This window comes from Phoca vitulina, unplaced genomic scaffold (assembly GCF_004348235.1).
Source record: "Phoca vitulina isolate PV1807 unplaced genomic scaffold, GSC_HSeal_1.0 scaffold1, whole genome shotgun sequence".
NCBI classification, from domain to species: Eukaryota; Metazoa; Chordata; class Mammalia; order Carnivora; family Phocidae; genus Phoca; species Phoca vitulina.
The window spans coordinates 54,950,080-55,057,014 of record NW_022589704.1 but is presented as its reverse complement, the minus strand read 5'-3'; the positions used below and the strand labels follow the sequence as shown (position 1 = coordinate 55,057,014).

The 106,935-nt window shown below is 42.3% G+C and overlaps 2 protein-coding genes across 10 annotated transcripts; one reads left to right on the top strand and one right to left on the bottom strand.

The window, feature by feature from the left end:
• The first annotated feature begins 27,996 nt into the window (after positions 1-27,996).
• On the top strand, positions 27,997-37,475 carry HNRNPA3 (heterogeneous nuclear ribonucleoprotein A3). Of its 5 annotated transcripts, none has more exons than XM_032407531.1 (11): positions 27,997-28,062; positions 30,025-30,147; positions 30,237-30,383; positions 30,463-30,673; positions 30,949-31,038; positions 31,122-31,214; positions 31,292-31,372; positions 32,292-32,435; positions 33,412-33,534; positions 33,634-33,706; positions 33,799-37,475. In XM_032407531.1, the coding sequence occupies exons 1-10, from the start codon at positions 28,057-28,059 to the stop codon at positions 33,684-33,686; spliced, it is 1,071 nt and encodes a 356-aa protein (XP_032263422.1). In that variant the 5' UTR covers positions 27,997-28,056; the 3' UTR covers positions 33,687-33,706; positions 33,799-37,475. The 5 variants fall into 5 exon arrangements, with proteins under 5 accessions (XP_032263422.1, XP_032263414.1, XP_032263405.1 ...); XM_032407523.1 differs by having other exon boundaries at positions 28,004-28,128; positions 32,292-32,432; XM_032407514.1 differs by having other exon boundaries at positions 28,004-28,128; positions 36,491-37,475.
• Positions 37,476-43,769: 6,294 nt separating this feature from the next.
• NFE2L2 (nuclear factor, erythroid 2 like 2) lies at positions 43,770-96,209 on the bottom strand. Of its 5 annotated transcripts, none has more exons than XM_032407487.1 (5): positions 96,034-96,209; positions 48,042-48,308; positions 47,423-47,512; positions 46,390-46,581; positions 43,770-45,505 (listed from the first exon to the last, which is right to left on the bottom strand). In XM_032407487.1, the coding sequence occupies exons 2-5, from the start codon at positions 48,303-48,305 to the stop codon at positions 44,279-44,281; spliced, it is 1,773 nt and encodes a 590-aa protein (XP_032263378.1). In that variant the 5' UTR covers positions 48,306-48,308; positions 96,034-96,209; the 3' UTR covers positions 43,770-44,278. The 5 variants fall into 5 exon arrangements, with proteins under 5 accessions (XP_032263378.1, XP_032263356.1, XP_032263391.1 ...); XM_032407465.1 differs by lacking the exon at positions 96,034-96,209 and adding an exon at positions 78,434-78,653; XM_032407500.1 differs by lacking the exon at positions 96,034-96,209 and adding an exon at positions 77,747-78,403.
• Between the last annotated feature and the right edge of the window lie 10,726 nt (positions 96,210-106,935).

Below are 106,935 nucleotides of genomic sequence, written 5' to 3'. Positions count from 1 at the left end.
GAAAGAAAGAAAGAAAGAAAGAAAGAAAGAAAGAAAGAAAGAAAGAAGAAGGAAGGAAGGAAGAAAAGAAAGAAAGAAGAGAAAGAAAGAAAGAAGAGAAAGAAAGAAAGAAGAGAAAGAAAGAAAAAAGAGAAAGAAAGAAAGAAAGAAGGAAGGAAAGAAAGGAGGGAGGGAGGAAGGAAAGAAAGGAGATGGGGAATATCCTTTATGTGCCTCAAAATCAGCCCAGCCAAACCATGCTCTTTATGTCTTTCTTCATCCCTCCTGAGTCCTACCTTAAGTCTCAGGAGTTAGTTGGACCATCATCCACTCAGTTGAAGAAACTTCAACTCCTACTTTATTTAAGCAATTACTAACTCTTGTAAACTTCCTTAGAACCTGTTTGTTTTCCTTATATACATCCAATAACTCAGGCCCATAACCCCTGACTAGTCTGTCCCCTCCTCTGCCTCATTCACCCCAATAACAATACAGTTAGATGAAATAATCGATGTATTAAAAACAAAAATTCAACTGAGTAAATTTGAAGATCTAAGTGGCCTTCTTAAGTGATTCATAAATCAGGCAGCATCCCATCTAGCAAGAAGAAAGGAACTCTGGGGGCGCCTGGGTGGCTCAGTCGTTAAGCGTCTGCCTTTGGCTCAGGTCATGATCCCAGGGTCCTGGGATCGAGCCCCGCATCTGGCTCCCTGCTCCGCGGGATGCCCACTTCTCCCTCTCCCACTCCCCCTGCTTGTGTTCCCTCTCTCGCTCTGTCTCTCTCTGTCAAATAAATAAATAAAATCTTAAAAAAAAAAAAGAAGAAAGGAACTCTAAGAGTTGTACAAAATGGAAGGAGGGTGGGGCAAGGAAGTATTAGCAAAAGAAAAGAAAACATTGTTTCAGGCAAGGTCACTTTTCCTGAGGGGGAAAGGCAGGGTATCTTATTATACAGATTACCTCACCTTCCTTTGGGGGTGGGGGAATGGAGAGGGCCCATGTGACAGATTACCTCATTGGTGCGGATCAGAAAATTCCTGACTGACTGATTAAGAATACATTTCTGAGGAAGGTTGCAATTAGGATAAATATCAATCCCCAGTTTGTTGGTGTGGCCTAGTATAAATGACTCCATTTTGGGCTTGTGGTTTTCTTTTTGACAAATGTATATTTATAAACCCCTTGAAGAGAATGAAGAAAATTTAGATTTGATTCATCAATTGTCATCTACTGAAAATACATGGGATTTTATAAAAAATTCATATTATAAAAATTTCAAATATATATATAAAAAGAAGAAAAAAGACCAACAAAATAAAAAAGAAAGAAAAAAAATAAAACAAAACAAAAACTTCAAATATATACAAGAGAGAAGGAATAATGAAACTTCATGACCTATCACCTCTCACTGCTCACAGAGACTATGCAGACAAACCCATTTAAAGGAAGAATACCTCTGAAAATATCAACGTATAGTTCCTATAAAAAGGATTGTGGTATTTTATTTCAAGGTAAAAAATTGAAACATGTTGCTGGTGGGGTGCCTGAATGGGGCAAGGAAGTATTAGCAAAAGAAAAGAAAACATCCTCCTATCTGCTCCTCTCCCAACTTTGTTCCTCCTGGAATATTTTGAAGCAAATTCTTTCATCTTATTGGCTCACCGGTATATACTTCATGTACTGAATTTTTGAAATTTTAGTTTCACTCAAAGAAAGAGGAGAGGGCACCTGGGTGGCTCAGTTGGTTAAGCAACTGCCTTCGGCTCAGGTCATGATCCTGGAGTCACAGGATCGAGTCCCGCATCGGGCTTCCTGCTCAGCAGGGAGTCTGCTTCTCCCTCTGACCCTCCCCCCTCTCATGCTTTCTCTATCTCATTCTCTCTCTCAAATAAATAAATAAAATCTTTGAAAAAAAAAAAAAAGAAAGAGGAGAAATTTGTAGCTGATAGTCTGAGAACATACTCTGCCCCCTTAACAAGAGTTTTTCATAGTCTAGGAATTTTTCCTAATTTTCTATCTTCCTTTCCTTCATAAATTGCTCTTTAACAGTTGTATTGAATTCAATTATTTAAATTCAAGTAGGAGTCTCTATGCTGAATTGTGAGTTCTCAACTAATAAACTGTCCTCAGGTAAAATTAAATTCTTGAATTTTACTCCCAGATCAACAAAAATTTACAGGTCACATACTTGAATGTTAAATAAGGGCCTAGATGATCATTTGTCAATGAGATTAATTCACTCATTTCCAGGACATCCCATGATTCAGTATTATTCTAAAGTGAATTATTATGTTTTCACTCTTATGTAAATAATCCTATATTCTGACGATTCTATTTAATATGCATTAATTTTTTTAAATTTTTAAAAAGATTTTATTTATTTATTTATTTGAGAGAGAGAGAATGAGAGAGAGAGCACATGAGAGGGGGCAGGGTCAGAGGGCGAAGCAGACTCCCCGCTGACCAGGGAGCCCGATGTAGAACTCAATCCCAGGACTCCAGGATCACGACCTGAGCCGAAGGCAGTCACTTAACCAACTGAGCCACCCAGGCGTCCCTTTTAAATTTTTATTTTTATTTATTTATTTTTTATTTTTTATTTTTTTTTTTAAAGATTTTATTTATTTATTTGAGAGAGAGAATGAGAGAGAGAGCATGAGAGGGGTGAGGGTCAGAGGGAGAAGCAGACTCCCTGCTGAGCAGGGAGCCCGATGCGGGACTCGATCCCGGGACTCCAGGATCATGACCTGAGCCGAAGGCAGTCGCTTAACCAACTGAGCCACCCAGGCGCCCCCTTTTAAATTTTTAATTGAAGTATAGTTGACATACTATATGTTAGATTCAGGTATGCAACACAGTGATTCAACCTTTATATACATATATAAGACTCATGCTCACCACAATAAGTATAGTTACTATCTGTCACTACTGTTAAGCATCTAAGTTATCAATAAGGGACCTTTCATCAGAAGTGTTTATTTTTATTAACAAAATTGAGAGGGCCCTTTTGAAAATTTGTTTGAAGACCCAGATCTGAAGTTTAGATTCAGGGGCGCCTGGGTGGCTCAGTCAGTTAAGCGTCTGCCTTCTGCTCAGGTCATGATCCCAGGGTCCTGGGATCGAGCCCCGTGTTGGGCTCCCTGCTTGGCGGGAAGCCTGCTTCTCCCTCTCCCACTCCCCCTGCTTGTGTTCCCTCTCTCGCTGTCTCTCTCTGTCAAATAAATAAAATCCTTTTAAAAATTAATTAATTAATTAATTAATTAAAATTTAAAAAAAAGAATGTACCTCGGGGCGCCTGGGTGGCTCAGATAGTTAAGCATCTGCCTTCGGTTCAGGTCATGATCTCCAGGTCCTGGGATGGAGCCCCAGGCGCAGGCTCCCTGCTCAGCGGGGAGTCTGCTTCTCCCTCTCCCTCTGCCTCTCCCCCCGCTTGTGCTCTCTCTCTCTCCCTCTCAAATGAATAAATAAAATATATTTTTAAAAAATATATCTTAAAAAAAAGACCACTTGCTTGCACATACTCTCAGAATTTTATTTTTTCTAATTCATATAGTGGGCCTATGTTTTAGCCCAATTTACTAAACAACAAAGTGTAGGGGAGATTGAGTGTTCTTGCTTTTATGTGGTAGGTGTAAACCCAGGGCAGTGAGAGGGAGGAGAAGCAGAGAAGAATGGGAAGCAATGCACAGGTAGGCGGTATGGGAAAGCTGTGCCACAAGGTAGTCAGCCAATGAAAGGGAACAATGGGGTTCAGGGCAGGTCACCCCAAAATATGCCACTTTGACATATTGATTATTTTGAACTAAAGCTACCTAAGAAACAGCTGGTACAAGAAGGCCCTTTTGTCCCCCTGAAAGCAGGAAATAAATTCCCCATGTGAAGGCTACCTTCCCTGCACCTGGAGGGTAGAAAGCATCCTTACCACCACGGATAGGGAATTCAGGGCCAAGAAGGCCACATAAACAAACTTGGTTACTTCTTCATTTATTTGCTACCCCAAACCCAAAACCTTTTGTCAGTTCTTCACAAATAATTGTTTATTTGTTTAAAAGGTATAAAGGCTGCCTGCTTTGGTCACTTCAGGGAGGCTCATATTTTTATCAGCTCCCTTATGTTTGAAATTAAATTTGTTTTCTGTTTATCTGTCTTATGTCAATTTAATTTTTTTTTTTAAGATTTTTTATTTATTTATTTGACAGAGAGAGACACAGAGAGAGGGAACACAAGCAGGGGGAGTGGGAGAGGGAGAAGCAGGCTTCCCGTGGAGCAGGGAGCCCGACACGGGGCTCGATCCCAGCACCCTGGGATCATGACCTGAGCCGAAGGCAGATGCCCAATGACTGAGCCACCCAGGCACCCCTCAATTTAATTATTAGACCAACCAAAGAACCTAGAGGGGACACTGCAGGTTCTGATGCATGCTCCAGGCTGTTTGGGCAAGGAATTTGGGGGTCCCAGGAAGCCAAAGCATGTTCCAGAAGGGGGGGCTGTCCCAAGAAAACCACAAAAGAGCATGTCTTTTGTAGGTAGTTGAGTGCAGTAGACTGGATCTGCTCGATTTAGGCCTGGAGGCCTTCCCAAGTGCTTCGTGTCAGCGGTGGCTGCACTGTTCGTTATCTGCAGATGATATACTGGCCTTTGGTGTGAGTGGCTAGGAGAGATTAAAGGCTTTGTTTGTTATGCAGCAATTTTTTTGTTTTGTTATTCTATTATGTAAATCTAGCCAAGGAATTGATTATTGACATTCAACAGTTCATACTGCAGGGTTTATTTTTAGCAGAGAATTGCTAAAGCAGAATGGTGTGAAGATGTTAGGAACTAGATGATGAGAGATTACTAGGTGATAATTATAGCTTCACTTTAAATTGTGTGTTGCAAAATACCTGCTTTGTTTCTCTTGTGGATGAGGAGGTAGGGAGGATTTGAGGATTTAGCCAGTCTCTCAACCTAATTTCTCAGGGAGAGTTCTTGGAAATCACTCATTTTTCTTGCATGAAATGATATCATACACTATTATTTTTTAAGTGACTCTACACCCAACATGGGGCTCAAACTCACCATCCTGAGATCAAGAGTCTCATGCTCTACCAACTGAGGCAGCCAGGCGCCCCGATACCATACACTATTTTGATTACAATTTATGCCATTTTGTTCTTTAATCTGAGCAATTTATTGTATCTTGTGAGAAGGTAGTTAGTTGCTTATTTTATACCCCTTAACTCACAAATCTAATTTTTTTTTAAGATTTTATTTTTATTTTATTTATTTGACAGAGAGAGACACAGCGAGAGAGGGAATACAAGCAGTGAGAGTGGGAGAGGGAGAAGCAGGCCTCCCGCGGAGCAGGGAGCCCGATGCGGGGCTCGATCCCAGGACCCTGGGATCATGACCTGAGCTGAAGGCAGACGCTTAACGACTGAGCCACCCAGGCGCCCCTCACACATCTAATTAAACAAACAGAACAATTAGCATATATATCTCACAGCACTTTGGAAAGAAAAAAAGACCTTTACTGAAAGCCAATTCTGAGTCTTAAGAAATGAATTGCCCATAAATTGAAAGACTCAAAGGAGGAGAGATTTGAAAGCACAAAAACAAGCCTGCACAGTTTATTTGAGGTCTCAGAAGAGAAAGCTCAGGTACAGGTGTCCCACCTCAGCCTGTATGGTGAGCTATGCGGACTCCTTATGGAGAATTTTCACTACAAAACTGTTAATAAAAGAAGCAATTCAATATTATACCTTCCATTTTTATGGCATCTTACTACAAATATACTTGGCAGGTTATGGCCTTTATTTCAGAACTTAAAGCTTCTACGGGATGGCAGTTGCCCTCATCCTGCTCAGGGGCCCAGGGCAGCCAAGGCTATTACTGCTTCTACTGTCCGTGTGGAAGGGCGGTGAAGAGAGATGAGGGTGCGTGGCTTACCGAGTGAGAAGTTCATCTCACGCTATCTCTGTTTCTGCTCAGGCAGTGTTCTCTCCCAGTCACTTCTATTCACCATATGACCTTAGGCAAATTACTTAGTATCTCTGCCCTATAGTGTCCTACTCTCTAAAAGGGAGATAATTGACCTACCTATGGCCAATAAAAGGATTCATCGAAACAATTTGCACACACTTTTGGCAATTAGTGGGCTTTTTTTTTTTTAAGATTTTATTCATTTATTTGAGAGAGAAAACGAGCAAGAGAGAGGAGCAGGGGGAGGGACAGAGGAAGAGGGAGAAGCAGACTCCCCACTGAGTGGGGAGCCTGATGTGGGGTCTGATTCTGGGATTCCAGGATCATGACCTGAGCTGAAGGCAGACTTAATTGACTGAGCTACCCAGGCGCCCCACTAGTGGGCCCTTTACGTGTAAGTTTCCAGCTACTTCATATCTTTTAAATATAGGTGGAAAGGAGGAGCCACACTGTTCCTACCTTGTTATCTTTATTGCCTAGAAATTCAAGATCACAGTGCAGGAAATAGCACAAAATCTAGTGTCGAAATTGACAGAGAGCCAGGGATGGGGGAAATGACTGTACTGTTCTTACCTGAGACTTATTTAAATCTAGCGAAGCAAAGTTCTCAAAGGAATAAGCAAGATTTTTTTTTTAATTTTAGATATCTCTTTTTAATTTTTTTTTAATTACTTAGGAGTTTGACTTTATGAACACTTTTTAGAAACAATCTTTGCTCCACACTTTAAGGGATACTTTAATGACACCCTCGACTTGGCTGACACTATCATGTAAAAAAATGTATTGGCTAGAATGTGATGTTCTTGGCAACTAAAAATAGCCTGCTGTCTGTCCTTTCCATTGCTATGCTGAAAGACTCCTTTCAGTTCTCAAAGGTGTGTGGTCACTAAAACACGAACAAAACTGAAATGTTTGAGCCTGACGACTTTAGCTTGAGGACTTCAGAACACATACTTCTTACAGCTGAGATGGTGCCTTGTCCATCAGGGCACTACAAATATTAATAAGTATAGAAATAAGCTTTCCTTTATCAAACAGCATACTGTTCAAAACTTATTGTAAGACTAAAGTAAGTTTTTCAAATTTATCTACATAGAAAAATCTCAACATCAGTGATCCATATAACGTCTGTGTATATTTGAGACTCAACTAATTACGAATGTAGGAGAATCACCTAAAATTTGGTTTTCTTTCCTGTAACAGAAACCATAAACATGGCCACCTTATTTCATATCTGTGAATACTATGATTATTCCAAATTTTAAAAATCTATCAGGTCGGGGCGCCTGGGTGGCTCAGTCGTTAAGCGTCTGCCTTCAGCTCAGGTCATGATCCCAGGGTCCTGGAATCGAGTCCCACATCGGGCTCCCTGCTCAGTGGAGAGCCTGCTTCTCCCTCTCCCTCTGCCTGCCACTCTGCCTACTTGTGTTCTCTCTCTCTCTGTCGAATAAATAAATAAAATCTTTAAAAAAAAAATCTGGGCGCCTGGGTGGCTCAGTTGGTTAAGCGACTGCCTTCAGCTCAGGTCATGATCCCGGGGTCCTGGGATCGAGTCCCACATCGGGCTCCCGGCTCAGCGGGGAGCCTGCTTCTCCCTCTTACCCTCTCCCCTCTCATGTTGTTTCTCTCCTGCTCACTCTCTAATAAATAAATAAATAAATAAATAAATAATCTTAAAAAAAAAATAAAAAAAAATCTATCAGGTAATAATTATGGGGTAAATGAGTAAAGCTTTATTGATAAAGATAAGGCCTCATTTGAGTTTTGTTTCCTTTCCAAAAAGCACTTCATCTGATGTAATTCCAGATTTTTCTTATTCCTTTTTTGCTACCTCAATATGGTATACCAATAATTGGAAGGATAAAATATAGTATTAATTAATGAGGGAATTGGACTCCATAATTTCTAATATTTCTTCCAGGTCTAATATTCTAAGATTTATTATAATCAAATTTCATAAATATAAAGAAAGTTAGAGGTGAATAATATCATCATAGAAACAATGAACTGAAATACCTGAGGTGTAGAATCCTTTCTGAAATCCAATCAGGCAATGCTTTCTTGATGTGTTGAATATATCTGGAACTTCATTATTATGAAGTGAATTATAGTAACTCCAAAGAACTGAAGTCCCTAGAGCGTAAGCAACACACTCACAGTTACGTGTCAATCCAGTGCACGTTTGTTAAAATTATCAAGTATCAAGAGAAAAACCTTTAAATAACTTTATTAGATCTTATTTGCCTATCTTAGTTTGGGCTACTACAACAAATACTACAGAGTAGGTGACTTAAACAACAGACATTCATTTCTTATGGTTCTGGAGGCTAGGAAGTCCAAGATCCAGGTACAGCAGATCTGGTGTCTGGTGAGAGCCCTCTTCTTGGTTTGCGGATGGCAGCCCTCTTCCTATTTTGAACAGACACGGAAAGCCTGAAGGTAGCTATACTGATAGGTCAGACTTGGAGACTGCCTGCCATTTCGGGAACAGGTGCGTTAATGTGTCAGCTACATGAAAGAGGAAAGTAGAAGAGATGTGCTAAGAGAAAGGAAGAGGAGACACCAGTTGGTCCCAGTGAGACAGAAAAAGGAAGAATATAGATTCCTTGGTTCCTGATAGCTTCAGTTTACAGCCTTATTTCCCATGAAGTCTGACTATGTTTGATTTTGTGAGATCTTTGCTATCACATGTCCCCACCCCTTTTATCTGAATTAATTAGATTTCTGTTCCTTACTTCCAAAAAGAGAAGAAGCTAAGACAACTGGGGATATACCCCCAATGACTGCCTGTAGGGCTGGCTTGACCTGTGGTAGAGAGTTAAACAGGAAGCAGCACTTGAAAGGACTTCATGGACCATCTGAGGTCTTGGTTTACAATGTTTTATACTGCTAGTTTACTGGGAACAATGATATGAGTGCCTGGCCTGGAATTAACCTACCCGAAGCGCTTCCTGAAGGCAGACTGGGAGACCCAGGGAGACTGGGGAAGCAAGGAGCACCAACCAGCTGGAGGCGAGCTTACCCACCTCCATCAGCTACACCATGTTACAATATTCTACCTTTCAGTAAATAGCAGTATTCACTGAAGGAGAGTCAGTTTTCTACTTCTTAGAGATTTAACTCTGATTATTGACAGTTTTAACTTTAGCAGTTACACCAATATGTGACTAGTTTGTCTACATTACTTATTATAAGGTCTAGACTAAGGAATGTGTAATTCCAAAATTGAGAAATCAAGGTCATTTTTTTAGCCAAAAAGAGAAAAAACTCAGAATCATTTCAAATCGGGGCATCAAAATATGTGAAATTCCCCCTCAGATACACGGAATTAAGTGTTCTGAACATGTTAGCACATTTTGAGGTGCTTCATACTAAATGATTTATTAAGCTGTTTGGGTCACTGCTTAGATGTTTTTTTGTTTTGTTGTTTTTGGATTTTTTTTAATTTATTGAGAGAGAGAATGATAGAGAGAGAGCATGAGAGGGGGGAGAGTCAGAGGGAGAAGCAGACTCCTTGCTGAGCAGGGAGCCCGACGTGGGACTCGATCCCAGGACTCTACGATCATGACCGGAGCCGAAGGCAGTCGCTTATTTTTTTTTTTTATAAAGGAATTTATTTATGTATCTGACAGAGACAGCGAGAGCAGGAACACAAGCAGGGGGAGTGGGAGAGGGAAAGCAGGCTTCCCGCCGAGGAGGAAGCCCAATGCAGGGCTCAATCCCAGGACCCCAGGATCCTGACCCGAGCCGAAGGCAGACGCTTAATGACTGAGCCACCCAGGTGCCCCTGCACTTTGTTTTCTACTTGCAATTTTGTGATTGTCATAATTGCTACAAGGGACCAACTGAAAGCACACATCTGTGATATACACAGCAGAATAACATTGTTTGATTTTATGTTGCTCAACTGTAAAAATAATTCATTAACGCAGTCTTCACCCCACTTGTGTTTATCATATGTTATGGATTTAAGGTAATTTCTGTTGCATGAATTGATGATGCAACTGAAAGCATATTTATTCATCTACTAACTTTTGCAAGGATTATAGGTTATCACCATCTACATCACCCTACATCAATATGATGAAAATCAATAAATACCTATATCCGGAGCCTAAGTAAACTCCTTTTTAAAAAAATTCCATTTTGGGGATGCCTGGAGGCTCAGTTGGTTAAGCCTCTGCCTTGGGCTCGGGTCATGATCTCAGGGTCCTGGGATGGAGTCCTGCATCAGGCTCTCTGCTCAGCGGGGAGCCTACTTCTCCCTCTCCCTCTGCCACTCCCCCTGCTTGTGCTCTCTCTCTCTCTCTCTCTGACAAATAAATAAAATCTTAAAAAATAAATTAAAAACTTCCATTTTTTTCAGCCATTTTTCTCCATTTTGTTCTGAGACATAATAATATTAATACATAATAGCTAACTTTATTTTGAGTTTTTCTATATATCATGTTTTGGGGTTTTTTTTAAGATTTTATTTATTTATTTGGCACAGAGAGACACAGCGAGAGAGGGAACACAAGCAGGGGGAGTGGGAGAGGGAAATGCAGGCTTCCTGCAGAGCAGGGAGCCCGATGCAGGGCTCGATCCCAGGACCCTGGGATCATGACCTGAGCTGAAGGCAGACGCTTAACGACTGAGCCATCCAGGCGCCCCCCCCCCATATATCATATTTTAATTAAATTAATCCTTACAAGAAACTTACAAAAACCTTGTAAAAAACCCAAACAGTACCACTTGTAAGAACTCTCACATAATAGGAGAGACACTAACAGAGCTGTAGAACAAAGTAGAATCTCAAATGATGTTGTTTACGATACAGGCAAATAATCTCAATTTGGCAGGGCCAACCATATGGAACTTTACAATGATAATATATCTTTGGTCTTGTTTACATCCTGTAATCATATAGTACGAGGAAGGTGTTTGTATTTAGTACCTCCTTTCATGTAGGGAAGTTACAGATAGCAAGGGGGAGTGCTGGGGTTCAAAACTACACAGTCTGGCTCCCAAATCCTTGCTGTAAATCACTGTATATGTGGCCTCTGTGCCCATGTGGCATAAAGTAAATGCCAGAGCAAAGCAGTCCCCTCTCAAACTGAAGGCATCCGAGCTGTGTGCATCCCAAAGTATACACCTTCACCTGCTGCTGCTCACCAGGGCCAGCTCCCGCAGCAGGCCAGAGGTCCAGGCCCGGGCTTCAAGGTTCTGGTTAAGGTCTTTCCTACTAGCCTTAACCCTACCTTCAGGCTCTTTAGGCCCAGCTGATTAAGAGAGATACCCATCAGGCTCCCTTCCCTCCTGGGACTCATTTTCTAAGCAGTCTTTTCACATACAATTTGTAGTAAAGACAGGACAGGACTAGTCGTAGCCAAAATGGTAAGATAAAGAACATTTGCTACTTTCTCAGCTAACAAAACCCACTTCCCAGCCTCTTGACATATTGAGAACTAACCTACTCCTGACACTCAATTCCCTCCTACAGGGTTGCCTTTGGGCTGCCCAGAGCCCTGCTCATGGCCTTCCACTCAGTACTGCCCTCTACCTTGGAAGTCTCATTCTTCAAACTACCTCTCTTTTGTTGCAGAAAGTGCTAGTTATTCCCCAATAACTGTACGTCCCTTCTCCCATAATGACAGCTCCTATTTCCTGGCTCCCTTGCAGTCAGTTATGGCCATGTGACAAAGTTTTGTCCAATGGGATAAGAACACACATTGTATATGCAGTTTGCAGCAAACGTCCTTAAAGGAAGGTGATGTACCCTTCATTCCCTGTTTCATTCTGCTTACTGGCTGCAATGTAGATTAAATTTCTAGTGTGAAATATAGCAGATAGGAAGACTGAAGGAGTCTAAGTCTCCAAGTCTTATTGAATGCCATGCCAGATTTGTACAACCTCGTGAACTAAAAAAAAGACTTCTGGAATATGATGGAGAAACAAACTTCTACCTTGTTTACTCTTACCTGGAGTATTTTTGTTACTTGCAGGCAACCTTAACCTAAGTACTCCCCCTTTCTGCTATTGGGCAGCAAGACTTGTGGTTTTATTAATATAAACAGACGAGTATCCTCTCTTTATACCACAGAATTTTATGAGCTGGTTCCTCCTGCTTCAACCAGTGAATAACAAAAGGATTTAGAAAAAATCCTCTCTTAAGATAAAAATTCAGCCTGCAAGCCTATTGACATGCATAATATTATTTTGCTTTCCAAAGCTGAATATCATGTAGATTTTTCTTTTTGTGTCCTTTCCATCTCAAATCCTAATTTCCCAGTTCGGCCAGCTAGATCAACACCTCTGCTAATGAGAGCAAATACTGCATTTTGAGAAAAGCAAAAGAGAAGGACACTATAATGGTTTTCCAAGTTAATCCCTTTGAGTTACCAGAAGGAAAAGAGTTAAGTCTTGTTTCTCTGCATTCTTTAAGCCATTTCCTATCCACATAGCCACCAAAGTTCACCTTTTAAAAATGACAGATAAGGAGTGCCTGAGTGGCTCAGTTTGTTAAGCATCTGCTTTCCCAGGGCGCCTGGGTCGCTCAGTCGTTAAGCGTCTGCCTTTGGCTCAGGTCATGGTCCCAGGGTCCTGGGATCGAACCCCTCGTTGGGCTCCCTGATCTGTGGGAAGCCTGCTTCTCCCTCTCCCACTCCCCCTGCTTGTGTTCCCTCTCTCGCTGTGTCTCTCTCTGTCAAAAAAAAAAAAAAAGCATCTGTTTTCAGTTCAGGTCGTGATCCCAGGGTCCTGGGATCAAGCCCCAGGTAGGGCTCCCTGCTCAGCGGGGAGTCTGCTTCTCCCTCTGCACCTTCCCAGGCTATTCCTCTCTCTCTCATATAAATAAATAAAATCTTAAAAAAAAAACAAACCTTAAAAATGACAGACAAGTTCATAGAGACAGAAAGTAAATTTGAGGTTACCAGGGATGGGAGGAAGGGAGAATGGGAAGTTTTGACTTACTGGGTACAGAGTGTCTGGTTGCAGTAATAGACAAATTTTGTAAACAGCAGTGATGGTTACACAACATTGTGAATGTAATGTCACTGAATTGTACACTTAAAATTGGCTAAAATGATATATTTTATGTTATATATATTTTACCACAGTGAAAATAAATAAAATGCCAGAGAAAAATGTCTATTAAGGGAATAAAGAGAATGATGCCCACCCTTCAAGCCTTATAATAATCTGCCTCTTCTTACACCTACTTCTTTTTATTCTATTTTCTGATTTTTTTTAAAGATTCATTTATTTATTTGAGAGAGAGAGCACAAGTGGGAGAGGCAGAGGGAGAAGGAGAGAGAATCTCAAGCAGACTTCACGCTGAGCTTGGAGCCCGACACGGGGCTTGATCTCACCACCCTGAGATCAGGACCTGAGCCGAAACCAAAAGTTGGGCCCTCAACCACCCAGGCGCCCCTCTATTTTCTAATTTTTATGTACACTTCTGGAGGCTAAGGAATGTGTATAAGATATGCTGCCATGGTAACCAGCATATTTTGTTTGCTTAGGTGAATAATTGTAAATAAAAGTACTTTTCTTAGTACATGGTTTATATATTTAATGATATGGAGGCAGGAGAAGTAACTTCTTAGCAGCCCATACCAGGATTCCTTTGAGAGAGAAACTTTGAGCAGAGCTCTAGGGTGAAAGAGAACCTGAGATGGTTTAGCTACTCCATGTAGCAAAGCAGAGAGGGGACACCTGAATTACATGTAAGCCTATCAAATCTACATCCTTGTTTAACTTACAAATTACTTGTCCTCTAAGATTGTGCATAATTTTATATAGTGTGTAGGATTAGCAGAATCCCCTTCATATTGTTTCCAGGAAATATTTAACTAAATCAAGAAACCCCAAAGCTCCTTGTTAGGAAAACTGAAGTATAAAAACATTCTTGATGGGAAGCACATGACACTAGATCCCAGGATATTAACTAAGGCAATGACAGTAAAAGGATCAGATGAACCAGAAGGAAAGGAAACACAGGGAAATGAAAATCAGCACATAAAGCAAAAGTATTTAAAATCTACGTGGGGATCTAAGTAAATAGAATGAAAAGAGGTTGGGGGATTATTGAAAAGACTGGCAGTCTTAAGTGTCTCTTCCAGTCTTCACAGAAAGTTATTTAAGTTTCCTACATCAAATATGTCTCGAGCATTACTATATTCGCAGCAACGTGAAAGCATTTGTCCTTCCTTCTATAAGAAAGGAGACTGCATAACTCAGGGTAATTTAATCTTCTCTACCTTCTGCCTGTTCACAGCCATATAGTGATAAGATTGTAGGCAGGGCCAAAGATAGGTAGCAGAATAGGAAGTAGCTATGATGGTGTGACTTATGAAAAGAGCCTCTGTCCAAAATCAAATTCTTCCACTCACTTGTCTCAGTGACTCCATTCCCACCCTTTGAAAATGTTTGCTTTGGGTTAAGGTATTACAGTCACAAGAAATTTTCTTTCTTTCTTTCTTTCTTTCTTTTAAAGATTTTATTTATTTACTTGACAGAGAGAGAGAGAGGGAACACGAGCGGGGGGAGTGGGAGAGGGAGAAGCAGGCTTCCTGCGGAGCAGGGAGCCCAATGCGGAGCTCGATCCCAGGACCCTGGGATCATGACCTGAGCCTAAGGCAGATGCCCAACAACTGAGCCACCCAGGCGCCCCACAAGAAAATTTCTTAAGGCACGGCTCTCCCTTGGGATAGCTAAGATAATGCAAAGCTGTGGGATTTGTTGTCCATGTGAGCTCAGAAGGCCATGAAGGAACAAGGTGTGGGGCAACCAGGTGTCTGTGTGTGGACGGCCCCAAAGGTGTGCTCTCTCCGTCAGAAGTCTCTCATCACTATATACATTAACATGTGTTAAAAGATATACAGGCATATTAAAAATTTTGAGTTTATTTGAGCAAAATAGATTCAAATTGGGCAGCATCTGATCTAGCAGACAGAACAGCATTTCAAGGAGCTGTACAAAATCAAAGACTTCTATAGACAGGAGGGAGCAGACAGGAGGAAGTTATGCTGGGCAAAAGAGCCGGTTGGTTATCACAAGATTACTTTCCTTTAGTGGATGGCTGGGGCCTCTCAGGCATAGGACCTATAAATAGTGCTGATCTGGTGATTCCTGACTGACTGGTTTAGGAGTCCATTTCTGAATGAGTGAAACTGTGATTAAGTCTTGGATTAGTGATGTAGGATTTAGCCTAAATGAATCCATTTTGGACCTATTGTCTTATTTTTAACTATGTGCTTTCCTCATTTAAGGTCCCATATTGCTACTGGTGAGTATTTCCCTTTAAATTTTTTTAAATTAGTGTTTATTTATTTATTTAAGTAATCTCTACATCCAATGTGGGGCTCGAATGCAGCACCCCAACGAGATCAAGAGTTGCATGTTCTACTGACTAAGCCAATCAGGAACCTCCCTCTTTTAGTGGGTCATGTTATCTTGACTCTTCCTACACAGATATATAGGAAGTTCTTAATTTACAAACAAGTGAAACATTCACGTAGTAATTTCAGCCTCCCGTTGCCAATAAATTCTGAAAAACAATGGCACTTTTGGTGAAAATGTGTGAATGTGAAGGAAGGGAAGATTCCCCAGGTCAAGATGAGCCTAGGATGGCTGACTTTAGGACAATCTTGCTGGCTTACATGTCTATAGGCCACTTTTTTTTTTTTTAATTTTTTTATTGTTATGTTAATCCCCATACATTACATCATTAGTTTTAGATATATGTCTATAGGCCACTTTCTCCCTTTCCTCATCTCCCAATCTTTCTACATATTGCCTAAAATTTCACCATCTACAGTTTGTTTTGATTAATAAAATTCAAATGCACCTGAGAGAATTCAAGCAAACTCTTTAAGGCTCATGGGGGCATGGGATGCCTCGCTGGCTCAGTTGGTAGAGCATGTGACTCCTGATCTTGGAGTTGTGAGTTCGAGCCCCATGTTGAATGTGGAGATTACTTAAAAATAAAAAATCTTAAAAGAAAAAAAAAGACATGGGGGCATGACATAAAGGACACAGAAGCCAAATTTGAGGCAATTTACATATCAAAAGGAATAATGACTACAACTGATTATAAAATATTTAATAAATAAAAAACCCATGGCAATGTGATTATAGAAGAGAATGTCCTTATTTTTGGGGTTATGCAGGCTAAAGTATTAGGGAAATGTGTCATGATGTTTGCAATGTATTTCCATACAGAAACAAAAAATATATGGCAAATGGTCATCAATTGTTGAATCAAATTGGTATAGGTATAAAGGTGATTTTTGTACAGTTCTTTCCATTTTTCTGTATTTTTTAAAATTTCTATAATAAAAATAGAAAAAAAGTAGCCCTGAGAGAATTAAAGGTCTGTCAGTCAATTTGGATGTTAATCTCATTTTTTCAATCGGATTACTTTCTTCCAAACAATAGCTGAGACCAACTGTACTGACAGCAACCCCCACCCAAATTTTTCTTCACAGTCTTAAACTTCATACTATTTTCATTCAGTGTGTACACTGATATTTCTCATCCACAAAGAAGCCAGGTTGGTACATGATGTTAAAATTAATAAAAGTAGGGGCGCCTGGGTGGCTCAGTTGGTTAAGCAACTGCCTTCAGCTCAGGTCATGATCCTGAGTCCCGGGATCGAGTCCCACATCAGGCTCCCTGCTCAGCGGGGAGTCTGCTTCTCCCTCTGATCCTCCCCCTCTCATGCTCTCTGTCTCCCATTCTCTCTCTCAGATAAATAAATAAAAAATAAAATCTTTAAAAAAATAAAAATAAAAAAATAAAATTAAATTAAATTAATAAAAGTAAATCAAAATTAGGGTGATGGTAACAGTAGTGGTGCTGGTGGTAGAAAACTGAAGTTGAGAAATTAAGATAAAACTGAGGGCTGGCTGCGGAGAGCTACCAAGATACCACAGTAAGAAATGCCGCATCGAGGTGGTTACATAAAGTACTCCCAGTTGGAGGGAAGTAATCCTGAGCTGGGGAAACTGTCCACCAAAATTAAGTCAATCCCCTTTCTAGGACTTCATCTCCTTCCTCTTACTTCATCTGCCTGGCTCCCTCCTAATGATGTGGGAAACAAAGGCAGAAGGAAATGTAGATAAAATTAAATTTTCTTTTTTTTAAGATTTTACTTATTTGACAGAAAGAGACACAGCGAGAGAAGGAACACAAGCAGGGGGAGTGGGAGAGGGAGAAGCAGGCTTCCCGCGGAGTATGGAGTCCGATGCGGGGCTCGATCCTAGGACCCTGGGACCATGACCTGAGCCGAAGGCAGACACTTAACAACTGAGCCACCCAGGTGCCCTAAAACTAAATGTTCTTATAACCTGCAGCCCATGGACAAATACTTGAGGCAGGCAGAATATAATGTTCCTCCAAGAAGCTCCCAACTGTCTTAATGTTAATGCTTTGCTAGAGGGAAAAACAACCTTGGCTTGACAATAATAGCAAGGCCTCAGGCTTTAGGAGCCTTCTTTCAGCATATGAAAATCCTTTTGGTACTTCCCCCATCTTTACTTCCTCCCCACCCAAAGTATAATAATCAGTTGCTCCCCACAATCCTGGGGCAGCCAGGAGCAGGGGTGGCAGCAGCAGCTCATTCTGCCCACGGGCCCTGTCCCCGTGCTTTAATGAAACCACCATTTTGGGGGCACCTGGGTGGCTCAGTCATTAAGCATCTGATTTCGGCTCAGGTCATGGTCCCAGGGTCCTGGGATCGAGCCCCGAGTCGGGCTCCCTGCTCGGCGGGAAGCCTGCTTCTCCCTCTCCCACTGCCCCTGCTGTGTTCCTTCTCTCGCTTTGTGTCTCTCTGTCAAATAAGTAAAATCTTTAAAAACAAAGCAAACAAAAAAACCACCATTTTGCACCAAAGACGTCTCAAAAATTCTTTCTTGGCCGTCTGCTCCCAGACCCCACCAAACCTCACCTATATTCAAAACGACATCACTAACACCTGGCTCTTATTTCATGCTCAACTCATCTCAGACTCATTCAAAAGTCTGTCCTTGGCTCTGAGGGCTGGAGATGACAGTTCACCCTCAACTTCACCAGTTCTGAGTCCCTCTAGCCCCAGTCATTTCAGTTCTACCTACCATGCACGCTGGGTGGGATTTGAATTGCATTGGTCTGAGATTAATACCAACACTGTACTGGGTTGTTGTCTCCTTTGAGGACCTGAGGCTTTCCAAATCCCTCCCATCTAGGAAATACCAAGTAGGCACTGTGTTGTGTTGTAGGTACACTCGTGCAGATTATCTCAGTTAACTCTTTAAAGAATATATCACTATTTTCATAGCTGCTAAGTATTAGAAGCTAGCTCTGCTGACTCAAAAGTTTACCTTTCATCTTCTTTCAACTACCTAGCATCAACTCCAACAAAAAGTCATCTTATTTTCTCCATATATTTTTATCTCTAGCCAAGATGTTTTCTCACTTCCCTATGTTAATTTAAGATGCACCGAAGACATCTCAGTCTTTCTTGGCCATCAGCTCCAGACCCCACCAAAGTTCACCTATATTCAAAAACTGTATCACTAACACCTGGCTCTTGTTTCTAGCAGTTTCCTTCTCTACTCCAGTCCTACTGTCATCAGGGATAAATCCAGTGTCCATGTCTAACTAACCTAACATTCTGGTTTCACATTTCCCTGACTCTAACATTTGGCTCCCATTTGGACAATCACAAAAACTTGAAAGACGATCAAGAGCCAGGGCAGGGAACGATAGAGTTCACCTCCTATACGAGACTATTCCCTCAAGACTGGGAGAGGTGACAGAGACTTAAGGAAAATGAAGAAACAGGTGGCCTGGGTGGCTCAGTTGGTTAAGCATCTGCCTTCAGCTTAGGTCATGATCCCGGGGTTCTGGGATCGAGTCCTGCATGGGGCTCTCTGCTCAGTGGGAAGTCTGCTTCTCCTTCTCCCTCTGCCCCTCCCCCCCTGCTCATGCTTGCTCGCTCTCTCTCTCACACACACTCAATAAATAAAATCTTTAAAAAAAAAAGGAAAAAGAAAATGAAGAAACAGAGAAATGTGTTCCCCAAAAAAGAGAACAAGATAAAACCTCAGAAACAGACCTTAATGAGCAAAGATAAGTGCTTTACCTGATAGAGTTCAGAGCAATCCTGTAAAAATTGAGGCCTCAAAACTATCCAATGGTTTCTCCTATCCCAGGAAAAACCAAAATTCTTACAATGTCCTACAAGTCCTACATGATCACATCTCTTATTATCTCTGATCTTACTCTAGTTCTCTACCCCCTCACTCACTCTGCTTCTACCAAATGAGCTTCCCAGCTCAAATACTTCCGACAACACCCAGCTTCAGGATGTTAAAAAGAAAGCCACAGGCCCAAGATGGAGTCACTTGCCCCACCACAGCAAATCAAGACTGAATTGCAGTTTCAAAACTTCTCCAGGAGTGGAATCTTAAGCCAAAATCTGGAATTTTCTGGTAGGCACCACCGAGGTAATCTGTCACCTAGGCCCTTTCCACCCACCCTAAAGGAAGATGAGGTAATCTACCTAATAAGACACCTTTCCCTGAATTCTTCCCCCTAGGGAAAGGACCTTGCCTGAAACAATCTTTCTTTCCTTTTGCAAATAACTTCTTGCCCTACTCTTCTTTCTATAAAAGCCTTCCATTTTGTACAACTCCTCACAGGAGGCCCCTCTACTTGCTAGGTGGGATGTTCCCTAATTCACGAATTGCTTAATAAAGCCAATTCGACCTTTAAAATTTACTCAGTTGAATTTTGCTTTTTTTTTTTTTAAAGATTTTATTTATTTATTTGAGAGAGAGAGTGAGAGAGAGAGCACAAGAGGGGGGAGCGGGAGAGGGAGCAGCAGACTCCCCGCCGAGCAGGGAGCCTGATGCGGGACTCGATCCCGGGACTCCAGGATCACGACCTGAGCCGAAGGCAGTCGCCTAACCAACTGAGCCACCCAGGCGCCCTGAATTTTGCTTTTTAACAAGGGTCTCTGCACTTGCTATTTTCTATTCCTATAAAATTTATTTAGTTTATTGTCTGCCTCCCTCAGTTTGTATGTAAGCTCCATGAATGTTGTCTTTTATCTTTTTTTTTTTCCTGTGATGTATCCCTTGCACCTAAAACATTTTCAGGCACATGGCTGGTGCTCAATAAATATTTGTTGAGTGAATAAATGAATCAATGAATGATAAGTCACTTGCCCAATCTTGAACCAATTACTACAGCTTAGAGGTGCCACCAGCAAGACCCCCAACAACCCCCTTCTTCACAAGAATGTTAACCTTATCTTTTAGAGGCAAACAACAGGAAGAGCTCCTGCTGGTCTAGACCAGTTTGAACTCAACCACTGACTCACACCTGCACAAATGGACCTCTGCAGGTGGGCCCTGGAGTGTTGGACAGTTACCTCTACCTAATTATGTTAAAATCTCCACCCAAGGAGGAGTACAAACGTCGTTAACATAACATACAATGCATGTATAGGCATGTTTCCTAAACATGCATGCATGACCTTATTATCACCTCTACATATGATGATAAAACTTCCCTTTCTGAATATTTACCCTAACCCTAAATAAAAAGAACCCACTCACCCCTGCTTGGGGAGTCACAGCTTTGGAAGTTATTTCTTGTGATCTCCTTATTTGCTGCAAATAAAGGTCTCTTTGTGTAATAATTCCATTTGGTGTAGTCCTTTACTTGTAACTCACCAAGGAGCAAACTCCTTAGTTCAGTTACAAAGGGATACAATGTTCCAACTGGCCAGGCCTAAGTCAAATGGGGCTTCTGTGGTCAGGGGTGGCATCAGTTAGCTCCCCCTGAACCCTATAGTCTAAGAATGAGAAGTGGGTAGTTCCATAAGAAAATCAGAGTGTGATTACTAGAAGGAAACTAGATGCTAGACAGGTGAAATCACAGATATTCAGCCCACAAGATATGACAAGGGAAGCACAGGGAAGTCATTTGTAAAAGACTTATTACAAAGATTTTTAGCCTTTTCAAACTTCCAAGCTGGGACCTGTCTGAGAGAGCATAATCAGTGTGCATTCATCAATACTTCTAGTATCAAATTACCTCATCCTTTAAATCACCCACCTGTGGGGTGTGTGTTGTGTGGGTTGGGGAGGAGAATGTTGTGATCTATCCCATCATTTCAACACACTTATCAGAACTGACCACTACTTTAACCTCCTGGGAAGCATGTACAGATCCCTGAGGATTCTCAGTGTTACAAATCTCATGGAAACAGAGGGAGAAGGAAATGGAGGAAAGGATCCAGAGGGGAGCAGAGAGAACAGTGAAGGGGAGAATCAATGTCCTTAATAAAGACAAGGTAGGGGAACACCAAAAAGGAGGGACAGGCAGTATTGTCAATCCCCAGGTTAGGGAGGTATGCTATGGATTGAATATTTGTGTTGCCCCAAAATTCATGTTGGAACCCTAATCCCCAATATGTTGGTACTTAGAGATGAGGCCTTTAGGAGACAAGTCATTAAGGTGGAGTCCTCATGATGGGATTAGTGTCCTTATAAAGAAGAAACACAAGAACTAGCTTTCTGTCTTTCTCTCTCTCTTCCATGTAAGGACACAGCAAGAAGGCCGCCATCTGCAGTGAGGAAGAGGGCTCTCACAAGAACCCAACTATACTGGCACCCTTGATAGACTTCCCAGTCTAAAACTGTAAAAAAAAATAAATGTTTTTAAATTTACCCAATCTGTGGTATTTTGTTAAAGCAGCCTGAACTAAGTCAAAAGGATTAACACTGAGAATAGAAAAATTAATTTGATGATTAGATAATCATTTATGACTTTGAAGAAAGAATTTCCAAAGCCTGAGGCACAAACTAGATTATGAACACTTAAGAAATGAGTGGCTGATGAGGAAGTGTAAATACATCACAAAATGAGAAGTGAACAAATTGCTTAAGAGATTAAGAGCCTACTCTATGGGGCGCCTGGGTGGCTCAGTTGGTTAAGCGACTGCCTTCGGCTCAGGTCATGATCCTGGAGTCCCTGGATCGAGTCCCGCATCGGGCTCCCTGCTCGGCAGGGAGTCTGCTTCTCCCTCTGACCCTCCCCCCTCTCATGTACTCGCTCTCTCTCATTCTCTCTCTCTCAAATAAATAAATAAAATCTTTAAAAAAAAAAAAAAAAAAAGAGATTAAGAGCCTACTCTAGACAGAGCACTACGGCTAGGCACCAGGGTCAGTCTCATGGGTGTATGACAGGACATTCCACACAGGGTGCTAGGCTCTGGAGAGTCCTGGTTTAGCTTGATGCTCTGATGTCACAGTCTTGAAATTCTTACTAATTTTTGAACAAGGGGCCCTGCATTTTTATTTTGCACTAGGCCCACAAATTATGCAATAGGTACTCCTGAAAGGGACCCAAAATATTTCATTCATTGTTCATTCACTTATTTATTTTTAAAGATTTTTTTTTTAATTTATTTGACAGAGAAAGAGAGCGAGCACAAGCAGGGGGAGCTGCAGGCAGAGGGAGAGGTTAGAAGCAGGCTCCCCACTGGGCAGGGAGCCCGATGTGGGGCTCGATCCCAGGACCCTGAGATCATGGCCTGAGCCAAAAGCAGATGCCAAACTGAGCCACCTGGGCGCCCCTCATTCACTTTTTTATTCAACAACAAATGAATTGCCTACTATGAGTTACCCACTCTTGTAGTTTTTGGAGACATGATGAAAGAAGTAGTGAACGTGACAGATACATGACAGAAAATCTTTTAAGAAAAAGTTGTTACTTTCAAGAATATTAAAATGTACAAACAGCTATGACATAACATTCCACCTCAACTCCTCAGCTGTAGGGCCTATATGACCCTGATCAATTTATTCAACTTCCTAAGCCCTAGTTTACTCACCTAAAAAATGGCAATAATAGGACCTACTCCTAAGGTTGTTAAGCAAATTAAATGAGATCAGGAATAGAAGGTGCTTAGAACAGTGCCTGGTATATGGTGCGTGTTCAAAAATGTGACTATAGGGGCGCCTGGGTGGCTCAGTTGGTTAAGCCTCTGCCTTCAGCTCAGATCCTGATCTCAGGGTCCTGGGATGAGGCCCCTGCCTCTGACAGCGTGAGATCCCTGCTCAGCAGGGAGTCTGCTTCTCTCACTCCCTCTGCCCCTCCCCTGCCTTGTGCAAGCATGTGCACACCCACTCTCTCTAATAAATAAATAAAATCTTTTAAAAAAATGTGACTATAATGAATTTCCAGTACTTAGCTGTGCCTGGCACATAGTTAGAGTTCAATAAATGACTGGCTTATTAAGTGGGGGTAAAATGAAAACTTCAGATCAATCTGGATAGTTTGATATATTTTTGTATAAATGAAACAGTTATGGTTACATATATATATTCATATATTTATTTATTTGAGAGAGAGTGCACGCACACACACGAGGAAGGGGAGGGTAGAAGAAGAAGGAGAAGCAGACTCCTGCTGAGCAGGGAGCCCCAAGTGGGGCTCTATCCTAGGACCCTGAAACTGTGACCTGAGCTGAAGGCAGGCATTTAACTGACTGAGCCACCTGGGCACCCCATATACATTCATGTATTTTTAATGTATTCATTAGGTCTAGAAGAAAACATAAGTGGAATTTTGTTTTGTTTTACTTTATATACTCCTTATTTAAAAACCAAGATTTAAAAAAAAAAAAAAAAAACCAAGATTTTAGGGGCACCTGGGTGGCTCAGTTGGTTAATCGTCTGTCTTTGGCTCAGGTCATGATCCCAGGGTCCTGGGATCGAGGCCCGCATCGGGATCCCTGCTTGGTGGTGGTGGTGGGGGGGCTGCTTCTCCTTCTCCCACTCCCCCTGCTTGTGTTCCCTCTCTCGCTGTATCTGTCAAATAAATAAATAAAATCGATTTTAAAAAAAAACCCAAGATTTTAGGAAAATAAAGCTATTATTATATTCTGAATATAGTGGTGGGTAACAAAGCTTATAGTATATTACAATTCCTCCTTTCTAAGAATTACCTTCCTCTTCCAAAATATTTTCAATCCATTTCCATTCACTTTTCGTTCTGACTCTGCCATAATTTGCTATTCATCTTAGAAAAAATTAACTCCTTGATCTGCAGAACAACTTCCTCATTCATAAAATGAGGCACACAATCTAGGTAGTGCTTCACAACTACTGAACTTTGGCATGCTGGTGTCCTGAATGTGGATTAAGGAACTGACCTCTCCTGCAATGGGGCAGTTGAGAGGGGTCAGGGAGAGCCAGAGCTCCCTGGGTCAGTACCTCTGGCCATGAGCCACCTTGTTTAGGTCTCCTTAGAGCAGCCTGTGCAGAGCAGTCTGGGATGTATGCCAAAGCAGCAGCAAGCACTGTGGACAATAACCAGCAGTTACAGTCCTGCTGAGTATGCATGGCCAAGGAGATGCCTATCACATGGGCATCCATATGCAAAGCACTTCACTGTCCATAATGGACCAGAGAGATGTTGGAGCCAATGCTCAAGCTTGTGATCCAGATATCCAAGGGGCAGAGCACACAGTCTCAAGGGCAGTCTCTTAGAGGGTGAAAGAGGAGTCTGGGCAGAGTGGGGTTTCCGGTGGGCTCAACTCCAGGCAATGCCCTTAATATTTTTCTTAACATATAGTGGCTATTTCTACCCTTTGTAGCAATGCACTCTTTTTTTGGTGCCCAGGCTAGCTGTTGACAATGCACGCATGTTCTGAAAGCTAGAGTTTCAATGTGGAAATCCAGATATAAAAATATACTATTGGGTTCCAAATCCATTTGCATTATCTTATGAAATTGCAATATTACATCTGTCAGTAAAAGAAAAGGAAGAGTAGTTATTCTTTACATATAACTAAATTCTGAATGGTTGTATACAATGGTTTTAAATATTTTATCACCCACTTACGTGATCAGAGTCCCTCACTGATAATTACTATTCAGAATATGAGAAGTTTATCATTAAGAAATTTAGATCGGGGTGCCTGGGTGGCTCAGTTGGTTGAGGTTCTGCCTTTGGCTCAGTGGTGATCCCAAGGTCCCGGGGTCAAGCCCCACATCGGGCTCCCTGCTCAGCAGGGTGCCTGCTTCTCCTTCTGCCTCTCCCCCCACCACGTCCCCCCCACTTGTACTCTCTCTCTCACTCTCTCTCTCAAATAGATAAATAAAAGCTTAAAAAAAAAATTTTAGATCAGAAACTGCATAAAGCACTTCAACTATAAAACCTAGTATCAAAATATATTCACAGAAACAAGTTCCAAGTTGATCATTAAAAAATGTGGAAAAATTTGATTTATTCAAATGCAATTTTTAATATCTTCTCTAACACATTGTAATTTATTTTATCATTACATAAAGACAATGCTATGAATTTTTTTTTTACCATAGTTTCGATGCTTCCAAATCTTGTTTATGTAACCTAGTGTGCTGTGCAAAAATTATCATTTTCTGTATGTGCTGTGATATGAAAGAAGTTGAGAGGCCCTGATATTATTTATAAAGTGTGTCTGCCACCTCATCTCACCCTAGGACCCTTGTCCCCTGCCTCCCACCCCATATACTCTCTTTCTCTATCTCTCACATTTTTTTTTCTTTTTTAAGATTTTATTTATTTATTTGACAGAGAGAGAGACAGAAACAAGCAGGGGGAGTGGGAAAGGGAGAAGCAGGCTCCCGGCCGAGTAGGGAGCCCGATGTGGGGCTCGAGACCAGGACCCTGGGATCATGACCTGAGCCAAAGGCAGATGCTTAACGACTGAGCCACCCAGGCGCCTCTATCTCTCACATTTCAAAGAGAGCCAGGGCTACAGGGGTAGACAGCGGCCAAGGTTCAAGTCTGTATCCAACAGGGTCAAGAACTCCAGCATGGATATTTCTTTGAGATACCATGTGGCTGCAGGGCTGGAGGGCAAGCTTAGACAAAAGCATAAAAAATAGCTAATGTCTAAAAATCACAGAGTCTGGATGAACAACAAACCTTGACAAATCCAAAAAGAGGAATCTACATTTACTGAAGGACAAAAGATGAGAATAAATGGACTGACATACCATGCTCCTGGATGAAGTACTTAGTATCGCATGTCCCATCGTTTCTCATATGAATATAAGAATTTAATACAATTCAGGGACGCCTGGGTGGCTCACTCGGTTAAGCGTCTGCCTTCGGCTCAGGTCATGACCCCAGGGTCCTGGGATTGAACCTCATAGCGGAATCCCTGCTCAGCGGAGAGTCTGCTTCTCCTTCTGCTCTTTCTCTAATAAATAAATAAAATCTAAAAAAAAAAAAATTTAATACAATTCAAAAAGAAAGAATAATAGCAAATTATGATTGTTATTATTGATTAGAAATAACTTGGTTAGGAAACATCTAGACAAACATCCCCTATAGTGAAGCCAAGTGATCAGTCTTCTTGGATCACCCTTGAAGCACCTCTTAGGTACCTTGATGTGGATACCATCTTCCTAAGGTCTTTAACTTCGTGTTTTTCTAAGTACTCAGAATTGATGAAGTTATGCATGCCTATTCCACAGTAATCACAGTAATCAAACTCACAAAGCCTTGATGTATAAACAAAACACTAAGGGTATACATTTTCTGAACGTCTTAACTACTATTGTTGGCTATCAGGCGTACCTGATAAGAATATGTAATGGTTTGCTTGTGATATGCGATCATAGTAACAGGAGGAGGCTGGTTTGGAGAGCTATTTCATCCAAGTTATATTAAGGCCTGGTGACTGGTTTCTGCCGCAGAATAGAGTACTTCTTGTTCACGTCTCCCAAATAAAACACCTGTTCTGCTTGGCAGTGGTAGATAAATATCAACAAATTCTTATTCTTTGTGTTCCCTTTTCCAAACTCCAAACCGACCGTTCCCCATTTGTTAACACAAACTGTTTTTCAAGCAATTTATAATATATTTGCTTTGATTTCTAATCTTTCCAAGGGAGGGCTTGATCAATTCTAAAGGAGCTCCTCTTAAGGACTGCTACATTAAAATACAGGGCATTTCTAAGCAGGTCAGGGAGACTTGTAAATTGTGGTCACTTTTATCAGTACTTCTGTTTAAATATGGATCCGTAGATTATTTACAGCTCTCACAGGTGTTGGAGATCACCTAATTACACCCCCAGTTTCATTAAAAAAACTAAAGCTCAGTAAAGTCGAATGATTTAAAATTACTTGGCTAGATCAAGAAAGGATTATTAGATCTCTGGTTTTTAACTCTTTATCTCGTGCGTTTTATTTCGAGACCGAGTTGGAAACATTAAGGTAAAAATCACTCGCACATAGGAAGCCTATCTGGCCATCCTTTTAGAAATCTTGTAAATCATTTCTTAAATTAAATCCACGAGAACAGCTGCTTCAGCTCTTTCCACAGTAACCAGAAGTTAGTAAACAGTGGCGACATATTTCTTGAGTTCGGTGAGTACTTAATGAACTGACCTCGACCAGTTCTGCCTCAGCTCATTAAGGGTGAAATTTCACTATATCAGGCGCATTTTTGAGGCCTTTCCAAGGTGCCCATGATTCATGTAAGTCGGGGTCGCAGGAATGTTCTGTGCGGGCCCTCACAGTGGGCGTCGCAGTCACAGAAATTGGTCTCCGGCATCCGGAAACGTGTGAGGAGATGCCGAGAGGCCCAGAGGGCTTTCTTGCAACCTTTAAGTACAAGAGAGAAAAGTGGGGTTTTATTCAGGCACGGGAAAGAAATGAATTCGTAAACGAACACCGGGAGGCCTACGTGGGGGAGGGGAAAGAAACGCGAGAAGAAAGAGAAAGGCTTTTTTTCCTCCGGTGACGAGCGGTCACAAGGCGTTCTCCCGACGTGGACGCTCGCCATTGGCTGAGTCCGAGCTGGCGTCACCACAGCAGCCCAGGCGCGAACGGCGGAAAGGGCGGCACCGCACTGGAAGTTGGCTAGGCCCGCGCGCTCCCGCAGCCCGGCCCGCCCCCGCTCCCCGCCGGCCAACCCGCTCGTCCATTCTCTCTTCGCGCCCAGTTGGCCACGCCCCCTTCCCAACTCGCCCCTCCCCCACCAGCACGGCGGCGCGCGGAAAGCGCGTCACGTGATTACTAGCCCCGCCTCTTCCTCTCGGTCCCATATTGAACTCGAGTTGGAAGAGGCGAGTCCGGTCTCAAAATGGAGGTAAAACCGCCGCCCGGTCGCCCCCAGCCCGACTCCGGCCGTCGCCGCCGCCGCCGGGGGGAGGAGGTATTAGGGGGAGAGCGGGGGGTTGATGGGTAGTGGCCGGCGTGGGGGGCCTAGCTCGGTGGGAGCGGGGAGGCCGGGTGGACCGGATCGGCCGTCCCGCGCTCTGCGTTGAGACGGGCGGTGGGGGGGGGAGGGGAGCGGGCCTCAGAGGCCTTCTTGGGGCCCCTCGCCCTCCTCGCCTTCTCCTTCGGCTGCACAAGTGGCCCCTCGGAGGCGCTGCGTGGCTGGGGAGACCTCGGGAGGGGACCCGGCCTGCCGGCCGCGCGGCCTCTGATTCGAGGCCGAGGGCGGCATGGCGGGCCCCGGCGGGAGCGGTTGGGAGGAGACGGTGGGGGAGGGGACGAGCAGTCACATCCGGGCGAGCGAGCGAGCAGGCGGGCGGCGGCCACATTGACATTGATCCGCTGCCGCGTTACGAAATGGCGCATTGGGCCGCAATGGCCGCCGGCTCGCTCCGCCGCCGGGAAAGAGCGCGGGATTGGAAGGAGGAGGGAGGAGGCGGCCCGGCAGAAAATGCCACAAATGGCCTCGGATCTTGCGGCCGACTGCTTTCGCTGAAGTTAATGCCGGCGCGTTTCTAGTCCTTTCAGATCTCTTAAGGCGACGAGAATTTAATTCTCCTGTTTTTTTCTTCGCAGTACCCAGTTGACAATACGAAATTTTTTTTTAAAAGTTTGCTGCTTTAAAATACTCCCTGATCTGGTATTCTTGCTAAAGTACTTATACGTATCTTCGCGCCATGTGGGTCGACTCGTTGTAGTTTTTTTTGATTTTTGTTTGAGAGGACTGCAACCACAGTTGGATTTTTCATGTGTTTGAGATAATTTTATGTGGATTATAATTGTTTTTTTCATCTGTGTTCTATCGATTAAATACAGTTAACCAAGATTTGAAAAGATGAGACCAACTGAATTGATGCTTTAGGCTATTAATCATTTAACATTTTTTTCTAGCATGTGACAGTCTTTTCATATTAAATGCCTTAACATCTCTACTTTGGAAGACACGAAGACATTAGAATGTAAATGTGAGCCCCTTTATTTAAGGAATTTGGATGAACTATACTTAATGCATGCATTAAATGGCAGTTCATGTAATTTACTGAGGAGCTAGTTGAATTGCAAAACAATTCAGGCTGTATCTTAATTTTTTTAAAAATCTGTTTCTGTTGTGCTCCATTGTCAAAAAGTATATACTACATTTAATATAAGTGCAACTTGCCTTTTTTGTGACCCTATAAGATGTTTTTGAAGTTTCTGCCCTGTGATACAAGTGCAAATAGGTAACTTTACAGTATATAACCTAAAACATAAATTGGTTATAGAAAGCTATCAAGGTAATGGTCGGTTTCTTTTTGTAATTTTGGGGGGGGGGGGTGCTGGTTCAGCCTTTAATTGAGGAATACCTATTTTAACCTTGCTTTGCTTGAAACTGATGAGTTTTTTAAACTTTGGCCCTCAGAACCTTTAAGTTACATACTAAACCGTTTTGTGGTTTAACATTAAATGTTTGAAGTGTAGACTGATGAGGGAAGACATGAAAAATGGTATGGATGGAACACTACTTTTACAGCACTTTGGTTTCTTGAAGAGCAGTTTGTTAGTAGCAACTTCTAAAATAATTTGTCCCCAGATGCTTTTAGTTGTAGTCTAAAGTTAAGGGACTTTTGATTCTGGAATTTTCGGGACTTAAATGTAGTTGAAGTGATGTTGGCATTTGAAAGGCTGTATAGATTTAATCAGTTGACATGTGATCTTACTCCAGTTTTTAATTGGACAAAGTGTTAATGGTACAGGAATTTGATGCTGGGTTTATTATTTGTAGCAGATTAAAGACTTGTGCATCTCAGCAATTGACCTGCTAAAAGAAATAATTAAAATGTATTTGTTTCCTCAGGGCCATGATCCAAAGGAACCAGAGCAGTTGAGAAAACTGTTTATTGGTGGTTTGAGCTTTGAAACTACAGATGATAGTTTAAGAGAACATTTTGAAAAATGGGGTACACTTACAGATTGTGTGGTGAGTTACTAATGGAACAAAAAAAGGTTGTTAAGGGGTGTAGGACCTGTACAGATATATTTCAGTACTTAAAAATTTTTGTTTTGTAGGTGATGAGAGACCCCCAAACAAAACGTTCCAGGGGTTTTGGTTTTGTGACTTACTCTTGTGTTGAAGAGGTGGATGCAGCAATGTGTGCCCGACCACACAAGGTTGATGGGCGTGTAGTGGAACCAAAGAGAGCTGTTTCTAGAGAGGTATTTTGATGATATTAATGCTGTGTAATATGTGAGATTGTTGGAGAATTTGGTTTTTGACTTTTTTTTTTATTTGTAGGATTCTGTAAAGCCTGGTGCCCATCTAACAGTGAAGAAAATTTTTGTTGGTGGTATTAAAGAAGATACAGAAGAATATAATTTGAGAGACTACTTTGAAAAGTATGGCAAGATTGAAACCATAGAAGTTATGGAAGACAGGCAGAGTGGAAAAAAGAGAGGATTTGCTTTTGTAACTTTTGATGATCATGATACAGTTGACAAAATTGTTGGTAAGTAGAAATTTATTGGAACTTGAACGAGAAAAGAAAAGGTCCCTTTGTGCTATGTTAGATTTGCCAAATTGCTTATTTTGTATTGCATTTAATAGCATATAAAGCATGTGGTTCAGTTTTCATAAATGACATTTTAGAACACTGATACCCACTCAAAGTCACTACTTTCTTGATGATACTTCATTATGTAGTGATAGAGGTTATCATTTATATGTGCTTTTCCAAACCTCGAATAATTTCTGTTTGTTTGTTTGATTAAAAAAAATTTTTAGTTCAGAAATACCACACTATTAATGGGCATAATTGTGAAGTGAAAAAAGCCCTTTCTAAACAAGAAATGCAGTCTGCTGGATCACAGAGAGGTGAGTAGTACAATATATATACATAAAATAGGTGTGAGTGGCATTTGTAAAGTTTTTAAAGCTCTCCCTTGCCCATGTTAAAGGTCGTGGAGGTGGATCTGGCAACTTCATGGGCCGCGGAGGAAACTTTGGAGGTGGTGGTAACTTTGGCCGTGGTGGAAACTTCGGTGGAAGAGGTAAGAGGATTATCTTTGATTGTCTTCCTGAAATTTATTGGTAAGTTGTATATTTTTAATTCCTATCTTTTCCTCAGGAGGCTATGGTGGCGGAGGTGGTGGCAGCAGAGGTAGTTATGGAGGAGGTGATGGTGGATATAATGGATTTGGAGGTGATGGTAAGTTTTTAACGGATGTTTGATATTTTAATTTTGTTTCTATATGGAAAGTTACGTATTTGTTTATATTTTTAATTTTAGTTATAACTTGCATGGCTTGACTACATTCAAATATGATTCTGAACTAATACCATGGAAGACTAGACTCCCCCCCCCCCCCCACACATTTATAACATTAGCTAGTTCCCCCGTTTTTTTTTTTTTTAACATTTTATTTATTTGACAGAGACACAGCGAGAGAGGGAACACAAGCAGGAGAGTGGGAGAGGGAGAAGCAGACTCTGGCTGAGCAGGGAGCCTGATGCGGGGCTCGATCCCAGGACCCTGGGATCATGACCTGAGGCAATGGCAGATGCTTAACGATTGAGCCACCCAGGCGCCCCTAGCTAGTTCCTTTTTTGGTCAGAAACGTTGTGCTAGCATTTGAGCTGAATTGTCTGTCTCAGGAGACTGTTTACTATTTTCTTTAGTGAACTTTAATGTCTAAAAACAACAATTTTTTTTGGTATGAAAAGATACTTAAGCATTTATCTTAATCCTCACTAGGTCAGGATTTTTGTTTTTGTTTTTTTAACTTTAATTATTTTGACAAAACACAAGGCAGGCAGGTTGGGAGGGAATGGCAGAGGGAGAAGGAGAAGCAGGTTCCCCACTGAGCAGGGAGCCTGATGTAGAGCTCAATCCCAGGGCCCTGGGATCATTACCTGAGTGGAAGGCAGACGCTTAACCGACTGAGCCACCCAGGTGTGTCTAGCCCAGGTTTTTGATGCTTTGTTAATGAGGTAGTACCAGTCTTTAAAATGTTAAATCAAGTCATTGGTTTATTTTCAAGTTGACCAGTTGTAATATGGAGTTCAATAACTTGACTTTACACGTTTATGTTCTTGTGGACCCCCCCCCCTTTTTTTTTTCTTTAAAGGTGGCAACTATGGTGGTGGTCCTGGATATAGTAGTAGAGGAGGCTATGGTGGTGGTGGACCAGGATATGGAAACCAAGGAGGCGGATATGGAGGTGGTGGTGGAGGATATGATGGTTACAATGAAGGAGGAAATTTTGGAGGTGGTAAGCTTTCACTTGTCCTAAATATTCAAAATTGTTTAACTTCAAAAATGTTAAAATGTAGCATTTGGTCAAATAGTAATATTAGAAAATACTCAAATGATGAATGATTGAACTGAATTTTCTTGCTTTGCTGGCTATTTAGCAAATGGTAAAGCATGTTTACTTTTTATGTAATTGAAATGGACGTTTTTCAGTAATGTATTTTGTTAGTATTTAGTGCTAATTCTGGGCACTTTTAAATTGGACAAATGGGAACTGCAAATTGAAGGCAGACACATTGAAATGAATAGGGTGTGGTCTGGAGTTCAGGGGACAGAAGTACTTGGAATTTTAATGTCCTAGGTACATTTCAGACAGTAAGTTTGCATCATTATTCCATGATAACTACAAATAAAGAGCTTTGTTATAAACAAATGCACTGAATTTTGTTGGGGTGCATTAATGTTTCAACTTCCGGTTTTTAGGTTTGTTTTTTTTTAATTTTTAAATTTATTTTAAGTTCTGTGCCCAACGTGGGGATCAAACTCACAACCCCAAAATCAAGAGTTGCGTGCTCTACCCACTGAGCCAGCCAGGCACCCCTAGAAAATTTTTTTGACCAGCCACTTTAGGTACCTTCTTTGTCATTGACTTAAAAGTTGTGCTATGTCCGAATTAGAGTGAATCAAGCACAGTTGATAGTGGTATGAAGGCAAGAATGTGTGCTAGGGTGTTGGCATCTGATAGGTGCCATCTTTTGCCCACATCTAAATACATGCTCTTCTGGACCATCTTCATTATTTTCCCTCTCTTAATGCCTGAGGTCTGCTAGTGGGCCTCTTGTGGAGTCGGTAGCTCTATATATGTTTTTCGAAGGGTTGCATTGTAAGTGTTCCTAGAGTGTGTTGTCGTGATTGTGGAAAGATTATAGTCACATATATTAAAAGAGGAAAATAATTGTGTAGGTTAACCACAAATAAAACTTTTGTAATTTCAGGTAACTATGGTGGTGGTGGGAACTATAATGATTTTGGAAATTATAGTGGACAACAGCAGTCAAATTATGGACCCATGAAGGGGGGCAGTTTTGGTGGAAGAAGCTCGGGCAGTCCCTATGGTGGTAAGTACTCCTCCCCTTCCCCCTTTTGGTTAAAAATTTTCATGGATTTCTTAATTTAAAAACTTAAACATATTAAAAAAAAAACTTGTGTATTTCTAGGTGGTTATGGATCTGGTGGTGGAAGTGGTGGATATGGTAGCAGAAGGTTCTAAAAAAAATTCAGAAGAAAAGGGTAGGTATCTTTAAAATTTTATCATGATGATAAAGAATATGTGGAACTGTTCACTGAGTGTAATAATTTTTTTATCCTGTATTATTCAACAGGCTACAGTTCTTAGCAGGAGAGAGAGCGAGGAGTTGTCAGGAAAGCTGCAGGTTACTTTGAGACAGTCGTCCCAAATGCATTAGAGGAACTGTAAAAATCTGCCACAGAAGGAACGATGATCCATAGTCAGAAAAGTTACTGCAGCTTAAACAGGAAACCCTTCTTGTTCAGGACTGTCATAGCCACAGTTTGCAAAAAGTGCAGCTATTGATTAATGCAATGTAGTGTCAATTAGATGTACATTCCTGAGGTCTTTTATCTGTTGTAGCTTTGTCTTTTTCTTTTTCTTTTCATTACATCAGGTATATTGCCCTGTAAATTGTGGTAGTGGTACCAGGAATAAAAAATTAAGGAATTTTTAACTTTTCAATATTTGTGTAGTTCAGTTTTTCTACATTTTAGTACAGAAACTTTAACAAAATGCAGTTTTGAAGGTGTTTCCTTGTGAGTTAACAAGTAAAGAAGATCATTGTTAATTACTATTTTGTATGAATTTTGCTAAAGTTAACTGTAAAGAAACACCTGCTGACTTGCAGTTTAAGGGGAATCTATTCTCCGCATTTCCAAACCATGAAATGAATGGGCTCTGACATGTGGAGAGAATAGATATTTGTATGTTTGCAATGTGTGTTTTAGATAAATAGAATTGGGTATTTAAATTAGCATATTTGTGAATTTAATAGTATTAAGATTTACCTTCAAATGAAAAAAATCTCAAAATTCCTATTTGGTTTTTGTGCATTTTCTTTCAAAATGTAATCATATGATTTTAGTGTGTTAGTTTTGCTGAGAGTCCTAGCCGTGTTTAGAACATCTCCATTCTACATTCACCTTGGTCACATGTGAACTGCCATAGTTTTATTTGGGTGTAAAGAATGTCTACTGCCCTCTGTTTAAATTCTGGAAAGGGGTAGTGGATGTTATCCCTTTTCCTTAAAAACCATTCTTAAAAACTTCAAAATACAGGACCACTAAGCCTGTTGTGTTTGAGCAAATTAGTGGCTATCCTTTTTTTTTTTTTCCTTACTTTACAAAGCACAAGAGGCCCATAAGTCTTCAGTTATTTTCCTTGGTTTAATATATATATTTTTTTGATACAAGCTTTCAGAAGCAAGAGAATAAAAATCATGCATTGTTGAACCCTTAACTGGCTGGCATGCTTTCCTGTTTTGTACCCTCTCTGTTTTATTGGATAAAACCAAGGACAGTCTAGATAAAATCCCAAATGACCTTACTGCAGTAGAAGTGTAGCACAGTTGCTTAGTACAAGCTTCTCACTTCCCAGAGACCTCAATTCAAATTTGAATAGTCTGAGTTCTTGCTCACTCAAAATCCAAGAGAACACACTGTTATTCCATGTGTATGCTTGAACCTAAATCATGTTGGTATGAGTTATCAGTTTGGTTTGGAAGAACTTGGTTGAGAAGAGTTTCAGATAAGGTCATATATATAAACACCAATGTCTACTGTTCTGCGCCAGCTAGTGCTTACAATTTCATTCAAGCCCTAAGTTATGTGCTCTGCTGTTGTTCTTTCTTTGGCAGTTGAACGTTGAATTCGAGATTATTTTTGTTTTCAGAAGTACTAAGCAAAACAAGCAATAAAAAGGGGAATGGGGCGTGCTAGTGTTTGAATATGCTCTCTTGTTGCTCTAATTCTGTGCCTCTGTGCATTATTAATATTTGGATGCATGCAATGCCAGCATGGAAATCGGTCTTCGCAGATACTGCAGTTTTCCAGAAAACACTCACAAACCAATAAATGTAACAGACAACATTCCATTTGTTAATGGACATATGTGAATAAGCAGCATAGAAAATAGGCTAATAATTAGAAAATGGTTAAGTCTTTAACAACTTCAAATGTGGTTATATAAATGGACACTGTCAATGTTCATAACTTAAACCTGGGTACCTGGTCAAAGTACTGCTTGGGAAACATTAAAATTGAGCTAAATTGTCTCAAGTTCTTTTATTCATATAATAAAGGTTGAAGGAATGGGGGAGATTAACATTTCCTGTTTCTATGTTTGTGGAATTGTTTGACACAACCTTGACAGTATCCTTTAATGGCATATGAGGTTAATTGTGCTGTTAACAAACTTTTTACGTTCTGGAACTAGTTTAATAGTGAAAATATTTTCAGTAAGTTGATGTTTGCAACCTATAAGCAGGTGAAATCTGTGTATGTGACCTGTTTATAAGTTGTATTAGCTTAGTTCTTGTGAACAGTGTGGAAAAGTAAGCCATGAGGAGAGCGATTTAACCAGCTTTAAAGGACCTAAGATGTGCATTTTAAGCACAGTCTGGATCAAAGGAGACTCACTAAGACAGGACTTCAGCAGCCTTTTGAGTATGGACAAGTCAGCATAAATAAAGAATGACAAGGCAGCAGCAAGAGCTTCAACTACAGAGAAGTGAAGGCATAAGATACTATGGTGATAGTGAGCAACTTTCCAAAAGCTAGTTAAATCTGCTTATTACAACTGAAATATCGAAGAAAGTCTAGCAGGAAGGAGCTCTTCGCCTATTGGAACATCAATGAGAGCTAGTTGCCACAGTCACTAGGTCTAGCATTTAGACCTGCAAGGAAGGGCAATAAGCATTAGGTAAGGCTTGAATTTGAATTTTTTCACTAATTAAAGAGTAATTTTTTGTAAAGCAAGGTAAGAGTAATCTTTTTGATTTGCAGGTTGAATGAGAACCCTACTTGCCTAAATGAGGAATGTCTTTCCTACCATCTTAAATACGAAGGTTTCTGGCTGGGTAAGGTTTGTAGCTCACAGTAAAAGCTGATGACACCATTTGTTTCCCTACAAAATACGTATTACATATTTTCAAACTATTAGGTACATTGGCAAAATTATTCAGCTGAACACTTGCAGAAGCACATCCAACACATTTTAAACAGTTTTAGGCCCTGCAACAACCATGAGGATCTTGAGTCAGATGTGGCTCCATGTATACAATTCATTCTTGGTGTCTTTAGGGTAAAGTTGAGTTTTGATAAGAGGAGTAAGGTAGTAAGTATGACACTTGTAACAGAAGCATTAAGCTGCCAATCCTCATTCTTTGGAAAGCACCTTAGATAAACCTTCAAAATTGTCAGGTGTTACAGATAGAAAAAATGGTCTTCATTCAAGTGGCCTCATAAATACTCTTGCATATAAATTCAGGGAATTATTTGAACTAATAGGATACATTTTTGGTTCTTTTTAACCAGTTAGCCAGAAGTAGTAGGGGCCTAATTATGCTAATGTTCCCTTTTTAGAAGATTTCCCAAAGAATAACTAAAATAATACTCAGTTACTTTTAGTATCCGTTGGTGATCATTCATAAGGGCTATTGCTGTCCTGAAAAGGGCCTATTAAAAATTGAGATTTGAGGGGTACCTGGCTGCCTCCGTTGGTAGAGCATGCAACTCTTGGCTTGGGTTTATGAGTTCAAGCACCACATTGGGCAAACACTTGGACAGGCTTAAAACAGTGTCTAAATGATAAAAGTTCATTCAATAGATTTAGTTTGCCAGAGTTTATTCTCAGAAAATGGTTGGCTCTGTTTCTGTACCTAATCAGATTAGGACTGAATTTCTATACAGAATGAAGTGTTGAAGGTAATAGCCTTTTAATTTTCTTTACAAAAGTGGTTTTAGTGTGAAATTAAGATAGGAAACATTTTTTTAAAAGGCATTGTTCTTTACAGTCCATTTTATTTCTTAAGAAATAAAGTGATTTTATTTAAATGTAGTTCCACTGTCGTTCCTGAAAAATGTGCTCTTCAGTCATAGCACCAGTAAAAAAAAGGAAGTTCTAAGGAGGGGGAAATGGTTGAGGCAAACTTTTCAACTGATCTTGTCAAGCCATCTCACATGTTACCGCTTCCCACGCTACACTTTTTCAAAAAAACCTGATACACATTGAAATCTTGAAGGAAATTGGGTAATAATCATTTATTAAGGATCTGAACAACTGAAATAAGCTTGTCTTTAAGAGTTCCACTATGGAAGTCACAACTTGAAACATTTCTTAGTTAAGGACAGTATCTCGGAGTTCCAATAATTGATGTCTGAAGTAGTTGAATAATTCGCAAGTTAATGCAGGGGTGATGTATAAGGATTGTTAGCCTATATAATATTCAAGATTACTTTTAAATTTCGATGTTTTACCCTGATTTTTAAGACTTAAGAGGTGGTCTGTAATGGATTCAAATGTTTCATTTGTAGTATAATGAAATGTTTACAGAAAGATAACTTTTTCATTAAAATATTTTTAGAAATGTGTGTGTGGTTTGTTGCTTCACAGTGTTCATGTGATTTAAACACTAGGGGAATAGTACATTAGTAAAATAACGGGAAACTTGGAATGATCCTTTACATAGTTAATTTTAAAGATTCTAGATTCTATTTAGTGGAAAACAAATACATGGCGCTAGAAGTAGGAATGAAAATAGATAAAGGGAAAGCCTATTAAGGATGTAAGTCTTGAATACCAATAGGTGAGGGTGCTGGGTGACAAGTGAGGAATCTGAGCTTTTGAGGGAAAATACATTAAGATTATGATAGGCCAGTGAAAGTTGGGAAGAAAGGAGTTGGGCTTCAGGTGGTGGATGAATTCCCCTTCCCCCCAAAGTGAATTGGTTGAGTCTGGGGTGAGGGTGGGCTGGGAGGAAAAAGCATGAAATTTAGTCTAACTGCAGTGCTGCATTTTAACCCAAATAAAGGTGATAATCTCAAAGTGATCAATTTGTAAGGTAGGGCTTTGAGCAATTGTGATTTTTAGGAAGACTTCACAATATACAAGTATTTAGATTCTTGGCATTAAGAACTGTTAGCGTGTTAAATACTTGGGAGTTGAAGCCATGTGAGGAATTTTAGCTGTTAGGATTGCAACACATTTTGCTTGATTACAGCACAGTATATGCAGTGGTTTCACATGTGCAGCTTTAAGTACCTTATAATCCTAGTTTAATATTTGAGTTCCAAAGTAGGCAAGAGTATATTTGCCTTTTTCCAGAATGAAAATGTTCAGGCAACAAAAGATTGGAATCTTCCATGTGTTCGTAGACTATAATCTTGGGAGATGAGTGTTTTACAAAAATTGGACCTTGTTATGGTTAAGTTAGGATTGTATAGAAAGTACCAAGGATTGAGAAGGGGTAAAGAATAAGTAAAATAAGCCATTTTTGCTTAATTTTTTTCAAAGATTGGTAATGACGTCGAACTGCCTTTTAAGTGATAAAGGTTAAGTGGACATCCTACTGAAAGCTAGCTAGGAAATAGGAATTTGCCCAAGATAACTCAAAATTTATTGGTAAGTGTGGATAAATATAAGTACAAGGGTGCTGGCAGCTTAACGTTAAGACATGAAATGGTTAAGGGCACCTGGGTGGCTCAGTCGTTAAGCGTCTGCCTTCGGCTCAGGTCATAATCCCAGGGTCCTGGGATGGAGTCCCCTGTCGGGCTCCCTGCTCTGCGGGATGCCTGCTTCTCCCTCTCCCACTCCCCCTGCTTGTGTTCCCTCTCCTGTTGTGTGTCTGTCGAATAAATAAAATCTTAAAAAAAATACATGAAATGGTTAAGTGTCACCACATCCATGTATATAGCCATTATAATGGTTAAAAGGGCCTGTAATCACAAAGATGAATCTCGTGTTAACTAGTTACGCCTGAAGTTAAAATACATCGTTAATCTGTGCGTTGACAGAAATGTTGAATAAACTTTTGTCCTTTAAAATACGTACCTATGAAAAGAACTGATAGGTGGTCTGTTTGGATTTATTCTCATTTGTCTCCTACTCTTACATCCTTAATAGGTATTGGAAAATGCAATTAGGTTTTTGTTTCTTAGTATCAAGTTTAACTATCAGTAAAATACTTAAATACAGAACTTAAGTTGTTTTGTGAGCTTGGGCAAGTTACTTGGGGTTTCTTTTTTATGCATGCTACACTTTGGCAGTTTGGTGGTGCCAATAGGCTCCTAAGAATGTTGGTTTCATATACATTAAATACATAGAATTAAGCATTACATTGAAAATAGTAATCAAGGGGCACCTGGGTGGCTCAGTCGGTTGGGCATCCGACTGATTTAAGCTCCGGTTGTGAGAGCCCCATGTTGGGCTCTGTGCTGGGCTTGGAGCCTGCCCAAGATTCTCTCCCCCTCCCTTTCTCAAAAAACAGTAATCAAAATATATTAAGTATGGTTTAGTAACACATACTTCAAGTATTAAATGAGGCTAGTGGGTCTGACTTCAGATTTTGAGGTTGTGATGCATAAATGGTATTTTGAAATAACAGGAATCTGTAAGGATTTTTAATAGTTTAAGCACTGAATACCATTGTGATTTGTCTCTAATATTGAAGGAAATGTTAAGTTTCATTAAATGTTTTAAGTAACTCCGTTCAAAATTCTGACATTCTATCCAGATTAGCTGTTTTTACCTAATTCCTTTTTTGTAAAATGGAGATACACCTACCCTCATTAAGTCTGAAGTTTAAATCTGATAATGGGCCTAAACTAAAGAACTTAATCTGGGGGTGCCTGGGTGGCTCAGTCATTAAGCGTCTGCCTTCGGCTCAGGTTATGATCCTAGCGTCCTGGGATCGAGCCCCGCATCGGGCTCCCCGCTCCGCGGGAAGCCTGCTTCTCCCTCTCCATCTCCCCCTGCTTGTATTCCCTCTCTTGCTATGTCTGTGTCTGTCAAAATCTTAAAAAAGAAGAAAAACTTAAATCTATTGCCTGGTCCCTAAAGATATTTTTGGTAATAATTATGGGTACCATCTTAATATCTTCAGGCATAGTTAAAATTTTAATGGGTGACAAAGGTAATTATGCCAAGGTCTTTTTTTAAAAGATTTATTTGAGAGAGCAACAGATAGCGAGAGAACACAAGTGGGGAGGAGAGGGAGAAGCAGACTCCCCACTGAGCAGGGAGCCCCACTCAGGGCTCCATCCCAGCACCCTGGGATCATGACCTGAGCCAAAGGCAGATGCTTAACCTTGACTGAGGCACCCAGGGGCCCCTTATGCCAGTGTCTTGAGTTTTCTTCTCCACATACAATGAAAGTGTTTGAGGTCTTTTAAGTTTTTTCTCCAGCTCTCAAAAAGTATAAAAAGTAACTGAAAACTGAACCTGTCCTGGTAAGTATCTTTTTTTATTTTTTTAAGATTTTAATTATTTAATTGACAGAGACACAGAGAGGGAACACAAGTAGGGGGAGTGGGAGAGGGAGAAGCAGGCTTCCCGCGTAGCAGGGAGCCTGATGTAGGGCTCCATCCCAGGACCCTGGGATCATGACCTGAGCCGAAGGCAGACGCTTAACAACTGAGCCACCCAGGCGCCCCCTGATAAGTATCTTTAAACTAGGAATGAGAAGTATTTTGTCTATGTTCTGAGGCTTAAACAAGTATGGTAAGAGAAGTAGTCTAAGTTGAGCAGCCACCCATTCCCTAAAAATCCTGGGCTTGAGAAATCTCAGCAAGAAAATGTTTCTTTACATTAACAAATGCAGTATCGTTAAGATTTCTAAGAATGCTTGGTATACATCAGTGTAAAAGGCATAGGTACACATTTTAAAACTAGAAACTTGAGTTTGATGTTTAACAATTGGATAGCCAAATTTAATCTGAGGACAGTAAAAAGCTCTAACTCAAGTCCAGATCAAGAGATGAAAACTTGGCTTCGTTTTTTTGTCATGAGGTTAGGATTTGCTATATTTGAAAATTTGGTTTCTAATTCTGCATAGTGCAGTATGGTTAGTACTTCAAAGTAATTTTTTCAGATACTGTAAAGAACTATGGTTACTTAAATAACTCATGTGCTATCCGGCTAGAAGTCTGTTCCAATCTGCCCGGCATTGTTTTTCACCCCTTGCCAGTGCCAGCCAATTCCAGGTGGTGCTGCTGGTTTCAAATTCATGCCATACCCCCAACACACACACACACATCCCTATAATTTTGTCTAAGGGTGGGGCACTTTAGTCAAGATCCGAGATTTTTTTCCTTGAGGTTGGAAAAATGTCTCTAGGGATCTCACCATCACCACTTACAGGAGAAGATACTTGACTGCATGAAATAGGCCTGAGGCAGAATCTCAATGCCTATTAACATACACCCATTAAAGGTTTTTTTTTTTTTTTAAGATTTTATTTGACAGAGACACAGCGAGAGAGGGAACACAAGCAGGGGGAGTGGGAGAGGGAGCAGGCTTCCCACGGAGCAGGGAGCCCGATGGAGGGCTCAATCCCAGGACCCCAGGATCATGACCTGAGCCGAAGGCAGACGCCCCTACTCCCATTAGTTCTTGAATTCATTTTCAACCCTGAGCTTTGTCATTCAAGTCAAATTCTCTTTATCTGACTTTAGTTTCTTTCACTAGCAACTAAAAGTGATCCTAATAACAAGGCTAATAAGGAAAATGAGAAAACACCCATTTATAGAGTACTTAATGAGCTAGGCACAGTACTTTTTGTGTAGTAACTCAAAACTTCTTGCCTTACAGACAAGGAAATGAGCCTGAGTGCTTTGAGTTACTGGAGGCCATTCTAGGAAAATGGCAGCAGCAAGCCCAGCCAATCTGGTTTTAGGGCCTGTGGACCTCTGCACTGTATTGCTCTTAATGGATTAATACGACTCTGTGAATAATCCACATGTAGTAAATTATTCTAAATGTAATTCTCAAGATAAATCTCCATTTCCCTACTTTAAAACAAAAAAACTGATTAGATGAAGAACTAGTGAATCAATGCTGTGAGCAGTCTATTGGACAGCCTGCAGATTTTCAGAGTTTTGTGGCGCCTTAATTTTTTATGTTTAATCTCTCAGTATGTCCTAAAGTGAACTGACTTTCCCACCTAGACTTCCCTTCTCACCAGTCTTCATCTCAGGGCAACTCAATTCTTAACGGATGTTCAAGTCCTTGACTCCACCTTCACCCAACATCCATTCTGTCAGAAAATTATTTTAGTTTTACCTTTGAAGCCTGTAGAATCCAGTGCCTTATTCCTATCACCACCCTAAACCAAGACAACACTATCCCTCCCACGTATTTCAGAGCTTTCCCATTTGTCTGACTGCACTCCCATCTTAACCCTCTAGACTACTTTCAACACACAAGGCTAAGGAAATTTAAAAATCAGATGTTACTACTTAACACCTGTAGCTCCCCATTTTGCTAGGTAAAAGCCAAAGCCGTCAGGAATGTGTAACAGGGTTCTGTGCCATGTTCCACTCTACCTGCCCTCAGTTTCCCCCCCTCCGTTTTCAGCCGTGTAGTCCTTGTTCTGTCTCAAATAGACTTCAGAGCCTTTGGACTTCTGTGTCTTGTCTGCAATACTCTTTTTAGCTAATAGAATGGGTCTCCCACATCTTCAGATGTTGCCATCTCAATAAGGCTTTTCCTGTTTGCAACCCTATTTATTATAGCATGGGGGCAGAGGGAGAGAGAATCTTAAGTAGGCTCCACGCCCAGTGCAGAGCCGGACATGGGGCTTTATCTCACGACCCTGAGATCATGACCCGAGCCAAAATAGTGTCTGACGCTAATCGACTGAGCCACCCAGGTGCCCCAGCAACCCTATTTTAAATTGCAATGCTTCCTTTCTACTGGCCTTCCCAATCCTGGCATGTGTAAGGTTTGCTGTCTTCAATTCCAGGAGGACAGGGATTTCCACTGTGTCCTTTGTACTTTAAAAAATATCTAGCACATGGTAGGCATACATGCACTGATGTGAGTGAACTGAATCAATGTTTTCATGTCAACATACAGTATTTTCCTTGGTTGAGCTATACTTGCTATTGAAGAGAGAAAATATCTTCTTGATATACTTGGTATCTCTGGGACCAGAAGTTTAGTACAAAATGCTTTTCATATTTTCAGTGGATGCAAACATTCTGAAAATGCAAAATACTTAAATATGTTAAGTGTGTTACTGTTATGGAAGATAGTGTGAATAAACTGAAATGAATTCCAAAGAAATAACAGTCATAATACTCCTTTATTAGTACCAGCTTTTTAACTAAATTGGTTTTTGCCAGAGCTAAACAATTTAATATAAAAAAATGCCTTTTTTGTTCATACAGTATTTATAAAAAAGTACATAGTGGTTAGTTTTGCAACAATTTGCTTTTAGCCAGATACCATATAAATGAACGTAACAAATGAGATAAGAACAGTATAAATAAGTTTTTGTAGTATTTACACTTATACAGAAACTAGCCCAAATGGTGTTCTAAGAAATTAAGTTTGCAGTTAAAGTGAAACTACTGATTCAGCATACTGATGACTTATTTTAATGCTTTTTAAAGTTTATATTATCTTCTATACTAGTTTTGACTATAATTTTGCATAGAATTACTTATAAAGTATATTTTTGCATTTCACATCACAGTAGGAGCTTTTAGTATAACAGTACAAAAAAACAAAATAACAAAAAACAATCCCCAAAACAACCCACTAGCTCAGAAAAAGGTCAGATCTTCCCAAATCTAGTTTTTCTTAGTATCTGGCTTCTTACTTTTGGGCACAAGGAATACATTGCCATCTCTTGTTTGCTGCAGGGAGTATTCACTAGGAGAGTAAGGTTTTCCATCTTCATCACGGAGCATGCTGAAGACTTCGAGATACAAGGTGCTGAGTTGTTTTTTCAGTAGATGGAGGCTTTTGTCATTCTCCCCTTTTTCTCTGAGCAATTTTTCTTTTTCATCTTTTAAATGATCCAAATCTTGTTCCAGTTCCACTATATTTTCCAGTTTTCTTTTTCTGCAATTCTGAGCAGCCACTTTATTCTTACCCCTCCTGCGTATATCTCGAATTAATGCCAGTTGAGCCTCACTGAACTGCTCCTTGGACATCATTTCATTGAAGTCATCAACAGGGAGGTTAATGATTTTTTCAACAGGGAATGGGATATGGAGAGCTTTTGCCCTTAGCTCATCTCTTGTGAGATGAGCCTCCAAGCGGCTTGAATGTTTGTCTTTTGTGAATGGGGTTTTTCGATGACCAGGGCTTACAGGCAATTCTTTCTTTGGTGTGTTTTCGCACTGGGCATCCCGCGCTGGAGCGCTGTGCCCCGGAGATGGTGACAGGGCTTGGGCTGTATCTCCAGCAGACTGTACTGGCGGTGTTTTAGGACCATTCTGTTGGACACTTCCAGGAGCACTATCTATCTCTTCCATTTCAGAATCACTGAAGCCAAGTGGTGTGTCTCCAGAGACAGAAGATTCCACCGAGTGTTCTGGTGATGCCATGCCAGGACTTGTGTTGAGTGAAATGCCAGAGTCAGAATCATTGAATTCTGTGCTTTCAGGATGATTTTGGTTGAAGGCTTTACAAAGTGATAGATCAGAAACATCAATGGGCCCATTAAGAAGTTCAGAGAGTGACTGGCTTAAAGTAGCAGAGGAGGGCATGCTGTTGCTACTACTGGGTTCTGCTATGAAAGCAGAATAAAATTCATCACCAAAATCTGTGTTAATTGTGGCATCTGAGTTTAATGAGTTCACGGTCAGCTGGCTGGAATCTTCTGTGGAGAGAATGCTGCTGAAGGAATCCTCGAAAGCACTGAGAAAATGTGGACTGCAGTTACCTACTTCTTTTTCCAATGAGGGCATTGATGAGAAGAAATGGTAACTGTTGTCAATTTCTGTCATTTTGGTTTCTGGACTTGGAACCGTGCTAGTCTCAACCAACTTGTCATTTTGAATATTAAGACACTGTGTGGAAAAGAAATTTTGACTAAATGTAAATCAAGGTTAAATATTTTAATAGCTGATTATGTATATCTCATGGCAAATATTTATTTTTAAAGATTTTGAAGTAATTTCTACACCCAATATGGGGCTTGAACTCACAACCCCATGGTCAAGATTTGCATGCTCCACCGAATGAGCCAGCCAGGTTACCCTGATGGCAAATATTTTTAATAGCTGATAATCTGTATCTGATGGTAAACTCTTTCCCCACCCCCATTCTTTCCAGGCTCTTCTGTAATTCAGATAATTCCCATTTCTAACAGATATTTAGGTCTAAGCATATGTATTATTTTCACAGTTCCTAGCTCAGACTTCTGGCCTACAAAGACCAGATCTTTCCTCAAGACATCCAGTCCATTTAACTAATAAAAGTATACTTCAGTGAGCACGGGCAGCTCTCGTGACTGAAGTTTATTTATTTAAGTAATCTCTACACCCAACGTGGGGCTCAAACTCAAAACCCCGAAAGAGTCGCATGCTCTTGTGACTGAGCCACCTGGCAGCCCTCTCATGACTAATTTTTTTTTTTTTAAGATTTTATTTATTCATTTGACAGAGAGAGACACAGCGAGAGAGGGAACACAAGCAGGGGAGAGGGAGAAGCAGACTTCCTGCTGAGCAGGGAGCCCAATGCAGGACTCCATCCCAAGACCCTGGGATCATGACCCGAGCCGAAGGCAGATGCTTAACGACTGAGCCACCCAGGAGCCCCTCTCATGACTAATTTAAAAGCACCCTCCAATCCTTCCATTAAGTAGGTGGCATGTAAATAACTGGAGTAATTAATTTAAAGGCACTGAATATAAAAGTATCTTCGGCATTTATTGATATTAGATCTTAGTCACCTGCAATTCTGGAATGGATAACAGCTCCTCCCAAACTTGCTCGATGTCCTGCTGCATATTGTCTAGATCAGCAATGACTGACTGAACGACGAGAGTTTGAGGTGACTGAGCCTGATTAGGAGCAATGAAGACTGGATTCTCGATTTGGCTGGGAATATCAGGAACAAGTGACTGAAACGCAGCTGAAGAAACCTAAAATTGACAGCATTTCTCTACATGAGTCTGCCAGCAACAGTGGGGAAGTACACTCCCAGGCACCATCACAACACCTTAAACTGGAACTGGCTAACAGTTCTGTATTTCTCTAGTTATAACCACTTATAACCCCTAGTTCTATATAATGAAACAGATCTTTTTTTCCCCTGCCCAAGTGACTCCAAATTGACTCATTTACTAGCTTAATTGTTCTATCCCTTGCATTTGAAGGTGAATTTCAAAATAAGTAACAATCTTTAGGATTTAATTTGTATCTCTTGGTAAAAATACCTATTATAGTGCTTCAACCCAATAAATTTAAAATTGTTAATTGAGCAAGTCTTTTTATTACCCAGCTTGCTTCTCACTCACCAAAAATTCTTTTTTTTTTAATTTTACTTATTTATTTGACAGAGACACAGCGAGAGAGGGAACACAAGCAGGGGGAGTGGGAGAGGGAGAAGCAGGCTTCCCGCCGAGCAGGGAGCCCGATGCGGGGCTCGATCCTAGGACCTGGGATCATGACCCGAGCTGAAGGCAGACGCTTAACGACTGAGCCACCCAGGCCGCCCCCCCCCCCAATTTATTTCTAAGTACCTATAACCAATGAGTTATTTGTTTCCATGGTTATGCAGATCCATGCTTCTGAGTATGCAGGGATAAGTGGTTTTGGTTTTGTATTGTGTAAGGGTCTTTTTTTTTTTTTTAATTGTAAAGTTATCTACAGGCTAAGGTTTCTTTGACAAAATTTCCTCCTAAAATATTTTTTTAATAGAGACACACTTATAGGATGTATTAGATATAGCTGGGGAGTTTCACTGTTAGCCAAATGTTGTACCTCATTGTCATCTACAAACGGGAATGTCTCTGCCAAAAGCTGCATGCAGTCATCAAAGTACAAAGCATCTGGTTTGGGAATGTGGGCAACCTAGATAAAAGGAAAGACAGAAAAGAAGAAAAAGATTGTTTTTTTCTTTCAGTGTCAGTGTCATACAAGGTTTATCATTTAGTTAATCAAACATTTATCTTCTTTCAGAAATCAGTTTAGTGTAGTATAGAGCGCAGAATCAAACAAACCAGACTATCTGGGTTCCATTCTTGGCTTCCCCAATTTCTTGAGTGCTCTGGGGAAGTTACTGAGTCTCTGAGCTTCAACTGCTCATCTGTGAACAAAACGCTAGTAATCTGTGCTACTAGTTTTACTGCTGCTAGGTCCTTACGTACTGTTTCCACAGCTTACAAAGCACTGTCATGTAACTTAGGCCCTGCGCAATCCTTACAACAACTGTGAGGTAAGTTAGGTGTTGAACTCATCAGGAGGTTGGGAAGTTGACTTGATATGGTAACGAAGACATAGTAAAAGGCAAAGCTGGAACTCAAATCCAGATGTTTTAACTCTTGGGCCAGTATTTGTTCCTTAAACCCTGATACCTTCCCAAGAACTGAGTTTTCTGTACCTGGGAGTAGTTGGCAGATCCACTGGTTTCTGATGGGATGTGCTGGGCTGGCTGAATTGGGAGGAATTCACCTGTTTCTTCATCTAGTTGTAATTGAGCAAAAAAGGCTTTCTCTTGCTCCTTTTGGAGTTGTTCTTGTCTTTCCTTTTCAAGTTTTTTCTGTTTTTCCAGTTCATGCTCCTTCCGTCGTTGACTGAAGTCAAATACTTCTCGACTTACCCCAAGATCTATATCTTGCCTCCAAAGTATGTCAATCAAATCCATGTCCTGTGTTTAAAAAAAAAAAAGGAAAGAGACCACGGTTAAGATGGTTTTTTAAATGGCAGATATCATATAACTTACATTATGCCATTGTTGATGGTCGGGGGTAGGGAGATGACAATCTGAATGGGAACACAGATCCAGTGTTCTGGAAGGGCATAGTTAATTCCATTCAATGAATCTATTCATTAAGAGAAACAACAGCCTACAAACACAGCCATCCATTCTAATCACTTATTACTTGGATTATTAACAACTGGGTGATAGTAGAGGTCACTAAAGAGCAAAGTAACATGCTGCACATTAAAGCTCTTGAATTAAAAGAAATCCCACACTTGTTTAATGGAATATAGAAATTAGAGCAAGCACTCCAAGCCACTGGTTTCTTATGACAAATGGAGTTTGGAAAACATAATCAAATACGTGGAATTTTTTCTAAACCTCAGCAAATATCCATTTTACAGAGGGGGAGAACCCTTGTTAAATGTCAATCTAGCCATTGTGAAATATCACCATTCTTTTGGTATTTCCTACACTGAATTACCTTCCCTCATCATTTCTTGCTATTCTTGTCCCCATGGCTCATTTATTAATTTCCTCTTGACTTGAGTTTTAGCTCCTGAGGCATGAACAAATCAGTAAAGAACAGTCCTAATCTTGTGACCCAGGGATGCAGCAAGAGGCTGCCTTGAGAAAGAGGTAGTGCTCACTAGTTTCACTTCTGAGAAATCACAAATAACCCTCTTAAAAAAACGCACAAAATTAAAAACAAAGAAACAAAAGACATGGCTCCAAGGAAGGAAGGAAGTTACTAAAAGTTTATTATTTCTTTTTTTTTTTTTCTGATAATGTCTGATTCATCTAGTTTTCTTCCCCCCCCTTTTTTTTAAAGATTTTATTTATTTGTCAGAGAGAGCACGAGCAGGGGGAGGGGCAGAGGGAGAAGATTCCCTGCTGAGCAAGGAGCCGGATGCGACACTTGATCCCAGGACCCTGGGATCATTACCAGAGCCCAAGACAGATGCTTAACCGACTGAGCCACCCAGGCGTCCCGGAAGTTACTAGAAGTTTTAAGATATGGGGAGAATCTTACAATGAGGGAATGGTTATTTTGATCTCTGTAACAAACCTAGGCCTTGGTACCATGTCCAGATTTTCCTAACCACGTGTTAAAAGCAGTTTTTCTGATTTATAACTTTAGTTTTTGGAAAAGTCTACACAGGAAATTTAAATCACTTTCCATTTAAGACATCATCTATTCTGAAAATAATATAATGAACTGAGACTAGAAAAATCAAGACATGGGGGGAAGGGAGCTGGAGCCTGAAGGCAGGTGGACACAGTGCACACAACCATCACAGATGCATTTCGGTTCTGGTGACGGCTGGTGGCACTGGGTGGCCCGGTGTGTCGAGACTCTACTACTTTCTGCCTCCAAGGACAAAAATAACGTGGCTGTTGCTTCACTGAGCAGTCAGGCTATTTCCACCCAACAGAGCAGGAGCAGGCCACCCAGCCTAAGGGCAGCACAGCTGCATGGGTAGCAGAGGCCACCTCTAAGCCCTGGTGGTAAAATCGTAAATGCTGCAAAACCCCGCTCGTCGGGTTCATCAGTATTCTCGCCCGGAGCAGGGTTGAGGAGTATCCGGCACACATAGTAGGTGTAGTTGGGACGGCATCTGTAGCTCTTCAGAACTACAGCCGGCATCTACCGAAGGCTTTCTACATGCCCAGCATTGTTCGAAGTACTTTACCATATATACAAATGAATCCACAAGACAACCATATAAAGATAACGTTCTTATTTTACAGATGAAAATACTGAGGTTTAGAAAAAAGGGATACTGCTAGAAAGTGTACAGGGATATGTCCTGGGCAGCCTCAATCTTGGACTCGTGCTGTCTTAAACCCCAAGTTACACTAAAAAATATAAAATCTGATCACTGACCAGTGGTTCTTAAATTGGGCAGGATATAAAATCCATTGTCATATATATACTTTGCTTTCACATCTTGGTGGTGTGAAAAAGTGGCCAGTTTACAGAAGGTTGGATTGAGCCTCAAATCGTCTTCCTGGCCACAAGAGCATAGCAACCATAGAGCATTTATTCATCCATGGCTATCTCCTCAGACAGCTCCCCACTAACACTGAGCATGAAAATCATTTCCAGTTTAAAAATGATGTGTTTCCACCATTTTAATGGACACATTTATCCAAAGGTCATGTGAAAGACAAAGGTCCAAGGCAGAGAGAAACCTACTTTAAAATTCTGATTTGGTAGGTCATATCTTCTTAGTGAATTTAGATACAGCAGAGAATCCTAACTAGGCTGTTCTCCAAGCTGGAGCAAAGGGAGCAAGGTATTAAGGAGGTCTTCAGACTATTCACATCCACTGAAAGCCAGCACTAAAAATTAAAAGAATGCACGATCACACAGTCTCAGTTGAACTCCAGTCCCTCTCAAAAACTGATACGGACAGTGTGCTGAGCTCTTCAGATCAACAAAAGAGAAATGCAAACACGTGTCCTGGCACCTGGGGTCACTCTGGCGCATCCCTTCCTCACTTGCCCAGAATGCCTAGGCGGAGGCTTCTCTCCTTGTTAAGAGATCCCAGGATAAAAAGCATCATCCAGTTTTGATTTTTTCATAAAAGAACTCAAAGAACACAAGCAGTTTATGCTGCAAATACCTGCTCACAAACCAGACTTCCAGAGTATCCCCAGAACCCAGCTCTATGGGCTGAAAGAAAATTTCTACTGTAATTTACTCTAAAATTATCAGTGGCGGCCACACCAAGAGTTGATACAACTCTATTCTTTCTTTTCCTCCCCTTTCCCCCCACCAGATGAGCTGTCTTGAGTGGGTTCAGATGGTTTAGCTATACATTCAGTATATAACTGTTCTATCCCACCCCTATCATACAGATGTTGGTGGATCAAGTGAGACGTGAAAGAAATCTCTCCATAAATGTAAAGTCTATGCAAATGTTGCTGTGCATGCTGACAGTGATGGTTCTAGAACTTGTTGTAATATAAGCAAGATCAAACTCAAGGCCAATGGATGATCATGAAGCTGTGGACCTAAGTGTAGTGGGAGCCTGCAATAACATTCGGCAGTGAAGCTACTTGGTTGCTCCTCAGGGAGGGTCTGAAATGGACTACTGGGCTTGTGCAACATGTGTTGAAAACAAAAACACATAACATACACTTTCCTGTTTACTTTTATGTACACACATACACCCATTCAACTGTTGTTCAATTCCTGATAGGACTACCCTTCAATGCACAGCCAAACTGATGCAATTTTTTAAAATTTCCCCTAACATACTCAGAAAAGAACACCTTGATGGATCTTTATCAACAAACAGGAAAAAGACATCACGAAGCATCACTTGGATCAGCTCTTAAGCATCCTGTTCTCCTGTGATCTGAAACAATGCTGGGCCCAGGGAGGCGGAGCATCTCCTACAGCCCGAGCTGTCTCCACCAAGAATGCTACCAAAAGATGTTTCAAGTGACAACATCTACTTGGTTGTTTTTTTTTAATATTTTATTTATTTGACAAAAAGAGTGAGAGAGCACAAGCAGGGGAAGCAGTAGAGGGAGAGGGAGAAGCAGACTCCCCGCTGAGCAGGGAGCCTGACGTGGAACTTGATCCCAGGACCCTGGGATCATGACCTGAGCCAAAGGCAGATGCTTAACCATCTGAGCCACCCGGGCGCCCCAACATCTATTTGTTCTTAAGGCAGACTGGGCAGCCTTCCATGAGATCATAGTGGGACCAAAACAGGTTTCAAAGTGTCCTCAAAGGTTTTCCTCTGTGTTTTAAAGTTTATTTTTATGTAGTGTTTATTGTTGCTATGAGAAGTCTCTAAAAGAAAACTTCTGCTTAAAAATAAAAGCAAGGGTAGTCTTAACTACCCTGAATTCCTTAAAACAGATGTTCTGATCAAATTTAGAATGAAGCAACAATGGGTTTCTTGTCACGGCCTTCATATATTATCCTCTGTCTTACTCACATTTTCACATCATTTTCAGAAGAAAACACCTTCAGGGATTTGATATTGTATGCAATCTTCAAAGCTTTATGTTGAAAATGAGAACTGTGTCCACCCAAGACTTGCTGTTGGCGAGCCCCACGGCCTCGGGACTGTTCTGTGCCACCCCGCAGGCAGGGGGCACTTCCTGCAAGGAGCCCTGTGACGGGGCACATGACTTCTTCCACAAATGACCTATCCCCGCACGTGCACCATCTAAGAGGAAGGAGTCTGGGCGCAGCCCATCAACAAACAAAAACAGGACACCAGACAGTGGGGAAGGGAAATGCCTAAGGAAAAGCTAAAACTGCTCTAAGGCACATAAATCCCAGGCCCTGAGAAAGAATAGCTTCTTAACCCCTCCAAGCCCCTAAAGAGGAAGGCCGCCACGTTAATTGGCAGGTCAGTAGAGTCTGGGGAAGGAGAGGAAAGCAGGGGAATGGTTTCTACAGCATTCCAACAGGTATTTCCTTAGGACTAGGGAAAAAGCTGACTGTGAGCCTTCACATGCCATATGGAGCCACTTGGTATCTGAATTTTTTGTTGTTGTCCTTTAGTGATTCCTGAGTGTGTTGCAAATTATGCTGCTAGCTTGGCTTACACAAAAGATGACAATTTAATAAGAAACATAAATGTTTGGCAATTTGCATTAAATCACCATCTGGTCCAACGGAAATCTTCATATTTAAAATGTATATATCATCATTTGCCATCTGTTTAATCTATTACATGTTTTATGGGGAATCTGAAGTTGGATTATTAACTCCTACCACTTTGAAACAAACATTTTTGTTCCAGGATAAAGAAAGGAGAAAGGTCTTGAACAAATCAGCATTTTTCATACTCAGATGAACCAAAAAATTAGAAAAGATAAGGCAAGACAGCACCATCTCCTCTTAAATTAAGTAATTCTGTAAACCGAGGCTTTGGGAAAGTATCTGAAATGAAAGATAAAATGACTTCTATAATATATCCACACATGTAAATGAGGCTTGCACCTCTCAACCCACTGCCCTGCCCCCCCCATCCTTTATTTTGTCTTGAGGATGGGAAGGTGGTGGGAGGTTTGCTTCTAAAAATAAATTTCACCAATAAACTTAAAAAAAAAAAAATTAACTGCACAGATTACTAAGCTTGTAAACAGAAAGTGAAAACTGCTACTCACTTTCAATTTTACTGTGTAAGCATGAAACCATGTCTCCAGCTACTCCTTAAAATCATGTATTTCCATTAAGAAGATAATAAGTCTTTTAAAGTTTATTCTGAGATCTCTCCTTCATTCAAATATTAATTATTGGCATTCAGAGTCTTAAGTTATTTTTTTCAGTAATTTTTTTCCCCATCCATGTCAGTCTTTAGATTATGCCCAGGTGGTTATATTATTCACCTGAAAATGAAATCTGGTTTAATATTTTTTCCATAGAAGGGGCGCCTGGGTGGCTCAGTTGTTAAGCGTCTGCCTTCAGCTCAGGTCATGATCCCAGGGTCCTGGGATCGAGCCCCGCATCGGGCTCCTTGCTCTGCGGGAAGCCTGCTTGTCCCTCTCCCACTCCCCCTGCTTGTGTTCCCTCTTCGCTGTCTGTCAAATAAATAAATAAAATCTTTAAAAAATATATATTTTTTCCACAGAAGCTGCTCCAATATTTTTGAGCAAAGTCCGATGGAACATGATATCCTACCCCGCTGTCTGACACGAAGGGCCATAGCTGGCTACAACAGAACCGAGGGCATGCTCAAATTCTGAAGAACTGACAAAACAACAAATCTCTCCTTGATTCACAAGTCACAGTCCTTAATAAATGAAGTAAAATGACAACAAGCAGGTATAATTTTAAAATACATCTCACTGATGACTATTACATTTCATAAATATTTATCTGCCCATTTACTTCCCTTAGCTTCTCTCCCATGGCGTCATTACAAGAAGACACACCACAGGGGCGCCTGGGTGGCTCAGTCGTTAAGCGTCTGCCTTCGGCTCAGGTCATGATCCCAGGGTCCTGGGATCGAGCCCCGCATCGGGCTCCCTGCTCGGCAGGGAGTCTGCTTCTCCCTCTCCCTCTGCCTGCAGCTTCCCCTGCTCGTGCTCTCTGACAAATAAATTAAAAGGAAAAAAAAAAAAAGAAGATACACAAGACAATGCCAATTGTTTTTTCAGTGAGCATTCTAGAGAAGGCAGGTAACAGGTTATTCTTGCACTTTTGGTTCTGCACTGATGTGCTAATGTCTAAATATAGTTGCTACAGTAATTGTGAAGTAGTAAGAGTCCCAAAGTTTGTGTATGTATATACATATGTAAAACCACAGAATGTTAGGCGTGGAAAGGGCCTCTCAGCTGTCTAGGCCAAGTGTAAATGTCACCGAGTTAACTTCTGTGTAACTACAGCTCCATTTTTAAAAATAACTGGCCTAGCAAAAAGTTCTGTCGGCAGAGACTCCTAGTAGGTAGTAATAGTTACCACTAGTCCATTCCTTTTTGAGAAATCTTATTAAGGCTCCAATCTTCAACAATCAGCGATTTCTTTTTTTTTTTTTTTAAAGATTTTATTTATTTATTCATGAGAGACAGAGAGAGAGAGAGAAGCAGGCTCCCAAGGAGCAGGGAGCCCGATGTGGGACTTGATCCCAGGACCCTGGGATCATGACCTGAGCCGAAGGCAGACGCTTAACCATCTGAGCCACCCAGGCGCCCTCTTTTTTTTTTTTTTTTTTAAGATTTTATTTATTTGCGAGAGAATGAGAGACAGAGAGCATGAGAGGGAGGAGAGTCAGAGGGAGAAGCAGACTCCCCGCTGAGCAGCGAGCCCAACGCGGGACTCGATCCCCGGACTCCAGGATCGTGACCTGAGCCGAAGGCAGTAACTTAACCAACTGAGCCACCCAGGCGCCCCCAGTGATTTCTAACAATAAAAATTCTCACACATACACCGAGAGATCAATTATTCAACAAGTTAAAACCCTAGATCACGAGTTTGTTCTTCCCTGAGGAGTGGAATCATCCTTCCACCCTTTTGTCTTTCAACTAGAAAACAGTCCAGTTTCCTGAGTCTGGCATGTTACTATGTACAGACATTTTCATGGGCTGCTTCCTGTTCACAAAGAAGTTTCTCAGCAATGACTCAATCTAAGAAATATGATCCAGCCAGTTTACTGGAACTCTCACCCATTATGCTTGTCTGCAAGCTGCAAACACGATGCAAAGATAAAGCAAAACTGGAGAGTGAAGAGAATAGGAACTTGGATTGCTGGTTTTCTCAGGAGGTACATATGTGTTTAGCCAAAAAGAAGTCAGAAAGGACACTGAATTTCCAAAAGGGTAGGTGATCCCACCTGCTACAAAAAGTACACGGATCCAGCTCATCTACAAGAAGTTTCACACCTGCACCCCAACAGACTCCTTACTTGGTTGTATTTGGGTGGATGCTGCCGCCAGGCCTGTGAGGGCTTCTGGGAAGGTTTATCGTGAGTTTCCAGGAGAATGGCTTGGTTTGATAAGCAAACTTGAGGATATATTTTTCTAATCTCTTTCACATCACATTCAGTTCTGGACGCTGTCCTCCACACACGAAAGGAATTCTGTGAGTAGGTCTCCCAACCCTAGTAGAATGATTCTACTGGGCGACGCCTGGGTGGCTCAGTCAGTTAAGCGGCTGGCTGTCTTCTGCTCAGGTCATGATCCCGGGGTCCTGGGATCAAGTCCTGCGTCTGGTTTCTCCCTCTGCCTGCTGCTTCCCCTGCCCTCTGACAAATAAAGAAAATCTAAAAAAAAAGAATGATCCTACTGGGAAACAACCCCCCCCCCCCCCCCCCCCCCCCAAAGAACCTTCAGGAGCACTGGATCTAACTCCTCTACCTACTTTACCTAAGGTTCACTGAAATTCACTGGGCGTGGACTCACCACATGGCTCGGCTATCCACACTGAGGTCAAACAGCCCTGTCTGCCCATCCTGGTGTGCCTTCCTCCTACGGGGCAGCTACCAGGAGGGAGAGCAGTGCTCCAGCACGCCTCAACTGCTGGCACTCTTTACAGCCACTTCTGCTACTTCTAAACACCCTGTGTCATCTTTAGCCTCTTTGGGTCCTGCTTTTTTTTTTTTTTTTTAAGATTTTATTTGTCAGACAGCGCACAAGCAGGGGGAGCGGCAGGCAAAGGGAGAAGCAGGTTCCCCACTGAGCAGGGAGCCTGATGCAGAACTCAATCTCAGGACCTGGAGATCATGACCTGAGCAGAAGGCAGACGCTTAACCGACTGAGCCGAGCCACCCAGGCGTCCCTAGGTCCTGCATTTGTAAGAAGAAATTATTTTCTTTTATTTATTTTCTATTTATTTCAATCTTAAAGCTCCTTTTCAGATTTAACTGCCCGCCATTAGCTTTAAAAAGAATCAGGAGAGTCACCCAGGCTTGGAGGCTGAGTAAGTACTATATGCTGGCTGACCACCACTAGCCAGAGACCTTGTTTGCCACGGCGGGGTGGGTGCTGAGTATTAGATACAGATACATTAAATGTGGTAACACATATAAACTATCTAAAACACGAAGTTTGTTTTTTGTTTTTTTTTTACTGTAGACTGTTAAAATACATTCTAAGGGGTCTGTTTTTTAATTTTTTTAGCATGCTCTCTTTTGAGAATGAAATTTTTTTTTTTTTTAAAGATTTTATTTATTTATTTGACAGAGAGAGACACAGCGAGAGAGGGAACACAAGCAGGGGGAGTGGGGGAGGGAGAAGCAGGCTTCCCGCTGAGCAGAGAGCCCGATGCGGGGCTCGATCCCAGGACCCCGGAATCATGACCTGAGCTGAAGGCAGATGCCTAACAACTGAGCCACCCAGGCGCCCCGAGTATGAAATCTTTCTTGAAATAATGAGCCACTCCTCGCTAAAACTTCATTTTACTGGGATGGTGGTAGTTATAATAAAGGTGGTGGGGGTCAAGATCAACAAGATTAGTGTATGTAACTACCCCAAATGGATGATCACTCCATCTCCCCATCTAATACGTATGTACAGATCACCTCTCAGGTGCCAGGAACTGTGCAAGGTGCCCGGGGAAAAAAATAAGTAAGATAGTCTCTGATCTTAGTTTGGACACGATGAGAAGCATATAGGAGCCAAGGCAGCCCCAAGGCAAGTATCACTAAACTGCACAGAGGTCACAACCGACAAAGTCACAACTGTGTGAATGTGAATGTCCACTTAATAAACCAGGGTTACACCTGGTTTCCAAAGGTCTAATCCAAGGAAACATTCGAAAGCAAAGGAGGTTATGGAGGTGGAGAGACGAGCGAACCATGAACACATGACCACTCACTTTATGCATTCCTGGTCTCCCCTCTTGGTGGCGGTAGTGGGTCACCTCCTCTCCCCACAGAGGCTCAGACTCCCCAGCACATGGACGATTCTCAGACCCAGAGGCTTGCTTCCTCCCCACACACGTGGACTTCTCCGTCAGCATGACTCATGTCAGCTGAGCTGGGTATTACTGCTAATGCCACACTGTCCCGGAATGCTACAACTGAAGGGACCACAGGACTCACACAGACGGCCCCTTTCATTTGTTTTTCTTTTTTTTTTTTTTTTAAAGATTTTATTTATTCATTTGAGACACAGAGATACAGAGATAGAGAGCATGAGCAGGGAGAGAGGCAGAGGGAGAAGAAGAAGCAGGCTCCCTGCTGAGCCAGGAGCCCGATGCAGGGCTCGATCCCAGGACCCTGGAATCATGACCTGAGCCGAAGGCAGATGCTTAACCATCTGAGCCACCCAGGCGCCCCCCTTTCATTTTTCAAACAGGAAACAGGCCAGAGGATGAAATGACTTGCCCCAAGGTCAGAGGTCAAGGATTCCAAAACCACCAACCTCTCTACAACTCTTCCAAGTTATCTGGCAGAGAGGAAGAGATACACTGATACATTTTTGCTCCACCTTAATTTTTAAATGACCCTCTCTGGCTCTAACTTGCCAGCGTGCAGGCTTGCACTGTGGCTGGCGTCTGCCAAGCACTCATGGTTTACAGGGGCATCCGCGGCAGTTCTCATTCCAGCCTCACTGCAGTGCCCGAGGGAGCTGCTTTATCTTCACTTAGGGATGAACACATTTCGGCTTTGGGCACCGAGCAACCCTGCCCCAAATCACATGTTTGGCAAGCGGCAGAGCCAGGACTCCAACCCAGAACGGCCTCCGGGCCTGCCAGGCTCTTCCCAAGCCGTGGGGCCGCTCCCCAGCACTCACACCCCGACAGGACAAGGTCTTGGAAACTGCTTTAGCCCCAGTGCCCTCTCCCCAGGCAGGACAGGCAGACTTGGAAGCCGTCCCTCTTTACATGAGGGCCTGCCTGCCCTGATGACTGCTGGTAAGTCAGGTCCACTTAGCTGCGCCAGGAGACGTTTGCATTTAAATCTACCTTCCTGGGCGCCTGGGTGGCTCATTGGGCGTCTGCCTTCGGCTCAGGTCATGATCCCGGGACCCTGGGATTGAGCCAAGCACTGAGCTCCCTGCTCCGCGGGAAGCCTGCTTCTCCCTCTCCCACTCCCCCGCTTGTGTTCCCTCTGTCAAATAAATAAAATCTTTAAAAATCAATCAATCAATCAATCTACCTTCCCATAAGGCCAGTAGTTTCCCCACACTTCGTTATGTCTTTTTTTTTTTTTTTTAAGATTTTATTTATTTATTTGACCGAGAGAGATAACAGCAAGAGAGGGAACACAAGCAGGGGGAGTGGGAGAGGGAGAAGCAGGCTTCCCGCCGAGCAGGGAGCCCGATGTAGGGCTCGATTGCAGGACCTCGGGATCATGACCTGAGCCGAAGGCAGACGCTTAACTGACTGAGCCACCCAGGCGCCCCAGTGTCTTTTTAAAATAGGTAACACATGCATATGTGGTACAGAATTGAAAAGATGCAGAAGTAACCTCCCAGTTACCCTTCCCCAAGGCAACTGCCGCCATCAAATTTGTGTGTTTTCTTAGGAAGATATTCTATTAAATACACACAAAATAGCATATCATCATTGTGTTCCACACTTACTAATGTATTTTAGAGACGGTTTTAAATCACGGCATAGAGATGTTCTAATATTATTATTCTTTTTAAAGATTTTATTTTTAAGTAATCTCTACACCCAAAGAGCAGCTCGAATTTACAACCTTGAGATCGAGTCACACACTTCACCGCCGAGGCCAGGCTCCTGTTACATTATTTTTAATGGCTGAGCAGTATTTCATCATAAAGATGCACTAGAATAATATATTATTTGATAACATAACTATTTAATTAGTCCCTCCTTGGGTTTTTAAGTTATTTCGGATCTTCTACTATTACAAATAATGCTATAATGAATATCCTTGTACGTAAATCATTCCATAAAAGTGTGTGAAGACATCCGTGGAATAAAGAATTGTAAGTGGAACTTCTGGGTCAAACGGCACAGCTGACCCTTGGACGCCGTGGGCTTTGTGGCACCAACCCCCCCACAAAACCCCGGGCGTAACTTTTGACCAGAAGCCTCACCGGTAACAAACAGTAGATTAACACATATTTTGTATGTTCTATGCATTATGTATTACATTCTTGCAATAAAGTAAGCTAGAGAAAAGAAAATATTAAGAAAATCAGAAGAAAGAGAAAATACACGTGGCCAAAACCATGTGTGTGTAAGCGGACCCGGACAGTACAGTTCAAACCTGTGCTGTTCAAGGGTTAACTGCGCCTGCATCTGTAATTATGACAGATACTGCCGACAGCTCTACACAGTGGCTGTGCCTCCCCCCCCAGCAATGTGTGCGAGTGCCCACCTCCCACTCACACGTGTCCTGCAGAGCTGGCAGCACAGTGGCACATGGTACCCGTACGATAGACACGTATTAACTGTACGAGGTCTCCCATATTAATGCCAGAATCATTTCAGAACCAGCCCCTCCCTCCATCTTTTAATAATGAAATCAAGGCTAACGGTGAGAATAAATATTACAGTCGGCTGGCTAGCAAGCACACCTCTTTAACCACCAGTCTACGTCCAGCCTTGCTCCGGCCAACTTAACCTTGGTCGGTGCCTCTGGAGCTGGCGGCACACGTGCCGGAGCGACAAACGGAGAGGCCGTGGCACCAGACGGAGGACAGAGGCCGGCCCAGGGCTCCCCAGCGGAAATGGCACAGCAGGCCCGGAGAAGCAGAAACCTCTGCCTTTCTCGTAGACAAGGCAAATGTCAAAGGAAAATAGCAAGTCCAGCCTAGCTGACCCCTCTCCCAAGTTCTTAAAGACCAGGAGAAAGCATTCTTTCTAGGGATGGGTCTCTCAGGAACAGATGTTTCTTGGTCACTAAATTACATTTAGAGTACACAACGGACTAAGGAAAGCTGACCGTGATCTTGGGAGACCATAGGCCAAACCCCAGGTTTATAAATGAGGTTCCTGAGGCCACGAGATGCTAAATGAGTAACTGTCCCTAGGTCTCATATGATGAAGCAGAACCAAGGAGGGGTCATATGGTCAACCTAACACAAATTAAGATTTTAAGGTAGACTTTCTATTACAACATCCATTACTTAGGACTCATGAAATATTAGGAATTACTCTGAAAACAGACCTTCACAAAACTGCTGTGTGGCACTGAACCCTGCGGCCAAATTAGTGGCCTATAAAACCCTGTTATTTGATCAACGTCTAACATGCATTTTTCTGTGCAGAACTTTCCTTCTGCCACCCCCAAGCTCTAAATAGTTTCCTGAAGACTGCGCCCCTGCTCAACACAACAGAACTAAACCCCTTCAGGCAGATCATCTCTGCTACCACAACAAAAGCAACTCAGAATCTTGTCTTGGGATTTGTGGGCCCCCCCCCCACCAAATCCCCAAATCCCAGAGACAAGGCCATGTACCTACTAAATGCACATTCCAAACTTGACGGAATCATCCAAGGGTTTGCTGAGAACAAGTGTGATCCAAGAGATAGTTCTACACTGTCTTGGGGAAAGCAAGCCCTTGAAGACAGCGGCCCATACATTTATAGTGCTTTAAGATCAGAAAACACTTTCACGAGCATTTTTTTTTTTTTTAAGAGAGGGAGAGAGCGAGTGAGCACACGTGGACACCAGCGACGGGCAGAGGGGTAGGGAGAGGGAGACAGAGAATCTTAAACGACTCCACTGCCAGGGCAGAGCCCAACGCGGGACTCTCGATCTCACAACCCTGAGATCATAACCAGAGACGAAATCAAGAGTCGGACACTTAACCAACTGAGTCACCCAGGCGCCCCTCACGTGTATTCTTATGTCATTTAATCCTCACGCTACTCTGTGTGAAGATCAGTGGGATGAAAAAACTGAAGTTGAGAAAGGCTAAATGTCAAAGGTCACACACTTGTCACCTACAATTTAAGCAGAAGTAGCCTCCTCTAATCTGAGGGACATACTCATAAATCAAATCACCATTTGGTAAATCGTAATGCCTCCCTTTCTTCTTCCACGCCTCAAAATACAAATAAAGTTCGGGTTTGCTCTAAGGGTGTTCCTTGTAGTTTGCTGGTGGCTTCTTTCTTTAAATCAGTTTTGCTGCCCTTGTAAGAAAACAGAACCATAAAACAGGCCTAGACTTTTACCAAATGACCTAAGACAACCTACCTAAATAATAAACACATGAAGTCAAACTCTCAGTCATTTTCTCAAGGACAAAAGCTGTGGGTCTGGTTTAAAATCTTCAGGCTTTGGGAAAATGACTTTAAGTATGAAAACCAGATGTGTGGAGGTTCCCAAAGTAAATGTTCACACAAAGCATGGGAATTATTTTTATTACCTTATTACTATTCCCCGTGATTGTATCATTATACAGCCCAACAAAAACACGTGTCGAACACGGAATCGACCATCCTGTCCACTGGTAGGTGAAGCAAAAAAATTATTTTTCCTTACCATCTAAAATAATTTCTTCCGAAAGGCCTTTTCTTCGGTCTGGATCTGGGGGAAGTTTAAGTTCCTCGCAGCCCTGACATCCACCAACTTTCCGAGGCCAAGCAAACCTCAGACCCGAAGCAGTAGGCTATTAAGAACACCAGCTTCCAGTCCCCATCTAGTCTTGCCATCTTACAGTATTTTTCAGCCTCAGGTTCTTCCTCTGCCAAAGGACACGGCTGGGTTAGGTAACTCCTAAGATCCCTTCCTCTAAATACCTCTGATTCTACGATGTCCAAAATGTAAGTCTGAAATCTAATTTTGAATTTGACGACAAGCTAATTTTAGCTACCTGTAACAGATGCTCTAAAGCAGTACCGTCCAATAGAAATATAATGCAAGCCACATGTATCATTTAAAATTTTTTAGTAGCCTTAGTAAAAAGACCAAAAAATAAACAAGTGAATTTAATTTTAATAATATATTTAATCCAATATATCAAAAAATTATTTTAACATGTAACCAAAAATTCAGAATTATCAATGAGGTATCAGAAGTGGTGAATACACTTAATATACACTACAACAAATCTCATGGATATGACCACATGAAATGTAGTGTGCTCCCAGAATAAAATTATATTTAACAAAAAAATAAATCTTAACACTCTTTTTAATTTTGTTTTACTATTTTTAAATTTAAATCAAAATTCATTGAAATTAAAAATTCAGTTTCTCAGCTGCACTAGCCCCATTTCAAGTGCTCAAAAGTGACAAGGTGGTTAATGACAGTGCAGCTCCGGCGCGGAAACTTGCAAAGTCAGCCCTCCGCACTCCTATGGGGGGAATTCTAGTGCACCAATCTCTTCTGTTTTGCTAATTACTTCCTGAGGATACACTGGGAACATTAAGTCTTCCAAACCTCACTAGGTAGTATTTACACTGCTAGCAATTATTTGTAAAAAGCTACTACAGTGACCAGCAAGTGCTAGGGTGAATCTGAATGCCTAAAGGGGCTCTTAATGACTGACGGGACCTTGATGGTCCTTACTCAGCACTTGTCTAGTCCAGACACCACACAATTACCAGACTATTGCAAAGGTCATCTGAAGAATGGGGAGAAATAGGGGGCTTAGGTGATGGGAAAGCACTATCTGTTTCAACTAAGGATATGAATTAAGCTGAGTTTGGAAATTATATTTCAGCTACTTTCAGATGCATAGGTTTGAAGATGCACAATACCCACTGTTGTTGCCAACTGCCAGGCAGCAATCTGGACCTCTTAGAGAAAAACTGTAATTAGTGTATCTATCGTATTTCATGCTCTTAAGACCAGCACAGCAATCTTTTATTTTCCTTAATGCAAATCTTTTCAATTAACTTGCCAAATGAATATGTAAAGACAAGGGTTACCTGGTGAGCCTTCACATTAAGATTTGAGAATGAAAGATCACAGTGCCACAGGATTCTGAATCCAGATAAAGAGAGGTATGACACAATTTAAGTAATACTAATGATGATGGCTACCATTTATTGTGCACTTTCTATGTGCTCAACATTTCCGCAAGTACTTGTGTCTATTATCTCATTTACGCACACCAATCTGCAAGGTAGGCAGTATTATAACCATCGCCCTTTTGGAGCGAGGAAACCAAAGCATGAAGAGGTTAAGTCATTTTGCCTGAAGACCCCCACTACTAAATGACAATGAGATCCAACGCAAGTGTATGTCACAGGAGCACTCAAAAACAACACAGGCTTTTCTTCAGAATAACCTAGGATCTCTTCGGGGAGACTGCCCAGTGTGGTACCAGTTCAGCCTCTGCTGTGAGGCTTGGACCTTGCCGCCTGGCCTCACTGGGCCACGCCTATCAGGAATAACCAGGACACTAAGGCTAGCCTCACAGAGTTGTTTTCCATAGGCAAAAAAAAGTCTGTAACGCCCCTTAAAAATATAAAGGGCAATCAGGGGTGAGGTATTAAAACTGTTCATAAATTCAACTTCTGTTGCAATGTCAAATGAACACGAGAAGCATCTAATTTTTAGGCTTCTGGGTCTAACTACTATATAAAAAATAGAAGGTGAGGTCATAATTTATTTACGTACAGACATCTGCATGGCAACATCAAAGGGTAAGTGAATGTAAGAAGTTTTCAGCTGTGTCATCTCCCCTCGAGGGTTTTCTAGATGTCTTCTTTCCCTTCACCACCCTAACCCCCACCCCCCTTTTTTTTTAAGCCAGCGTTACTCGGGGGTAGCTGTTACAAAAGGAACATTTCAGTCCTGAAAGACTAAAAGAAGGGGTACGATGGGAAGAGGACAAGGTCGCGGAGTCAGATCAGTTCCTATTTGGATTTGGCCTTCTACTAATATACTTCTATTCCCCAAACTCTATTCCTTCAACTTGCCTGTGGACACTGCTCCTTTTCTAGGCCCAGAACCCCAGAGTAAGAAATTCTTCCACGAGTGAAGGAGTCTGTCTGGGAAGGAGTTCAATGAGATGGCTTATCAATTCGCATCAGTACAGGGAATCCAGCAGATAGGCTGCAGGGTCCCACAGGGGAGACCCGGGGCAGCAGGCAGCCCCTCTGTGGTCACCACAGACTGGTTTTCTGTCTCTGGAAACTTCAGTGCCCAACGTGAGGGACATGCATAGGGAAGAGCACAGGAGAATAAGTTTACAGCAAAGAGCAAAAAAGGGCATGAATGTTTATGCCACTACACAGCTAGAATTCAAGGAGGGGTTTTTTTCAGGTGTGCCAAAGAAATCTCAGCCCCCCACATCAAACATCCCTGACAGAGAAGAGACACAATCATGAGAACAATAAGCACGGCCACTGTTTGTCGAATGTGCACAGTCTGCTCGGTCTCAGGCCCAGTTCTTTTCTGGCTTAACTGCAAGAGCGCCATGGTGGGGTCCTCCACATTCTAATGATGATGAAAATGAAGCACATCCCACTGGAATATAAATCAGCTTAGCCTCTCTGGGCCTCGGTTCTCTGCCTACAAAACAGGGATCAGGTCCACCTCACAGGGCAGAATCAGGAGTGCACAGGACGAGATCAGTGTGCTGAAGCATGAGCACGCTGGCCAGCGCCGGGAAGAGCCCGAGAGACCACAGCGGCCACCACGGATAGCATCAGATGCCCACCTCTGTTCACCTGGGGCTTACAAGCAAAGCACGCAGGGGAGAGAAAAAGAGAGGATATTGTCTATGCTTTCTTCTCTGGGGTGAATACTGCTAATCACTGGGCTTGGAAGCCAAGGATGAGACTTAACAGTTGAATAAAGGCAGTAAGAGTGAATTGATCTTAGAGGGCACGAAGAGACAAACTCCCTCTGTGCCACCTTGGACAAGAAAACAATCCATCCCTCCAGCAAAGCGCAATTTCTGGCTCGTTTTCCCTCCCCTTCCATCAGGGGCATGAATACAGTGGCGGATGCTTTCTCTTACCACACAGGAACAGCAGGGTGCTTGAGCACAAGTGCTATCATGATGGGACCAACAGGAAGAGGAAATCTCCCCTCCTTTGAAAAGGGGGCTGAAAAAATTCTTCTTAAATGGCTAACAAAGGTGGTACAGATTCGAGTTACCAATACAGATCCTCAGTACATGTGCTGAGGCCAAGTCAGCTAAGCCACCCCCAGACCCGTCTTCCCTGCCATCTTTCTCTCTGCCTCCAGCCCATCCCTCTTCTGATTCATGGGCTACAATAACTTCCTGTCCACGTCCAGCTCATGTGTCTTGCCCTTTCCAAAGCCTTCTGTGATTCTGAGCTACATACATAAAACCTGAAATGCCACACGTGGGCACTGCAGGGCTCTCTACAGTCAGCCCCAAATTAACCTTTTCATCCCTAGTGACCCAATCTGTCGCCAGAGCCCAGCTCCTGCCTGCACCCTTCGGAAGCTTGAGCCAAAGAAATCTTACTGACTTAAAAAAAAAAAAAAAATCGGGCGCCTGGGTGGCTCAGTTGGTTAAGCGACTGCCTTCGGCTCAGGTCATGATCCTGGAGTCCCAGGATCGAGTCCCGCATCGGGCTTCCTGCTCAGCAGGGAGTCTGCTTCTCCCTCTCACCCTCCTCCCTCTCATACGCTCTCTCTCTCTCTCATTCTCGCTCTCTCAAATAAATAAATAAAATCTTTAAAAAAAAAAAAAAAAATCTAGTTAAAATGCTACCTCCTCCAGGATGTCCTCTCTGAGCACCCCAGGTGGAAATGACATTTTCTCCTCTGGACCGTCACACATCACCCATGAGCTTGTAGAAGTACCAAGCTCGTAGAGGGCAGTAACAGGCCCACCCTCACTTTACTGAACGACTACTATTACGTAAACACTAGGCACGATGCCAGACACCAGAGTTATAAAAATGAATAAAATACATTTTAATCCCTGCCCTAGAGAAAGTCATACCTTAAGCAGAGCGGACAGAGATGTAAAGTAATTTTTGCTCACTGATATGAAACATGTATAATCCAGGTGTACAAAGAACAAAGGGATTGATTAGGAGGAGGGGCCATTTGAAAAGCCAATGTCCTTCAAGGAAGACAATGTATTTGCTGGAAAATACCTTGGAAAAGTAACAACTTCATGCCCTGAAAGTTCCTAGGGTGTGTAAACACCTAATAAATATTTGTGGAATGAGTAAGTATACATTTAGGCTCAGGATTCAGTATTTTAATTGTACACCTAAGGTATCTGGGATCAAAGAATTCTAATTACTTAAATAACAAAGATACCATGTTTGGTATCAGTTATGACCTACTAGTCATAGAAAATTTATTTATTTTTTTAAAGATTTTATTTATTATTTAATTGACAGAGAGAGACACAGCGAGAGGGAACACAAGCAGGGGGAGTGGGAGAGAGAGAAGCAGGCTTCTGCTGAGCAGGGAGCCCGATGCGGGGCTCGATCCCAGGACTCTGGGATCATGACCTGAGCCAAAGGCAGACGCTCAATGACTAAGCCACCCAGGTGCCCCAAAATTTAATTATTAGACTTATTTCATAGTTACCAATACTTCAAATTATTCCTTGGGTGCTTTACTAAAAACAACGTATTACACCTTAAAAACTATGAACACCTACCCCTTCAGGTTAACAATAAAATTGAATTTTTGAGGGAATCAACATGACAGTATCTTCAAATATCCATCAAAGAATCTTGGAACCTGAGTAAGACATCAATCAGTCAACATAAATGCTAAGTGTATGTTCTTAGAGGACAACACTTACGTCCCTCAGACTGATGGTCAAACATGGCAACCTCACTTTGCCCCCATATTCTAGACTTTTTTTCCAAAGCATCAATCTATTACCACAATATCTTAACCTCTTCAACTATTCTATACTCAGTACTCTAGACTTCTTCACAAAGTACCTAGCAGAAAAGGCAGTAAAGACCCAGAGAGATATGGCATATGACTTTTAACTTCATCTTGAAAATTTAAAACGATGCTTGCCTTGGGAGGACAGGTTCCTTGCAGCTGTAGGCCTGAGAAATGGTAAATACCAGCAGTGACAGTATTACCGTATCAAATGACACTGATCCAGGGATCAGTTAAGTGAAATGGCCCAGACACTCTACCGGAATAAATGAAATGTACCGGGCGCCCCTCTGGTTTCTGGAGCTTTCATCTTTCTCTATCGCTCCCTTCTAGTTTAGAATAAAAGGTGTGACTAGGCTGCCATCTGAGGAGATGGTGGGCTTCCCTACAAAGAACAAGGAAGTACCCACGGAGCGCCCCCGATCCGCGGTTTTGTTTTCCACCAGTTTCAGGGACCTGCACTCAACCAAGGTCCAGAAGCAGACGACCCTCTCTTGATGCATCGTCAGAGGCTCAACAGCAGCCACAGCAAGGCCTACGTCACTCACGTCACCTCGTCACGCAGGCATCTTATCTTCTCACATCGTCACGAGAAGAGTACAGCATAGTGTTTTGAGAGACCATGTTCGTAACTTTTATTACATTACATTGTTATAACTGTTCTCTTTTATCATGCTATTGTTAAAATCTCTTACTGTGCCTAACTGCTGAATTAAACTTTGTCCTAGGTGTGCAGGTATAGGAAAAAACACGGTATATATAGGGTTTAGTACTATCTTGGCTTCAGGCTTCCACTGGGGGTCTTAGAACTGACCCCCACGGATAATGGGGGATTACTGTGATTTCCTGGAAACGGTAGCGTCCTAGCTTCAAACTACCTCTGGAAGTCAGCGGATCGCAGTGGTTCTGCTGGGGCTGACACCACCACCGACGAGCAGCTGATACTGGATGGGGACGGGGGACGGATTTTCTAGTGGTCACAATGGTGCTGAGTATCCTGGAATGTGGGAACATCCTCCACCCCAAAGAGAAGCCCAGGAGCACTCCTTCTGATAAACAAGAAGCAAGCTCCGTGAGGTAGGGACACTGCCCTAATTACTCTTTGTAAAGGAGTCGCTCATTAGACAAGAAAAAAAGAAATGGAAGGAAGGAGGAAAAGAGGGAAGGGAGAACAGGGATTATGGGCATTCTAAATCCCTGTTCTGCCCTTGAGAGGGACATGGCCCTGGACAAGTTACTTAACCTCTCTGAACAGGTTTCCTTGTCTGTAAAATGGAGGTAATGACCCTTATGACCATAGATTTATTGTCAAGATCCAGTAAGAAAACATGTCCAAGACATACTACAGTACTAGCAGGTGGTGTTCGCTTTTTTCCTTTCCTTCCCTGTGAAGTTGCTAGTTGTCTGTATGCAAATGCCTTGTAACATCAAAAGGCTGATTCTTTTCACAAACTGGAAGTGAGCTGGTAAAAGGTGAACTGCACAGAAAGACTAATTCCCTCCCCCCACGCCCCCGCCCCGCCCCGGTCTCCATTACTATCTTCATCAGCACACACATGAGTGCTGAAGAAAGGGAGATGGATGAGCTATCTAGGGGAGTCATTTCTACTGCCATCCCTCTGGAGTTTGAGAAAAGCCTTTATTTATCAGGATCAATGAGAAAAGATGTGAGGTTCCCCAGCTCTTAAGATACTTTCCCCTCCTTTTGAACTTCTCCCCAAGTTCAGGACCCAGAGGCCCAAGTCCTTCAGCAACACCAGAAACATCCCTACATGGAATCAATCCTGCCCTGGCATCCCAGGGACACCTCACAGGAGAAGGGAGGCACACGACCTACCAACAATGGGAATACTCCCCCCAACTGGGAACTCCCCTAATGGAGACCGCATCTGTCCCCTACAGGAGTTTCTAAGATTACATGATGACTGAATTGCCCAGTGGTCACATATGTGCACTCAGTGCACGAGAAGGGGCACAGGAGGGGTGCTGGAGGGTGGGAGGGAGAGCCCTGCTCTCAGGGTTGCCAGCTCCTGACGCAGTACCAGCTTCCAGAGGGTAGTGGCCTCCTGAGGCTGCTCATCTCTGGGTTGTCTGTCCATCACCTATAGAATTAATTTCCTATATTAAATTCCCTGCTTGAAATATCTCCTGCGGTTTCTGGTTTTCTAAACTCAACTCTGGACTCTTTCTTAAGCTTTCCAAAGACTTTTCTCAAGAACGACCAAACCTCTATTAACAGGGTTGTTACAAGAACTAAAGGTAATGAGTATAAACAGCACAAGTAAATACTCGAAAACGCTTTCCCTTTCCTCACATGGAGAATCTAAGTGCGAGCTGCATGCCGAAGAGCAAATCTAAGGATTAAAGATTTAGATTTTCAGGTAAAAATTCCAGGTCCATTTGAAGCTTTCCTCAGGAAGAGTCCAAAAGGTCTGTATTCCTCCTGGGTTCATTAAAAAAAAATCCCTTAAGCTGGTTTTCTTTTTCCTCCCAATCTCTCTCCCTTTCATGATAGAACCTTTTTCCCAAGTCAAATAGAACCTGGAATTTTCCTTCACAGAGTCATTCATCATCCTACTCTCAATCCACTGCCCCAAGAATTCTCCCAAACATGCAGCCTGGTAAAGAATTTTCCAGCAGAGGGTGAGCCTCTGTCTCTGGAGAAGAAAAGAGCCTGAATTCACAGAATGGTTCTTATTCTTGGTCCTGGTCTCAGTTCCTCTCAGAAGAACATACGGGCCAGGGACCACAGCTGGCACAAAGTGAACCAGCCCTGTTCCTGTCCTTTGGGGCTGTTTTCTCAATGGATATTTTAATTTTCACTGAGAATTACCAAGAACAAAAACAACTTCTTCAAAAATTGGCAGTTTTTCCTACTGCAATTAAAAAATACAGGTTTTATTTTTGGTGGTTTTCATTACCAGGATTTTAATGTTAATAAATTTTTTTATTTTTTAATTTTTTTTGCTGTATCAAAAAAGTCAGGGCTCTTCAACACTCTCCAGACATAGCAGTAAGACTCCCCAGGTCCAATACTATAAAACAAAGCGGCAAAAAGGACAGGTTCTTTAGTCAACCCTCAAGCTCCTAAAGAAGCAATAGCGTAGTTCATTGTCTGTCATACCTCTGTTCCAATTCTGTTCACAGAAAGCAACAGAACACCATAATCATTTTCCCCTGGATTCTAATCCCTCAGACTGGAAAAGGCTGGGTTCTACATGCATGTGCATTATTATTTTGTGCTGAAGCAGAGCAGACAAAAGGCTGTCAAGTCTGGAGTAAAGCAAAATTCCATCCCCATTCTCACTAGGCCACCCACACGGACAGTCTGTCCCCACCTCTTACACAGACATGGGGGCAGGGGTAGATGGGAACTACCCTACCCTGAATGACGGCTACATTCCCGCAAAGAAGGAAAAGGACATTTAATGGGAGAAGTAATTCTCTGAAATACAAGTATGCGTTGCATATAACCCTAAATATTAACGCTGAAATCCTTCTGTTTTAAGGTACTTTAAACATATATTACATCCACCACTTAGCACAAAACTCTTAAGAACAAATGAAAGAGTAAGATACTGTTTTTTAAATCTTAAGAAGAAGAACGGGTTAAAAAAATTCTGAACTACTGACTAGAGTGAGAAAAGCAGCAGCTTCCCAAGAGGTGACTTCAACGGTACCCCTCCAATGACAGATGGTGGGGAAGGGCTGGAGATGGGCTGCAAAAGTTCGGCTCGGCCACACTGTAGAGAGGCCGAGGCAGGAGCGGGGTGCCTGCTCCCCTCTGGGCCTGTTCCCACCCTGTCCGCAAGGCGGGGCTAAGCCAGCTTCAGGAGGCCCTGCACCACACCTTCAGGTCTCCTGAGGGTACTGCTGTGCTGTACAACGCTCGCCAATGATTCAGAAATTAGCCTCAGTTTCCAAAGATGTACACCAGAAAGCCACTCAGCTAAGTACAAATGGCAGCCACTGAGGTCAGAATATAAAGTAGACTTCACCAGGCAGATCACAGGCAGTCAAAAAATGAATTGCTAAAAGTTGCCTTGTAGATTTAAGGTTTCTGTTCTTTTTAAATAGGATAATGAGGCCGAGGAATGCAGAGCACTTCCTAGAGTAAGGCAAAGTCTGTCCTGGGCTCCAGGCTCTCCAACACCTAGCCCAAGCACTTTGTCCTCAAGGCCTCTTCTATGCTAGTCTCAAAGAATCCAGACTGCACGTTCTCACAGGTCACGTTCCTGACCAAACAGAAAAATTCTGACCCACTTGGAGAAAATGTTTTAATAACAAAATTATCACCCAAATCAACTTAAAGAGCTTAAGGAGCTCAAGTTATATGTACTGAATTTCAAACATTTTGCCAGGACCTTAAAACAGTTCCCAGATTTGTGTCAACCTTAGGTTATGAAGGTCAGTGACCAAACACAAAAACACTTCATTATTTAAGACAGACATCCTAATACCATACCTTCGATGGGTACCAAGCACTGAGCCAGGTGCTCTAGGGCACTTGTTCATAAACATGACTGCAAACTGGAGTGCCTTTTCAGATGCCTTAAAAAAAAAATACTGATGCCTGGGTCCCACTACCACAGACTTTGATTTAATGAGGGATATGGCCTGGATGTCAGGGTTTTAAAATACTAATGGTGATTCTACTAGACAACAAAGTTTAAGAAACTTTGCTGCAGGGAACAAAAAAGAAATACGTAAAGTAGAAACAACCCAAATGCCCATCAACTGATGAGAAGATAAATTAAATGGGGGGTGTATCCATACGGTAGAATGTGCCACCCCAAGGTTAAACCTTATAAACACTATATCAAATGAGAGAAGCCAATCACACAAAATCGCATATGGCATGATCTCATTTATATGAAATATCCAGAACAGACAACTCCACAGAGACTGAGAATGGTTAAGTGGTTACTAGGGACTAAGGGAGTTAAAGGGAAATGGGGAGTTACTGCTATTAAGTACAGGCTTTCTTTTCGGGGTAATGAAAATGTTTTAAAATGGATTATGGTGATAGCTGCACAACTCTGAATACACTAAGTCACTGAACTTCTGTCTTAAATGGGTGGAACATACGGTATGTGAATTCGATCTCATAAAGCTGCTTTAAAAAAAGGACAGAAATATAAATTCTATGTCCAGCTTTCAACAAATTTACAATCTAGTTGTACAGGGAAAAAAAGACAAACAGTCAAGACAAATTATCAGAGATTTTAAAAGGCGATTTAATAGACTTGCTAATATGGAAAACAAAAACTCTTTAAGTTCAAAAGAAGGCTTCAATGATCCGATTTTCTCTTTTCTTATACAACTGTTCTTCTTTTATGTAAAAAGCAACGGAGAGCTCAGATCTGGCTGGTATGCTGTTACTACAGACCCCAAAGTCTCCATTTCCGAGCTTGTGAGAAAGGAGTGACTACTTAGCATTGCCAAGGAATTTTTTTTTAATCCTCCAGAACACAGGCTCTTGATGGGATTATAATGAGTCTCAAGAGTCAGTTATCAACAGGGCCATTGAAAGATGGACTTGGTGCTCTAATTCTTCTTATATCCTGGATTTGTCTTTACCACCAGAGTTTAGGCCAAATAAATGTACGTGCTTACACACAAAGGAACTCTCATATATGAGGCTTTATGACACCCAGGTATTATAGGCCATGTGCAGTGAAGATGATTGGTTAAAAGTGTGTCCTACGCCAGAGTTCCTAAACTTCTTAATCTTTTTTTTAAAGTAATCTCTATACCCAACATGGGGCTCAAACGCATGACCCTGAGATCCAGAGTTGTATGCTCCACCAACTGAGCCAGCCGGGTGCCCTATTCCTAAAATTCGTAACAGCTGAAAAGTGTTTATTGTGGCAGGGGCTGACACACAGAAAACTCCCAACTTTAGGCAGAACAGAATTTTGTTTAGCAGTCTTGGTTTTTTGAGGGAGGTGTCCGTGTGTGTGGGAGGTTAGTGTAAGAACACCATTTTTTCCCCCTAATACTGTTTGGGAATGTAAATATTGTAAACTTGAGCGTATTTTTGCTTTTGCTTCTAGAAAACCCACCATTATCAACTGAGCAATTGAAAAAGCCTTGGCCTGTATCTTAGAGCCTTTTATTTTATTTTTTTAAAGATTTTATTTATTTATTTGACAGAGAAAGACACAGCAAGAGAGGGAACACAAGCAGGGGGAGTGGGAGAGGGAGAAGCAGGCTCCACGCTGAGCAGGGAGCCCGACGTGGGGCTCGATCCCAGGACCCTGGGATCATGACCTGAGCCGAAGGCAGACGCTTAACTGACTGAGCCACCCAGGCGCCCCATCTTAGAGCCTTTTAAATAAACGTTTCTTGAAGCATATTTAAAAGCAGGTGGCAATGAAATTTTAGTAACTCCCAGAAATTGTATTACCAAATATAAATTCTTTTCTCCATGTTACAGTAAATTTAAAACAAACATACAGCCAAAGGTAAAGGAGGCAGGCCAAATACTGCATTTAGTAAACCTATCTTCCTATACCTTGGTGTGCAACAGATTTCCGCAAACTTTCAAAGTGGCTGGACCAGGCATTTAAATGCCCTGGGTTTACCCAGACTAACTTTCAGGCAAATCATCCACTGGATGGCAGCAGCCTTAATCAGACAAATAAGACAATTCTGAAAGTGACTTGTTTAACAATAAAGACTAAGAAATAATATATTTAATTTTGAAATGTACTGTACTCAAAACCCTAAGTAGGCTTCACCAAGATTGATTTGGGCTCTTACGCTTGCTTCAATTCAGAAATGCCCCAAACAAGAGATTAGTGTTTAATTTGAGCCAACAGGTTTCTCCTAGCCATTTTCCACTCAAATTCTCCCCATTCTACCCACTGACCTTCAACCTGGCTTAACCCAGTCTCTCCCACTCTTTGCCATATTATGTATCTTCACAATCAAATTTCTTTTTGACTACTACTTCAAAACAAAAAAAAGCCAATGGAACAGGAGAATGTACCAACTAACAAGGCAAATAAAGGTAAACAAAGATTCCAATAGCTAACAGATTTAGTTAAGAAAAAGGAAAATGGTCCCTGAAAAATGTGATGCCCTAACCCCAACCCTAACCTAACTCTAACCCTAATCTGGAACACTGCTGAAATCCCAGGGATTTTTTAAAGTACTATGATATTAAGAAATGGTCCCGGGGTGCCTGGCTGGTTCACTCAGTAGAGCATGCGACTCTCAATCTCAGGGTTGTGAGTTTGACCCCACGCTGAGTGAGTGTGATTACTTAAAAATAAAATATTTAAAAAAGGTCCTGCCTCTCTCAATTAAACCCTTCTAGGTCTGTGTCTTCCTTAAAAGGCCCCTTTGACAGGTTGTATTTACTCTCACTGAGCAGGGAGCCCGATGCGGGGCTCGATCCCAGGACCCTGGGATCATGACCTGAGCCGAAGGCAGACGCTTAACGACTGAGCCACCCAGGCGCCCAACTGTATTTAAGAAGGTCCACCTCCCCCAATACACACAGTTAGAGAATTTCTTGTTAAATGGAAAAGGTGAAGAGATCAATCTTTTTAACTCCTGCCTCTCCTTCCCTGAGTTTTTCTCAGTTAATCCACTTTTTAAATAAAGTATGAGCTTTTCCTTCTGTTTAAAGTTTAAGTAGTCCTGGTCTAGCTTGGAAGTGGCGAGTAAAAGCCACTGGAGTCTGACTACGGTGGTTTGATTCCCATCTCTACCACTCAACAGCTGGGGCATCTCAGGTGCCTGGCTGGCTCTTGTAACTCTTGATTTCGGGATCATGAGTTTGAGCCCCACATTGGGTGCAGGGATTATTTAAATAAATAGATGAATTAATTAAAAAACTAGTTGGGGCAGTTTAAGCAGGACTCTTGGCCTCTTTTCTCCCCCCCCCCCCCCCCGGAAACTTAAGAGAATAGTACTTCCCATGGGGTTGGTGTGCAATTATGCATGTGAAGCAATTATTGCAGTGCCCGGCACGCAAGAAGTGCCCAATAACTCATCTATTATCATCTTAGTGCCAAATTCTTCCTGCACCCAAGAGTTCGCACTGAAAAATTAACCCCAGATCAAGGAAAAATTAAAGAGAAAATATTATTTACGCCAAACCCCCTTTAAATTATGTTCAGCCAGTAGGTAGGCAATTCCCAGAAAAATGTGCTTACAGTCCAAAGAGGGTTCATTTTCTATGTAGCTCTGAAGAATATTTCATCCTGAATAAAAAGAAATATTAAGAAAAATACTGTATTTGGCTTTCAACTCATTCTGGTAGTCTTAAAGAAAGACAGGAGTTCTTTTTTCTGGCATTGCTTATAAAAACACAAATTAATGAGAAAGAAAGATTCCAAAATGGCCCAAGTTATTTTTAATGCAGAAAGACTATTGTGAATTGTGAATTTATTCTCTGACATGCAGCTTCCATAATCTCTCAAGTCTAAAAACTCGTATCTAAAAAGTCAAGTTGTTCTTTGCTCAACATTCATTCAGATGAGAGGCCTGTCCTATTTTTCTTTTTAAAAATAATCTTATCAGTCTAGTCCAAGATCAACTTCATCCCTTCTTATATAAAAGTACTTTATCTCTCCAAGACACCCTTGGAAAGGGTAATGGATGGTTTCTTCCACTTAACGGAAATACAGAACCTAAGGCTCTCCTTGCTACCCTGTTTATCAACATCCCCTCCACACACAGGATGAAAAACTGTATCCTAGTAGCACCTCACACCTGGAATTTCTTTGACAGAGGTCAGAATCCATTTTTGACTCTGATGAAATCTTTCCAGAATACCAACAATTATTTAGGATGAATCACAGTTACAGACATGAAACTGATTCCAAATTTTACTCCATTTTCTTTCTGCATAGTCTTCAGATATGAAAATTGTGTCTGATTAAAGGTGGAAAAGTAGTTACCTTATCAAATGAAACTGAAAATTCACTTTTAAAAGAGAAAGTACACATGCTTTATGAGCTTTTGTATGTATGGAATATTAAATTACAGTTCTTTGCCGTTATTATTTAAAAATGAGAGAGGGCTCTAGGCTACAATTTAGAAAAGCAAAAGTCCATTAGCTTCATAGCCTTTGATCACAAAGATTACTGTATAAATGGCTATATGAGTTACTGTTGAATAGCAGCTAAATTGGAAAGCACAATTTACTTCATACCAGTGCGAACTGGGAGAATACGATCCTAATCATAACTGGGAGAAAGTTCCAGGCAAACAGCTTTAAACAACAAAAAAGCGCAATTAATAAATTATCAATAACTTAAAATCTTACTTTAAATCTTCGAGATTAGTCTAAAACTTCACATTTAAGAGTATAAACATATGCTCTTACTGTACTTATTACGTTACACATTTCCTTGAACCAAATATTTTTTCCTAAGAACCCAATTACCAAAAAAGTTGGAAATACAAGTATCTACTCCTTTAAAAATCCCTACAAACTATGAATAGAAACCTGTTTTCACTTTTATAACAACTTACAAAACTTGTTTGCAAAACGTTATGAAACACAAGTGTCCCTCCCTCTGCCCTAGCGAAAGAAGCAACATGCTAAGAAATCGAGGCAGATTCTTAAATAGAGAAAAACCGTATAAAGCATCCAAGGAAGAAATAGTGTATGATGGCAGAAAATTCGGTAACAGCCTAAAATCAATAGAAATTCTAATCCACACTCGAGAAACTCTTACCCTTGACAGCACAGAACGGAGTATCCTGCTTTACACATTTTGGAACTGCAATTCTGAAACGTTAAATCCAAAGACAAAGCCGCCCTGGGGAAAATAACAATTGCGCAACAGATCAACAGCTCCAACTTGTCCCTGGGCCCCGGCGCGGCAAGGTTTGCACGCTATAAAGCCGGAAAGGGCCAACCAAGGGCCGCCGTGACAGCCAACCGGCCACTGTCATGGAGGCCGAATCCACGCACGCGGCGTGCGCCACTGGGAGGCACCGCGCGGGGATCGAGCTGGGGCACGGCGGCGTCCGACCTCAGTCCGCTGGCTCGCCCGCACTTACCTGCGGGTTGCCAGAGGCTGACCTCGGATCTCCGAGCCTTTCCCACTACGCGAGCGAGCGCGCAAGCCCGCTTCGGCCGCCGCACGTCGGGGCATCGGAGCGCGCTGGGCACTTCGTGACCTCGTCCCTCCCCCACCCTGGGGGCTTGGGCTTTCTCGCCCAGCTGCCTACCAGCGATCCGACGGATGGACTGATTACTTTGCAAGGGAGCGCCCTTAGACGGCCCAGCGGGGTGGGCGCATAGCGCCACAGTCCGCGCCCACGGAGGCCGTGGATGGGGGCGGTGGCAGAGCAGGGGCGCCGGGTCCCAGTCCGGAGGAGACCTCAACTCCCCCGAGAGCGGCCCCGTGACTAGGCACATTTTTGCCGGCTCCGAGGCGGAGGAGCAGCGCAGCCCCGGAAGGGCCGGGCCGCGCCGGCTCAGACCGCCAGCGTCCGCCCCAGACCGGCAGCGTCCGCCCCCTCCTTCAGCCCTGCCACCTCTGGGCAGCTCAAACTCCGGGGGCCAGCTGGGGCTCCCGAGTCCCAGCTCCGGAAGCTGGGGACGCGGCTAGAGAGGCCCCTTCGCCCTATGCACGCGAACGTAGCCTCCAGACCTCCACCCAATCGCCCTCGGGGGCCGCACCCCCCACTCCCCTCGCTGCCCCTTGGGTCCTCGCGGCCCACGGAGTTCTCGCTCCCCCTCCCCGCCCGGGCCCGGCGCAAGCGCAGCGGCTCCAGTGTGCGGCCGCTGCAGACCGGACTCCGGCCGTAGACGGGACAAGTCGGCTGCGGCTGTCCCCGCCAGGTCCGCGGCTCCCTCGCGCCCCTGCCCCAGTCCGGGTACCACCGCGGGGCTCCAAGGGTCGCGGGCAGCACCTGCTGGGACGGCTGTCCGGGCGGCGGCAGCTCCAAGTCCATCATGATGAGCTGGGGACCGTGCTCTGGCGCTCCCCGACGGCGGCCCTGTCCCAGCTGCCGAGGCGCGGCGCGGACCCGGCGGCAGCGGCGGCTCCACGAGACTCCCCGGCACTCGCTACTCCGCGACACGGCTCGAGTGGCCAGCCGGGCTCCTGCCCCACTCCGCCTCCCGCCCCCCGAGGGCGGGGCAAGCGCCGGGGCCCTTCCTTCCCGGGCTGGCGGCGCGGGCCGAGCTTCCGAAAATCCCCCACCCCCGCTCCAGCTGACGCAAGAAGCTCGCTGGCCGCGGGCGGGGGTCCCTGTGGGCGGCCGTGGGTGGCCGCGAGCGGGCGGGCGGGGTGCCCGGAAGAGGGCTGCATTAGCTCCCTGCTCCCGGCGCTCACCCCCCCCCTCCCCGACAAATAAAACCTACGCTCTCGGCCCGCGAGATTAAGAGTTGTTTGCCGAAGGTCGCTGGGGTTCGGGCGCTTTGAAACAGTTTAAACAGTTGGAACAAACACGCCTGGAGACTGGGTATCGGAGCTGCGCCTCCCTGATTTGGAGTTGCAGAACCTTGCCCGGCTTTATCTCACTCCACCGCTCGAGAGTGGCGCCAGCCCTGGGGGCGGGGGCTAAAGGTTTGGACCCAGGCCCTGCGCAACGCGAACTGCCCTCTCGCCCCGCGTCCCCTCCGGGGCCGGGGCCAGCGGGACTTGCCCAGGGCAGATGTGGACCGCGCGGGGAGCTCGTGCTCGCAGTCACCCTGAACGCCCTGCGCTTACTCCCCCGCGCTGGCGCTCCCGCTAGGCCCACATCGCCAAGGGCAAACGCGGAGGTCTCTCCTGGTCGGGGAGTGGTCAGGCTGGCCCGGCAAGAGTTTTCTCTTCCCACCAGAGCGCACACACCACACCACAGATGGCGTCTTTTAACACTGCAGTACTACAACATGCCATAATCTGTACAAGTTTCTTTTCACGTACCACGCGTATAATTTTAAAAATAAGAATAAAAAAGACCAAATTATAAAATAGTTTGAGTTGTATGGACCCGTCTTGTAAAAACATGTGGTGTCTAGGGGAAAAAATGGGAAGTTGTTACCCAAAATCGTAGTTGTAACATCACGAATGATTTTTATCTTTCTCGTTGTTACTTTAAGTAAATTTTAAATCTGCAATGAACATGTATTACGTTTTACATTAAAAGCGATTATTTAAAAAGTAATTGTCCACAAAAAACTTCAAGTACTTGAAAACAGGAATATTGTGAAATCTTTAAGAGAGAAGAGATAAATGGTTTTGTTCTGTTTTGTTTTCTCTTATGCATTGACAATCTTTCTAACTCTTTAAGAATCCTTGTTTTTAGTTTCTAGTTTCTTGGAATTATGCAAAGCCAGGTGAAGTAGACAGTGTTGGCAGAAGTTTTACTATTTCATTCAAAAATCTGACGGGAAAAAAAAAGCCTGATTATTGCAGATCAACGCCCAGAAAAACTGCAAAGAACTTACCCGCTCTTGGTTGCGTAATTTGACACTCCCAGGATTTATCTGTAAATTTATAGGTTCAAATATTCCTTGAGGTAAGTGAAGCCTAAATTAATTGCTTGTAATTGAAGCAAACTTCTTCAACTTGAATTAAACCTTTTCAGCTGTTCTTTGAAAAGCCTGCAAAATGATCTGCACACTGAAAACAAGCTTAGGAGCAATTATTTACAATGAGCCTGACATAAAACATGCAGAGACATAATGAAAAGACATTTCTGCGTCAAAGAAGGGCACAGGAGTATATTGTTTAACAATTCTGGTTACTTATTAAAACTACTACATGGGAGAAAGTAGACAATGAGCCCAGGAGGTAAGAGATACCAAAGTCATATATGACACGGTTGCTGCCCTCCAGGAGTTTATAAAGTGTTCGGTATTTCCTTGTTAAGCAACAAATTTCCATTGAGTTTAATGAATGAAATAACCTTTATTTTTCAAAACAGCCACTGCTGTGAGAGTATTATTTTAGGGACCTCCAGAGTACATATTTTCAAAGGGAGGAGAATGATAACAGTCCAAACATGTTAAAGAAAATAAACATTAATGAAAAGCTGCTTGGTGTTAAATGGTTGTTCCGCACCAGAAAAGGGAACCCTAGTCTCAGACCATCCATGTCAAAGAGGTTCCCAGTCTTTGCAGACACTGAAATGACATTGTCTTTATGTGAGAACCTGGGCCCTTCCTTGCCCTATAAACTTACCTGTTGTGCTCTGGGGGCACAGATAGTATGCATTTTGAGAAGCTCCAGAGCAATAGGAAAGAGGATGCAGGTTTTCTTCTCCTGTCCTGGTGCCATGGGAATCTTTACTGCCTGCTCCCCTAACTACTAATTTTTTCCCCCAATTTGTTTCAAATGCTACTAACCCTTGCACATTTCCATTGATGTCTGAATTCTCCGCTGTCTTTGGAAAGACAGCCCTCCATATATGCTTCAGATGTTTCAGAATTATAATATTTTGTTCTAGAGTTATAAAAATAAGCATCATCAGTTAAGTTTTCTGAGTACACAAAGTTTGGATAGTGGTGATGCAATGACCCATTTATTCCACCTTCTTCTCTGTGATTTAATCCGCCAAGTTTGCAAGGTTATTAAAGCACCTGTTGCTTCAAAATCCTTCATCACCTTGAGGCTCCTTCCCTCTTCTTTTCACTGTTTTTTTTTTTTTAGTCACTTTCTTTTTAATTGTACTCTGTCTTTGAGCCAGAAAATACCCAGACTCTTTTGAAATTATAGTCGAAATTCTAAATTTGTCCAGCGTACAGTTGGAGAATACTGGGTAACTAGTTTCCCAAAAATGGCACCCAGTGAACCACCTCTCCTCATATTGATGTGCTTGTATAGCACCCCCCCCCCCCCCCCCCCCCCCCCCCCCGCAACATTGAATCAAGGCTGGCTCGGAGTTGCTTTAACTTATGGAAAGAGGCTGAAACTGATACTATGCCAGGTCTCTGCCCAAGCCTTAAAAACTCCTGAAAGCTTTTAATTTTATGCTTACAAGTCAGCCATCATGGAAGAAGTCTATCTTCGTGGGAAGAGAGGCCACGGAGAAAACCCTGGGGTTGAGACTCCAGGTGGAAAGGGAGGCTATGTGAACCAAAGCACCAGACCTGTGAGTGAAGAAACCATCTTGGAATCTTCCGGCCCATTTAGGCCCCCAGTGAACTCCAGCCCCAGCTGCTATCTGACATCGTCAATGAGAGACTCCAAGCAAGACCCGTAGAAGACTGCCTGGCTGTGCCTAATCAGCCCAGAGAATTGCAAGAGATTATAATCAATTGTTTTCAGCCACTAAATTTTGGGGGTGGCTTGTTTCTCAGCAATAGATAACAAAGCAGCATATATTAAATATCAAAGGCAAGGTTTCTCCTGGCTGCTTTTTCTTTGTTAACCATCATTGGGAACACATATAGGGATGGTATTTTGCAATTTAATAGAGTCTCAAACCCTTAGAAGCAAATTGACTTCCCTGTGAGTGAGAAAGATATCTTTCCTATAATGTATACTTGTTGCTACATACAAAGTAAGTCACCTTCTCACAGCATATGTCAGTATCATACCATTAGATAGATGATGGTGGATGATGAGATATTCTTATGAGAACACTTAAGGAACACAGACATTTCATCAATTAAATAGATGGAGATAGAAATGCGTATAGAAATTCTGGCCCTGACATGACCTCGTTTATACCAGTTATGTAAGATACTTGCTGAATATCGGCTGAGGGAATTTGAACTTCAGGAGCAGCTTGCCCAGTGGATAAACTGAACTCCCGTACAGCAGTATTAAGAGTAATTGGTGTATTAATTTCAAAACATACCCATAACCTTGGTTCCTTGGTGTGCATACCCTGCTATGCAAACTACTGATACAAAGAACTCTGTATCTCCAAAGCCAGTTTTAACTTGTATAGTTTCCTGCCCATAATAGAAACAGTGCTGTGCAGGAACGGCAGTGCAGTGAGTGAAGAGAAAAACCCAGAAGTTTAAAGAGTGCTTTTGAATTATGTATTGATACTTATATAAATATATATGCATAGAAAAAAAAAGACTGAACATATATGCTCCAAAATGTTAGTCATAATATTCTTTTTTAAAGAAAAGATTTTATTTATTTGAGAGAGAGAGAGCATGGGGGAGGGCGAAGGGGGAGGGAGAAGCAGGCTCCCTGCTTGGGCTCTATCCCAGGACTCTGGGATCAGGTTGAGCCCCTGGGATCATGACCTGAGCCAAAGGCAGATGCTTACCCAACTGAGCCACCCAGGTGCCCCAATCATAAATATTCTGATTAGATTACTTATGATTTTATTTTTCTCATTTTTGCCTGTCTGTATTTTCCTAAATAAACACATATTACTTTTATAATAATAAGCAAGAAAAGTGGGGGTGGGTTATGGGGTAAAGGAGGAACACTTGCTTTTCTCCCAAGCCACTGGGTCCATTTCATTTCCAAATTGAATTTTAACCACAAGCTTTGCAAATCTTTCCTTTCTGTATCTACTAGAGTGGAGCCTGGAGAATTTGACCACATCTTTAAGTGTGGTTGTGGTAAGGGTCTAAAGATCCCTTGCTCTTTCAGTCTACTGCTATATTTGCAAAGTTTCACTTAGAAGAGGAGCCCCCCAGACAAAGATGGAATTTTGTGAGTACATTGAGTAGAGACTAAGAACCACAGCTTCGGAATGATACTCAAAGTTGTTCACACATAACATTGCCATATTAAAAAAATAAATGGAGTACAGAAAAACACTTATACCTAGAGCTATGTTTGCAAGACCAGTTACCAAATAGTAATAAAGGGTGTTGGGTATCAGATAATTTTCACTTTTATTTTGTACTTTTCTACACTGTTCAAATTTTTACAGTAAGCATTTTTAAGAATTAGGGGAAAAAATGAAACTCTGTTCATTTTGGACAAACAAAAAGCTGAATGCAATCATGGAAGAGCAAAGTATCCTCATGGACAGGCCTTTCAGACAAAGTGTTTAACACTCAGAGATTGGAATGTGAAAAAGAGAAGTAAGATTTTCCTAGGTATTTGTCTTTTGGCATTTGCTATTTCATAGATTCTCATTTTGGCCTTTGAGTAATATTAGAATTAAAAGAAACTTTAAAGATCTTCTGGCCCAAAGGTGGCAAGTACGGTTTACTTTGACTGCCAACTCTATCATGCTGAGAATTCAGAAGCAGCTTCCCAATTTGGTAGAAAAATTTCAGTGATTGATTAATAATGTCTGCCCTGGACACAGAATTACAGGAGTAGTGGCACATATTAGGTGTTATTCCTCCCTGATCTTGTCCAACTCTCTACTTCTACATTTGAGGAAATTGAGGGGTGAAGTGGTTACCAGTGATCACAGAACTAGTTATTGGCAGAGTCAGGAGTAGAATAACATTTCCTGATCCTGGTAGTGTGTTCTTCCCATGCAACAAATTGACTAGGACTTTTTTTCCTTTTTTTTTTTTTAAAGATTTTATTTATTTATTTATTTATTTATCTTTTTTTTTTTAATTTTTAAAAAAGATTTTATTTATTTATTTGATAGAGAGCACAAATAGGGGGGAGCAGAAGAGGGAGAGCAGGCTCCCCACTGAGCAGGGAGCCCAATGCGGGACTCGATCCCAGGACCCTGGGTTCATGACCTGAGCTGAAGGCAGATGCTTAATCAACTGAGCCACCCAGGTACCCCTGACTAGGACTTTTGAAGGCCAATTTAATACTGGACCAGCCCTAAAGGGTCAGTGGTAAATTTTATTTACATGCCAGCACCTTATTTTTGGAGGAGATTAATAACTCAGTTTATTAATGATGATAATTATTTCATGTATTTAAAAAATATTCCCTACAAATCATGGAGACGTGATTAGACCCAATATTACAAATCAGAGGGCTACAAAACAATGATGTGAGTTGCTCAAAACTCAGGAAAATTATTCTCTGAAGCTGGCCAATTCTTTTTTTTTTTTAATTTTTTATTGTTATGTTAATCACCATACATTACATCATTAGTTTTTGATGTAGTGTTCCATGATTCATTGTTTGCGTATAACACCCAGTGCTCCATGCAGAACATGCCCTCTTTAATACCCATCACCAGGCTAACCCATCCTCCCACCCCCCTCCCCTCTAGAACCCTGTTTGTTTTTCAGTCCATCATCTCTCATGGTTCGTCTCCCCCTCCGATTTCCCCCCCTTCATTCTTCCCCTCCTGCTATCTTCTTTTTTTTTTTTAACATATGTTGTATTATTTGTTTCAGAGGTACAGATCTGTGATTCAACAGTCTTGCACAATTCACAGTGCTCACCATAGCACATACCCTCCCCAATGTCTATCATCCAGCCACCCCATCCCTCCCACCCCCCACCACTCCAGCAACCCTCAGTTTCTTTCCTGAGATTAAGAATTCCTCAGATCAGCGAGGTCATATGATACATGTCTTTCTCTGATTGACTTATTTCGCTCAGCGTAACACCCTTCAGTTCCATCCATGTCGTTGCAAAATGGCAAGAGCTCATTCCTTTTGATGGCTGCATAGTATTCCATTGTATATATATACCACATCTTCTTTATCCATTCATCTGTCGATGGACATCTTGGCTCTTTCCACAGTTTGGCTATTGTGGACATTGCTGCTATAAACATTGGGGTGCACGTACCCCTTCGGATCCCTACATTTGTATCTTTGGGGTAAATATCCAGTAGTGCAATTGCTGGGTCGTAGGGTATGAAGCTGGCCAATTCTAAAGCCAGTCTCAGTCCACTCTAGGTCAGGTCTCTGTAGAGTCTCTTGGCTGTGCTGTATTTACTGAGAGTACTGACAGCAAGGCTCCTTGGAGATTACATTTTTCCACATTCTGTTTATTAATTCCCCATAGACAGAATGATAAAGTATTTTTCACTAGAGAGAAAACTTGCGAACAAATATGAGAACAGGATTTCTATGTGTAAGAACCTCAAAGTGAAGGGCAGGAGAAAACTGAATGGACTGTTTGCAACTTCAGCCTCTCTACCTAATGGTAGGGTTTTTATTTTTCTGTTTTAATGAAAAGGTCTAAGAACATTGGTATAAAATGTACTGACAAGAATATAAACTATTATAATCCTTGCATTTCTTCCAATAAATTAAATTCCTCTGGTTGTGTGCTTCTGAAAAACCTAACATGCAGTAACTTTGCTGCCAGTTTAAAGCTATCTTTCCTGGTAAGGTTTAAGTAACTGTTCATCACATTTCTTTTTCTTTCCTTCCTTCCTTCCTTCCTTCCTTCCTTCCTTCCTTCCTTCCTTCCTTCCTTTTTGTTGTTGTTTGTGTTTTAAAGATTTTATTTACTTATTTATTTATTTATTTATTTATTTATTAGAGAGAGAGAGAGAGAGCAGAGGGATGGAGAGAGGGAGAGGGAGAGAGAGACTCTCAAGCAGACTCCACACTGAGCATGGAGCCCGATGTGGGGCTCGCTCCCATGACCCTCAGATCATGACCTGAGCTGAAATCAAGAGTCAGATGCTTAACCAACTGAGCCATCCAGGTGCCCCCATCACATTTCTTTCTCCTACAGAAAGATAAAATATTTCAGTCTTTGAGGTTCATAAACTTTAAAAAGTTTGTGATGGTAAATGTATGAATTCACTTGCCTTTTAAATACTGAGTTTTGGGGGGCCTCTCGATGGCTCAGTCAGTTAAGTTCAGCTCAGGTCATGATCCTGGGGTCCTGAGATTGAGTCCTACATCAGGCTTCCTGCTCAGCAGTGAGTCTGCTTGTCCCTCTCCTTCTGTCCCTCCCCCAGCTTGTGCTCTCTCTGTCTCTCTCTCTCAAATAAATAAATAAAATCTTAAAAATAGAATAAAATAAAGTTGAGTTTTGACTATGGGCCATGCACTTTACATGGATCATTTTATTTAATCCTCTCAGAAACCAATGACATAGGTATATTATTTTTTTTAAAAGATTTTATTTATTTATTTGACAGAGAGAGAGAGAGAGAGAGCATGAACACAAGTAGGCAGAGTGGCAGGCAGAGGGAGAAGCAGGCTTCCTGCTGAACAAGGAGCCCGATGTGGGGCTCCATCCCAGGACCCCAGGACCATGACCTGAGCCAAAGGCAGACGCTAAACTGACTGAGCCACCCAGGCGCCCCGACGTAGGTATATTATTACCTCCTCTAAAAATGAGGAAACAGAAGCATGGAGTGGCTATTTTTTATCTATGGCCAAGCGGTAAGTAGTTGAGCAGGTCACTTTGGCACTGAAGTCCTTAAGCATGAAGATTTGCTGCTTCCCTTGGATGTAAAAAAAAAAAATTGTTGATTAGGGAATTTGGGTAGAACTGTTTTCTGAAATGTTTTCCTAAAAGGTATCCAGGCAATTTATTCATTTAAAATATAACCATTGAGAGGGTTACCATACTGGAGGGTTGAGGGAAGACCCAGATGAATTAAACATGGATTCTACCCTCAAGGTCCTTAAGGTCCAGTAAGAAAACATGACCATTGCTCGCAGCCAGGAAGTGGTGGATACCGCAGAAAGAGGCAGTGGGTCTAGCCAACCTAATGGCACAGAGTCAGGGTTGTCTCTTCGTTCTTATGAAAAATTGACACAATACTTTTTTCCCCCCCAAAACAGCTTTAGGGGGTGCCTGGATGGCTTAGTCTGTTGAGCAACTGACTCTTGGTTTCGGCTCAGGTCGTGATCTCAAGGTTGTGAGATCGAGTCACACCATGTGTGGACCCAGCTCTATGCTGGGCGTGGAGCCTGCTTAAACTTCTCTTTCTCCCTCGCCTTCTGCCCCTCCCCCCTCCCTCTAGAAAAAAATAAAAATAAAGAAACTTTGCTGTTAGATAATCAAAGAGGAATTATGGGAAGAAAATAACATTAACTATTGATTTAAATGGCATAAAAATTCCAGAAAATATAAAATATGCATCTTAATGCAAATTTGAGGTTGTAAAGAAAGCAACTACAAAATACTAAGCTTTTACTTTCTACTGGTATCTCAGAATTTCTTCCATGCACCATGCATTGATGGACCTACTTACTCAGGCTTCCTGAACTGTGTTGAGAAGCAGCAACTATTACCTGTTTCTTTTACCTCCTTGACTCCTTTCTCTTTGAAACCCTAGTTGTTACCATAAATAATTTAAACCAAATTAGTTAAAATCATCTATTAACTACCCTGACAAGGTCACTGAAGATTTATTAGCAACGATAACAACAAAGACCTAAACACTGAATAAATAGATATTTTGTGACAATACTTATTTATAAGACAGAGGACATTTTTGTGCATACTATAGACTTCTCCATAAAGGAACATTATGGAGACATTTCTTTTCTTTTTTTAAAGATTTTATTTATTTATTTGCCAGAGAGGGAGAGTACAAGCAGGGGGAGTGGCAGGCTCCCTGCTAAGCAAGGAGCCCATTGCGGGACTCGATCCCAGGACCCTGAGATCATGACCTGAGCCGAAGGCAGATGCTTAACCATCTGAGCCACCCAGGCCCCCCTATGGAGACATTTCTTGCTAAAGTTGGTCTGTTTTAGTCTCCTGGGGAAGTAAGTACTGTATTGTCAGCAGGAAATATGTCCTTTCAATTTCAATTGTCCATTCCAGGAGGAAGGTCATATAACACCAACACTTAATTTCCTTTTAATCAATTCAATTTAATAAAAAATCATTGTGTATACTTTGTGAAGTATCCCATGTGAGACTTGACTTCATTGAGCACCTACTATGTAAGAGCCTCTACTGACAGTCATTACTAATCCTCACAACAATCATTTTACAAGTGATAAAGCTTCGTTCAATCTGGTATAGTAACTTGGCTAAGGTCACACAACTCGATTCAATAACTTGGCCAAGCTTCCATGGCAGAGTTCATGTGAAATCCTAGGTTTAGCTCATTCCGAAACCTTTGCTTTTCACTAGGCCAACCTAGGTCCCAAGATACCACCCAATTATGATTTACAATAATTTATTCACAATAAATTAAGTATTTGTGAATAAATTAACAACATAGGGACTGTGATTTATACCATAATTTTTGCCATGGACCTCATGTAAGTGTATGATATACTTCGAAGGGTATAGCATAATTTCATGCTATTGGGATATAATAAAGCTATATACGCTGTACTATAATTTTTATGTTGAAATTCAAGATTTCCACATTTTTGTCTTTCTTGATTGCTGCTTACCAACCCTCTCCTAATGATCCAAATCTGTAAATACATTTAAAAAAATAAAGAAATTACAAGGGCCCCTAGAAACTTGTATGTGATTGCTGGTCGCTCACAGGTGAATTTGAAGAATATCACTCTAAGGAACACAATTCAGATTTTATGGTCTGATTCCAAGGTCCAAGGTCTTTAAAGCTAACTGACAACCAGTGGCAGATTCAATCACAGGACTTTCCCCAAATTATCTTTTACTGTAGATCACCTTCATGATTGCAAAAATCCAAACCCTGCTCCGAGGAAGCTATGCATCAGTAATTCACTGTAAAGTGATTGTCTTGCTCCTTGGAAGGCTTAAAAGTAGAAGAGCATGTGTGTTAAGAGGAGAGTCACACTAATGTGGCTAAAAGAAGAAAAATCAGGTACCTTTTTAAAAACATAATAAGAATATAATGTAAAAATATTATAGTAACTTTAAAATAAAGTAGATTTGATATGGACATTCAAAAGACATAGAGCAAAGCAGTTCAAATAAACAAAAGATAGGGTTATAGGGTTTGAGGATAAAAAGGTAAAGGACTATAATTTTGGAAAAAACACTAACTTCATTTAATCATTGATCATTTTAATGCAGAGTATTAGAGCGACCAAAACGGATAGTTATCCAGTGTCATTTCATGGTCTTCTTGAACTGACATTAAGGTGCTCAGAAATACATTGTTTACAGTTACAGTGTGCTTTTCTCTCAGAAAGTCTCTGTGAAGCTGCAGAATATTTAACAATCAAAATGACAACCATGTACTCTTAAAGTAGTAATACTAATTACAACTTCTAAAGCTTACATTTTGACGAATTCCGCTGGGTACCATGGTAGAAAGAATATAAGCACTAGCAACAGACAGAACTGGGTTCACTTACTTACTAGCTGTGTGATGCAGGGAAAGTTGATTAATCTCATTGATATCAGTTTCCTCATCTGTGAAATCAAAGTTTTGTGAAGCTGTCATAATGTATGTAAAGTTACTTGTGAAGATGAAGAGCAGTGAGATCCTCTGAAATGATAATCCAAAACCAAAAAATTACTACGTGAAAAACACTGAAGTAATAATAGGCAATTGCCATTCCTTAGATTTAGTTATTTTCATAAATGCTTGATGTGTGGCATAATCAAAAGAAGTACTGGTCTGAACTCAAGAGACCTAAGATTCTTCAAAATAAAAATAAAGGAGTAAGCTTAGGCAAGTTTCTCAAGGGCCAGAAACTGTGTTACTCATCCTCTTATCCTACTGCTTTTTACTTTGTCCTACATGGGTGTACTTGATAAGTATTTGTTAAATGAATGAATGATTGCATGAGTGGACTTGATTTCTAAAGTTTCTTCCAACATCAACACACTACTTTTATAAGAAGAGAGGAAAGAGAGTGTATTGTATAAACACTGTTTTGTTGTGTTGTAATAAGGCACATGTATTAAAAATATCAACTGCTGCTTTGGCTAGAGACCCTGGATATTTATTTTGAAACGGGGAGGCTCTATATGTTTTTTTCATAGCTACTTGTAACATTCATTTACTACTCATCAAGGAATTTTCGGAGTCAAAGGGACATGATATATGTATATATATATGTTTTAAGATTTTATTTATTTATTTGACAGAGAGACACAGCGAGAGAGTGAACACAAGCAGGGGGAGTGGGAGAGGGAGAAGCAGGCTTCCCGCGGAGCAGGGAGCCCGACACGGGGCTCGATCCCAGGACCCTGGGACCATGACCTGAGCTGAAGGCAGACGCTTAACGACTGAGCCACCCAGGCGCCCTGAAGGAACATGATCTGGCGAGGGGCTTCATAACATGGTATTTGCTTCATTGCACTAGTGGGATGTCAGATTCCAGTTAGAAAATATTTTTAATAATTTTTAATAACAGCAGTGGAAAATTAGGAATAATTTTTAGTGTTCTTTGCAACTCTTTTATGTTTGTAATTTAGAAGCCTTTGCTGGCTGAATTCTGTGCTTCCATTGCCAAGACTTTTCAGACTACAAAAACATTTCATTTGCTGAAATGTTAATGTCTTAATGTCACATCCACATAATACTTAGCCCATTAGAGCTAATGGCCTCTACCATTCACTTTTACATTGCTACCTAAGTCAGAATTATTCCAGTTCTAATTTTACATATACCTGAACTCACATAGGATTGAATGTTCTATGTAAGCCCAGGGGCTCATGATGAGTGCGCAGAAGGAGGTCAGTATTTATTTCCACTGCTCATCTTTGGCCTAAGTGGATGTGGTAGTGCCAGGACAACATTTCAGAGACTCCGAAAATAGTGTTTTCCTTGCCTACTACATGATTTTTAAGCAAGTATCCTATCTTCTCAATGACTAAACCTCTTAGGGTTAATAGCCGTCTGTTGGCATTGGTTTTCTCTGAGTGGTAGGTTTAGGGGTAGGGGGACATTCAATTCCTAACTTAGGCGTTTCTGTATTGTTTGATTTTTTTCACAAGCACTTTTACAATATTTAATATTTTAATAAGTAATATATACCCATGACTCAAATATTTTAAAAATATGAAAGGTGAAAGTTTCTCTTCCTTCCCTATCTCTCATTCACTACATCTCTTCCCAATCCACTGTTACTGGTTTCTTGGATTATTGTTTCAGAGTAGTTTAGGTATATACAAACACATACTTATATGCATATATATTTTATGTTTTTTTTTTTCCCACACAAAGGGTAGTAGATAGCGTATACTGCGTTCTGGAGATTTTTACATATCAGTACAGCATATGTTTATGTATTTCTATCTTTTATGACTGCATAATATTCCAATATATAGAAGGCATTATGATTTACCTAACCAGTTTCATATGGATGGACACTGGGTTGTTTCCAATTTTGCTATTACAAGTAATGCTACAATGACTAACCTTGTACCTAGGTCATTTTATGTGTCAAATATATTCATAGGATATATTTGATTACAAGGAATTGTTGGGTCAAAGGATATGTGCATCTGTAAGATTGATCGATTTTGCCAAATTGCCCTCCATGGAGTTGTACCAATTTACAATCCCACAAAGATAAGAAACTTTTAAGTGTTTGAAAATCTGATATATAAAAAATTATATATCAACATAGCTTTAATTTGCATTTCTTTTTTAAAAAATATTTTATTTATTTATTTGTCAGAGAGATCGAGAAAGCACAAGCAGGGGGGGTGGGAGGCAGAGGGAGAAGCAGGCTCCCCGCTGAGCAAGGAGCCCGACATGGGACTCCATCCCAGGACCCTGGGATCATGACTTGAGTAGAACGCAGACACTTAACAGACTGAGCCACCCAGGCAACCCAATTTGCATTTCTCGTATGAGTGAAATTGAATATCTCTTCATATATTTATGAACTTTTCTGTGAGTTGTGACTCATGATTTATAATAAGAAATATGTATTTGGTCTCCATAAGTTTCTGGCGGAGCTCCTGAAACTCTTAGAATTTCCTAAGTGACGAGCCACAATAAAGATATCTTTTTTTATGTTAATGAGGTTACTTTTGGAAGGCACCTAAGGAGGGAGCTAATTGTCAGGGGAGCCAATCTTTGATTAGAGGCTTGGAACTTTCAGTCACACACCCCTGACCTCCTGGGATGGGAGAGGAACTAGATATTGTATTCAATCACCAATGGTCAATAATCTACTCAATCATGCCCATGTAATGAAGACTCCATAAAAAAACCCTTAAAGGCTCAGAGAGCTTCCAGGCCGGTGAACATGTGGAGATTCTGGGAGAGTAGAGCTCTCAGAGAGTATGGAAACTCTGTGACTTTCTTCATACTTGCCCTATGCATCTCTTCCATCTAGCTACTCCTGAGTTATATTCTTTTATAATAAACTGGTAATCTAGGAAGTAAAATGTTTCTTTGAATTCTGTGAGCTGCTCTAGCAAATTAATCAAACCCAAGAAGGGGATTGTTGGAACCTCTGATCTATAACCCACCTTCAGAAGCACAGGTGACAACCTGGAATTGCTTTTGATATCTGAAGTGGAGGGTTGGCAGTCTTGTAGGACTGAATCCTTAACCTATGGGATCTGAGGCTATCTCCAGGTAAATAGTGTTAGAATGGAGTTAAATTGTGGGACACCCAACTGGTGTCTGAGAATTTCTTGTTGGAACTGGTACCCGAACCCTTGGTTGTTTATTCATTTCCATTGCCCATTTTTCTCTTGGGTTGTCAGCTTTTTGTCTTATTTATTTCTAATAGTGCTTTGTATATAAGGGATATTAGTGCTTTGTTATATGAGTTGAAAATACTTTTTCCCCCATTTGTCATTTGTCTTTTAACTTTAATTATGGTGATTTTTCTTATTCCCAAAAGAAACTATTTTAATGTAATCAATTTTATCGATTTTTAAATGGCTTCTGGATTTTCGGTCACATTTACAAAGACCTTCCAAGGTTGTAAAGAAATTCTCCCATAGTTTTCTTCTAGTGATTTTATTATTATTTTTTAAATACCATAAATTCCTTTTTTTTTTTTTTTAGTTTATCTATTTTTAGCAACCTCTACATCCAATGTGGGGCTCAAACTCACAACCCCGTAATCAAGAGTCAGATGCTCTTCCAACTGAGCCAGCCAGGTGCCTCCCTGCTAGTGATTTGATTTTATTTATTTGTTGATTTATTTATTTGAGAGAGACAACAGTGGGGGGGAGAGGGAGAGAGAGAGAATCTTAAGCAGACTCCATGCCCAGGACAGAGCCCTACCCAGGCCTACCCAGGGCTTGATCTCATGACTCTGAGATTATGACCTGAGCTGAAATCAAGAGTTGGATGCCTTACCAACTGAGCCACCAAGGCACCCCTCTTCTAGGGATTTTAGTTGTATATTTTTTACATTTAAATACTTATCTGATATCTTTATAATGTACTTTATTGAATAGTGTGTAATATGGGCCCAGTTTTATTCCAGATGGCTATTCAGTTATACCAATATTATTTATTGAATAGTCTCTTTTCCCTGGCGATTAGCAATGTCACCTTTGTCACATACTAATTCCTGCATCTCTTTGGGTCTATATCAGAACAGTCTCATCTGTTCCATTCATCTGTATGTTCATTTATGGACTAGGTCCACATTGTTTTAATTACTGAGGCTTTATAATGTGTTTTAATATCTAGTAGGGCCAACCATTCCACCTTCTGCCACACACAGAAGTACATATTTCTTCTCTTTTCAGAACTTCCCTGGCTATTCTCCTCCTATCCCCAATACAAATTTAAGGATTATTTTGTCAAGTTCAAAAAGAATAAAAGTTGATATTTTTATTGGGACTGTGCTAAAAATTTTTTTTAAAAGATTTATTTATTTGAGAGAGAGGGAGAGATTGTGCACCAGAATCCTCTCCCTCTGCCCCTCCCCCCACTTGCCTGACGCCTAACCGACTGAGCCACCCAAGCGCCCCTAAAGATAGTCTTCCGCCTTATCTGTCCTCCCAACCTCCAGTCTCTTGCTCCATGTCTCCTGTTGGCTCGTCCTAACCAGAAGACAGAGGAGAAGGGAGTCCCTAAGGGTCAGCTTCCCAGAACACACAGCAGGGTAGAGAAGAAGGACTGACAGTAGATCCAGTGCAGAAGACAAAACCAGATAACAAAAAATCCTCTCTTTTCATTCGTTGGAAAAAAAAAAAAGATTATTACAGGTGGTAAAAGCAATTTTCTTGAAGCTAGTAGCATCACCTTTGTTTATAAGCAAAGTGTGCAGTCTCAGTCTCAGGCATTTTTATGTGGAAAGCTGCTGGTACCGATCTTTTCTAGGTCTCATGCTAGCAGGCCCATGGCCTGCATTTCCTGGTCAGGACTGAGCTTCTCGAATGTAGTTCTCCCTACATCTAGTACCTTATTTTTAAAACCTTGCCACTCCTTCTTCAGATCTAAAAATAATGTTTTAGTGCAATGGATATCAGATGGGTTAGTTGTCACCGGAACCAGACACACTGTATCTTCTGGGAAGGATCCAGCAGAACATGCCCTTTTCACCCACACCTTGGCCTGTCTCCAGGGGTTTTCAGTTCAGGCCTACTTCAGATGCCCCCACGCATCAGCAGGCTTGGCTTTAAGGGCCGAGAGTTCACCTGACTGTACCACGTGTTGCCCTCTCGGATGGACTGGTTTCCTTCTGCCAGACATTTGGAAAGTGTTCCAAACTCCGCAGCAATCCTGGCCTTCTACTGCACAGGCTACATATTTGGGAGACCTCATGGGTTGCAGGGTTGCCAGATAAAATATAGGACACTGAGTTAAACTGAATTTCAGATAAACAACAAATAATTTTTAGTATATCACAAAAATTGCAAGAGACATCCTTATACTAAAAAATTATCTATTGTTAAAGTGCAATTCAAATTTAACCGGGCATCCTGGATTTTCTTTGCTAAATCTGGCAACACTTACCACAGAACTCTTCCCAAAATAATCCCTCACTATGCTGCCCGCCCTCCCCCTCCCCTCCCAGTTTCAAATCCCTCCACTGGAATTAGGGTCACTGAGGTGTTCAGACAACCTAGAAGGAATATTAACTGTAAGGTCACAGTTAAGATTTACTTTTGAGGTCTTCACCTCTGACTTCCCATTAAAAGTGATTCGTTTACAAGATCAATAAATTTGTTATTTGGGCATTAAGAAGGACATGTCATGAATGGTTGAGAACAAGGGAGGATCATGACAAATTTAGATTCCAGCTTGTGTGTGTGTGGGGGGGTATGGGGGCATAGCTTCAAGGAATGCATGCAGAGAAGAGAATATCCTCCTTTCCATCCCTTCTCTATTCAACACACACTCGCCCCCACATTTAGGGCATGAACTAGAGGCGGGGTCCCGGCAGAACAGAAAGCAGGAGGCCTGGTGGGGAAGACAACTGCCAAACAACCGAGGGCTGGGAACAAAATAGACCAGGAGGAGAAGTAAAACCGAGAAATATCTAAAAATTAGGTGCATGACATTTGAGGAGAAAAGTCCAAGGTTAGCCAAGAATGACTGCTTATTGCAGGATTCAAAACCTCTAAATGACAAAACTTCTGAAAAAGGAAGCGGTGGTAGCATGGGGCACCCTGCTGACCCTTCTCCCTGTCTGAGTACTTCCCCATTTCATCCTCCCTGCAGCTGCATGGAGCAGAAAACCCGTGGCAGCACTCTCCTTGCAGGCTCAGTGAGCGGCACGCCTGCGGCTTAAACAGCAGCTCATCTCTATCCAGTGAATAAACCAGACCTCAGCCTAATTTGCAGAGACTGACTCGGTCGAACCAGCTGTCCCGAACGGTGTGGCCCCAGAGGCTCAGGGTTCAGTCAGGAGGCAGATACAACCTTACCTTGCATGGCTGCTCCCTTTGGCATCCGTGTTCGTGCCTAGCGACTGACCGCTCGGGGATTAGCCTTGGTTAAACTGAGCCATGTAAATTTGTGTTGCCGTCATCTTCCCACCTGGTTCCTGAGTTGTACCGAGCAGCTCTGAAGTCCTCACTGCAAGGTCCTGCTCAAGTCTGACCTGTCCAGAGAAGCAGGAGAGTTTGAGGCTCCAAATGAAGTAGAGTGGCCAGCTAGTTCTGGTTCATCTTACATTTTCCCAGGCTGAGCACTGAAAGTCCCACATGCCAGGAAAACCCTCAGTCCCTGGCAAACTGGGGTGATTGGTCACCCTAAAAATCAAGATGCCACGGCTTTGGCACCTGAATATGTCTCCTCAGCTGTACAACGCTGGGATCGGCCGATACAGCTTCTAAAGTTACTGCCACATCTAACAGCTCATGATTCACCCTCATGCTCCTGGCCTTACCCATCAGCTCTCAAACAAAATTCACGCGATCCAGGTCCTGAGTTCATGTAATCTGATGATAAACTAATCATCAGTGTGTTAACAGGAAAGGATGGTGGGGTTCGCAGAGGAATTTTAAAAATGGCCCCTGGAGGAAGGCGTGTGGCCGTAGCCAAGTGACTCTAACAGTGGGAGCTCAGCTGGGGAGATGGGGTGTGTGGCTCCGTGTCATCCTGGAAGGGAGATGTTGGTAGACAGGCATTGCGAGGCAGCCGGCCCCAGAGCTGCTTTGATGGGCTGGTTGCAGGGCACAGCAGGAACGGTAGCCACAGGCAGGCATTCTTGTCTGACCTGAGCCAGCTTCCACAGTATGACATGAATAAAGTCGGTAGTTGAAACCAGAGACTGCAGAAGGAAGTACTCTACTGAGCGCACTATTTATTTTTAAATGCGTTTGCCCTGAGCCCCAGTCTGTCATCTGAAATACAGGGGCGCCTGGGTGGCTCAGTCGTTAAGTGTCTGCCTTCGGCTCAGGTCATGATCCTGGGGTCCTGAGATCGAGCCCCGCATTGGGCTCCCTGCTCAGCGGGAAGCCTGCTTCTCCCTCTCCCACTTCCCCCTGCTTGTGCTCTCTTTCTCTGTCAAATAAATAAATAAAATCTTAAAAAAAATAAAATAAAGGGGCGCCTGGGTGGCTCAGTCGTTAAGCGTCTGCCTTCGGCTCAGGTCATGATCCCAGGGTCCTGGGATGGAGCCCCGCATCGGGCTCCCTGCTCTGCGGGAAGCCTGCTTCTCCCTCTCCCACTCCCCCTGCTTGTGTTCCCTCTCTCGCTGTGTCTCTCTCTCTCAAATAAATAAATAAAATCTAAAAAAAAAATAAAATAAAAAAATAAAATGAAATAAATGAAATACAGATACGCAGCTATCATTTTGGGGGTCCTTGAGAATTCAAACTCTGGCATCACCCCTACTAACTCTGTAATATTGAGCAAATATTAGGTTGAATCATATGAACTTGCTAATATTAGACCTTTTTTTTTTTAAAGATTTTACTTATTCATTTGACAGAGAGAGACACAGCGAGCCAATATGAGGTCTTTTGACCTGCAAAACCAGGAATTCCACATGGTTAAGTCTAAGGAGTTCCTCTCTTTTCCTTGGTCTCCTCACGTATGAAAGGTGGGGAGGCGCCCACCGAGAAAGCACGCGGAGAGGACTAGGTGAGAAGGTGCTCCGAACAGTCCCTGTCACACTGCCCGTTCAGGGTTGTCACTCTTCTGCTGCCTCCTCGGCCACCACTGGCGTAGAAGTCCAGAGGCCCACGTACTCCATCAGCGGAGCGTAGGGAGCCCCACACCATTTCCCCGGACAGTGAGCAGCACCGACAAACCAAGGGAGAGGGGGCGCCTTAGCTGAACGTAGAACTTCATTCTCATCCCAGGGTTAGGAGGGGAGAATAAGGGTTATACCTCAGATTTTTCAGTTGTTCTGAGAATTGAAGTTTCTGCTTTTTCTCTCAGGACAGAACGACCAACTCCGAAGCCCAGCAAAGGGCTTTGATAATGGGGTCTCGCTCTAGCAAAGTTGGGCCCCATCTTTAGCCTTACATCTGTGTTTGTAGCAACCACACAATGTGGCCATCTTATTCAAGTTGATTATATACACACATATACATATATTGGGACACACAAACAAAACAAATGAGGTAGCCTCATCATTAGCAGAGTATGAAAAAGTGACATTGGATTTCTTCTCTCAATAACGAACAGGAAGCAATAAAAGGAGAGGAAACAAAACATTTTGCTGCAGTATACTGTCATTATATAATTAAATAACATTTATTAACTTAAGCAAATTCACTTGGCTTTTTATAGCTCAAGGAATCTAGGAAATGGTTTCCTTACATATAATGAGGAAGTGCATTGTTAAGTCTCTTAATGTGCTTCTTCCCTGTAACACTTCTGTGTTTTGTCTGTTCTCTGCACTTTCATTCCCTTGACACTAAAGTGATCTGCTCACAGAACTGGGAACACTATAATTCTTGGGTCAAATGATAGCTGGGGGAGACTTTGGACTCCAAGGCCAGCACCTCCCTACTGTGCACATCCCATAGATATGTCATCAGAAATCTAAAAAAGAAAAGAAAACAACCGTGAGCCTGCCTTGGTTAAATTCCCTCTCAAGCAGGCCTCTTTCAAATGTGAGAAAGTTCAGCTCTCAACATGTATTAACAATAAGGTGTTTACAACAAAATGCCTGGTTGTGCCTATTAATGGCCTTGCTCTTTGAATTAATTCCTTCCTGGTGACAAAGGCTGAGCTTTTGAACTTCTGGGTATGGCTAGGCAGGGCATTTTTGCTTGGCTGGGCTCTCTTAAATGGGTAGAAAAGGCTTGGTTGAACACCTGGTATTTTGCGGCTGGTAATTATACCACAGTTGTTACTGTGCATTACCGAACTTCATTGTTTGACCACAAGCCAACTGTATTCTTTAAAACAAACATCTTTCGAAAGCCTCGTGTGCTTTGAAATGATTTTAAAACCCACTTTGCCAATAGGATTTGGTGCAAGACAGAATTTTTTAAACAAGGGTTTGCTTTAAGGCAGCATCTCTTTATTTGGTCTGAGTTCTTCAGCTCTCACTGGCCGTAGGTGATCTTCCCACTTAACGTGGCTGTAAGCCTTCCTTTTCCTCTCAGCACTGTAGGTGTGCTTACCGTACAATGACCTGTCCCCCTGGGGAACAGATTTACTCTAGGGTGTGTGCTCATAACTGAGGCAGGGGAAGTGATAAACACTAAAACATTCGGAGAAACAAATCACCTTTTCCGCATTTAGAACACTAGTAAATCATCTACAGACAGGCTTTCGAAGCTGTGAGTCTTCCTCCAAGAAGACCAGGTTCCCAATTCTTTTCTTTTTTTTTTTTTTAAGATTTTATTTATTCGTCAGAGAAAAAGAGAGAGGGCACAAGCAGGGGGGGAGCGGCAGGCAGAGGGAGAAGCAGGCTTCCCGCTGAGCAGGGAGCCCAACATAGGGCTCGATTCCACGACCCTGGGATCATGACCTGAGCCAAAGGCAGATGCCTAACCGACTGAGCCAGCCAGATACCCCTCTTTTCTTTTTTTTTAAAGATTTACTTATTTGAGAGTGAGAGAGAGGAGAGTGTACATGCATGAGTGGGGTGAGGGGCAGAGGGCGAGAATCTTCAAGCAGACTCCCCACTGAGCGTGGAGCTGGACTGACCCAGGGCTCGATCTCACAACCCTGAGATCATGACCTGAGCTGAAATCTAGAGTTGGCTGCTTAACTGGCTGAGCTACCCTGGTGCCCCCAAATTCCCAATTCTTTTTTTTTTTTTTAAGATTTTATTTATTTATTTGAGTGAAAGAGCATGAGAGAGAGAGCACGGGGTGGGGGGCGGGTGCAGAGGAAGAGGGAGAAGCAGGCTTCCCACTGAGCAGGGAGCCCCATGTGGGGCTTGATCCCTGGACCCCAGGATCATGACCTAGCCGAAGGCAGATGCTCAACCGACTGAGCCGCGCAGGCGCACCCCCCCTCCCAAGTTCCCAATTCTTTTTTTTTTTTTTAAAGATTTTATTTATTTATTCATGAGAGACAGAGAGAGAGAGAGGCAGAAGGAGAAGCAGGCTCCCCGCGGGGCAGGGAGCCCGATGCAGGACTCGATCCCAGGACCCCGGGATCATGACCTGAGCTGAAGGCAGACGCTTAACCATCTGAGCCACCCAGGCTCCCCCAAGTTCCCAATTCTTAAGTGAAAACCTGATCACCAAGAGTGTAGGATCAAGCCATCAAGGGTGGAGCCATTTGGGTTGAGGTGGAGGAGGGAAAATAGTACATTTAAAGACCTAGCAGGCAGGAAGGGGCTTAATCTGCTAGTTCCCTTGACAGAAGAATTCCCATCAATCAATGCTTCTTTGCCTCATGGGTTAGTGTTATTTATTTATTTATTATTATTTTTTAAATTTATTTGAGAGAGATACTGACAGAGCATGAGCAGGGAGGAAAGGGAGAAGAAGCAGGGGCCCAGTGAGCAGGGAGCTGGACACGGGACTTGATCCCAGGACCCTGGGATCATGACCTGAGCCAAAGGCAGATGCTTAACCAACTGAACCACCCCTGCACCCTGCCTCACTGTTAGTTTTAGGAAAATGACACAGAGACTTCACCTCATAAGGACCTGATGAAGTTAAATGTGATACACATGTGATCAAGAAATTTTTTTTTCCCTTGGTATTCCCCTACCCCCACCTCCATGCCTTGGACAGCAGGCCCTTGTCTCACTACCTTGAGGTGGAAGAATGATGTGATAGGGTAAAAAGCAAAACAAGAACAAAAATTCTGTGAGTTGTATTTTGTGTTATAAAAGCCTTCAGAGGACTGGAGAGGATTTGGAATATAGCCAAAGGATTTAGAAGGAAGAGGTTGGAGGACAGTGGGGCTTTCTTGGAACACTAGAAACACTTCCCTTCACTGGGGTAGGAGGAGAGAAGGATGAAAATTGAGAGAGCAAAGGCATGAATGAGTCCTTCCTACCCTGCCCTTCTGCCGCAGGAAGGCAACAAGCCTGGGGAGAAGAATGGCTGTGTGGTGTGGGCCTACAGAACTTCCCAGGCCCTGGAGTGGCCCAAAGTAGCAGGGAGCTGCTGGACATGAATAGGCCACGTGAACGGGAAGGAGGCACAGATACAGCAGTATCAGTGGGAAGACAAAAGGACTGTAGACATCTTGATGCTGCCTCCTCGAACACGTGACTTGAGAAACAAATGGATCTCCAATACCTTGTAATAACCTGGGCACCGCTGCTGCATCCCACCTCAAGCTCAGATATACCTTCAAAGGTAGAGAAGTACCCAAATGATGGAAGTCATTGCTGACACTTTTCAACACAGAGCCAGAGCTTAAAAGATAAAGTAGGTTGACCATAGCGGAATAAAGACACACTTCGGCATACCTGCGTTTTATACTGAAATCTGTGCCTTATCTAGTTTGAGCTTCTGTGGAAGACAGTGTGGTGTAGTGGGGAGACACTAACCTGAAAGAGAGCTCTGTCACTTAGTAGTATGTGACTTTGGCCAAGTCATGTAACTACTCTGGGCCTCAGGTCCTCAGTCTATAAAATGTGTATCATAACACCTGTCCTGACAACTCATACTGCTGTTGTGAGAACAGGATGCTCCAGGTGGATGTCATTAAATATAGCAAAAGGCAAGGAGCCAGCCTAAATAGTGTCAAATGCAAATCATAATTAGAAGAAAATCTTATGCAGTAACTCCAACTTATAGAAGCTTGTGGAAAAGACTCATCAATTTCCTTTTCTCTTCCTGGCACACAAAAGATAACATTTCCCAACACTTTCCAGCCTCCCTTGTGGTTAGGATGCGGCCACGTGATTGGGTTCCACCGCTGGGATGTGGCAGAAGTAACAAACAGTGCTTGTAGACCTAGCCACAAATCCCCCTGTGTGGTCTTATATATATTCCCTTCTCCCTCTGTAGCAGCTGCTGAGGCCATATGTTGAAGCTCATGGCATTTAAAGATGAATTGCCAAGTCACCACTTGGAGGAGTCGCCCAAGAGTGTCCCCTTCCTACATTGGATTGTGATGTAAGATGTAAACTTTTATCATGTCAAGTCAATAGTATTTTTGGGTTATGTGTTCATGTAGCCTATCTAGCCTATCCTGACTGGTATGGTACTATAATAAGATAACATATTATTATAATATATATACATATTTCATATTATCTATCATCTATCTATCTATCAAATGAGATGTCTCAAGAATGAAGGAGCGTCTCAGTCAATATCCTTCCTTCCACATGACGAACATGTAAATTCAGCTTGTGCTACTCTTGAGCAAAGATGTCACAAGCGCAGGTTATGATGACGTTCAGGTCTGGGTCTGGCTTGCTCAGTGGGAGCTCGGTCACCTGTAATCCTGGCTCTGACAGACCCCAGGCCCTCTGCACTACCTCACTGCCGCTGCTGCAGTTGAAGCGTCCTGTCTGATCGCCGCACGGGCCTCGCTGGAAGATGGCCTCCTCTCTCCTCATCTCAAACTCTCCGTGGACACGCAGCATTTTAACAGGGAGGACCCAGGAGATCCTCTTGGATCTAGGCAATGAGGAAACCCGTTCTGTAGGGAGCACAGCTGTTACTAAACATCTCAAAGCAGTAGGTTTTGCATGTTTGCTTATTACTACCTCCATTCCCCAAACAGTTCCAACATACATACATTTGCTGCTTAACTTCTGCTCCAGCCCCCAGGGCAGTGGGTACTATTGACTGTACTCAGAGACCACAACCTCACTGCAGCCCTGGAGACTGTCCAACCGCAGACAGAAGGACAGTAATGCTTTTCCCCAAAACTATACTCTCTTTGTCCAGGGCTGGCAAGAGAGCTCAGTTATCTTCAAGGCCCCAGGCTTCAAATTTTCTCTGCCGCATGCCTGGTCATGCCTGGTCACCACCCTCTCTCTGGGTAAGTCTTTATTCTTTTTTTTTTTTTTCAAGATTTTATTTATTTATTTGTCAGAGAGAGAGAGCACAAGCAGGGGGAGCGGCAGGCAGAGGGAGAAGCAGGCTCTTTGCCGGGCAAAGAGCCTGTTGCGAGACTTGATCCCAGGACCCTGGGATCATGACCTGAGCTGAAGGCAGACGCTTAACTGACTGAGCCACCCAGGTGACCCTGGGTAAGTCTTTATTCTTAATGCCTTTGCACCACTGGGAAGGATCTCTAGGAAGGCCTGGTCACTTAATTCCTTAACAAAGACTACCCTCTTTTGGACCAGGTAGCTGGCTCTGATCCATGCCAGAGAATTTTACCCAGGGGGCATGCAGACTTGAGTCGTTGGTCACACAGGGCAAATGAAGAACCATGAATACAGTGGGAAATCTGTCAGCACAATGAATGAAATCTCAAAGGCCTTGTCCTGAAGGCCATAAGTGCAACTGTACATCATCTTTGAACGAATGGTACTGACCTTCAGAAAAAGAAAGCATTAATATATTTTCGATAGGTATTATTATTATTATTATTATTTTTAAAGTAATCTCTACCCCCAATGTGGGGTTTGAACTCATGACCTTGAGATCAAGAGTCGTACGCTCTACTGACTGGGCCAGCCAGGTGCCATTATTACTATTATCGTACTGAGAATTGGTGACCTGAGGAATAAAGATACTTAAAATGTTTTAATTGTTGCTTTAGAAAATAAATGCTTTTAGAATCATAAAACTAACATGTGTTTATTGTGATCAATTTGCCAAGTACAGAAAAGTATATAAAATGATAAAAAGCTGATATAAAATATCAGCTTCTGTTTTGTGATATAATTGGTACTGTCTATCTTCCCTCTACGTTATACGTCTCTTGAGGAAAGAAATCATAGCATTTCTTCATTCTTGTCTGGCCCATGACACTGAGGCAGAGAGCCTGGAATACAGTAGGGGGCAATTAATGTTTGTGGAATGAATGTCATTTAATGAATTTAGGAAAGCTGGTATTTTCACCTACCTCAGTCTCCAAGGATGAAAACAAAATAAAAAATAAAAAAAAAGATACCTGCAATAGACACTGGGTGGAGTGGTCATGACTATGGACTCTGAAGTCCGGCAGATGTGGTCTGAAATCCATCCCTGACCTTACTAGCGATGTGTCTACCGGTGAGTTATCTCAACGTTCTGAGTCTCTGGCCTGATGGGGCTCTGCTTCAAATTGCCCTCATCCTTGGCCCCAAGCTGATGGAATGATCTCTACCCCAAATGATGCCTGGAACTGTCCCGATTTCAGTACTAAAACCCCCACAGCTCAGGAAATTCCTCAATCTCAGGCAAACCAGAAAGGCTGGTCACCCCACAGAGAAGTAGGACAGATCACACACTGGCTCTCAAAGCAAAGCACAACACTTCAGCTCTTTTCAGTGACCCCAGCAAGTCACTCAAGTTTTTTCTTTCCTGAGTGGGAAAAAAAATATCCAGTTCTTCCCTACTATCTCTTTCTTCCCTGTGTATGTCCCTTACTTTCAGAGAACACTTCTGACACTTCTGGTCACCGGTGTGTGGAGGTGTTTCCCCCGCCAACAAATTCTCTGACACCAGATGGGTATCTGACAGTTAATTCAATCCTCAGCTTTTGTACCTGGAGATAGGGTCAGATCCCACAGGGTAAAGGCTCAGGCCCATGAGACTGCCTCCCCCCTTCAGATTCTAGTCCTAAACCCAGGTTGTCCCCTGTACTTCTGACCAACCAGCTATAGACTGGCATTTCCAACGACCCCCTCCTTGGGTTCAATTAATTTGCCAGAGAGGCTCACAGAACTGATGGAAACACTTATGTTTACCAGTTTATAATAATAGGATATGATAAGGGATACAGATGAAATCCAAATGGAAGAGATGCATAGGGCTAGGTATGGGGGAAGGAGTGGGAGCTTCCATGCCCTCTCCAGGTATGTGCCACTCTCCCAATACCCCCACGTGTTCACTAACCCGGTAGCTCTCTGAAGCCAGTTCTTTTTGGGTTTTTACGGACGCTTCGTTACATAGGCACGATTGATTAAATCATTGGCCACTGGCGATTGAGTCAATCTCCTGGCTTTCTCCCCTCCTCAGAGGTCAGGGGTGGGGTTGAGCATGTGGAACTAAAAGTTCCAACCCTCCAGTCACATGGTTCGTTCTCCTGCCAATCGGCCCCCAGCCCTAGGGGAGGTCCAAAAGTCACCTCATTAACATAACAAGAGACACCTCTGGGAGCTGTGAGTCAGGAATTGTGGACAAAGACCAGATATATATGAGATATATATTTTAGGCATCCGAATGACCAAATATATATTTCTTTTAAATCACAAGATCACAGGTGGGGATATGCCATCCCCACTATATCAGGGGGAGGAGACCTGGAAATATTTGGTTGCCAGCTCTTATGACCCCCACACCTGCTTTGCCCCTTTCCTCCCCCATCTGGGTTTTTAGTCTTTCTCAGGTGACATTCAGCTCTCTCACCTGATCCTAGCACATTTATTGCCAATGGACTTTTGTTCCCATGCTTCACTCCCAGAACAGCACTGGTAGGAGTGGGGCAGTGGATGCCAAAGACAGAATCAGCCTCTCCCTCAATTGCAACCGTTCATAAATTTATTAATTAGTGGACTCATTTATTAGACAAATGCCAGTTGAACCCCTATTGTCTGGAGATGTACCATGTGACATGATGTGACCTTCAGGATGAAATATTTAAGTCCAAGAAATATTGAGCTGCTAACGTTAGGCTTTTACTATGCCATCTATAGATCTCATTTCCTTTATTCAATTATTTTGTGGGCAATTTGATATTTTCTCTCCTGCCCCTTTCAACATTCACTAAAGACTGAATTTATAGGCTTAAAGTAAGTAATATTACTAAAGTGCTCAAACTAATAAGCTCATATCTGCTTACCCAAAGAGCACTGCCCACCCATTTGTTCTGCCTGCAGGGTTAGGTGCTGGGTTTGGAGAGGGGGCTGGGTTTGGAGAAGGGAATAGGACTTAAAATTGGGAAGTTGTGATGCTCTTAAATATTTGCTAATCCCTGGAGCTTGATTTTATGCCATAAGTGTGCCATTAGCCATTCCCAGATGCCGAGCTGCTTCAAAAGGTCTAGGTCACAGTAGTTTCCAATTACCTGGGAGTCATGAAAAATCTCATGTCCAGGCCACATCATAAATCAATTATATCAGAATCTCTGGTGAGGTAAGACTCGGATATTGCTATTTTTAAACATTTCCCAGGTGAAGCCCTAGGCCTAAGACTGTGGTTCTCAAATTTTAACTTGTATCAGATTCACCTGGAGGGCTCAGAGATTGCTGGGTCCACCCTCTGGTAGTTTGTGATTCAATAGGTCTGGGGTGGGGCCTGAGAATCTGAATTTCTAACAAGTTCCCAGATAACGATGCTGCTGATCTGGAGCCCACATTTTGAGAACCACTGGTCTAGGCCACCTTCGGTATCCTTAACAACTGAATGGAAGAGGGATGGGAGTGGCGAGGAGGCCTACCCTAGATTTTTATTACTTCTGGAGGATCTGTTCCGGTTGCTCTGCAGACTCAGATCTGCTTGAGAGTAATCTGGAAAACGGAGGTAAGATAAAATTATCTGTATCGTTGTGAGGTTTAACTGCGATAAGGCACACAAAGCTCTAGCCCAGAAGTGGCCGCAAAGCAAGCACTCAAACAATGCTAGCCAGCGATGCTAAACCATGTTTCCCCAGAAACCCAGTAATGATCTGGAACCTCAGAGAAGGGTCTGAGGCCTCCATATCTCAGAGTCTTTCTTCTTTCCTTGCTCCCTCTCTTTCAAAATAATTATTGAAAAGGCAATACGCATTTATGAGAAAGGGTGAGAAGTATTTTGCCTCCCCCAGGAGCTCTCCAGTCCTCCTGTTCTGTTCATCAGAGATAA

Excerpts from the sequence above, each read along its gene's own strand:
- HNRNPA3 (XM_032407514.1), top strand. The coding sequence starts at position 28,057 with ATGGAGGTAAAACCGCCGCCCGGTCGCCCCCAGCCCGACTCCGGCCGT. Across the intron at positions 30,148-30,236 it reads GTACACTTACAGATTGTGTG|GTGATGAGAGACCCCCAAAC; the intron begins GTGAGTTACTAA and ends TTTGTTTTGTAG. Across the intron at positions 32,436-33,411 it reads AGGAGGAAATTTTGGAGGTG|GTAACTATGGTGGTGGTGGG; the intron begins GTAAGCTTTCAC and ends TTGTAATTTCAG.
- NFE2L2 (XM_032407465.1), bottom strand. The coding sequence starts at position 78,478 with ATGATGGACTTGGAGCTGCCGCCGCCCGGACAGCCGTCCCAGCAG. Across the intron at positions 48,309-78,433 it reads CCGGACAGCCGTCCCAGCAG|GACATGGATTTGATTGACAT; the intron begins GTGCTGCCCGCG and ends TTTTAAACACAG. Across the intron at positions 47,513-48,041 it reads GATCTGCCAACTACTCCCAG|GTTGCCCACATTCCCAAACC; the intron begins GTACAGAAAACT and ends CCTTTTATCTAG.